Source organism: Elgaria multicarinata, chromosome 1, assembly GCF_023053635.1.
Source record: "Elgaria multicarinata webbii isolate HBS135686 ecotype San Diego chromosome 1, rElgMul1.1.pri, whole genome shotgun sequence".
Taxonomy (NCBI): domain Eukaryota; kingdom Metazoa; phylum Chordata; class Lepidosauria; order Squamata; family Anguidae; genus Elgaria; species Elgaria multicarinata.
Window position 1 is genome coordinate 126,743,445 of NC_086171.1, and position 144,179 is coordinate 126,887,623.

Genomic DNA, 144,179 nt, shown 5'->3' on the forward strand with positions numbered 1-144,179 from the left:
AAGTAATCTGAAGAACTTGAAAACAGCAGTCTATCTCTAGCCCATTATCTTATCTCTGGCAGCCACTAATTCCCTATACTTTAGAGAAAGCACATTAACAGACTAGGACACTGCTGATGTACTCCATTCCTGGTGCTGAAGTACTTCATTCCCATACTGATGAATAATCAGATTTATTTTTGCAAATAGTATTAAAATATTCTTGTTCCTGGGTAATGGTTATCACAGGTAGCAGATAAGGAAATAGAAATAGAAATTCTGTTACCTTTCATTCTGGCTCAAGGCCATCCTGTTTCCCCAACATTTGGGAAGAACCACTATCCAATAGCTATTGGGAAGATTTTCTGCAATGATTTGATGCTCAGTTGAGCTAGTAGTAGTCAAGTGATTACATCACAAAGGACATTATTTTAACTGTTTTTAAAAAATGGTGGATGAATTACTCTCTGAACCAAAGATTGCCTTTTGAAATGAGAACTAAAATATAGGGGGGGGGAATTTGCCTTTTTACAGCGCAATCATATGTGTGTTTACTCAGAAGTAAGCCCCACTGTGTTCAATGGGACATACCTTTAGAAACTGATGGTTATGGTAATTGAAGAGACAACTCAAATGAGGCTTGTATTGGTAAAATTGTACTTTAATTCAGGGCTACATCAAGCCAGTAGTTTCATTATTTCAAAGAACAAAATTATCAACCCAAATTATCTCCCAGCTAATGGTCCTATGGGGAGAAGATGGACCTTGCCCTAATTATCCTAGACTAGTGACATCCAGGCTAAACTACTGTTATGCGCTGTTCATGGGGCTGCATTTCAAGGTAGTTCAGAAACTTAAACTAGTGCAGAATGCAGCTGCCCAATTGATGGTGGGGGCGAGGTAATTTGATTATACTGAGCCTCCTGTACTGATTACCAGTGTGTTTCTGAGCCCAATTTAAAGTGCTGGTTTTGACCGTTAAAGCCTTAAACAGTTTGGGACCAAATTATTAGAAGAATCACCTTCACCTATATCAGCTTGCCCACACTTTAAAATCAGCAGGAGAGGCCCTTCTAATTTGCTCACCTGTGAAAGCAGTCAGGCGAGTGACCACACCTGAGAGGGGCTTCTCTATAGTGGCCCCACACCTCTGGAATATGTTGCCATCTGGGGTCTGCCATGCTCCAGCACTGCTGGCTTTTAAGAAACCTTGAAAACATATTGTTTTACTCTGGTTTTCTCTTAATATGATTGTTTTTGTTGGTGTTTATATTGCTGCTTTTATTGTTGGTTTTATTTCTGTTTTATTGTATTCTTACTTTGTATTGTGTTTGATCACTTTTACTATCACACTGATTTTATGTGTTTTAATTGCTCCTTGAGAGGGCTTCTGCACTAAAGATTACAGCCAATATTTTTTTAAAAAATGCTAAAACTCCAGAAGTCATCTAATGAATTGCAAGAATATTGTATAAAATATGTAATGAAACTATGGAATAGCTTTTGAGAAGAAGTAATCATAATATAAACCAATATTAAAATCCCAATTATATTTCTGTCTTGTATTGCTACAGTACCTGTGATTAGAGCTCAAGGAACAATTCCATTATATTTTGAACTATTTGGTAAATGCAGTTACATTCATGACATGTATTTTCTCATTTCATGTTGCTGGACAAATATATCCATCTATTACAGCTCAAAATGTGGAAATCATAGTTCCATGATCATTGTTTGAGCTCCATCAAGTCATTGGTCTGGAGAGAAGAACAACATCTGGGGCTTGTCAGAGCAGGTTAACTTTACAAGGTAGCTCCTTGTAGCAAGACTCCTGGTCAAATACAAGCCTTCCACTGCATTTAAACTGAAGGTTGCAAGCATAAATATTAAAAAACCAAACACAAGCTACCTTAAACTTTGTCGTTTAGTTTGTACATGATGTGAAACTATTTCTAAAAGCACTGAACAGAATGCCATCAAACATATGGAGTACCAGATACTTTCTGTACAATTTTTCTTGTGCAAACTTACATTCTGATCCTAAACATATTTAGTTTATAGTTTTCCCCCCAGCCATTAGCCCATACAGTTTGTATACTATGTGCAATAATGTAAGAATATACACATTAAACTATATGCTAATTTGATGCACAAAGTCCATATGGAGCAGGGCCAAAGCAAAAATAATTATCATATTCCTTTTAGTAAGAAGGCAATCTATTGATTTGAGGATCTGACAGGCATCCACAATTTTTTACAGGAAATTGGAGAAATAATGTAACAAATCCTCAATTTTATTATTTCCACAGACACAAAATAGCAAGTTGTGGGTAATATTTTAATTTCTACCCTCCAATAAAAAAGTAGTAATTAACTGAAATTTGCCTATAGTAAAGTCTCTCCAAAGGAGAATTAATAGGGTTTTTTTATCATGCAACTTTCTAATTTATTCGTATTTACTTGTATCTAATAGCCCAATCCTAAACAGGTTTTCTAAAAGGTCCCAGTGATTGAGTTCATAAGTTAAAAAAAAGAGAGAGCATGCAGCTGGCTTTGTTCCTCCAATTGCGTGAGCGAGCTAACAAGCCATGATTCAGCACTTAGCCATAGTTCACAGTTTGCATGTTATAGGAAAGTTAAGTGTTTGCAAGCAAGACAGGGATTGAAAGCCAACTTGAAACTGATCCTGGCTTGTTTTCAAGCACTTAACCATAATTTCAGATTCATATGTCATGGGAAGCTATGGTTAAGTGCCAAATCCTGGCTTGTTTTGCCATTTGGAAGAACGAAAGAGTGAAGCAGCAGAAAGGGGGCTGTGTGGGGGTGCCTGCTGCTCATGGATATCCCGTCTTATTAAGCCAGGATTTTGGGCTTAGGGTTACATGGGAATCCTACATAGAATTGTTTGGAGGAACAGGAGACTTTGGATAGCTGAAGATGGTGGAACAAAGATTATTGGTAGGGAGCTTCAGAACCATCCAACAGTCCTGAACTATAACCTGGAGCTACTGAATGGCACAATTTAGAAGGATGCCTTAGAATCAAAGTACACATAACAACACAATGGCCTTAACTCGACCTATCTTATAATCCAGGACGGAGGAGGGAAGATCTCGCGTTGTGTTTAACGCAAGATCCTTCCTCCATTTACACGTGAGGCGCGATGACCTCAGGAAGAGAGGTGTTGCGCCCGCCATTTTTAATTTTTTTAAAGGAGAAGCAGTGCACGAATGCTTGTGCACTGAAGGTAAGTAGGTTTTTAATTCAATTTTGTTTCCCCACTCCACCCACCCTAACCTCGATGGGCGCAGCTCCCAGCTCCATGTGAGTAATCGCGCGGAGCCGGGTCAAACTGTGGCAATGGGACACACATTCTGCGGTCTCAGGCTTAGCCCGGGACCACGGAAAAAGCGGGCCCAAAGGGGAGGGCTCTATCCCGGGGCAAGGGAGGGATCATCCCTCCTTGATCCCAGGATCCCCTGTGCGTCATGTGGACGCACAGGGACGATCCCTGGGTTCACCCCGTGATAAAGCCTGGTCTAGCTAAGGCCAGAGTCTTGTAAGCACTCATATCATAGTTATCATATGTGGCTTCTTGATGGTAATAAATAAATGATTATAATTAAGACACTGGAGTGGCTGTTGATGAAGGACGTAAGTGGATTGTATAAAGGCTTGCCTGGTGCCATCTTTGTAGACTTTTTGGTACCATGTACCCATGCATTTTAAATAACACCATATTTTAACACCATACGGCCCTCTTGTTTGGAATTTGTGTTTAAAATGTGTTAGTTATTAATTGTTTTCATTGTTTTATATTGTATTTCAATGGTTCTATTTGCTTTTGAAGCCACCCAGAAAACCTGTGTCATGGGGCAGCTATACCCATTTAGGGCACAATCCTACAGATGTTTAGACAGAAAAGACTACTATAACATGGCTGGCTGGGGAATGCTGGGAGTTGTAGGAGGTTTTTGTGTGTGCTCTAAACATGCCTAAGATTTTGCCCTTAAGTGCTGAGCAGCTTCTCAAGAATGCAGTTCTATCTCCCAAAGTTTTCAGTGGGAATCTATCAGGTGGGCGGAGTGGAGGAGCGAAGGCAACGGCAAAAAGCTTTGTGAAAATATTCAGTTGGATGGATGCTGCTGAACGCTGACTGGGATATTCAAATGAACCAACCACCTTTTAAGACAACTGCACACCACTTTAAAACGTTCTGTAAATCCTCCAAGTATGACTCCCTCCTTGCACACATAGCTTAATCATCTCCATTGATGTCAGTAGAGCCTCTCCTCCCCCCACCCCGTTTTTTCGTTACACAACAAAGCGACTGCTGGAAGAGTCAGACCCTCTGTACACTGATTAGGTAGACGTGGCAACAAAAGGCGCGAGCCGGTGGCTTCTCACTTTATCGGCCGTTATTTCGCCTCTAAAGAGCGACCCGCAAAGAACAAAGCACAACAAATGCATAAGGAAAACTACTTCATGCCCCAGCACGAAAGGACAAAGAAACGTATACAGAGAAAACAAGGTTTCTTCCCACCTCTTTCCAATTTCTACGGCCTGAGAAAGGTGTGTAGAGGTCCCCGCAGGCAACACATCCAGTTATGGGGTCCACACTAGACAACAGCATTAGGGCCCTGAAACAAAAGCAGGCCATCAAAGGCAGGGGTTTCATACTGAATGGAAAAGTAATACATATAGCACTCCAGGCATCTGGCTTAAAATATTAAAAAGGAGGACAGCAGCATGGAAAGGGTTCCTTTCTTTTAGAAAATTGCCTGTGGACTGTCTCTTAGTGTTCTGAAGCTGCTCCCTGAAGCTATTTTATATAATACCTAGTTTTCTCCTGTTTCAAAAGTACTAATGATTCTGTGGCTGCAGAATCAGAGAAAGCTCTTGGTCCCTTTTGATGCCCCCTTTTTTATTCCCTTGAAGTCCTAGACTCCAGCAATTGTTTTATAGTTGGATAGCACTGGGGGCAAAATGGCCTCTATAGTATTAACTGATACTTGTTTTAAAGGCGTCTCATTTTGAAAGCAGGGAGGAGACTGAGCTATTTTTTATATATGCTTATGTTGCACATTCAATGTATGGATCATCGGTGGAGAATGGAAGGAAAGTAGCCTTTAACGCAGCCGCTGTTTTAAATTGGTGTTTTCTAATTGAGTGTCCAATCCAGCCTTCCCCAGTGTGACCCCCCTCCAGATAGGTTGGATTACAATTCCTGTCATGGAGATGGTGGGAGTTGTAATCCAACCCATGTGGAGGCAACTTGTTGGGGAATATCATGTTCCTTCCCTTTCTTTAAGTACTATGCATATCATTCAATCGAACACAGATTTGAAGAAGCTGAGACTGTTCGTGCAACTCCCATGTCTCATCTAGTTTGGCCCCAAGGCTGTGAGATGCTTCTGCTCTCCAGACCCAATTGCTCAGTGAGAATCACAGAAAGCAGCCTTCTGTTACACTGGAGCAATTTTCTGGAAGAGGGCCTGACATAATACATAGAGTTAAAATTAGCCCGTGTGTCACGGCCAGGCTGAGGACAGCAGTCTGAGAGCTTTATAGCACCAGCCTTATAGCCTGCATGCACGGCGCATTGCCTGCAAAGGACTCACTTGACGTCTATGTTATAGTCTGCTTTCGGGGCGAAGGACTCCGATGATGTGCAGCATGTCCAGCTGTGATCACGGGTCTTCCCCCTCTCTTGGCGACGTATTTTGCAGCATGGAAAGAACGGTTCTTCTTGAGCTCCAACCGGCCACTGGGGGCACAGAGGGATGACGAAGAGCAGAGCTGCCTTCCTTGGCAGCCCCGAGCGCCGCAGAGCCTGGAGCAGGCCCAGCCCTCCAGGGCACACGCGAGAGTGAGAAGACAAAGAGCAGGGCCACCCTTGGCAGCCCCCAAGCAGAGCCCGGCCCAGCCCTCCTGGGGCGTGCGCTGGTACAGGGTGGAGGCGCGGAGGCTGGTGTGATGGAGTTCAACAACAACAACAACAACGGTATGGGATAATTCAAGGGTGAACCAGAATAAAAGTGTAGGTGGGATGAAGCTTTGAGCTAAGACAGGAATCAAGAGCTATAAGACAAACCAGTAGTCAAGACTAGGTGTGTATGTGTGTCTTTATGATGCTGCTTTGTTCCCACAAAACACAGCAGCATCGTAGCTGCGTGGTGGGCATGATAAATCCTGGTGGCAGGAAGGAGCGCGGGCTACCCAGCCAGAAAAGACACCGTGTTGTCACCCATTCAGCTCATTGAGCCCACCCCCTGCCCTCTGCTGTGCCTTCCCGCACTTACCCAGACTTACCCTGGGTTTCAATCGACCCCCAGGAACGGCCACTGGCTCAACCCAAAGTGAGGCCACCACCAACAGATGGAGGAAAGAACGTGGTGACCTCGGAGGAACTTTAAAAATTGCGGTAAAACCACACCGTGAAAAAGCGCAGTTTCGGGGGTGAGAAGCCCAATGTGGCTACGAGTTGGCATACAAATGCAATGCCACTGTGCAGCCAGAATGGGCTAAACAGGGTGTATAAACAACCCCCTGAAAAGTTCTGCAATATGCAGTTTAGTGGCTCACTGCATAGGATAGCCACACACAGAGTTGAGCCCTGCAACTTCACTCTAGCTACCAAACCCAACTTTTCATTAGATTCTGGGGACTAGCAAAGGCAAATGAAGTTCCACAATTTTGGGGTAGTCAGTGAGAACAAATGTCCAGTTACAAAATATGTATATCTGATATCAATGGGACATGTGTGTATGATCTGTATGCCTACTGAAGAAGATTTATTTATATAGTTATTATATTTCTATATTGCCCAATAGCCAAAGCTCTCTGGGCGGTTCACAAAAATTAAGATTCAGTATGTTAAAAACAAACAAACTGGGTCTCATTAAAAGTTTTGCATTTGTTCCCCTAACCCACTCCTTCCAAAATAGGGAGGGTGTTTCTTGATCCAATTAAGAATGCAATCTAGGGCAAATTTCAAATATACAAATATTTCTCTACAGTTACGCAGGGTGTACCATCTATATACATAAATCACACTGCTTTCATACTGGAAAACATATGCTTATATTTACCCCTGTAATAAATAATACTGCAAGAAAAATCTATTAAAATGACATTTTAATAAAATATGCAAAATGTAACTGAAATTTCAAAGCAACTGCTGCTTGTGAAATCTTGTCTTTCTGCCCTCCTGAGGAATATTCACCCTGAGAGCCTGTTCAGCTGGAAGTAAATCAAGCTTACTTCTCTCAAACAAACAGTTTTGAGTTTTATAGTTAGTCCTTATTTAGACTAGAATTGGTGGCAAGCCTGGAATATCGCTAGCTTCTGCTTTTCAGTTGTGTGCCTCCTGCTCCCTCCTCAATTAAAGCCTTTATGCTGGAATTGAAATGGTGTCTCCCCCCTCCTGCCACCCCTCTCTTTATTCAGCTTTTCTCATCTTCAGATTTCTTTTTCATGTAGAGGGAAAAGTAGCTTAAAATGATAATGTTCTAAACAGCATGGGCCCTTCATAACTTAAGTCAGCACTGCTTCACTCCTCACATATTGACCCCGTTCAGACGACACGCTATGCCACGGTAGTTAAACATTCCTAACCCTGATGGCCAAATAACCAGGGTTTAAACATGCTCACTAACCAATTGTTGCAAAAAGGTTAGTGGCCTAACCATGGCTTAGCATGTTGTCTGAGCTGGCCCATTCTGACATAATTCTTCAAGGAAGCTTCTCAAGCTGTTTTTTGTACATGGGTACATAATGTGTACACATCGTGTCAAATGTGAAGGGCACTTGCTTCACTGTTATGTTCTCCTTCCATATATCAGTGAGCAATGTCTTGGCCCTATCATGAGAAAAAGTGAGGTGCCCGCAGCAGAAGTAGCAAAGTGCATCGCTTCCCCCATCCGCTCCTGCCAGGAGAGCTCACTGGCTCCTCCAATGGGTGCTCTGGATAGCAGCCCCACTAGCTTCTCTCCTGTTATGGCATTTGCAGCAGCAAGAGAACTGCTGTTCGGGGCTCTCTAGAGCAGCCGCTTGGCCTGTAAGCCTTGTGTTGCCCCCCTGACCTTCCCCTTAGCTTTGCTGCTGCATGGCCAAGGCACTGAATCTGTTCACTTCTGCCACTGTCATCAGTGGTGGTGAGGATACTCAAAGTCCCTGAAAGCAAGCACAGGAACGTGGAAGCAGCCTTGTAAGAATTGAATTCTGTGCTCTTATGCAGGACAGAAAGCTCTGTCCTTGGTTTAGCCTTCTCCAGGATTGGGTAGGTCTTTAGAGCTTCACTCAGTTCTTCCTTCTATTCTTAAAATGGCTTTATTTATCTGCAGCCCTTGGGATAGGAAGGATTATACATCTAAGTGAAAAATACAGTTCAAACAGATTATTTAAGTAATTCATATAATATGCCTTAAGAGCAAGACCTCAATTTATAATATATTTAGAGCAGTGATTGCAAAAGCTACCAGACCAGTCTTTAAGGTGGATCCCATGGCTCAGTTGTGTCTTGGCATATATGTGATGTGTAACAAACCTGTGGTAGAAGTTGAACAGATTGGATATGCATCACTATAACAGCTAATGCAAAACTGACTAGCGTTATGCCCGTACAGATATACCCAAAAATGTTTGGGGAGGAGCAAGATCTTCAGGAAAAATGCACAGGCAGATATCAGCTGAAATAACAAATTTTAAGAGTACCTGAACCTTTGGATTAAGCTCTTGGCACTTATTTTACTTATTTTTCTTCCCTTCCTTTTCCCCAGGAAAATTAGAAGCCTCAGTAGAATCTAGACATTCAAATTCTAATGTAGACTGTCTGCTGAACCTCATCTACCAATGAATAAATATTCTCTGTATGAGAGCGGTAGCTGGAAGGAATGGGTTGGCATCATGATTTCTCTGAAGGGAATTATTCTAACAGCGTGTTTTCCTTGATTCTCCTGCTGTCTCTACTTCTGTTGCCCAAGGAGACATGCCTGTCTTAAATCCCTCCACTACTAAAGCCTCTGCACCTACTTAAAATATAGGCTGAAGGTTACCCTGTAGATAAAAGAAGAGAGGGTGGAATTAGACGGTAGGAATTCAGAGAATAATGGAAAAGCAAGTGGGGGCAAAGACGACAGAAACCAGAGAAAAAAAGAATGGTAAAGAAACTCGTATTCACAAAAGTGTCAATAAAACAGATTATGAAGAAAAAAGAATACATTGAAGGTCACAATTGCATATTATATACACCACGTACACTGATGGTTAATAATGAGCCTGACACATTATAATTTTAATAAATCTGTTCCTTGCAGCTTGAATGTTTTAGAAAGCACTTAAAATTTAAATGGACAAGGGCCATCTGAGTATATTTTTTTCTCCTTTTAGCCATGGTGGTGCAAATAATGGTTTGGGGCGTTGCTGCTAAAGCATCATCCCAAACTTGACAAGTGGAATAGAGCATATTGGCTCTACTTAACTTAGGAATCCTTTGCTATCCAAAAATGGAGGCACACATCCGCATTGTTGGTCATGGCTTTATGACACCACATATGGGCTGATTAGTTATCTCCCCCCTCTCATGTCTGTCCCAGCTAGGAACACAGGGAGCTGCCTTATACTGAGTCAGTCAGACCATTGGTCCATCCAGCTCAGTATTGCTTACATTGGCTGGCAAAACATCTCCAGGTCTTTCCATCACTACTTGGAGATGATGGGTCATCCAAATGTATGATTGCGGATATCAGATGAGAAGTTTTCAATATACATTATGAGGCCCAGAGGGAGAGAGAGAGAGAGAGAGAGAGAGAGAGAACAATGTATTTTCCTCTAACAGAACTTAAATGGCATTATTTAGTTACCTGTTCTGATGACCTCTGCTGAGAGAGGGATGGGGGAAGTGCAAGCCTGTTGATACTCTTGGACCTCTTAGTGGTTTCCAATACCATTGGTCATGGTGTCCTTCTGGATAGGCTATTTGAGCTGGGTGTTGAAGGTCCTGTTTGGTAGTGGTCCTTTTTCTCCTTTGAGCCATTTCAGAAGGTGGTGCTGGAGGTTTATTGTTCTGGGGTTCCACAAGGATCTGTTTTATCACCCACAATATTTAACATTTGCATAACTTGGGGGAGATAATCCAGAGATGCAGACTGAGGTGTCACCAGTCTGCAAATGGTGCAGATCCTTTTCACCAAACTCAAGTAAAGCAGTAGGTGTTCTGAATCAGTGCATGGGCACACATTAGTGGACTAGATGAGGGCAATAAACTCTGCACAAGACAGAGGTGCTATTAAGTGATTGATCTGCCCAGCTGAGTGATGTCCAACCTGTTCTACAGGGGGTTGCATTCCCCACTGAAATATATGGTATGTTTTTTAGGGAGAGGGTCTTAGATGCATTGTTGTTAAAGGTACAAGAGATATATCAACTGCGATTCTATCTGGACAGAAATAGCCTTCCTACATGAAGGTGTTTTGGCTTACAACTTCCATCAGCCCTATCTAGCATAGCCACTGATGAGGGATGATGGGAGGCCAAGTATCTGAAGGGTAACATGTTGCCCACCATGGGTTACAGCAATGCATTTACAGTATATGTGGGGCTGCCTTTGAAAATGATCCTAAATTTTCAGTTGGTTGAAAATAGGGCAGCAAGCTTGTTAACTTTAGTTGTAAACTGCCCAGAGAGCCTAAGCTGTTGGGAAGTATAAATATGTAATTAATAAATAAACAAACTTGGATTGGCAATATGATCATTTTGCACTAATATTTTGTCACCTGCACTGGCTTCCAACTCACCTCCAAACACAATTCAAAATATATTAATCTTTAAAGCCCTATATGGCTTTGGGCCAGGTTACCTGAAGGATCACTTCCTCACACACAAACCTACACAGATCTTAAGATCACCTTCTGAGGCTGTTCTCCAAGTACCCAAATGAAGTGCAGTGAGTGGCCACGAGAGTGAGGGCCTTTTCAATGGTGGTACACTGGTTATGCAGTGCCCTCCCCAGAGAGTGGTTTTTTTTGGCCTCAGGTGAAGAACTTTTGATTTTCCCAGTCTTTTCAATCTCAAATCTTTTTTCAGTACTTTTGTTCCCACTGCACTATTACCAGCTATTGTTGATTTTACTCTGATTTTATGTTGTTTCAGTTTTATGCTGTTTTAGAGTGTATTTTTATAGGTTTTTTTTTTTAAAAAAAATGTAAACCATTCAGAGAACCTGGGTTATTGGACACTATATAAATATTGTAAATAAATAAATAAATTTATGGAACTTTAATTCTTCCTAATCTACCTTCCGAAAGGTATCTCTGCCAAGTACCAAGGAGAATGGCAAAGAGAAATGAAAGAAAGAAAAAAAAACACATTTCTTGTAGATAATGCATTGTTTCCATTACAACTGTATAACCTACAATTATGTACTCCTTAAATCTTTGTATTTTGTTACAGCTCTCATAATAACAAAGGCTTGATATATAGATTCTCTCCCTTGGCCATTACCAATTGAGTGAAAAAATATGCATTTATGAAGCTTTATTAATAAGATGTGAATAATTCAAACAGCTTCGACCGTGAAGAAATAGCAGAGTATCTTCTTATTTGCATATAAATGAAATGATGCTTTAGTGTCAGAGTTGAAAATTAAATAATATAAAGTTTTACAGTGCAGTCCTGACACTGTCATAAATATTAAGGTCATAAGTTGAGATTTTCTAACATCTCATCTTATCATCTTTTGTAGAAGTGTGACTGAAAGGCCAAATCCTGCTTTGCCATATTTGTGTGAATAGTCACAGAGTCCAATGCATGAATTAACATGGATAATATTATGAACAGATTCAGAACCTTATTTGATAGTGGAAGACAAAGTGCCAGATGCTAATCCATGAAAATACGCAGAAGCTGAAGTTATGCACTGGAAAAAGTAATAGCTCAAATAAGAAAAACAGGACAACAAACAAGTACACTGAGACTTCTTTGGTTTGATAGAATAGCATTTCCCCCCAAGACAAAGTAGATATAATGTTCCTGTGGTCTATGTGTGAAGAACTCCGAGGGCAAGCAGGCGTTTTTAAGAGTTACTTGTAGTGCACCCCATGAACATTCCTGGTTAAAAATTAAGCCATTCCAAATAGGTTAAAAAAAAACCTGAACTTTCCATTGTATCAGCACAAAATCTTAACCATGGGTTGCCACCATTGTAATAAGCAATGTTCTGTGCCCTCAAGGGAATACCCAATTAATTTCAATATATAGTCTTATAAAACTGGTACGTTGGTTTGGATTCCGTTGCACCCCCATCCTGAGTTTGTAGACATAGCTACGACCTTGAGAGGAGGTGGGGGTGGGGATCCAAGCAGGGATTTTTCCCTCTTCCCAGCCACAATGGAAAGCTCCATGGTGATTCCTCTTCTGAGGTAACACTTGCGACGTCAAAAGAGGGTTGGGGATAGAGGGAAGGAGTCGGTGGATCCGCAATCCTCTCCATCACCCATCTCTGCCTACAGCAAGAGGCCTGTCCGGCTGAAAATGTCTTTTAAGGTGGAACAGGAAGTGTAATTCCTTTTGTTGTTCCACCCGCCTTGTCTGTAAGGCTTAGGATTGGCAGATGGGCGCCCTCCAATGAAAGAGCAGCAGTCCTCTTGGATTGCATTCTTAGGATGCAGTCCTATGGGTTGCGCCCATGTTAGACCGAAGCATCCGAACACAGAGGCTTCTGTGGATCCAGACAGAGCAGGAAGAGCAATGGAAGGGATTTTTGCCTCTCCCTGTACCTGCAGTTGCATTTTTACTCTAGACAGGCTTCTCAGCCTGTCTAAAGGAGGCACACAGGTGGGGGCAGACCTGGCTTTGAGAATGACATAGGATTTTTCATACCCTGGCCTCTCCTGTCTCCTTCTCTGCCCTCAGCTCCCTACCTACTGGCACCCCCTCCCTTTCAGACCTCTCCGAAGTTGCTTGTGACTTTGGAAAATGGCCAGTATGGTTCCTTCTGCAGCGTCTGGAAGGGGGCAGGGATTGCATACCGGATGAGGTTGTAGCTTTGTCGATGACTTCAGAGGAGGACTCTAAAGAATCCTACGGTCCCTGAGACGCTCTCCCAGGACCATAGGAATGCTCTCTTTGTTACAAAAATGAAAATATCTATTTCTAAATCTGTTCTGTACCCCCTCCTTTGTCAGGTATTTGATTTGAAAGTGTTCATATCCAAGTGGAGGTTTTTCTGGAACTGAAGAACAAAGTGGATAATTTCTGAGATAGTCATCTCAAGGTCTTTGAGAACGGCCAGAATGTGCAGCTGGATGGCTCTCTGACCAAGGCCGTTTGCCCATGGTTTTTTTTTTCTTCTTCTTGAGGCATAGCAACACAATCCTGGTGATGCAATCCGGTGTTCATATTGCATGTGGACACTATGATTGGCTCACAAGGCTATTAATATGTGACATGTGATTGAAGAGTGTGGAGAGTTTGTGTGAAGAGCTATTGTTAAGTTAATCAAGTTTAATTCAAATGGAATACTCGAAGGCTACAATCCTAAACACACATACTTGGAATTAAGTCCCAATGAACTAGGCAGAGTGAGATGCCTGCCTAAGGTGACAGATGCTAGGGATTGGGGAATGGCGGTGAGTGTCACACAGCCTGCCTTGTGTCCCCTTAGCCAGCCTGCTGTCCTCTGGTGTTGTGTCCTACTGCCTGTGTTAAAATAAGATCCATCTCTCAGTCCAGTCTACTTTTGTACATCGAATTGGGGGAGCTGTGAGTGCCATCTTGTCTACCTGATGGAGCAAAATACCCTGGATGAGGCTTGCATTAAACTCAGCAGCCTTAGGCTTGTGCAGTAAAATTGCTCTCCTTTTCATCTAAGTGGGATGAACTCAGTGAGACTTACTTCCAAATAAATAGGCACAGCATCAATTTAGAAGTGTGGTTTATTTATTTATTTATTACATTTTTATACCGCCCAATAGATGAAGCTCTCTGGGCTGTTCACAAAAATTTATTAATAATATTTATGTACTGCTCCTCTTTTGCCCCAAATCCCCAAACAGTTTAGAATTATGCCATAAAACAATAGAACAATACAATAAACAGACAATAATACAATGTAGAGCCTCTCTATACAAGGCTTTTATTGTACCCTCATGATTGCTTACTCATGGTAGTTCGTCGGTCCTTTACACGACATTGTCATCCTCTAAGGCCTCTCCCATGCTTTGCAACTATTATTGTAGTTCTTTTCTTAATGAGGAAAGTCTGGTATTATTTAGAAATGGCGGAATGAATGTCTCGTGTAAATGCACAATACTGCTATACCACAGTGCCATCTAATGATTGTATAATGAAACATATTGAAAGGAGAGAAATACACACGGGAAAAAACACATATAAAGGAGCCAACTTCATCCAACTAAGACTCTGGAAGCAGAAGCCTTGGTAAAGCCTTATGCAGAAATGCCTGTAGAGACTAGATAAAACAGGCTATGGCTGGGCAAAAGCCAGAGTAAAAAGACATGTTGTCAATCAATGCCTAAAACACACCACTGTTGAGCCTAATGTACCCCAGAGGGGAGATCATTCCACAGGACAGGGGACACTGTACAGAAGGTCCACTTTTGTGTTACCGCCGAATGGAAATTCATAGAGTTGAGTCATTCGTGAGTCTAGGAAGGACAATCTGGCTAGCTGGCCCATAGCTCAATGGTAGAGAGTGGGCTTTGCATGCAAAGAATCCTAGGTTCAATCCCAGGCACCTCCAAGTAGGACTGGGGGGAAATCCTAACTGAAACCTGGGAGACTGGCTACCAGTCAGGTTAGACAATAGTGGCTAGGTGGATGAATGGTTGATTAGGTACAGGGCAGCTTCCTATATTCCTGTGATTCCAGGCAACACTTTCGGCTTCTTAAGCATGAATGGCATCAATAAGTGTTCCTCCCCATGAAAAGTGCAGCTGGTGGTTGCCGGGGGGGGGGGGGGGGCGTTTCAGTGGTGGTATCTTGGAATGCCTACTCCAGAGAGGCTTACCTGACACTTGCTTTATGTCATTTCAGCACCAGGCAAAATACTTAAAAAAACAAAAACAAAACCCAAGTTTTTAAATCTGTCTTAGCTATATGCTGTTTTCACTTTTGCAACCTGTGTTTGTAGGCTGCATTTTTCTTCTGTAATTTTTATTGTTATTGAATTTTAAATTGTTTTATTTCTTGTTATGAGCCACTCTGAGAGCATTATTATAGGGCAGCCTATAAATGCTGTAAATAATCAAACGGAAATAATACAAACTGCGCCACTCTGTAGGTTCACTGCCCCTTGGTTTAGGCAGCAACACCCTGGTTTCAACAACATAAATTGTACTTAGCTTTGACTGAGAGCTCCTCTACATGAGCAATTTATTGCATGCTCATGATTGGCCGCTCACGAAAGTTTGCAGATCCTTTACATGGCATCATCAGTCTTTACGACGTCTCCCATGCTTTCCCCGGTAATCTTCCATTTTAAAAAACACAGAGATAATGCAGTATTTAAATGATCATAGGATTAATTCTGCCACTAGATGGTACTGTTTCATTTAGCAGAATCACAATGCCCATGGGGGAAGTTTTCAGTTCAAAATCATGGAATCGCCATTGTCCGCCATCTAAACAAGCCCATAGTGAACACGAAAAGACCCAAGAAAAAGAAAGCCTGGTAACGGTGCAGGTTTTTCCTTAATGTAGAGATGCCCTGGGTGGGTGGTGGGGGAGGGAGAGACCAAAGTAACAGATTTTGCTATTATTGGAATGGAATTGCTAGGCAATGCTTTCATTGGCTTAACTGTAAGACTTCCAATAATTGAGTATTTCTGGCCAGAATCCCAAAGATCCTAAACTACTATCTGTCTTGCTCAGAATATTTTCCTTCACCCCAGAAAAATAGTTTTGTTTGCTTTACATGTACTACATGAAGACATTGATTATTTGAGACACTGATTTTCTGTTGTATATTTTTCCCTGGCAGCATTGAACTCTTGAAACATTTTCTTCTGTGTTTGGGTCAACACAGTTCCTCCCTTGCCCCTATAAATCTACCTGAGTTTTGTGGCGTTGATGGTCTGTCTGAATAGATTGTGTAAATATTGTTGCTGTCACTATGACATGTTTTCCTGGTTAGTTTTCAGCTAATAACTCCTGGTGAAGTGAAATGTTACGTGCTGTATTGGAGTTAGCAGCACAGCTGCACTTGAGAAGTGCTTCCCCTGGACAGGAATTAAGGAGTCATTTTGCAAGTAAGAAACACACCAGTTTGGGAGGACGGCAGGGGAGATGCCTGACATTTACTCTCAGTTTTTATCTTTTGTTTTGTTGGTGACCTTACGTTCCAAAGTGAAGCCATAATCAAAAGTGACATGAATCATGTATGTATTCACAGAGTTCTCACAACTAGTATTTAAATAATATATACCGAGACACTTAAACATCTGGAACATGCACTTTTCAAAAGCAGCATTTATTTTCCTTGCAATAGGAAGCCGTACACTTACAGCATTTGCATTTTCAAATTGTTGTGCATCATAATTAGTTCCACAATCTCCCTGGCTGCAAGGTGTGCTGGGAGTACTACTTGGGCTGCCATACACCTGTTTAAACCATGGCAGAGGGGGAAAGGAAAGGAAAGGGATGAAGTGATCGACTTCCTGGCCTGAAACGATTACAGCGACAAGTTGCTCTTGGTCATTTTGACAGTGTTTGTGCCCGTATATAGTCCTGCATTGCTCAGGTAACATTATGGCTCCTGATAAGGGATGGTAAAATAATATATCAGGAGTAGGCAACCTGGTTCCGTATAGATGTTTTGGATTACAGCTTCCATAATCCTGACCATTGGCCATGCTGGCTAGGGATGATGGGAGTTGTAATAAAAAATATTCTGAGGGGTCCAGGTTGCCCGCCCCGGCAGTAAAGCCCTTGCAAAATAATTATGGCAGGGATGAGGCACCAGCAGTTCTGCACTCCTGGCATGCTGCTCCCTGCTCCCCCAATTGCCCCCTTGCAAGAATTAGGTTTGAAAAAAAGCCCCAGGTTGGTTTCAACTGGAGGCTTTCCCCCTCTAAACCCTAATTGCTGTGCTGCAGGGAGATTGAACTAACTTTTGACCCCAGCTCTTGTTAATGGTACCTTTGTTTTGAAGGAAAGAGATGAGTTGCATTCTAATGGCTGTATGCACTTCCTCGGTGTGAGTTGTGGTTTGTCCCTAAAGGCCCCCAGGAGAAGAGAGGGAAAAGCAAGGAAAAAAGAATGAGATAGAAAATAAGGATTTAGAAATAAAGTGGCGCTCTGTGTTTACAGCCAAACCTTGCTTCTGGGTCCTCCTTACTAAGAAAATACAAAACGATTTGTATACAAAACAATTTGTGTGCATGCATGTGTGATGTGTGTGTGTGTGTGTGTGTGTGTGTGTGTGTAGGTTCATGAGAGCCCACTTTTTGCTTTGGTCCCGCCCACTGCTGAGCCACAAGGGCATGGATGAATTCAATCCTCCAGATGAAAATGGTTCCACGCCTATGACTTACAGCAAGGCATGTAAGTCATGCCTTTGTATGATGTTGTTTTGTATGATGTTGTTTTCCTTTTTACAAACTCAGTTTAAAGGCACAAACATGCCTCTGCATCCATGCGTTCACCATCTCTGAAAGGTCAGGCTTGGATCCAAACAACAACTCCTTTTAGGCACACTCAAGAGCTTAGACACACAATGGTCTTTTTGTCTCTCCCCACCCTACCCCCTTTGACTAGCAGATCTCTATGCTAAATCAAAAACTCCTTCTGTTAGTCCAAGCTACCCGATTCCATTCCTGCCCCCTCCCAGTATCACTCGATGTTCTGTGGCCACTGAGCATGCACTGTCATCATTGGGCTTGTTCCCCCCCACCTTTTTTCTAAACTTGTTTCGTACTGCTGCAAACCTCAGAGTTCCCCTGAGCACCTGTCTTGTGCATGGGGAGTGACATTTGGCTGTAAAAAGACCACGAAGATCTATCTATCCATATCTATCTATGCATATGCATGATAAAGAATTCTAGACACAATATTATAGGAATCAGAACAGAAAGGTAAAAGAAAGATCACGAACCACTGCTCTAGACTGAGTATGTAAATTATAAAGTTTACCTTGATAGTTTTAGCTAAGGAAATGTTTTAATAACTTTATCAACGTCAAAGGTGTCATCTGACATTTCTCTGTGAAATTTCTAGGCTCTCCTTTCATCTGTGTTGTAAACACATCAGTGAGTATGTAGCATGTCTTGACTTTGAAATGCTGTCACCTACTTTCTGTAATGTTGTCAGCAGTCATCTTGTTATAAAAATGTTTCTTTTCCAGCTCCTATTTCCTTTTGGTAGCAGCGTCAACGTACCTCATTCTTCTGCTGTGTTTATAACCTCTTCTGTGTGGGGGTTGTTTTTTTATTATCAGAAATTGAATATGACAGAGTTTCTCCTACCTTTTGCATCATTTTTTTTTTGGACCTTTGCTGTCACCAAGGCAGTTTTGCTACTTTGAGGCTACATTGAGAGTGTTTAACCAAATATCTTCAACAAATTTTGCCAAAAGCACTGCAGGCATTTGAACTCACGTGGATCCCTGATGCTGAAACGTTCATCAGAATCACTCAGTTAGTGATTGTCTTTTAGTTTAGAATATTCCCAAGCATGGATGCTATATGTAAGGTTCACTTCATATAGAGTAAAGCATTCACTTGGAATGTCCATGAATTCTATCAGACATTTGTGTATATTCCCACAAACCTGTCATTTAGGCCTAGGGATGTACAGGAATTTCATTTCTGTTTGCAAATTATGCAAACGTGTCCCATTTGCAATCTCAAATGTGAACAGGAGCACTTAAAAAAAACCACGATAACCAAAAAAATGTGCAATATGAAATGCTCATTAAAAATGTATTTGCATGCTTTAGTCAATGGGGGGTGGGGGGTGGGAATGCATGCATTTGAAAAATGCCCACAGAAATCCACACTTGGCCTGTTTGAATGATCTGAAAAACAGGTCAAAAATGGGAGCGAGTTGAAATGAGCTTCAAATTTAGGCAAGCTCAAAATGGCTGGTTCTCCCATCTCTGTTTAGGCCTGATTCTTACAAACAGACAGTGATCTGATAAGCCTCCTCCCAACCTGGTACCCTAACCCTTCAGATGTGTTGGACTACAATTAGGAACATCTGATAGCCAACACAGGTTGGTGAAGGCTGTGAGAAGCTTTGAGACTCTATTTGGGGCTCACATAGAATCATAGAATAGTAGAGTTGGAAGGGGCCTATAAGGCCATTGAGTCCAACCCCTTCCTCAATGCAGTAATCCACCCTAAAGCATCCCTGACAGATGGTTGTCCAGCTGCATCTTGAATGCCTCTAGTGTGAGAGAGCCCACAACCTCCCTAGGTAACTGGTTCCATTGTCGTACTGCTCTAACAGTGAAGAAGTTTTTCCCGCTGTCCAGCTGGAATCTGGAATCTGTCTGAAAGCTCTTTCAATCAAAGAGGAAACTAGATGTCAGGGGCATCATGTTCTACACTAGCCCATGATATCTCATTTCTGTGTGCGTGGATTTATTTGTTTGCTTTTTGCTGTAGAGGAACATTCAGTCATGTGAATCCCCAACCCACAACCTCATCGATACAGTCCAGAAACAGGTTTGGGAGGGGTTCACACCCTCATCTGCTATTTGTGAGAACCAGGTAATAATAATAATAATAATAATAATAATAATAATAATAATAATAATTTATTTCTTACCCGCCTATCCCTTTGGATCGAGGTGGGGAACAACATTAGAACAGGAATCAATATATCTTAAAAATTCTTGATTTTACATTGACCTGGATAGGCCTGCCGGAAAAGGCTAGTCTTTAAAGCGGCCTTAAAATCACACAGAGAGTTAATTTTACGAATCTCCTCCAGCAGGCCATTCCACAATCTGGGGGTGACAGAAGAAAAGGTCCTCTGGGACCTTTCCCAGAGGAAACTGATGTCAGCCTACTTTTAGCTGACTGAAGTAAGTTCACCCCAGAGGACCTGAGTGTGCTGGGCGGACTATAAAGGAGAAGGCGATCCCGCAGGTAACCTGGACCCAAACCATTTAGGGCTTTAAAGGTAATGACTAACACTTTGTACTTTGCCCAGAAACTAATTGGCAGCCAGTGGAGTGATTTTAATGTTGGGGTAATGTGGTCACCCCTAGATGTACCGGTGACCAACCTGGCTGCCATATTTTGAACTAGTTGAAGTTTCCAAGCTAGGTACAATGGTAGCCCTATGTAGAGTGCATTGCAGAAGTCAAGCCTTGAGGTTACCAGTGCGTGCACTACTGTCTTTAGGTCTTCTGACTCTAAGAAAGGGCGCAGGTGGCGTATCAGCCGAAGCTGATAGTAGGCACTCCTGGCCGTTGCATCTATCTGGGCTGTCATTTGGAGCAACGGATCCAGGAGCACCCCCAAACTGCGAACACAGTCTTTCAGGGGGAGTGTAGCCCCATCCAGAACTGGTTGACACACCTCCAAACCTAGGTCAGAGCCCTTGACAGCAAGCACCTCTGTTTTGTCTGGATTCAGCTTCAGTTTGTTTTTCCTCATCCAGACCATTACCGCCTCCAAGCATTCATTCAGAGGAGACACACTATCCTTAGCTGATGCTGCTATTGAAGGCATAGAGAAGTATATTTGGGTGTCATCAGCATACTGATAGCACCCAGCCCCATGCCTCCGGATGATCTCTCCCAGCGGTTTCATGTAGATGTTAAACAACATTGGTGATAGGATGTCACCTTGTTTTACGCCATACAACAGCTCCTTTTTTGAGGAGCAACTATCCCCAAGCATCACCATCTGGAATCTACCTGAGAGGTAGGACTGGAACCACCGGAGCACAGTGCCCCTGATTCCCAAACCCCTCAGGCGTTCCAGAAGGATACCATGGTATCGAAATCCGCTGAACGGTCCAAAAGTACCAGCAGGGACACACTCCCCCTGTCAATACTCATGTGGAGATCGTCCATTAAGGTGACTATAGCTGTCTCAACTCCGAATCCCGCCCTAAAGCCGGTTTGAAATGGGTCTAGAAAATCAATTGGATGTCACATCTGTCTTTTCGTTTGCAGAAGATGCTCTGTTAGGGTTTTGCAACAGGTAATAGAATATCTCTATGGACTAATACAAGGAGGAGCCTGGCCCATAATGGATATGATTGCTAGTTTTTTGTCACCTTGAAATTACTGGCTTCCATTTTGAAAATACAAAACTCTTAGTTTAGGAGATGGCAAGCAAAGTCAATCCTACTTAATATTCTTTGTGTGTTACTTAGGAAGCAGCACTCTGCTATTCCCTTTCCCATCCTGACTATACCTAATTGCTAATCGTTACCCAATTATCTTTAAGAAACCATAAAAACTCTAGAAGGAATAGGTTAGACTCAGACCACCCTGGAGAAATGTAGATTAGATGTAAAATTTCTAACTGTCCTCCTCCTAGGATAGTGTATTGCACAATGAACACCGATACATGGGTCATATCCAGTGGTGTCCTTCTGCCAGCAGTGGTAAATTCCAGCAGAATGGACACAATTGGCAGATTGAATTCTCTCTCCGCCCCCACCCATATCCCTTTGTGTGTTCACCCAAATCTGCTCTGGGGGGTTGGGGGAACCATCCAGAGCAGATTGGGGGGGTAGCATGTGGGAGGCTGCAGGGGGGAGGAGGGGGAAGAGGAACTCTCACGGCAAGAGTGGACCTTGGCTCACACAAAGTTGACTCAGGATTGAAAGGCAGAGAAAGTCTACTCAGAAGTAAATCCCATTGAACTCAATGGGACATATTCCCAGGTAACTGGATATAGGCTTGCAGCATGGATCAACTTTCATTAGCTTGGAGAATAGAAACCACTTTTTAGAATAAGCTTCCATGAATGGCTTTTCCAAAGCCCTGCCCCTTGCAGTCCCTATAACTTGTAAGGCATCCATTGGTTCATGTCACTAAAGGTGGACTGTCCTCGGGCTCCATCACACCAGCGTTATAGCTCTCTGTCACCGTTCATTGTACGCAAAGGACTTAGGTGATGGCGTCCCTGTCCTGCTGTGATTGCGTTTCTGCTCCCCCCCCCCCCCCAGCAATGTTTTTTGGTGCCCGGTAACGCACACCACTCAAACTTCAACATGTATTTTCATCCATGGTTTTCAATCCGATGTTCTGTGGGCATGTTTTCAAGGAGCAGTATTGCTGACGAAAATGTGTTCAAGGGGCGGTATTGATGAGGAAAGTGTGTTCAAGGGGCGGAACTGATGATGAAAGAGAGGGGCGTGCCTTTTCTCCAATAGGTGTTTTTAAATTCAAATGCTTTCCTCCTGCTGCTTCCTGGCTGCTGGGTTGAATGAAAGAACGGTCTATTGTACTTTCGTTTGTCAAACTTTGCTTCTTGACTTGCTTTGGGCAGGCAGGGAAGCGAGAGGGGGATGCATTTGTGACATCCTAGAGGCAGGGGGGAGTGAAGGAGGGTGTTTCTCACCTTCATTCCCTAGGTAGTTGGGAGAGGCTACCTGGCATGCTCTTGTTGGATCCTGGAATGGATCCTGGTAATGTTTTCCATTGATTTGTTAATTGCTGAGGATCTGGAAGAACAGAAGACTCAGCAGAAACTTAAAGGTCAACTCTACACCTGGGCATTGAGTGTCATAATTGAATAATTGTCTAACTGATTGTCTTCAATTAAGAGTTGCAAGGAGTTGCATCATTGTACAGGTTGTCTATAAAAGTAAATGTGTTTTCATGTTCACCCTACTTCCATGTCCCTTACCCAACTTGATGCGAGCTGTATTGACTGACTGTTTGTAAGTATTTGTATCTGTACTGCCATAACTAAATTATATATTTATTTGCCAGTAAAAAGGTTTATTTTAACCTACATGAATCTTTGTCTTAATTAATGTCTTTGCTGACTTGGCTGAGAACCGCTGCAATCTCTGCTAGTCTCTGGAAGGCCCAGACAGAGACTTAACACAAAAGGTTATGTGCCAGAAACCCAGTCTGTGCCATAACTAATCAGCTTTTAAAGCCATAACTCAACAGCTCTCTGGTCTGCTTTCCCCACCAAAGTGTTAAGCTGGACTGGGCTAGCTGTGTAGCTTCTCTACCCTCCCCTTTCCCTCTCTCTCTCTCCCTCCCTCCTCCTGCCTCTCTCTCTCTACCTCTTGCAGCCCCAAAGTCTCCAGCGATATACATGGACTTGGCAGTTAACTGCCCTTTACTTCTGAGTAAATTCAGCTCAGGTTGGGCTGCAGCCCGAACCACGCTTGCTTAGGATTAGAAGCACCCCTACGAGGGGGGCGGGCTGCCAGACAAGCTCTTCCCACCTTAGGCAGCCCGCCTTGCGCATGACCCAGCCAGGGATCCTCTGCCCCCCACTGTGCCTTCTCCCCAATCCTTTTCAATAAAAGGGGGGCTGCAAGTTGCCCTGAATCCAAGGCTCTGGTGCAGCTTACTCCCAAGTAAGCATGTGCAGGATCGCAGCCGGGCTCCCCCTCCCACAAAGCAAGCTATCCCTTCCCGCCTTCCCTCAGCTCAGTATCCAAAGGCGGAGGGGGGTTCGAGCCCATTGAAAGGAACAGGATGCAACTGTAAATAAGTGCACCTGCAGTATTTTGTGTGATTGGAAATGCATGACAAGGGGAACATTATGCAACCTCCAGTGGCAGGTGATAGGAGTTTTAGTTGATTAATCAATTAACCTATCGATTAAATTTGCATGTGGGTTATAAGCAGTCTCTCTGAAGCAAGAAGAGGTCCCATTGAACTCTGTGTTCTTACTCTTGAGTAGGCATTTTCACCTTAAAAGAAATGTGGAAAATGCACCCTCCTTGCCAGCAGCACTCTCATTTTTAAAGATAAAGTGATCTAAATTGGCACAGTGATAGCTCTTAAGGAGGGCTTTAGCTAGGCCAAGTTTGAATCAGATTGGATCATCCCTTGATTTTAAGGGATTTTTAAAATGGAAATTAAACAAATGCTTACATCTGCGTAAGTTTTAAAGATAAAGAGATCAAAACTGGCAAAATGATAAAAAAAAAACCACCCAGCCAATCTATATGCCAGTATGACAGCACAGCAAAGGGGAAGGAGCAGGTGAAAACGGAAGGAAACAAACCACCCAGGGATTGAGAAAACAAAACATGGTTTGTTTGATGATCTGCCAGGCAAACTCTAGGTAGGGCAACAAACCAGGTTTAAATAAACTATGGATTAGTGTTATGTGTGAACCAAGTCAGTGGCTGCATTCAGACAACACTTTAGTCAATGGTGGGTTAATAGTCAACTTACAGTTGGTTATTTTGCAGGTACTCCCCACACAACATGTTCCTACACAACTGTGGAGTGGTTGGGGCTGGCATTGAGTGGACTAATAGTCAACCTGGTGTTTGACTGATGCAGCCCTCCCTCCTTACTCAGTCCTCCCAGTGCTATCCCAGCAGCCTCTGCGAGTTGTTCAGGCTGTAGCAGAGTGGCCGGCAAGGTTTTGGCCACTCTTGCCCAGGAACTCTATAGCCAGCTGAAATAGTCCACTCAACCCTGTAAAATAGTCCACTGAGCCCGACTGACAACATGCTAACCGATGGTTCTGCAGATAGTCAACTCTGCAGAGCATTGCATATCTCAGTTGGTTATTTTGTGGGAATAGTCAGTCATGGGTTGGTTTCCAACCGTTGACCACTCAACTGACGGTTGACTACTTAAACCACCATTGATTATCGTGTTGTCTGAACCCAGCCAATGTTTAGTTGAAATTAGATTACAACCCAGTTTTGCCCTGTTCTGTTTTCTGTGCAGGACTTCAACCTATGAATGTGTAAAACATTCAAGAGAATGCCTCTGTGCAGCTACAGATTATTTTTCCTGGTCTGACTAGGGTGACCATATGAAAAGGAGGACAGGGCTCCTGTATCTTTAACAGTAATGTAGAAAAGGGAATTTCAGCAGGTATCAATTGAAGAGGGTGAAATTCCCTCTTCATCACAACAGTTAAAGCTACACTAGCTATAGTAGAATGGCCAGATACAAAAGAGGGCAGGGCTTCTGCAGCTTTAACTGTTGTGATGAAGAGGGAATTTCAGCTTCTTCAATTGACACCTGCTGAAATTCCCTTTTCTACATTACTGTTAAAGATACAGGAGCCCTGTCCTCCTTTTCATATGGTCACCCTAGGTCTGACAGTGCAATTTTTGGACCGTCTTAAGGCCTAGCACCTCTTATTTGCAGACTTTAATTTTGAAAGAATTTAGTGTATGCATGAGATCAATGCTGATATTTTACTACTTACTGACAGGTATTGTGGCATCTAGATAAATTAAGGCTGCAATCCTACGCATAAAAAAAGTCCTATGACTCCCAGCATCCCTCCTGCAAGCCTAAACTTGCACATTCTATTCAAGGGTGAGCACTTACGAATCACCAAAAAAGAAAAGACACTAATCTGTATAACATTTCCATGTATTAATTTATATGTATATATCATTATTTTTGTTTTAATTTAAATAGAAACATAGTACATCTCAACAGAGGTTGGAAGACTGTGACCAGGAGACCTGCCTGCCTCTTTAGTCTGCTGCTCAGGTACCAACTGTTGATGGACAACAGCTCTGATGATTCTTTATCTTGCAACCAGAATTGAACAAAACAACCTTTCCAATATAGGACACCTTAAAAAAGAGGGCTGACCTCTGACAAGCTTCAAATAGAGGAGTATCCTCTGAAAAAGAGGGCAATTGGCCTAGGATATTTTTAGTATGTTTTTAGGATGCTTTTAGGATGTTTTAAACAGTGTATATTTTTAATCAATATTTTATGTATTTTATGCTTGTTGCTGTTACCCGCCCCGATCCAATCGGAGACGCAAATAATAAATAAATTATTATTATTATTATTACTTGCAAAAACATTTTGTAGTTAGGAAGGCGTATTTAGCTGTTAGGGGTTATTTTTTGTTTTTGTTTTTGCAGGGTGGGGGGAGACGCGCACCCATTTTGACAGCGAATGAAGAAAAGTTGGAGGGGAAAGCTCCAAATGGAAATAAGATGAACTAAAAACTACTTAGCCATTTAGAATACACACTTCAGAACTTGAGTTTCCTGAACAGGTGTGAGTTAGCGCAGTGCTGCATAAAATGTGTGCTCTGCCTCTGGAGAGGGGAATGTTGCATCACTCCTGGGAAATTCCCTCTGGCTGACATACAAACAGTATTGGTAGGATCCAGGGGGAACTGTGTTTAGTTCTCTTAGGGCCCAATTTGGCAAACGCTTATGCACTTGACTAACTTCAGAGGAACAATTTGCCTGAGTAAACTTATTCAAGTGTATAAGTGTTTGCAGGACACGACAGTCAAAAGCCAGGGTAACATTTTTTTAAAAAAGGAAACAGAGTTAAAAGATTACTCCATAATGTCTCATCCACACAAATTAACTATATTGTTTGTATTTTATTTCTTGTAAGATTTGAAAAATTACAGGAAACTATGTTTAAAGGGGGGAACCTTCTTGACTTGGATTGCTGTTCTTCATTTAAAAGGAAGCTGACTCTAAAGAATAGGCATTAAAAATAGATAACATCTGAGCTTTAAAAAAAATGGCAAGGATGGTGAAAAGTCATCCAGGTAGCAACTGTTTACAGAACATACATAAAATAATATTGGATTTTAATTTTTTTTAAAAAAAACACAACTTCAGCAATTATGTAGTAATTACTTGCACTTAAAAGCTGTGAGACTTTCTTCCTACAAGCTGCCCTTTCCTCTAATTATTTATTCCGTTAGCATGATAGTTCAGTCATGATATTTCTGGCCTCAAAAATTGCTTGTGTTTCTTTTCTCAATGGTAAACTTCCGTGGAACTTCTCAGGCTTTTAACGAATTTGTACTTTGATGGGACATGTCTTATTCTATTGTTGCATGGATCATTGACCCATGACTTTCTGGTGTTCGTGATTTTTCTAGTCACATTGCTCCAGAACATACAGGTTTATGACTTGTTATGTGATCTCTGTGAGTCGAAAAGACTCAAAACATATGGCTGATCAGATGTTAGGCTTGGGGGAAATCAAAAATTAAACTGTCTCAGAGCTGTTAAGAGACTGCTTTGCTATATATTTTATGTGATGTGTGTGTGTACGTGTGTTGAGGGAGATGCCATCTTGGGAAGAGACTCTGAGAAAAAAATAGCTCGGAAAAATGAACAGTTTGTATGGTTGCTTTAATCTTTAAAGCCTGGTCAGCTAAAAGCAGATGTTGCAAACTAAGTTGGAAACTTGCCTGAGGCCAAAAGAACTGGAGAACACACTTTCTAATGGCAGAAAAGGGGACACTGTTTTCTAAAACTACAATAGACATGATCCAGCCAAAGTTAAGCACTTTTACAACCCATCAATTCCAGTACAGGCTCTTTAGACTCATTCATAACTCCCCCATTGAAATAAATGGGCTAGAAATGCTTACTTTTGACTGGAATGTATTTATATCATTAGGTAGACATAGGCTCAGTTCAGACAATATGTTTCTCAATGGTGGTTTTAGAAGTCCACCTTGGAGTTTTTACACCACCGTTGAGAAATGTGTTGCCTGGCAGGCAAACCCCATGCAACAGTGGAGTTTTTTTTTAAAAAAAACACTCCACACAGAATATCCATGCTGTGCAGAGGAGTGTTTCTAAACAACCATTGTGTTGTGTGTTGGGCTCCATGGAGTTTTCTGTTGCGTTGACGTTTCCCACTGGCTACAGAGTTCCCTGGCAAGAGTGGTGAAAGGAGTGAGTGCCCCCCTAGGAGAGCTGCCAGGATTGGTTTTTTGCAGCAATGGCTGATGGGATACCATTGGGAGGACCAAGGGAGAAGGGCGGGTGGAGGAACTGTAAATCAAACATCGCAATGGATTTTACTCAACTCCACAGTAGCCCACAGTCACACAATGGTGGAGTTAGAATATGTTGTGTGGGGAGTACCCCTAAAAACTCAAATGTTGAGTGGAGTTTTCACACTGCATTGAGTAATGTGTTGTCTAAACTGAGCCATAATGTTATTTTGTTTTTGTGTTTTGCTCTATAGGGTAGGTTTCTAATGACTAATGTTCTATGAGTTCTAACAAAGAGTTCTTTAAAAATCCAAATGGATTTCAAATAGTTTAATTTATTTTGGACTAGCTACACAGATGACTTTACCACAAACCAGGATGAAGCGCCTCACTTCTAATGGTACATTTTGGTGGCAGTATATTCCTGTAATAATCTGTGCTGCTGTTTTGTCAGAGAAGGAAGACTTTATGGTCAGAATAAATTTGTTACTACTATAGGAGCGCTAACTAAATTGTTGGTTCAGAATACACCTTAGAAGACTTGTACAAAAATGATTTCTTTTGATGATACTTTGTTTATATCTGGACTGAACATGCACATATTGAAAGGAATCACTTAGAGCATCATCAGACGGGTGGGGGTGGGGGTTAATCATGTTTCCCTACCGGCGCTTTGCCTCCTGCTCCTGTCCCACAATAGGGACAAACAGCTTCCTCTTTCTTCACACGGGAAGGAATGAGGAAGCAAGCAATGACCACATGGCCGATTCAGTGGGCGTTTTATCATGCTGCTTCTCCTGCACACAGCAGGAAATGGTGGCAAGTTTCGTCACCACCAAAAGGATTGGATTTTCCAGGTCTTTTTTGTGATGGAAAAATGAGCAGAAGGAGCGGGAGGCACATGGGAGGTGGAGGGTGTTGTGAAAAGGAACTGCAAAAATCCATGAGTGGCCAGTAACGAGCATGCAATAAAACGCTTGTATGATCACACTCTTAGACTTAGAAGGGGAAAACAGGGAGGTGGGGAGATAAAAAAGAAAAAAAGTGGTGGTGGTGGTGAGACTTTGCATAGTACATGGAGAATATGCAATTGCCCCCAAGGTTGATTGCCACTAAAAAAAGCACTGAGGCTGCAAACCTATACACATTTACCTGGGAGTAAGTCCTATTGAACTTAATGGGGTCTACTTCTGAGTAGACATGTGTTGGATTGCACTGTGAAATTAACACAATTAGAAAAGCAATATAGAGAAATAATAGTTGTTTTTGCTGAAGTGCTATGGTAGAAATATATTCTACAGAAATCCTAGTTTAAAATCTACAGATTAAAAAAAATGGTGGGTGGGGGCGCAAGAGGAACAGGGCAGTCAGAGGGAGGTCAGAGGGAGGAGAGCTGGTTCAGACTCCACGCATCCCTCTCTTCCTCCCCCTCCGGCTACCCTGTTCCTCCCCCTCTGTTTTTTTAAATCTGTAGATGCAAAGACTCTGGAATCCTAAGGAGAACACACAGTCCCCAAAAGGATCTCCTTTCTCCCTTAATAAACGAAGGAAAGGTTCCCGTTCTCTCAAATACTTAATGCAGTCCCATATAATGTGATCAACTGTCTCTCTGTAGAAAGAGAGGTAGACTCTAGTGTTGAAGAGTGAAAAACTCTTCAACACTAGAGTCTACCTCTCTTTCTATTGGTTCTACATAGTGTTTTCCCCTCATCATTTTGACAACTGTCTCCCTGCCCCCGTCTATACGACAACAGGATTGCTCCTCATTGAATAAAACCCCGAATTTTAGTACATTTGAATCTAGGCAAAGAGCATCACATGGCAGCAGCAACAGTGATTTATCTCCTCGAGAGCGCATGCCTTCCTCTCGCTCCTCCGGTTCACAGAGAGACACTGGAGCGCTTGGTGAGGAAGGTGGTGCGAGGCAAGGCTCTGCACGGCACAGGGCAGGGCGGGCAGCCTTGGCAAAACTCTTTGCTGCTAAGGCTGCTGGTTTGCCCTGGCGGCAGCGGGCAGCAAGAACTCACAAGGCACGTGCGAGGGAGGAGACGGGCTGGAGAGGAGAGCGTTGCAGCGGGGCTCTCTGGATGTGCCAGTTTCTGTTACAAATTTCCCTGAAAGGTGCCTTCAGAGATTGCACATGCAGGCCAACAATAACGTCCCCTCACTGGGATCGCACGGTTTAACGAAGGGAACATAATATGAGAAAAATGGGGAGGGGGGAGGAAGCAGAGGAGGACTGAACACATCTCCTCCCTCTGGCTGTGATAGGTGGGAAGGTGGGAAATCGGCCAATCACTTTGTCCCGCCACGACGCCCACATGACAAAATATGATTTAACTCCCCCAAGGACCCATAACTATAATGTGGTGCAAACTCAGACATTGATCCTAAAGTTGCGTTAAATTGGAAATGCGAATATGCACATTATCGCATCAAAAAATATCGCTGTGTCGAATGGGCAGCTGTGTCACGTGCCTTAAAATGCGAATATGCGCGTTTAGGTCGGGGTAAAGAAGCCGTTTAGACAACCCCCCCTTACTCTACAAGCTGAACAGAGGTCTGCCTGCCCAATATCAAACAGATTGCTTTGAGTTGCACAATGTCCAGACAACACTTGAAAAACACAAACTTGCCAACCAGGCTGATTAAACAATCTAAAATCTTGTAAATTCAGACAAAAAGGGTGTGTGTGTGGGGGGGAAACCCTCTATATCCAGTGTTAATGTCTTCCCAGTGTTTTTGCCAATTTAATACACACTCCCTTTGTTAAGTACTTCCCTTCTGACCCCTACATTTTTAGTGAGCAGGACTGCATTTGATTGGCTGGCCAGCAGAGCTCCCTCAAAGCAAGCATGTAGTTTTTCGTTTTTTTGTAATCTCGGGGTGGGGCTAGCCCATTGCTTGAGTCTGTGCTGTTGCTGAAATAGGAGTCCTGCTCTGATCCCGAAGCAAGCACAGGAGTAGTAGAAAACAGCCGAGGAGACAGGTTGATCATGGATAGGGAAGGGAGGGCCGAGACTGAGTGAGAGTAGAAAGAGGTGTTGTTTGCCCTTAGAGAAGGAAACGGAAAGGAAATGCGGAGCCCCTAATTGTCCCATTGGGAGAGGAGGCAGGCAACTTCTGATCAGAGACCCCAGGATCAGAAGCCAGGCCACATCCCAGCCCTTCCACGGTGTTTGCCTTCTCCAGAGAAGATGGGCACTCACGGATTACTCACATGACGTCAAGCTCCATTTGACGAGCATTTTATTGCATGCTCATTACTGGGCACTCATGGAGTGTGCTCAGATCCCTTAGATGACGTTGTCTGCCTCCCGCACGCCTTCTGCCCCTTCTGGCCTTCCTTGCACAACAAAAAAAAAACCTCTTTAAGTCAGATGCTTTTTTAAAATCGGAATTGCTGCTCTTTCCTGCTGTGTGTAGGAGAAGCAGCGCCATTAGAGTACCAGCGGATTCAATGGGCCTCGTGCTCATTCTGTGCTTCCTCTTTTGAAGAGGAAATAACTGAGGAACGAAAACACTGGCGGAGAAGTGAAGGTACGGAGCGTGTTAAGTCCCGGGGGGAATCTGCACATCGTACCGAGATCTCTTCTAAGCGACCCCAGTGCGGCGTGAAAGCGATCATGTAACTTGCCTTTGGAAGAGCCGCCGCCGCCGCCACCACCCACAGACCTCACCGACCAGCGAGGAGAGCTCGGCTGAAGAAGGCGGGGTTGAGAGTGGAAGAAGCTCTCCACCCTGCCTTCTTCCCCCGAGCTCTCCGTCCCAGCTGGCGAGGAGGTCTGTGGGCGGCAGCGGGAAGAACGTCTCTTCGTCGGCTCTTCCAAAGGCAAGTTACATGATCGCTTTCACGATGCACTGGGGTTGCTTAGAAGCGATCTCGGTACGATGTGAGGATTCCCCCCCGGTGTGATGGAGCTCGTCGTCTCCCCTTCTGGCCTTTGTTGTGCCGCAATGTGCCCCCGCAGAGAAAGTCCAGTTGCTGCTCTCTCCTTCCAGACTAAATGGGGCTAATTACTTCCTGTTTTCAGGAAGCAACATTGGAGCAGCGACAGAGAAGTTTGACCTAGATGTGATGGGGCTTACAGAGTGAGCCCACAAGAAAACAGCAACCACAACAGTCCCGGGGTGGGGGTGGGATCTACACTACTGCTTTAAAGCACTTTGAAAACTGTATATGGAGTGTGTCCTGGGGCCCAACAGTTGTCAAAACTGTTATAAAGCATTTTAAAGCAGTAGTGTAGATCCTGCCCCAGTCTTCAACTGATTTCTCAACTCCAGAAAATTCCAATATGACTACCACAGCAGGGCTCACAATGGAATGTACCATTACAACAACTCTCTTGTAAGGAATGGTGAGTTGTCTGAGGATGAGGACTCTGGGGATGAGCAGCCACAGGCGGGACCCAGTACCAGCTTGGCTGATCAACAGCCAGCAGAGGCCTCATCCAGTGCAGACTTAGAAGAGGAGCAAACAGACTTGTTACACGTGCCCTCGTTCAAACAGCAAAGGGCAGAGAAGGAGGCGTTACGTCGATCTAAGCGGATTGCTAATAAACGCCAGCTGAACAAGGAACAGCTGTGAGGCTGAGCTGGTGTATTTAGATAGCAGTCTGCAGACCAGGAAATTGTCAGAGCTTATCTGGTTTGCCTGGGAGAAGCTCTGGACCGTGTACCCGTGACCGTGCCGTGTTCCTGCCGTGTTGTATCGTTTTGGACTCTGGACTTCTTGGACCTCGTGACTCTCTCCTGCCCTTTGGAATCTGGACTGGCTTATGGATTTTCGTGACTCTCTCGTACCCTCACTGACATCTGGAATGCTTTATGGACTGCCTTTGTGTTTTGCGTAAGCAACCAGCAATTGCTCTATGTATTTCTGTTTCAGCTGTGTGACCAATACACCTTATTAGTTACTTCTTTAATTGCTGTGTTTGCTGTTTCTTGGCGTGCTTCCCAGTCTGGGCACTCTGCCCAAAGAGATAAGCAAAAGTGGCTGGTTTCAGACCGGCTTCTTCAGGACAGAATAAGCTCTGACCAACGTTTTACCAGCACTTTTTCTGTTAAGAAAAATAAGAATGGAAAACCTTTTGGAGCAGCAGAAGCAGTTAGCTACTCAGGTGATCCAGCTCACGCAATTAATCACCATGCTCCAAGCGCAAGTGAATCAGGCAACGGCTGCAGCTTCTCAGCCTCCGCCGCTGCCGCGTAGGAGTAAATGCTTTGCAACCATGCCAGAGAGGTTTTCCGGAGAAAGGGGAATGCTGGACACTTTTCTTGCAAACTGCAAATTGCATTTCAAGGTCCGCCCGGAGGATTTTGTTACAGATGGGCACAAAGTAGCTTTTATTGTGTCCTTATTGTCTGGGTCTGCAAGCAAATGGGTTACACCTTATCTCAATCAGGATAGCCCTTTGCTTGACAACCTGGATGCGTTTCTGAAAGAAATGACAGCCATCTGGGGAGATCCGGTGAAAGCAGAAACAGCTGAGCACTGCATAAGGGAGTTGCGTCAGGGAAAGGGGTCAGCGGCTGAATATGCTACTCAGTTTCGTCTCCTGGCACAAGACCTGACTTGGAATGACAGTGCACTTCAGTCACAGTTTCGTTATGGCCTGGCAGAGGAGCTGTTGGACGAATTGGCACGCTCAGCACCGCCTACATCATTGGCTCTGCTCATCGAACAGGCCACCCGGATGGATGCTCGCTTATCAGCTCGTCGTTTGGCACAAAAAGGAACAACAGGATGGAGAGTACAGCCAGTGGTGGAGCCAGCAGCAACACCTGCAGTCGTGGTCTCGCCCTGTACTGGGGAGGAGCCCATGCAGCTGGGAGCTGTAAGAGCACATCTCTCTGCGGCGGAGAAGCAGCGAAGGAGAGCGGCTGGCGTGTGCTTATATTGTGGACATGGGGGGCATTTTGCTCGAGTCTGCCCTGCCAAAGGACAGAAGGGGTCTTTGTCGGGAAACGGGACTTCCCAGGCTTAGGAGGGGTCGCTAGCCTGGGAATTTTGGGGGCAGAGGCAGGTGTGCCTCATGCAGAACCTAGAAAAGACCCTCTACTGGTCTCAGCAACGTTGTCAGAGGAGCAGGCTCAGGGGTGTGCAGTGGGAGTTATGGTTGACTCTGGAGCATCCAGCAATTTTATGGACTGGGCATTTGCTTCCCAACACAATTTCACACTAGAGCCGCTGGCAGAGCCGAGGCAGGTGGAGACAATTGATGGGCGACTTTTAAAATCAGGGCCAGTTACACACCAGACCACTCTGTTGAGGCTGGAGATCCAGGGGCATGTGGAGCGCCTACGTTTCTATGTGGCAGCAGTACCACATTTTGCAGTGGTTTTGGGGATGCCATGGCTCACGCAGCATGATCCCCATATTTCATGGGGTCGGCGGGAAGTACTTTTTGCTTCACCCTATTGTCAAGAACATTGTTGGCCAGAGCAGGTGCAGGCAGCCGTGGCAGTGGTTCCAAGATCTGCGGCCGCAGATCTTCCAGCAAAGTATGCTGAATTTGCGGATGTTTTTGACAAAAAGGAGGCGGATAGGCTTCCACCGCATAGGCCATATGACTGCACCATTGATTTGTTACCAGGGGCCTCTATACCAGCAGGGCGCATTTATTCCCTTTCAGAACCAGAGTTGGCGGTTTTACGGGAATTTTTGGAGACCAACATACAGAAGGGGTTTATTCGCCCTTCTAAGTCGCCTGCAGGCGCACCCGTATTCTTTGTACGCAAAAAGACAGGGGATTTGCGTCTCTGTAATGATTATAGAGGTCTGAACCGCATCACAGTGCGTAACCGCTACCCCTTACCATTAATTCCAGAACTTTTGGAGCGCCTGCGACATGCGAAGGTTTTTACCAAATTAGATCTTCGCGGGGCTTATAATTTGGTGAGAATCAAGGAAGGGGACGAGTGGAAGACTGCTTTTCAGACCAGATATGGGCACTATGAATATACGGTGATGTCGTTCGGATTATGCAACGCCCCAGCCGTATTTCAGCATTTTGTTAATGACATTTTCAGGGACTACCTGGATCGCTTTGTTATTATTTATCTGGATGATTTTTTGATTTTTTCCCCCAATCAGGAGGCGCATGATGCTCATGTTAAGGCAGTCTTGCAGAGACTTCGTGAGCACAGGTTGTACGCAAAATTAGACAAATGTGCGTTCGATCTCACGGAAGTGGACTTTTTAGGTTATAAGATCTCTGCAAAAGGAGTGGCGATGGATCACGCCAAGGTCGAAGCGGTCCTGTCCTGGCAGTCTCCTAGGACTCGAAAGGAGGTGCAGCGCTTTTTGGGTTTCGCGAATTTTTACCGGCGCTTTATTCCAGAGTTCGCGACTCTGGCGGAACCCATCACCCAGTTGCTGAGGGGCAAGACGGGGTTTCGGTGGACACCAGCAGCACAGGTAGCTTTCGAGCAGCTGAAGCAGCGGTTTACGGCAGCCCCAATTTTGCAGCATCCAGATCCACGTAAACCGTTTGTGGTGGAGACGGATGCGTCAGATGTCGCCGTAGGTGCAGTTCTGCTGCAGGCAAGTACAGCAGACTGTGGGTGGTTGCCTTGTGCGTTTTTTTCTAGGCAGCTTACTCCACCAGAAAGAAACTACACCATCTGGGAGAAGGAGCTCTTGGCAGTAAAGGCGGCCTTCGAGGTGTGGCGTCATCTGTTGGAGGGGGCGGAGTATCCAGTAGAGGTTCGAACCGATCACCGGAATCTGGAGTATCTACAAACAGCCCGGAAGCTGACACAAAGGCAGAAGCGCTGGGCTTTGTTTTTTGGGCGTTTCAACTTTCGGTTGAAATATGTTCCTCGGGCCCAAAATCGCCAGGCTGATGCCTTGTCCCGCAAGCCGGAGTATGCAGCGCAGACGGAGAGGGAGGTGCGGTCAACGATCCTGCGACCCGAACATTTTGCAGCAGCGCAGGTGCCCCCGACTTTGAGGGAACAGATTCGCCAGGTGCAGGGGCAGGACGCGTTGGTGCGGGAACAGGCAGCAGGAGGGGCCAAGGCACCGTTTCACATAAGAGACGGGCTCCTATATCACCGAGGTCGTTTGTATGTGCCAGCAGGGGTGTGTAGGGACTCAGTGTTACAGCTGTGCCATGACAGCCGACCGGCCGGACATTTTGGCATATACAAGACTTTGCACCTGCTATCTAGAGACTTTTGGTGGCCGAGGGTGCAAGCAGATGTGGCTCGGTACGTCCAGAGCTGTCCGGTGTGCCATCGGGCAAAGGACATAAGGGGGCGACCGGCAGGCTTGCTACATCCGTTGCCTACACCTGTGGGTCCATGGCGGGTGATTTCAATGGACTTTATTACAGACTTGCCATTGTCTGCGGGACACACCACTATATTTGTAGTGGTCGATCTTTTTTCAAAGATGGCACATTTTGTCCCGTGTCCAGGGTTACCAACCGCCCAGGAGACTGCTCGATTGTTCGTGGACAATGTGTTCAGGTTACATGGACTGCCGGAGGGGATTGTCTCGGATCGGGGAGCGCAATTTACGGCACGTTTTTGGAAGGCGGTGATGCAGGTTTTGGACATCAAAGCGCATATGTCATCAGCCTTTCATCCGCAAACAGATGGCCAGACAGAGCGGACAAATGGCACGTTAGAGCAATACCTCCGATGTTACTCTAACTATCAACAAGACAATTGGGCGGGGTTGCTTCCCTTGGCGGAATTCGCCTATAATAATTCTGTGCACGCCTCAACGCAGCAGACACCGTTCTTTGCAACCAGTGGTATGCATCCACGGTGGTTTCCGGCGGTGGTGCCCGCTACCAAGGTTCCTGCAGCAGATCAATGGTTGCAGGAATTACAGGCAGTGCAATCCATGGTGCAGGAGCAGCTGCAGGTGGCCAAAGAGGCCTACAAGGTGGGCGCTGATCGGAGGAGGCAGGAGGGGCCGGCAATCACGGTTGGTGACCGGGTGTGGTTATCAACACGGAATCTTCCACGGCATCGACCCTGCCGGAAGTTGGATGCACGCTTTATGGGTCCATTTTTAGTAACAGCACAGATTAATCCGGTGGCGTTCCGCTTACAGCTGCCTCGGACTTTCCGGATTCACCCTGTGTTTCACCGTTCTCTATTGGTTCCAGCAGCAGGGGTGAGGCCGGATGCTGGGTCAAAGGCTCCTCCAGTCCCAGTGTTAGTGGATGGGGAGGAGGAGTATGAAGTGGCACAAGTCTTGGACTCACGGAAACATCAAGGGCGTTTGCAGTACTTAATTGACTGGCTGGGTTATGGGCCAGAAGAGCGCTCCTGGGAGAATGCTGGGGATGTGCATGCTCCTCTCTTGGTGCAGGACTTTCACCTTAACTACCCTTCCAAGCCAGGCCCAGCTAGGGCGGCAGGAGGGGATTATGGAGAGGGGAGTAGTGTAAGGAATGGTGAGTTGTCTGAGGATGAGGACTCTGGGGATGAGCAGCCACAGGCGGGACCCAGTACCAGCTTGGCTGATCAACAGCCAGCAGAGGCCTCATCCAGTGCAGACTTAGAAGAGGAGCAAACAGACTTGTTACACGTGCCCTCGTTCAAACAGCAAAGGGCAGAGAAGGAGGCGTTACGTCGATCTAAGCGGATTGCTAATAAACGCCAGCTGAACAAGGAACAGCTGTGAGGCTGAGCTGGTGTATTTAGATAGCAGTCTGCAGACCAGGAAATTGTCAGAGCTTATCTGGTTTGCCTGGGAGAAGCTCTGGACCGTGTACCCGTGACCGTGCCGTGTTCCTGCCGTGTTGTATCGTTTTGGACTCTGGACTTCTTGGACCTCGTGACTCTCTCCTGCCCTTTGGAATCTGGACTGGCTTATGGATTTTCGTGACTCTCTCGTACCCTCACTGACATCTGGAATGCTTTATGGACTGCCTTTGTGTTTTGCGTAAGCAACCAGCAATTGCTCTATGTATTTCTGTTTCAGCTGTGTGACCAATACACCTTATTAGTTACTTCTTTAATTGCTGTGTTTGCTGTTTCTTGGCGTGCTTCCCAGTCTGGGCACTCTGCCCAAAGAGATAAGCAAAAGTGGCTGGTTTCAGACCGGCTTCTTCAGGACATCTCTCTCTAACAATGGCATGTATTATTACACAGCTCTTCTTTACTGACATAGAAATATGTCAGTAAAGGAGAGCTGCGTATATGGTACGTACTTAAACTATGGAATTCATTATCACAAGATAAGATGTAGTGATGGCCAACGATTTGGATGGCTTTAAAATGGATAAATTCCTGGAGGAGAAGGCTATCAATGGCAACTAGTCATGAGGGCTATTTGCTACTTCTAGTATCAGAGGCTTCTAGATACTTCTAGTATCAGAGCCATGTTCCACCTGTTGCTGTGGAACATGGTTGGGAGGGTGCTGTTGCACTCATGTTCTGCTTGTGGGTTCCTGGTCAACAGCTGGGGCATGTCTAGTCCACAAGGGTGTAGGGGGAGGATTGCAGACTCTCCGGCTTCCGCGATCCTCCCGGGGATATCCAGACGGCCAAGCGGCATCCCGGAAGGACATCATGGTTGCCATTTTTTTAAAAAACGAGAGGAGTGCACATGTGCTCCTCCACCAAAGGTAAGAAAAAATAAATAAAAACACCCAATCCCACTTCCCCATCCCACCCCACCCCCAATGGGCACAGAGTGCCTCAAGAGCTCCGTGTCCCATGCCCGGTTCCCGCCTCCTCACGTTTACTTGCGAGGAGCTGGGATGAAACGGGGACAGCCGCCCACACCTCCCGCAGTCGCGGGATGACTGAGGGAAAAATCGGGCTAAAAGCCGTCCCAGTTATCTTGGGGAAATGGAAGGATCATCCATCCCTGCCCCCAGGATCCCCTGTGTGTCATGTGGACGCACAGGGAAGTTCCCTGGACAATCCCCGTGATAAGGCATGGTGTAGACATGCCCCTGGTTGGCCACTGTGTGAACAGAGTGCTGAACGAGATGGACCCTTGGTCTGATCCAGCATGACTCCTCTTATGTTCTTGAATACATCGCAAAGAGGACTTACCACCATTGCTTTTCTTCCAGTGGGTTATCCTAAATTTCCTCCCACCCTCAAAATTGGTTGTGACTGATATTCCAGTACCAAACCCATCACCTCTCTAATAATCCCACCCCCACCCCCAATGCTTTGGTGGACTGTCTGCCTTTTTAAAAATTCCATGTGTACATTTATGCCATTTGATGTGCATCCCTTTCTATTACCACGCCAAAAAACTACTGTTCCAAAGAGATGGAGAAAGGTGAGTGCCCTTTCAAAGGAGCTCCAATGCTCAAGGTATAGTTTTGCAGATGCCGTATTATTTATTTATCTATTTGAAATAGTTTTCCGCTGCTCCTCAGTCAAAAAGGCTCCCAGAGTGCCTTACATACAGTCAAGAAGACAGACCATCCCTGCCTGCAAGCTTACAATTTTAAAAGACAGAACACACAAGGAAAAAGTAATGGAGAGGGAAGAGTGAATAACCCAATAGTGGGGAATCTATTTTGCTTTTTACTCCAGTTGGAGCCAGAGGCAAAATAGTGTAGGTGTAGGTGGGGTGAGACTCACTATTAGTGAATCACTATTAGTGAATAGTGTGAGTGTAGGTGGGGTGAGAGTCACTATTATAATTTAGGAACAAGAATTCCTCTGAGCATATCCTGAGCTAGCTTTATGACAATAACATAAGACAAGCTACTGGAAGGACAGGCACAGAGCAAGCAGCTAACTAGGACAGTGTAAAAGCCAGAACGGAAAGGGCCAGAAGGGACCTTTAGAAAACTATGCCAAAAAACAAATTATCCCTACTCAAGGGTTCATTCTTAAACTGCTCAAAATGGTGACTCCCCCTTGTAACTCATTTGTGCTTATCTCCACAGCTCTTGAACAACTAAAGTAGCCTTCTCCAACCTGAAGCCCTCCAGCATATCTGGAGGGCATCAGGTCGGCGAAGGCTGAGTTAAGGAGCCAGTTGTACCTTTGAAGCTTTGAACAAGGCAAAATATTCTCCCCTAGATTTGCTCAACAAAGCTTATAGAATACTGGGAAGACCAGCATTGAGTAAAGAACTACACCTCCCAGAATTCCTTCCCAAAGCTTCCTTTATCACCATGAAGGCATTTTTTTCTTCTCCCTTCCTTTGACTCTTTCTAAAAGTTCCTTAAAAGGGTAATAGTTCCTGACCTTTAGTGATAAGACAGATGACAGAAAGTGCACTATTAGCTGGGGGAACAGACAGTCCTTCTGTATGAAAAGGGGAACCACGTTTCTTCAAAAAAAAGGGAAAAAAAGAAAAGAAAAGGGGGGAGCTGATGATTTAAAATATGGACAGTTATTTGAAGTGCTTGGCGCCTCAGCTTTCACCTTTTCAAGGTTGCCAGTAGAGACCAGGAAAACTACTTGAGAGGGCATTTAATTTAACTTCTCCTACTGAGGTGGGAGGGAGAATTGCAGTCTTGGGGCTGTATTCCACCCAAAGCTATGAAGCCAGTTAGTTACTTTAAAAACAGAACAGTCCTTCACTTTGAACTCATCTGGGCCTGCTTTTAGTTTGAATTTATTTGACCCAAGAAGCTGGATGTATCACAAAGACAAATATTGTCACCTTAATTAAACTAAAGAAAGGGCTGCCACTTTCCCCAAGTAGGTAAATGAACCTGATGGAAATGTATATGGGTGTTCATATTCATTCAGTTCAATATAATAAATTTCAAAATGGCTGCTTGCCACTTAGCTCTGCTTTTCCTCTGAGGGGGGACATACAATTAGGGGAATATTTCATGAATCATTTAAGGCTCCTTTGCTTGGGTGGAAATTCTAAAGAAGAAAATTCATGTAAGAAAAACTATACAGAAATTACTGTTGTCCTTACATTAAAAAACGTATGAGTATATTTTCTGTGTGTGTAGAGAGTGGAGCAGAGGTTAGATTGTCAGACTGGGGAGACCCAGGTTCAAATCCCTGTTAAGTCTTGAAGCTGAGTGCGTGTCCTTGGGTAGTTACTAGCTCTCAGCTGATCTACCTCACAGGGTTAAAATGGTGGAGTGAAGGTCATGTACATCACCTTGAGGTCTTGGGAGGAAAGGTGGGATAAAAACGTTACAAATACATACATACAGTTAATATACACTGTATGTAAATTACAGTGATGTACACTGATGGTGCTATATAAATAATAATAATAATAATAATAATAATAATAATAATAATAATTTTGTGGTTTCTTACAGTTTATTGCGCATTCAACATCTCATTCCAATACAATGGCAGACTCTGCCTTTTCTTTGGATGATTTGTTCTTTGAAGGACCAGGTGGAAAGCAAAAGTAGGTTTGTCCTTTGGTGTGATTTAGTGAACAATACTTGCTTTTTGAGGGTGGTGGTGGTAGAAGTAATTGGGCGGTAGTTAATTTTTGGATCTTTAATGACTACATGGCTTCAATAAAATGAAATAAGGATTTTCACTTTCACCCAGCCTTAATAACTGAATCTCTCTATTCCGGAATATTTCAGTGCTTTTAAAAATAATTGGTATTTCTTATTTTCATCCTTATTTCATAGACTGTAATGCACAACCCTAGACATTTGTCCCAATAATAATTAATTAATTAATTACTATTTTTTGTATGATTTGTTTTTTTTTTTGTATGATTTGTTATTTTTGTTAGTTGGTGTGGTATAATGTTTGGAGTGTCGGACTAGGTCTTGGGAGATCCAGTTTCTAGTCCTTCTTTGGCTATGAAACTCACTGGGTGAGTTTGGGCCAATCACTGACTCTCTGTCTAATGTACCTCACAGGTTGTGATGATAAAAGGGAGAGGAGTATTATGTAAGGCATCTTAGGTTCCTTGTAAGAGGAAAAAAGCTGGGATGTCAAGGTAGTTATAAATGTCTCCTTCTTTTGAAGAGGGCTTCCATACCTAAAGATACCTATAATGTAGAATACTCGTGCATAGTAGTAGTAGTAGTGCATAGTAGTAGAATATCTCAGAGTATTGGGAATAATCAGGGTGCAGTTGTGGCTCAGTGCATATGAAATTAACTTTTAACTGAAGTGGATTAACAGAAGCCTTACATTTTAAATATAACATTTTTCAAGTGTAATGTTAAAAGGGATAATTTAGAAGTGACACAACAGTCAATATGTTCTCCTGTGGTTTGTCATTAATTTGGTAGGAAATGCTTACAGTTTTTTGTTTCATGTTAATATATTGGAAACAGATATCTAGAAAATGAAGAGCCAACAAACTGGTATCTTGCATCTGTTCAATCTGCTTTTGAAATTCCACCTACTCAAGAGCTACAAATGGAATTGGAAATAAATAACAAAAAAGGTAAATGTTTTGTGGTTAATTTTAGTATGAGGAAGTATAGTTCTTCAAAACGAATACACAATTACTTTCTTCAAATGTTATTACCTTTGTCTACTTTCTCTGAAGTACAGAGTGAGTTGAACTGAGGCCAAATTAAACTATACAAAATGCACATCACGCAAATCATCTAGTTCAACCCTCAATACCAGTCTCATCATGATGTGATGTAAAGCAGTCTATTCTAGGTGGCAAATTTCACAGAGAGCAAATTTCTTTTTCTGTCTCTATTCTGTGTATTAAAAATGAGCTTCAGCCCAGAGTGCTTTTGCGTGTGGGAGGGGGCACCTTTTTTTCTTTTTGGTTTAGGTATAAAAAGGCAGGCTTGAGGTGGACGTAGCTAGCTCTCTGATGTTAGAATAATGTGGGCTGCAGACAATAGTAGGTAGCAGTTCACAGTAAATAGGATAAATGCATTCAGGAGCTTAAGTTAAACAACAGCAAGCATTAAACATGTGGCAAGTTCAAAGCACATTATAGCAGTTTCCACAGTGTGAATGGCTCCAATTATATACTGGGAGAGATTTTCAGAGCATGATAACGTTCCACACCCTTGATATGTGCGAGATGTTTTGTTTTGAAAAGAAGGTAAAAGTTATTTCTCTATGTGAGAACTCTTTTTAAATGTCACTATTACATAACACTGTTGGCATTGTGCTACAGTACTTTACGCTTGAACAACATAATTTACGTTAGCAGCTGTCGTGCCCCGTTGGATACTGCCCTGTGTGTGTTTTTACCATGTAAAGTAACACCTTTGTTTTTAACCAAAAGTTAGTGATTTGTAATCTCACACATGAGCTTCCATAGCATATTTAAAACTTTAGATGATATGTTATGCTGTTTTGTATGAGCTGGGGCATGCTGGGAGTTGTAGGCCTTTCTTCTGTCTAAACCTGCCAATGATTGTGCCTTAAATCTAGTATCTGTTATGGGATACTTGAGGTCTAGGAATCTTTTTGGGATGCATTACTCAAATGCATAGAAAATATGGCTTCTGTGTCAATGACCATGAAACAAAAGACAAAAGCAAATGAGATCTTCTATGGATGGCAGTGGCAAACAGGGAAAGCACAATAAAATAATGTGAATAAGAAGATGAAGTTTGATTCACTTTACACAAGTTTTATTGAACTGACAGATGATTGGTAGGCATCATAATCTGTATATTTTTTTGCATTCACAAAGAGAATTATATGCCATCTTTTATGAGCATTACTGAAAGATAAAATTCTAAAGGCATGAACTTTGCTATGAATTCTAAAAAGCAAAGCCTATAGGTGTTCAATTAGGGGAGGTAGATAAAAGTCATTTTCAGGCCAATAGTCAAATTAATTTCATTGTTTCTCCTTGACCTTGATTAATAAAGTATAAATAAATTTTCCAGAAGGGGATGGTGATGAAAGTGCCTGCTCAGCATTCAGGAAAAGGTAGGACTTTTTTTTAGCCAATTATAATAATTCATCAAATATCAGAACCATATTATTTTAGATACATTTGTCAAAGACTGAATTTTTGATCTTTGAAATGAAAGTGCTTAATAGGGCTCTAGGCAGTTGCGTTAATATTCTTTTGAATGTAAGAAAAACTGGGATAGTTCCTTTTGGCAATGTTTTAATACAGTAATTAGATTTGCTCTAGGCACAACGCTTTTTTACAAAGATTTAAACACAGGATTTAGTTTATTACTTTAGTTAAGAGGCAGCTGACTTACTACCACATGCACTTTTAAAATCCTGCACAAAGACACAGTCCTGCGGCATGTTACACATCAATTAGCTTATTTTTATACTTTTAAGCTATCACAGGACTCATGTATACAATCCAGTTCCTTTAAATGTAAATCACAAAATTCATATTACTTTAATGGTAGTGGATTAAAACTTTGCCAATTTGCTGCAGCTGACTACTCAGAAATTTGTCCTGAACATCCTGGTAACTTTAAGTGATGTGATGTACTTGGAAGCCAGCTAGATGATAATGAATGCTGATGCTCAACCTAATTCACAGATGTATGTGCCATTTCTTGGATGTGTGGTATGCAAGGAATTTCTCCCTATTTAAGTGCAAGGGTCACAAGTAATAAAAGTAAAAAGAAGCAAGGAATGAGTTAAAGTGAACAGTTTTGCCTCTTACAAAAAGAAGTATTACCTTCTGGTTACTTTTGAATTCTTCTTGTATTGTGTCTGTCCAGATACAGTATACTTTGTGACATACCTTGGGATATGCTGTGTTGTTCTCGAACGGCTCAATATGAGTGGTGTTGGATGTTATACTGAAGCAGGAAAAACAGATGTACAAAGTTTTCTGACAAATGTCTCCCAGCGGGAAGTCACACATCTTCCCTACGCTGCTGATGCATCTCACTGTGGGAGAGATGCAAAATGTCCTGCTTTGGAAGTTACATTAGAAGTGTCCAAAGCCACTACAACTTTCTTTTCTCTCAGAGTGACATTGTTTCTTTTATCTGTACTCAGCTATTTTAATTATGAAAAACAAAGAATTGATCTTGTCGTTCTAGGCCCAGGTTTGCACAACTTGTTTTCCTTCTAAGATGAATGTGACCCACTAGCCCTTTATTATGGGCCACCCAGGACTGAATTAATCTCCTACTTTTGTTGCCTGCCCAGGACTCATGGAACAGGAATATAGATATGTGGAACACCTGAGGCTGGTGGGCGGTGTTCAGCTTGGTTGGTCAAAAGTTGTGCAAGCCAGTTTTAAGTGAGTTTTTTTTAAAAAACAAAACAAAACCAGGTTTTGAAAAAGAAGCAATAGAAGCTATAATATACAATTGTCATATAAGTAGGTGTGTGTGTATTATATGAAAATATTCTTTTGCATTTCTTACAGCTTATTTAAACCAACCAATTATACATATGCAAATACAGACAATACAGAGAGCACCAATGCCAAGAAAGGAATTGGCACATACTGTAATATTACTAACAACAGAGAGGTAGAAAAAGAAGACCTCTGGAAAAAGAATATGCAGATAGCTCAGTATTCAGATTTTAATCTGCTTAGTGTAAATGATATTTTTTCTGCTTATGGAAATGGAATTGAAAAAGCTCAGTCATTTCCTTGTGTTTCAAAGGCTTCTAGCATGGAAGGTAAATTACACATTTTTTTCTGTAATGTTTTCCTACAAAAGGTATTTACAACACAAGCTTCATGCAATAACTATGAATAATGTATATTCATGAACAGAATAGTAGACAGAGTCAGGAAATACACAATAGTTAGTAATATAAAGTAAAGGATATAGTACTATTCATGTAGAAGGTCAGAAGCGAATTAAAAAAAAAAAGTCGTGAATCACAAAAAGGTACACCTAAGCCAGATAAGACGAAGTAATTATAATGGGGTGGAATTAAATGCAGGTCTCAAAGAGCTTAGTGCTCTGCTATTTTGAGGTCAACTAGGAAAACTGATGAAAAGAAAGCGATGCATTGTGCCTTCACATCTTCCCTCTTTCCTCTTCTGCTCCCCCACCCCCAATCAAATTTAATCTTGTTATGTTGCAGCAAAGAATTACTCCAGCAGTACACAAGCAATTCTTTATCTCCTTTTTTATACTGGCCTTAAACAGAGCCCCCGAGGCAGTGTGAAGGTGAATGAGAGCAAGAGATGTAGTAAGAAAGAGCTCTAGATAGCTGGGTGTGGTAGGAGACCAGCTAAGTTGGGAGAGGGCACATATTTGATGTCTCTGAAGAGACTTTTCACAGGCACTTCATGGAGCTAGAGAGGAGCAACAGACCTTGTGGAGTCAGCTCCTCCTGATGGGGCAGCCTAGTGAGCTGGCACAAAATATTTTAAGAAGCAATGAACTGGGTTTATTTCTCTTCTCTTCCCCCAAATGCTTCATCACTTCTCTTCCTCTGTGACGTATTTTGTTGATAGCTTTGTTGTACTGTAAAGTGCACAACCACACTATTGTGAAAAAGACCATACAGACCTCTTAGTTTGCATTCCTCAAATTGATTCCGGACCTTTGCCTACCCAAATAACCTTTTGAAGATTTCAGACTTCTGCCCTTGCTTTAAATGCTTGAATTGGTGTAGTCACCTGCGACATCAGTGTAACATTGTGCTTGGTGGGATTACATCCGTTCCTCAGCATGTCTGTTCACACACCAAGACTTGTGCTAGATTAAAAAAATAGCATTTATAGAATTTAGTACTATTTATACAACTAGTAATTAAGCTATTGGGTTGTACCTAGACTTAGAGTAGATCCTTTTAAATCAGTGGGACTTGATTTCAGTGGGACTACTCAAAGCATGACTACGTCTGCATACACCATTTTGTTTTTTATAGTTTTTTATTGATAATATAAATCAGGGTTGCTAAAATTCAGCCCCAGGAGCCAGATTCAACCCTCCTGTGGCCCCAATCCGGTTCTCTCGATCTGGGTTCCTCAGATGGCTATGCCCCTTTCTCTGACCACTAATCATTGGGTGGTTTCCTGGATTTTGTGCAGCTTCCCCACCCCCATTCTAAAAGGATGAAATGCCTTTTCTAAGGCTTAGTTACTGGCAATAAAAGCTTTAAGTTAAAATATGCTGGTAGTTTTACTCCCACCCCCATCACTTTGGCCCCTGAGAGCTTCTCCAAAATGGCCTGAAAGAGGTTCAACACCCTTGCTGTAAATAGTTATTAACAAAAACGTTCATTTATTCACTAGGAACATCTGAAAAAAACTTGACGGTTTTGAGGCCTGTCACTGAAATCCGTATCCTTTTATGTGATACAAATATAAAAGTATATTTTCTTGGTTGCAAAGGACACAAGCTATAATTCTTTTTAATATGCTTTCAAAATCCAGAAATTAATAATGTGAGTGGGGGATTCCTATATATGGCTATAATAGGGAAGCTAATTCATCAATCTCATTGTACTGTCAGGCTCAGGACAGGTCTTCCTGGTGTGCATCCCAAGTTGGACCTGAAGCCTGAAGAAGAAGTAGACCAGCCAAGACAGGAAGCAGGGAGAAAATTCTCCAAGACTTTCCTGGAGTCAAGGAGGAATCTTCCTAGGAGCTTATTGAGCAGGAGAAGATGAGATCATCTTCCCTCTCCCCCAACTCCCTGGGAACTCAGTCTTTGTTGGAGGAGGAGGGAGCGTTGGAGTTGATAGATCCCAGAGTCTGCCGCAGGGTCAAGTGGTTGGAGTTGAGAGGAGGTGGTTGGGTGGTCCACTAGGCTAGCCTCCCTGAAGGAGAGGTTTGGCAAAAACCTGTCAAGCATGGCGGGAAACTGTTCACTAGTTGATAGGCAACTGTCTTGCTTTGTTAGGCTACTTAAGGTAGCATTCACACTCCCTTCAGGTGTGAACAGATGTCTATTTACTGAATAAAGCTTTGTGGATTGCATGGAAGACCTCTTTAATGTCTCACATCTTGGCACCAGGGCTTGGCATCATGACATGTACTAATGGCCATGATCCAGAAGAAGAAACATGAGCACATCCATATTGTTGTGCCTCAGCTTGAAATAGAGCGGGAAGGAGGAACAGCTGAGCGTGGGAGCATTTGAGGAGTGGCTTTTCTCCAGCAATGAGGGAGTAGCCCATTTAGCTGCTGAACCTGTAATCAGACTGATACGGAAGCCGACTTTTGCCGTTTCATCTGGAAACACCTCAGCCTTTAAGCTCAGAAAAGTTGGCTTTGAGCCAAAAACACCAGCAGCCGATCAGCTGAGCCATCAAATTTCTCCGGAAGAGCTATGGGGCATTTCTGCTTCACCAGCAGGACCAGAGCAGCCGCTGCAGTTTGCAAAGCTTGAACGGCCGTCACTAGCTGATTGATTTGTCTCTGTAACTGTAGGTTCTCTTGTGCTAATTGCTCCATGATGAAAAACAAACTCAGTCTTTCTGCTGTTTCCTTTTGAAGAGGCTGGATGCAAGCTGTTGTAAATCACCAATTACAGAGATAAGAAAGCGAGAAATGTCAACAAGCAGTCCGTAGTCAAAAGCTGAAGTATCTGTCCAAAACCAGATCAACAATAGTGAAATCAGGAAAGGGTCAAGGCATAGTCAAAGTCTGGTCCAAGGTTAGGTTCAGGAGCTGGTAGGGAAGAACAACAATTGCTTCCAGCACTGCTCAGAGGCCCTTGCATGTCCTAAATAGGGATGGTGGTGATTAGGGATCGCATTTGCCTGCAGCCGGCTTCTTCTGCCTGTTGCTGGAGAAAAGCCACTCCTCAAACGCTCCCAGGCTCAGCTGCTCCTCCTTCCCGCTCTATCTCAAGCTGAGGCACAACACATATTCCCTATGATTGTGTGGCTTTAATTGACCACTAGCATAGACCATTGGGATGTTCTGCTGAAATAATGAATAATGTTTAGGTTTGATAAGTTAATCAGTACTTTTGCATATATTTCAGTGTTTCTTTCAGTTCTCCCCAAAATGTCTATTTCTTTCTGTGGATTATTTTTTTGGAAGGGGATTTTTGCACCTTCATAGTTTTTGGGAAGTGTTGTCTCCCTAGATGAAATCTCTTTTTAATGATTTTCCAGACAAACGTGTAAACGTTTCACACATATTTGAGTGTAAAAGTTGTATCCATTCTTCACTAAATGGTTTGGCTCCTTGATATGATTTTAGCTATTCAGTTTAGAAATATTTTCAAGGAGTTCCCTTATTTTAATTATATTCAGTCCAAGGCGCTGGATGATGTAAGTATGGAATAGTTTTAAATTATTATTCTTACATTTGTGGTAATTTATGTAGGAGTATTTCTTTGTTGCCAATTTCATAAAAACGATACATCAGTCAGCTGCTTTCATTGTTAGTCTATTCATTTCCATGTGACCACTCTGACTAGTATTAACATTGGATACAAGCCAATGCCTCATTCCCATTAACCAGCATGTACAGCTTGGCCGTGACTACACCAGCCGATAGTCTGGGCTGGTCACGGCTGAGTCCCTGTGTGTTTAAATGACACACAGGGACTCCTGGGGAGAGACAGGCATGGGTTTTCCCAAGGATAAACCCTGGGAAAACCTGATTCTTCCCGCGATCTTGGGATCGTCCCGAAACTGTGGGAGTTGTGGGTGCCCGTCTCGGCTTCTACCCTCCTCCCCTTGAGTAGTGGGGGTCAGTAGAGGAAAGGAGGCGGGACAGGGACATCGGGGGTGAGGTGGGGAGTGGGGTTGGGCCTTTTTTTTTTAACCTTAGGTTTTTTTTACCTCCTCTTCTTCTTTTTTTTAAAAGGCGTCCAGGACATCACATGGCTGTTTGGATGTGGGGTGACGATCCCGGAAGCAGTTAAGTCTGGGATGGTCTCCCCTGCATTCCTCTACATCCTTAGGTGTAGAAAGGGCCCTTGTGACCACCCCCACACCTAAGCTAAATGAAGTTCACCACCATGTACGGCAGCTTCCTAGAGGCATAACAGATTTCCTGTTCTTAGTGTTTGCATGGGACAGCAGAAAGAAGAGGGTATGAGATCAATAGTCTCAACATTTAACTTGATGTGCTAGCAAATTAAATATGTGCTCAAGGCAGCAAGCCTATACACACTTACCCGAGAGTAGGCGTTGTTGAACATTGTGGGATTTACTACAAATAAATATGCATAGTATTACATTGTAAGGTAAGTGCACTAAAAACTGCACCAGGAGAACATTACAAACCATGCCATTCCATGAGCATATTATGAGCAGATTAGTTATCTGAACTATTTAGCAGACTTGCTGCAGTCCTCATAATTTATGCTACAACTAATAATACTATTAATCAGGATGGGATTGCTATAAACCAGGTGTCCTGAAGAAGCCAGTCTGTAACCAGCCACTTTCGCTTATCTCTTTGGGCAGAGTGCCCAGACTGGGAAGCCCGCCAAGAATCAGACAACACAGCACTAAATGATAAATAATAATGTGTATTGAGCACACAAGTTAAACACAAAAGAGAACAGTCTTTAGTGCTCACGTAAAGTTCCAAGCCAATTCCATATAACAGTCCAGGGTTCAAAAGGCATGAGAGAGCAAGTCACCAGAGTCGATAAGCCAGTCCAAGTTTCAAAGGGCAGGAGAGAGTCACGGGGTCCAAGAAGTCCAGAGTCCAAAACGATCCAACAGGAACACAGCACGGTCAAGGGTACACGGTCCAGAGCTTCTCCCAGGCAAACCAGATAAGCTCTCACAATTTGCTGGCCTGCGCACTGCTACCTAAATACACCAGCTCAGCCTCACAGCTGTTCCTTGTTCAGCTGGCGTTTATTAGCAATCCGCTTGGATCGGCGTAAAGCCTCCTTCTCTGCCCTTTGCTGTTTGAATGAGGGCACGTGTAACAAGTCTGTTTGCTCCTCTTCTAAGTTTGCACTGGATGAGGCCTCTGCTGGCTGTTGATCAGCCAAGCTGGTACTGGGTCCTGCCTGTGGCTGCTCATCCCCAGAGTCCTCATGCTCAGACAACTCACCGTTCCTCACACCAGGGATGAGGAAACTCTTTTTAGCCAGAGGACTGAACTGAATTTTGAAGAATCTCTTGAAGGTCACATTCCAGTGGTGGGCGAGGCCAAAAATCCCAGCATGCATTGTAGCTTAAAGCTCTTACTGCTGGTAACTAAGCCTTTCATCCTTTTGCGAAGACTTTCAACCTTTTAGACAGGGCCGGCGCTACCATTAAGGCCAACTAGGCAGCCGCCTAGGGCACAGATGTCAGAGGGGCGCAGACTGCCCCCTCCACTCCTGGGGTCGGAGGTTTTGGGGGGTGGGGGCTTGGCTTGCGTGTGCCCCTGCATGGCCAGCCATTTCCTACAGCTGCCATCAGAGGCCCTGGAGAGGTGCTGCTTGTTTCTGCTGTCTGCAGGGGTGGGGGTGGGGTTGCTTGTTGCAAAACCCTTGGAGACGACCCGGAGGAGACGGAAGAGGAGCAGGCCAGGGGACAGCTGAAGGCTCTGTGGGCTGGGGAAGCAGGCGAGGAACAGTCCAAGAAACACCCCCTCACACACACCACCATGAGGTAGCCCCCCTCCCTGCCCGCGCCCAGAGCTCACCTTGCCTAGGGTGCAAAATAGTCTGGCACCAGCCCTGCTTTTAGAATGGGAGAAAAAAGAGCCAAAGGCTGGGAAATCTAACGATCCATCAGTGGTAGTCGTGGTGGGGAATGTAAGGGAACCCCTGGGGCGGGGGGGGGGGGGGAGAACAGGGACTGAAACCTCAGGAGAATCAGATTGGAACCCCAGGCCTGAGATTTCCCACCCCTGCTATACACGTTTTAGGGAATATCACCTTATTTTGATAATCAAGTAGCATATACCCAGTAGGCATGTTCTTTATAACATTGGAACTTTGCACAACTTCTAATGTCAAGGCTGCAATACTCTATCCATGGGCCCTTCCACACGCCGTACTGAAGGCGAATGCATGCGCCCCAAGTACGACCCCAAAACGATAGTGTGCACTACAGCCAGAAGAGACGGAGGAGGAGGCGGCTGGGGAATCCGGGCGCGTCCTTGCCGCCGCCGCCTCCCCGCCGGCCTCCTGCTGCCGGGGTAAGAGCGACCCGGGTCGGAGAGCTCGGCGGAGCTCTTACCCCGGCAGCAGGAGGCCGGCGGGGAGGCGGCGGCGGCAAGGACGCGCCCGGATTCCCCAGCCGCCTCCTCCTCCGTCTCTTCTGGCTGTAGTGCACACTATCGTTTTGGGGTTGTACTTGGGGCGCATGCATGCGCCTTCAGTACGACGTGTGGAAGGGCCCATGGCATGGTACCTGGGAGTAAGCCAGCCTTCTGCAACTTGGTACCCTCTAGATGTTTTGGACTACAACTGCCAGCATTCCTGATCATAGGCTGTACTGGCTATTGCTGCGGGGAGTTGAAGCCCAAAACATTTGGAGGGCACCAAGATGGGGAAATCCTGAGTAAGCCCTTTTAAAGTCTATGGAACTTATTTCTAAGTAGATGTATATAAGGTTGCGCTCTGTGCTACTTATAATTTATGGATGAATAAATGGCTAAAGGATGATTATTTGGAATTTATTCTGAAAATGATGCTGAAGAACAAATGCTACTGTATATTTTTAGTGATAGACCACTGGCAATGCCTATCATCCTCTATTTGAACTCCTCTCTCTTGAGACTTGAAAATTGGTTTTGTGTTAGTAACACTACTGCAAGCTTTGCTATATAATGGTCCTAGCTGTGCCATATATTCTCTGCAATTGCTCAGGGGCATATACCATGGAAAAAGTTTTGCTTCCATTGTATCTTTTTTCTTATTTTGCCATTGTGTAAAGTAAAAATTTAATAAAATATGATACATAAAACATTAGTCTCTAAAAAACAACAATGAGAATTGTGTCAGCTGTGATTTGCTGGCATGTGCATCAATACATTAGAAATTAGTAATTTGTTTGCAAAGTTTTCCAAGCATGTTAGTCAAAATAGATGCATTTGACTATTTTGCTATATTTACTTTTTGTTGCTCTTTTCTAGCTCCTTTACACAGACAGAAATTTTGTGATCTGCGCACCAACTGGTTCTGGAAAAACTGTAATGTTTGAGCTTGCAATTACCAGGTTATTAATCAAGGTGCCAATGCCTTGGTCAAATATTAAAATTGTCTATGGTGAGTATGCTATGCTACATGTAAATGTAATTGTTGTTGAACCAATTGGTAAGAGTGGCCACAGTGCTGTCAGGCTAAATCTATATTTAAGTGGGAAGTTCAACATAGTCACATTTGACTTCAAAAAAGAAAAATTCTCTAAAATGAGGGAACTGGTAAAAAGGAAGTTGAAAGGAGGAGTCAAGAGGGTTAGACCTCTTAAAATGCAAGGAAGTTACTCAAACCCATAATAACAGAGGCTCAGCTAAAATGTATACCACAGGCAGGAGGGTGCTGTTGCACTGTTTCCTGCTTTGTTGGTCCCTGGTCGACAGCTGGTTGGCCACTGCACGAACAGAGTGCTGGGCTACATGGACCTTCGGTCTGATCCAGCTTGGCACTTCTTAGGTTCTTAAGGTAGCACCAGGTCCAAGTGGTCACCAGCACGGTTAACTAGCAGTGTCAAGGAAGCTATTATAGAAAAGAGGGCTTGATTCAGAAAATGGAAGTCTTGCCCAAGTGAGGAAAATAAAAGGGAACACAAGCTTGCACAAAGGAGATGCAAGCAGACAATAACGGATGCAAAAAAGTATTTTGAAGAGCATATTGCTAACAGTATCAAGGCCAACAATAAAGAATCATTAAAATATATCAGAAGCAGGAAACCAACAAGGGAAGCAGTTGCACTACTGGCTGACAATGGATTTAAGGGAGTACTAAGGAGGGCAGAGAGATTGCAGAGAAAGCTGAACGAATTCTTTGCATCAGTGTTGACTGCAGAAGATATAGGGCAGATACTTGTGCCTGACCTGATATTTTCAGGAAGGGAATCTGAGGAACTGAGGCAAATAGTGGTGACAAAAGATGAGGTTCTCAACCTTATTGACAAAAGCAAATAAATCACCAGGCTCAGATGGTATCCATCCTAGAATTCTCAAAGTAAAATATGAAATTGCTGATCTTCCAACCAAAATATGCAACGTTCCTAAGCTCAGCCTCTGTACCAGAGGACTAGGGGATGGCCAATGTAACAAAAAAAATTAAGAAGGGATCCAGAGGGCATCTAGGAAATTACAACATCTGTTCCAGATAAGTTGGTTGAAAGCAGTATTAAAGAGAAAATTAGTAAGCATATTGAAGGACAAATCGTTCTGAGAAAGAATCAACACAGCTTCTGCAAAGGTAAGTCTTGTCTCACTAATCTTTTAGAGTTCTTTGAGAATGTCAATAGACATGTAGACAGTCCCTCATCAAAGACTCTCGTCAAAGACTCTTGAGCAAACTTAGCAGTCATGGAATAAGAGGAGAGGTCAGGAATTGGTTAAAGTACAGAAAACAGAGTGTAGTAATAAATGGTAAATTTTCCCAATAGTATTTTGTAAAGCTGCCTTGAGGCCCAGCAATGGGCAAAAGGCGGGATGCAAGTAAATGCAATATAATAATAATAATAATAATAATAATAATAATAATAATAATAATAATTTGTAAACTGCCCAGATAGCTTCAGCTATTGGGCGGTATAAAAATGCAATAAGAATAAGAATAAGAAGGCCCTGAAGGTCACTTGAATGTTGCAAAAGTATAACTAGTTGCATTCCTTTAGCAATATTTTCTGGGAAAATGTAATTAGGTTCCTCCATATGAAATGTACTAATTTTAGCCATTTATTGTAGTAGTCATCATCATTGTCGTTGTCGTCGTCATCATCATCATCATCACTTTTGTTATTTGCTAGAGTAAGGGATGTATGAGAATTTCATTTCTTTTCACAAGTCATGGAAACATATCCTATTTGCAACCCTGAATGTGAATGCAAGCAGGAGCACAATTGTCAGGAATTTTGCACAATTTCCAGGGGGGATTCTACACGTAGTACTGAGGGCGCTTCCATGCGCCCCCAGTGCGCCCCCAAAGCGATTGTGTAACTTGCCTGGAGAAGAGACGAGGAAGAGGCGTCCTTGTCGCCGCCGCCACCCACCTACCTCCGACCTGGCCAGGTCGGAGAGCTCGGTGGAAGAAGCTGAGCTCTCCGTCCCGGCCGGCGAGGAAGTAGGTGGGTGGCGGCAGCAAGGACGCCTCTTCCTCGTCTCTTCTCCAGGCAAGCTACACGATTGCTTTGGGGGTGCACTGGGGGCGCATGGAAGCGCCCTCAGTACTATGTGTGGAATCCCCCCTGACCAGCCTTCATGTTTGAATACACACTTGCACAAATAAGCATCCCTGCCCCCCAAAATCCACTTTTTTCATGCTTTATCCTATGGGGATATTTGGGAGTGCACTTTTAAAAAAGCATTTTTTTCCTGAAAATGCAAATATTTCCCAGTCAATGGGGGAAAAATATCCTTACGTTTGGGAATGCAGATGTAGCAAAACGAACTTTGAGGAGGAATTTGGAGAACCGCAACTAGCTTGAACATCAAACCTCCACCCATTTTTATGCTTCCCCCCTTCCCCCCTTCCTTTTCCTCTACTGGTTGTTCCAGTTGGTATACTTTTTCAGCTCAGATAAGCACAGGGAGGAATGGGACTTTTGGTAGAGTTTCTGTTTCACTGAAAAATCTGATCATTTTAAGTGATATGTTTGGAGACCTGTTTAAACATGTCTTGTTTCCCCTGCTTCTCTGTATTGTTTTTAGTGGCTCCAATAAAAGCTCTCTGCAGTCAGCGTTTTGATGACTGGAAAGAAAAATTTGGACCCATTGGACTCATCTGTAAGGAACTAACAGGAGATACAGCAATGGATGATTTATTTGAAATACAGCATGCCCACATTATTTTCACTACACCAGTAGGTTTCACAGTACTATTAGCAGTTAGCTTTGCTTCAGTTTTTTTAAAAAACAAGGTACTTAACTATACATAAGAAATAATTTCTTGCAATTAGTATTGCTTGTGTATGAACTTAATTTCTCATCAATCAGTTTCTAATGCTGGGAAATTACTGTAAAGCGTCAGAGTTGTTTGAAAAAAAATTGACTTACAGCAATAAATTTGATCAGTTTACAGCAATTGTCCTCAACCTGTTGCTCTCCAGATATTTTGGACTTTAACTCCCATAAACCCCAGGCAGCATGGCCAGTGGTCAGGAATGCTGGAATTGTAGTTCAAAACATCTGGAGGGTACCAGGTTGGGGAAGGCTGGTTTACAATTTATCAAGCTGTATGTCAGGTATAGGTGCAAGGCCAGCCTTGTACCTTGTAGGTAGATTTATTGGGAAATGGTTTTAGAATGTCAGATGTCTCTGCAAGCTTAACTGTAAGAAGTTCCCACGGGATCTAGCTTGCTTACTCCCTGTTGCTGTTGGTTCTCTGGGAACTTCAGAGAGTTTGGAAAGGAGGGGGCCACTCTTGGAAGCTGTGACTCAGATTGTAGCATCACCTTGGTGGGTTGTGCCATCCCGACCTGTTGGCATATGGACATAGCTTACAGGTCAGAGGACCTGTCTGTCAAGTGGCTTTGAATACGCCTTAAATGCTGGTGCAAAGCTGGAAAAGCTTTACTAGGTTTCATCTTGCGATGCAACGCCTGACCTCCCTCCTGTTTTGGATTCCATCTCTGACTGGGACTTTGAAAGCACTTTGCACATGGATGCTTTGCTATTTGGACATCAGACATCTAAGAACTGTGCCATGAAAAGTAGTGAGGCTTTTCATAGACTTGGGCCTAATCTACACCAAGCAGGATATTGCACTATGAAAGCGGTATATAAGAGGCAGGATCCTCTTCATAGCAGTATTGAAGTCCACTGACAACTGTTGGGACTCATTGACAAATACCATATACCAGTTTCATAGTGTAATACCCTGCTTGGTGTAGACATGCCCTTGGACTTGCCTTTGCTTTGGATTGTGTATATGTGGCCAGACTCAGGTGGCAGGGAGTTGCCAGTCCTTAACAGAAGGATGGGACTCCTGTTCCTGAGGTTTAACCTTCCCTGTGGTCATGGTAACCAGGGGCAGCTCAGTTGCGGCAGGCTGAGATTGACAAGTGCATGAGCGATCTCTGCCCAGCTCTGGTGGCTCCGAGCAACCCTTCCCTGGGATTTTGTTTGAGGTGATAGGCCATGTCCCTTGAGGTGCCAGCGTATGCGGCATCTGGAGAAGCTCAAATAGGATGGTGGTATACCCTAAACACACACACACACCCCGCCCTGAGTGTTTGCCTTCAGGATCGTTTCAGAAAAAGAGCATAAAGCTTCCTAACCATTGTTCAGCTTTAAGTGTGTTTTGGAGACTGTGTAACCATTAAGCCTGTCTACTGTGTGATTTCCTCAATAAAAGAAGTCTCACTGATGTGAGTGTCTCATGTCAGCTTGCCAGCACATGTGAATGCCAGAAGGAACGGGCAGGAAAAAACACACACTGTAAGTGCTTTGTGCATTCGTTTTGTGTAGTATTGTGTGAGAAGTGTCCCCTCTTCCCTCCTGAACTCCTTTTCCTTATGTGTCATGCCTTTATTAGACTGTAAGCCTGAGGGCAGGGACTGTCTTCTTTGCTAACGGATTGTAAGCCGCTCTGAAAGCCTTTTTTGGCTGAGGAGCAGGGTATAAATGTGATTAATAATAAGAATAAGAATAAGAATAAATAAATAAATAAGAATAAGTTTCTTTTCTTATGTGTAACCTGCCATGTACGCTGATAGTATTGTTTATACCAAAATTAATTTCCGTTTTATTGGATTAGTACGAAATTTGGGGGGGATTTGCTCCACACTGTTTTGTTGTTGTTGTTGTTGTTGCATAAAAGCCTTAGCTTGTCATAGGTACCTATTAGAATAGTCTTTTACTTCAGCATTACAAATGATGTATATTAATAGCTGTATTTTAATAGTAATAAACATCACCAAGCAGCAATGTCACAAAATCCCATTAAAATTAATGGAAGAATGATAATGGTGGATTGCACCAAATAATAATAATAATAATAATAATAATAATAATAATAATAATAATAATAATAATATTTTTCCTCTAGGAAAAGTGGGATAGCATGACTAGAAAGTGGAGAGATAACTCTTTAGTTCAGCTAGTGAGACTGATTCTCCTTGATGAGGTAAAACAAAAACAAATGATTTAAAATGTAAAAATTGAAAATGGGGAATATTATTTCACACTGGTGTAAAGTCCCTGTTGCCATGGGCATTAGTAGTCCTTCTCCTTCCCTGCTTTTTTGTCTCTCGGTCCCCTCACCACAGAGGAGCTCATGAATAATGCTAATATGTCTCATGCATAGTGAATTCCCCCTCTCAAATTTGCATGGAATGTGGCCCCTCCCTCATTTGCCCCGTTGGCCACCTTCATTCCCTTCCCTATGGCAGTGACAGCCTAACCACATGCTGAGGGCCCACCTTCACACCACTCTGATTGGCATGGAGGAAATTATTTTTTATTAAAGCTTGAGCTTTGAACTTTTTTTGAACTTTCAGAAGTTTTTGATATCTACACTGCTCATGCTTCAGTTTAAAACCAAAATGAGCAAAATTGCTCTGGTAGATTTTGAGTAATAAGCCTTACAGTACCGTATTCTTATGTAGACTAGTGCAAATACTGTATCGCCATGAGGGATATTAGTCTGAGAATGATTGGATAAAAATATGTTTGCCCATTTCCTTATGACTGGAACATCTTCACACTTTTAAAATAAATGTATTACGAATAAACCGGCAAAGGTGAAAACAAACAAAATGTTCTTTTTAAAAGGATCGTTTACCATTTCTTGAACATGTGATGTAAGATTTTTCTGTCTCTTCTCACAACATTCTGTGCCTATCCTTTCACTGGCCCAGCACTTTTAAGAGCATACAGGAATAAGCATTATTTTATGTGCATGCACATACTGTATCACATGTTACATTACACCCACAGTGTTGGGGCATATGCATTAACATTTCCTTTGCCTCATTGTTCTCCCTTTGAGCTGCCCAAAGCTCAAACTTTGAACTTTTTGGAAGTTTCAAAATTTTCTGCATGTCTACACTGCTCAAGCTTCACTTAAAAACAAAAACTGAGCAAAATTCATCTGGTAATTCTCTAGTAATAAGCCTTCCACTACTTTATTCTTATATAAGATTCAATTTTATTTAATTGTATTTATTTTTTATAGCCATAGGGCATTACAAATACAACAAAATACAAACAGTAAAATATTTGCAAGTATAATGTATAAATGACAAATGCAAACCATAAGCAATAACAGAATTTAATAGCCTCAAAGATGTTAATAATCTGTCATGAAACTCTCCCAAATCCTCTTTGCCCCAATAACAAAAAGAGCTACATTGTATGAAACCCTTTTATGAACATAAAAAGAAATATAATATTCTGAACTAAACAGTCTGCCAACTTTGACAGATAATGGGATAATGGGAAATCTTTCTCTGGGCTATCTATACAGTGGGCAAAATAGAAGCTAATGGAGAAGATCTTCAATTTGCCCAATCCCATACACACATTTTCTTTGCACCATAGAAATTCTTAAGCATCTACTACTCAGGATTGCCAGTGGCATAGTCTGAAAATGCAGTTTTGTTCATGCTTTCCTTATCTGTGGAAAAGTCAGATCTCCCAAGTTACCATGGTTTGATATGGTTTTCCACAAGCAAATCTTAAAAGAGGCAACCTAGCAGAAATGGAAACTCTTAGCATAGCTGCTCATGTTCCAGGTGATAAAGCTAGTAACTTTCTCAAAAATTGATACAGTGTTATCTCTAATCTAGTAAATTAACCAAACCTCATAATTCCATAGGTCCATGTTGTGAAAGATGAGAGCCGAGGCGCTACTCTTGAAGTTGTGGTTAGCAGGATGAAAACTGTTCAGTCTTCTCTTAAACGTGGCGCTGAAAATCCTGATTCTGTACTTCCCATGAGATTTGTAGCAGTTTCTGCAACAATCCCAAATGCAGAAGATGTAAGAAATATTAATGAGATTACATTTCTACATTTCCAAAGCTGTTCCCCCCCCCGTTCAGCTACAGACATGTGCACACCCAGCCACACCTAACTATGTTAAAGGAAAAAAGATAAATGTTGGCATTTGTCCATTGATTTCATTGTTGTGACAGATCGAGTTAAAAGTCAATGTTTGATAGGCAAACATTTTAGTTTTCTCTAGTATATTAATCCCCACTTAGTGAACACGAAGAACTTAAAACACTGGCAGTCTAATTATTTGATTCCAAAATCTATTGATGGGTCATAGCTCACTGCTCTAGCGTGTGCTTTGCATGCTGCAAGTCCCAGTTTCAGTCCTTGGCATTTTTATTTAAATGAAAATGGGAACTCCACTGGAAAAGAGTCACTACTATTAGAGTAGACAATACTGGCACTGTCCTGAAGTTTGGTGATGTTTGATTTTTGATTGGAAGGCACTGCTGGGAATTGGGGCAAAGACCTGTAAAAAGGCCCTACTTCCCATGCTTTCTCACAGTTTTTCAAACCTGTACAAAACCATTGTTGCTTCCCCAAAGTCAGCAGAGTATCTTCTCCCATTGGGTATTAGAACTAGTACCATGGGTCGTGGGGCTTGTCTTGATGAAGGGTTTGCCCTGGGGTGGATTCAGAGTGGTGGCAGGTCATCTATATGAAGCAACCGCCATTGCAAAGCCATCCAAGGGCAAACACCCGAAGCTCTGCTTTAAAAAAGTTGGTTGCTTACCCCAGCTTTTTCCTTTTAGCAAGGCGCAGACGTGCATTTGCTGTCTGTCACCTTGCTTCGGAGCTGCTTCCGAGGCGTGTCTGAGCAGATGGCGAACTCCAATTGGTTGCCATCTGCCCAGATGGGGGAAGGGGCGGGCCAGCGAGCACCCATGCCTCCTCCAAATTAAACAAAAACAAACCTGGCTGTGAGAAGGCACAGGCCCCCCATGCATCGGGCACTTTTTAATGATAAACCCAGGGCATGGTTCTTTTCACACTTGGGCCACCTATGCTTTTGTATATGCTACAAGAGCCAAGTTTGTTGGTTCTCTTATATGGGTAGATTTAAATATCTTCATTGTTCTGGTTCAAACAATTGAGATGGCATTGTTCTAATTCAGGAGTGGTCAACACTTGGCTCACGGGCTGCATGTGGCCCTTACCACCTCCCAGTGCAGCCCCTGAAAAACGGGGAGTGGGGGAATTCGGTAGCAAGCTACTATGGGAGCTTGCTAGGGACAAATGTAGCTTGTTTTCAGGAACAAACCATGTGAGGGATGGTTGGGGGAAATTGGTCCCCAGACCATGTAAAGTTTCCCACTCCTATTTTAATGAGATTTTTAAAAATATATTTTGGAGGTTCTGTAGCAGTCGAGAAAAGAACCAGGGGACTCTGCACTCCCAGTTTGTCCAGTTTCTTCTTTCTCTTAACGCCATTAGTTTTCCAAATGATTTTGCACCCTTTTGCAAAGAAGTAGGTGGGGGATCCTAAAAAGCAGTGAATATTCTATAGGGAGGCAAGAAATGTACCCCCACTGTTTTGTTTCAGCATGAGAGTACTGGACTAGGTGGACCAAAGGTCTAAGTCCATATGAGGCAGCCTCAGATGTTCATGTTGATAATGTCCAGGTTTGGTTTTGTGCTGAAGGCTAAAATACATCAGTTCTACTGAGCACTGAAGTTGTATAGTTCTATTACGAAACATGCTATCTTTTACATATATTTATATGTATTTATGTGCTTTAGTTTCTGATCAGTTCCTCTAATCATTTACTTTGACTTGAGTATCGCAGAGAACAATCAGCTTTTGAGGTATAAATATCTCTCCTATGATCATAATATCACAGTGGGAAACATTTACCATGTAGGCCCTCTTTTTCAATATTACATAGTCTAAGTCATGTTAAACATACCAGCTCAGTATTTTATATTCATAATAGATAGGAGCATATTGAATAAATAATACAGTAAAACCTAAAAGTATTCATGGCAGTGAACTTCCATGACTCCTCTTGAGCAAGTATTTTCAGGACTGCAGCCCAGGGCACTATTTTCTAGCTTCAAGCCTAACATTCTTTCTTTTCTCTTTAAAGATTGCAGAATGGCTTTCAGATGGCAAGAGACCTGCCGTATGTCTGAAAATAGATGAAAGATACCGACCAGTGAAGCTTCGCAAAGTAGTGCTTGCATTCCCCTGCAGTGGCAACCAAACGGAATTCAAATTTGACTTAACACTTAACTACAAAGTTGCTAGTATTATTCAAACATACTCTGAACAAAAGCCAACCCTTGTGGTATATACTATGGCTTTCTCCTTGTAATTGTAATGTTCTTGTGTACATTCTGGCATTATTAGTACAAACAGTGGTTTTTTCTTATTTACAGTTCTGTGCCACAAGGAAAGGAGTGCAGCAGGCTGCTTCTGTACTAGCAAAAGATGCTAAATTTATTATGAATATAGAACAGAAACAAAGGTACCTTTTATGATACAGGCTTTCTCCTAGTATCTGGGCTTGTTTACCCCCACCTAAATGTGCATGTTCATGTTTTAGGTCACATGACGCAGCTGTCCATTCACCGCAGTGCTGGGTTTTTAACCCGAGAATGCGCATCTTCGCACCCGCGATTTACGGCGACTTTTAGATCATGTCCGAGTTTGCACTGTGTTACGGCTATGTCTCTTTGGGGGAGTTAAATCAGATTTTGATATGTGGGCAGAGCTTTGAGGGTAGGACAACGTGATTGGCCAATTTCCCACCAATCGGCTGCCTTGTTCGTTCGCACCCATTTTTGTTTGAAGTCTCTCTGTGGAGGTCCGTAGAGAAAGCTTCGTAAAACAAATTTATTTCTGTATTTATATATTTACTGCATTTCTGTACCACTCAATATGCAAAGCTCTCTGGGCGGAAGAGGGGGAAACAGGCAGCCAGACGAAGGAGACAAGTTCTGCTGCCTCGTTCCTTCCCCCCTCCTGGTTTGTGAATTATATGAATCTGCGGCGCTCTGCATATAAAATTTGTAGCTTTGCTCCTCTCTTCTCCATAGCTTTGTATATGCAATAATGCGCATGTGCGCATTTATAACTCAATATAAAAATAAATAAATTCAGGAAGTAAATCGGTGTTGCTGCTACAGTGTGACGCTCTTTGCCTACATTCGAATCAACGAAAATTCAGGTTTATATTTAATGAGGAGCAATCCCATTGTCGTATAGACCTGGGGGGGGGGGCCTCTGGCTCTCTATTTTCAACAACTTATATAACAACAGTTATGAGCTCTGACCTTTTTTATAATGCCCTGTTATAAAATCAATAGCACCAACTTTTATAGGTTGTAGGCTGTTGGGGTGAATAAACAATGAAACGTGCACTGATAATTTCATTTAAACATGAAAACTGTTGGATCCAATCCAGTGACCATTTGATTAACTTCATGTTTGCACTGGGCACAGAATTATCTTACAGAAGTCTTTAAAAAGTCTATTTCCATGAACTTTGTTCTATTAAACCTCTAGAGTTTGTTGCTGTAGTCTCCTACTCAATATATATTTTTGTGTTACCAATTTGCAGTCTGGAGATCTCTATCTGCATCACAGTATAGATGCAAATTCAGCCCCCAACCACCTATGTGGACACATAGGATGTTTTGCATCCCAATTTATAATGTAGTTGCATATCTGAGCGCATCATCAGTTGAGTGTTTATTGCACGCTCCTTACTGGCCACTCACAGTTTTTTGTGGGTCCTTCTGATGTCGCTGTCCACCTCCCATGCATCTTCCATCCCTTCTGCTCGTTTTCCCATAGAAAAACAAAGACCCAGAAAATCCTACTTTTTCGGCTGTAGCAAAACATGTCACCGTTTCCTGCTCTGTGCAGGAGAAGCAGCGGGATAAAAATACCCACTGATTGGGCCACGTGGTCATTGTTTATTTCCTCTTTCTTCCCCACATAAATAAAGAGGAAGTATTGTGGAACATAAGCGGGCGACCGTAAGGAAACACATCCCCCCTTTCCTCACTGTCTGATGTTGCTCTGAATGGTGCTTCTGCTTCTAGGCTACATGTATGATTCTGATTTCGAGAAGGAAGTCTGGTCACAGAAGTGGGGTAAATGATTTTGCTTTTAAAGTATTTCAGGCAGCACCTTCAAAAATCACCTGGCCTTGAGATAATTCAAAGAACGGTCATATTCAGAACAGCTACCAGGCTGTTTGCAACAGAGTAAGAAAGTGGTAAAACCAGCTCGAAGATTTATGCTGGACTAGGAATAGTGCCTACACATCATGGATTATCTATTGGTATTATTGTTAGTATCTCTTTAGACATGAAGACTAACTCTAAATGAGCAATTTATAGCATGCTTGTGACTGGACAATCATGGAAGTTTCCGGGTCATCATGCAGAACATCTCCCCCCTTATCCTGCTATCAAAAAACATGAGGATAATCAGCTTTAGAAAATAAATCCTCCCAATTGCCCCATTTATTGGAGGTATAGCACCATAATTCTGCCACTAGAAGGCACTGTTTTATTAATTTGAATTGAAGTTCAGTCTCAAGGCAGAGATCAGAAGTATTCCATTCAAACCCTGTGACTGCCTATGTAATGAGCTGATTGCAATTGCAGGACGAAAATGGAAACAGAAAGCAGCCTTTTGTTTTTTTAAGAAGCTCTAATTTTTACCCAAAGTATTTTCATATATATGCAGTCTGTAAAGTAAATCATGTGTTCACTAACACACATCAAGAAGACAGCTAGGGAAAAGAGAAAGAAGATGTAGCTGGATGAGAAAAGATATGGGGCAATAAAAAACAACAGGGAAAATCATGCTCTTAGTTTTTTCTGAACCTCTGAAATGTATTGTTCATTGCTGATCTAAGACGATCAGCATGAGATTGGGTCTGTTCAGGCAGCATGCTAAGCCATAGTTAGACTGCTAATTGTTAGCAACAAATGGTTAGTGAGCGTGTTTAAAGCGTGGTTGTGTAGCCATCATGGTTAGGAATGGTTTACATTACATGCTAAGTCATGATTCACATGACATGCTAAGCCATAATGTTTAGCTCAAAATGCTTAACCACTTTGGCTTAGCGTATCATCTGAACGGGATCACAGTCATGCAAACAGAATTGTACAGGATATTGTTAACTGGGCTACAGAGAAGTCTCCCATTTGATACTTAACATTTCTTAGAGAGAAATTACAATCTCTTCCAGATTATTGTGTTTGTAAAGCAAATTTTGATTAAACATGAATTTTATACTTCATTTTTCAACCAATCCATGACCCTTGTTTTAGACGGAGAACAGAGTGAAGATGTTGCAATGACATTTGCCTTTGGGAGATATGTCCAGTGACTTCTCCTGTTTATAATACCCGTTCAATATGAAGGCCCTTTCTATACCATAGCGGTGTAGAGGGAGGGAATGGGGAGGATGTCACGATATTCTGATCGCGAGATCCTGCCCTTAGTTCACATGCGGGCGCGACATCCCGGGAGGAAGGAGGGTGTTGCGCCCGCCATTTTTTTTAAAAGGAGATGAGCGCACGTGCACTCTGACTAAAACGTACGTTAAAAAAAAAGGCATGACTGCTCCCCACCACCCCCGATTCCTCCCGGCCCAGTTCTTTCCCTCTACTGATCCCTGCTACTTGCAGGCAGGAGGGAAGAAGCCGGGACTGGTGGCCACACGTCCTGCAGTCTCAGGACGATCCTGAGACCACTGGAAGAATCGGGTTTTCCCAGGGATTATTTATCCCCGGGAAAACCCGTTCTTGTCCCTCCTTCCTCCCGGGATTCCCTGTGCTTCATTTGGATGCACAGGGACTCGGCCATGACCAGCCTGATTTTTGGGCTGGTGTAGAAGTTACGATGGAGTCAAATATGGCATCCATTGGGCATAGTTTGTTTTTCTACTGTATTTGATGGCTTATTAACTGTAACATTGTAATACTTTCTCTTTTTTGTTGTTGTTGAAGGTTACAGAAGTCTGCAAATTCAGTAAAAGATGCCAAGCTGAGGGGTATGTAGGATGTGCTAATGGGAGAATGTTTGATGGTGTGTGTGTGTGTAGTGAGATGATTTGGTAATCTTTTGGTCTGAATTTTATTTGTAGATCTCTTGATCTGTGGAGTAGCTTATCATCACGCTGGAATAGAGGTGTCTGATAGAAAAATCATTGAAGCAGCTTTTAATGTGGGAGACTTACCAGTTCTTTGTGAGTACAAAGCATTTCAGAATTTTTTTAAAAAGGTTGATGTTATAATGGTTCTTCAAAAAATAAAAGAGTTTGTGACTATTCTGATATTAATTTTTACTGTGGTAATACTAGTTTAAGAGATGTGACAAACAAAAGTAAATAGTTTCATGGACTTCGAGTAAAAACCCTTTTCAATAATAATAATAATAATAATAATAATAATAATAATAATATTTCTTGCCCGCCTCTCCATTTTGATCAAGGCGGGGAACAACAATAACCGATAAAAAACTTCTGAGGTTTTAGTTTAATAATTATATATTATATTTGTCACAGGTTACTACCAAAATGGAGAGCTAGTATGGGCTGGTGGAGAGAATAGTGTGCATGGATTAGGAAGACCTGGATTCAAATCTTTGTTACTCAGTCTGATTTATCACATAGGGTTGTTGTGAGGATGAAATAGGATAACCCCATGTATGCTGCCTTGGACAAATGCAAATGTGATGAATAAATTATGATATAAAACTATTTCTGATGAATCCTTTAAGAATTGTTGATTTCAGTTTTCTGCCATTCTTCTAGAACAAATACATAATACAATTGAAGCTATTGAGATCGGCTGGATATTCATTTTTAATTCATATTATCATTTTTCCCTAGAATACAGTTAGTTAGATATACTTATAAAGTGTTCAAATTATAGCCTAAGGTTTTCTGGCAGCTAATATTTTTTGTTTGATCAGAAGGGCTTGCTTTCTGCATGAAATTCTACTGTTAGTGCAACTCTGAGTATTTATGATTTGAGCACCAACAGTGGGCTAGGTGGGTGCACTATTATTATATAGCAAAAATGTCACCATCTATGAACGAGAGGAAGGTATCACCATGCTTGGGGGGACCCTTAGGAAATTTTTAGTATAAACTCCCCAAATTGCTCGATGTGGACTGAGCAAGTTCAGTGGCACGGAATGCTGACTGAAAGCTCCATCCAACGAGCATTTTACTGCAGACTCATTACTGGGTACTCACAGATTACTCACATGATGTTGTCTGCCTCTCGCGCGTCTTCTGCCCCTTCTGGCCTTCGTTGCACTGCAAACCCCCCCCCCCCCCAAGAAAAAGTCTGGTTACTGCTGTCCCCTACCGGACTGAATAGGCCTATAACTTCCTGTTTTCAGGAAGCGACATCGGAGTGATGTCAGAGAGGCGACGGGAGCTGCGTGTTTCGACCTAGATGTGATGGAGCTCTGACTGTTGCAGGGAAAAATTGTAAAACCTAAGGGGAATGGAAATAGAATGAAGTATCCTGGGAAAAGGCATGACCAGTTTGCTGGAACATGGAACGGAAGCAGTCCACATTGCAACATTTTATTGCAGATCCCATTTGTAAATTGGCTATGATGCTTTTGACTAGAAGCAATTGATAGCTTCATCCTCCATGAATTTGTATATTCCCCCTTTAGCCATCTAGCCATTGCCACACCTTGTGGTAGCAAATTCCAGTTTAAGTATGTGCTCTATGCTGAATCTTCCACCTTCATTGGATGACTCTGGATTCTAGTATTATGAGAGGGAGAAAAAGCTTCTCTCAAGCCACTTTCTTCACACCACACGCAGTTTGTTAAGCCTCTATCATATCCAGCCCCCTGAAAAGGAGAGTGCTCAGTATGCTACAGCATTATACTTTATGTTCGTTGCCTTTTGAAAATAAATCTTATAACTGATGTATTTGAATGCTTCCAGTTACTACTAGTACCCTTGCTATGGGGGTAAATTTACCAGCACACCTGGTAATTATAAAATCAACAATGCATTATGCTGGAGGAATATTTCAGGAATACAGTGAAACTGATATTTTGCAAATGATTGGAAGAGCTGGAAGACCTCAAGTAAGTTGAATCTGTTCTTAAAAACAAAGTTAAAGATGGGAGAAGTAAAAAGTTACCATGTCCTTGCAATAGCAAAGATGCAAACATGTTTAGTGAAAGTTTTGTAGTCAAATTTGTGTATAAAGCTTTTATTTGCACAGTAGAACTATTTCTGAATCATTTGTACAGTCTTGCTGCTAGAAAACAAATGAAGTTTGATGCTACAGGGTTGAGTTCGAACGCTAAATAAGATTATAAGTTATTTATTGAAGAACTATCTACCTGCTATCTATAGGATGGGATAGGGAAGCTCTCGTAGGGTGCTTCCAGACAAAAGGGGCTTAGCACTTCCAATGAGAATATAGCATGCAGCTATTCTGTCCTTTCTTTCTTAATGGAATTTCTATAGTAAGAAAAAGAATGAAAGAAATGGTTGGGAAAACACAGGATGGTTATGAGTGACTGACAATGGCTTGGTTCAGACAACACGCTAAACCATGCTGCTTATTTGTGGTTAAGCAGCATGGTTTAGTGTGTTGTCTGAACCAGGCCATTGTTGCTTGGACCCACTATAAAATTCTGTGTATGAAGCAGGGTGATTTCAGTTTAAAAGCCTCATCTGGAAGCGTCCATGAATAGTACTATTTAAATTATCTGTAGCTGCCATATTTGAAAATGTCAATATACTGCATGTGTTTTATGTTATCTTTCTTTACTTTTTATATCCTGGACGCACATCTACTGGAAATAAATTTCATATGTGCCTAAATAGGGTTCTCTGCCCATTTTTTACCATAAGACAGAAAAAAATGTAACAAGAACAATGTAGATTCTCTTTCATTTTCAAGGCTTTTCTTGATGATCAGTGAAATTAGTTGTATTATTATTTTCTTGGACTTTTAATCTTGATCTCTCCATATTTGGAGAGCAGGGTGTGGAGTTGTCCCGTTAGACTTCAGAATAAACCTTTCCTCTGTTACTATTCTGTCCCCATGCCATGTACGACAGGAGAGAGCATTCATCAGACTTGCAGGATCTATTTTGTTTTCAACTAGAACTCTGAGATCCACCAACCAGAGTCTGATGTGGAAGCTATACACTTAGAATCGAAGAATTCTGAGCCCAGGCATTTGGTCTGAGTACCCAAATTGAAGGGAGCTCAGAGTCCTTCCATACATTTTGAGTCAGAGACTTTTTCCCCTCATTGATTTCTGACTATTGGGAGTCAGATCATCCACAGATCTACCACTAGATCCTGATCTAATGAACACCATGATATACACCACTGTTGTAAACAGTGGTAAAAAATATATTTTAAGAGTACAATCATGAGGGATTGCCTCTCAGTGGACAGAAATCACTCTTATGCCCGGATGGCAAAAGGCAGGCAGGATGGGAGGAGATTGAAGGTGAAAAGACCTCCTGTTCCTCCTTTTCTTTACATTTACCGCAAGACAAACTTCATTCATCTGGCTGACCTACCTTGTTGTGGATGGGATGGGTGATGGGAAGGCTTTAGGATCCTGCAAACCTTGGACCCCCCTCCTCCCTCCCATTGTCTTAATTAATTTTTAATTATATCAAAATGCAAAACTAAAGCCATTGATAATTTTGTACTCTTTCTTTCAAAGAGCTTATTGATGACAAGGCTGTTAAGTCAGTGCCATCTAAATATATCTTCAGCCTTATTATTTATGTAAATCCTTTAATTGTAAGAATTGATTGCTATTGCTAATAATTGTATACAGAGTACGAGAAGCAAAGCAAATAGGAATAGTCCTGTTTAGTACCTTTAGTTAGAGTGAAGCTTTCCAAGGTGTTTCCATTAGCTATTGCTGAAGCTCTATGTTGTTTGTTTATTTCGGTCATAGACCAGCACAACAGAAAACATCATCACAATAATATTAAAAACCCCAATATACAATAAAATACATACATAAAATACATAAAACACGGCAGTCTCAGCCTAAGTCTAAGGTGCAATAAAATGCTCTAGGCAACTCCCCTGATTATGATTTTCAACACAAAAATTTAGACTTCGGGGAATATTTCCATGGGTGAACTTCACAATAGTGGATATTGTCACATCCTACAGGATTACTACCCAAATTCCTGAATTTGAGCTTACTCTCTTTTAAAGTGTATCTCTATATGGTTTCCCCCCCACCCAGTTTGACACATCAGCCACAGCAGTAATCATGACAAGGCTAAGTACAAGAGACAAGTATGTTCAGATGTTAAATGGTGCAGATACAATAGAAAGCAGGTAACCTAAGCCATTTTTCTCTATTCTGTTGGAAATACTGTCCGTAACGTGTTTGTTTATTGAGAAGAAATTTATCTCCTGGATCATGAAGATAGGCCTGTGGGGAAAGGGAAGGTTGAAAAATCTTTTATCTTCCCAGCATGTAGGAGAATACTAATCAGCGAGGCAAACAATCCACACCAGTGTTTTCCCCAGAATGTTTACTGTAATAATCTGAACAGAACAGAAGCAAGTTTGTGTGCCAATCCTTCACATAGTTACATGCTTCTAGGTCCCATGCATGTAATTGTGTACAGTGCAGTACTTCAGTGATTAATTTCAAAGAAGTGAATTAAAATGAGAAAATAAATATAAATACCTCTTTTCCCCCCTTAAGCAGGGAAAAGAGCAGCCTCAAGAGTGAGAGGATGAGAGGATTTATGTGGGGGAAATGGTCTAGGGAGAAAGGGTTGGGCTCCTCCTCCATCAGCACTGTTATTCTGATCCAGTTCGGAGCCTCCCGTGGCTGCTTTTAATTAAATTTAAAACACTGGGAGATCTGATCATGGAACTCCTTGTCATCTATAGTTTTGCCTTGAACTTGAATATGCTTAGGTTTGCCATCTTATTGTGTCCTCGATATTTTGTGTGATTCTTGTAGTATATAAAATGTTCAGCAAATCAAAAGTTTCCCAAACCAGAATCCACAGTAAAAATGACATCATGTTGTTGTTGTTGTTTTAAACCCCTTATTCACTTTGATTCAACAAAGGCAATCTGAGTGTGGTAATAGGTTTCCCTGTACTGACCTCTTTCCTAGAGCTGCTCTTGCATATGTGCTTGGCTGCTGCTAGATGGGAGGTCCCCACTCAGAGGCCTACATGCTGCCAAACAGGTGATCAGACCATCCTTTAAGGCAGGGATCGGGAATGTGTGGTTCTCCAGATGCTAGTGGACTGCAACACCCATCATCCCTCACCACTGGCTATGCTGGCTAGGGATGATGGGAATTATAGTCCAACATTTAGCGGGCCACATGTTCCTTTTCCACCTTGAGGAGTGGAGGGAGGGATCCTCGTACGTAGCTACAGACATATAGCCCTACTAATACATGAAAATATCTTTGAGGTTTTGCGATAGCTTTCTACTTATGTAACTACTTAAAGTTTACTTTTAATGTAGTGGGAATAAGATGACATTAAAAGTCTATTGGAGTAATTAGCAACTAATATTTGATAAGGGCTATATTTTAAACAGCAGGAGCAGAAAGGCCAGCAGCATTTACTCTGCCCACTGACTTACTCCGAAAGTAAACAAGGCACTAGGAAATACTTATTTTAATTTATTTTAATACCAAGAATACACAGCAATGTTCTCCCGTGATACATTTAATCTGCTGTCTCCAACCCTTTCATGGATGGGAGAAGCTGAGTTGCATAATGGTAGAAGTCTGCAGAGCCTTTATTGCTGTTCATGTTAACAGGGAGGGAAGTTAAAAGAGCCCTTTAGCCATGTCTCCACAGAATAGTGGATTATGGTCTTTGGAATTGGGGGCTATGCCAGTGATCAGAGGGTACGGATTCAGACCCCAAACCTTCCATTGCCGAGGGCTGACCTGTTTTAAGAGTAAAATGTGTAGTTACTGGTAGACATTTGGTGTGTTTCATTTGTATACCTTGATTTGCTTTCTGGTTTTCTTAGTTTGCATACGCATCTCATTGAACACTTAAATGCTGAAATAGTGCTCCATACCATCACTGATGTGAACATAGCTTTAGAATGGATACGATCAACTTTCCTCTACATCAGAGCTTTGAAGAATCCAGCTCACTATGGTTGGTTGGTCTTAAATTTTCTGGACTGCAGCAGTTAATTAAAATATGCTACAATTTGACTATAATAAAGTCTTATCCAATAACGTAGTCCCATCTTGGGGAATAATTTAGTAATATTAAGAAATGGCAAAAAAGATCAATGGTGTTTTCTTTCCCCTTATCTGGGTTTTCCTTTTCAGTAGAGGCAATTAACATTTCTAAAATCTCTTTCACACTTACCACTCTCACTGCCTCTCTTTGTCTCATGTGCAAAGGCACAGCCATCATTGTTTCTTCCTCCCTCATTTGTCTCCTCTGCAAGTTACTCTACTATGCGATGTGTCCATATATTTTAATATCGCATATCTTGTAAAATCAAAGACTCCTTTTTTGTACCTGTATATGAAACTCAAAACTCCCCCTGGTGTATTTATGTTTATATATTGCATTCCAGCTACATATTGCAGCCAGCTAGATGCTTGATAAAATTACCTGCCTGGGCTGCCAAAATAGAGGCTTTATCAAGCACTTGTAAAGTCACAATATTCTACTGGTATGCTGCTTTTCAACTACATCTGAAGTGAAAAGTCTAAATTATACAAGAGAGAACTTGGATAGAGAAAATGGCTTCCCTCTTTGGAATAGTGTGTCTGACGCTCCTGTTTCACCATGCTTCATAATAAGATAGCCATGCCAGAGCCTAGAATCTTAATAGGCTTATTTTAAGTACCATTGCTTTTTCTTCAATTATTGGGAATGCTACAGTTTTTGCCTGTGTAAGATCCCACTATATAGAAGCAGACTGGAATGTGGTCCGTGTAGTATTTTGCTTCCTCAGGTCAGTATTAAGTTCTGAGTCTGCTTTTGAAGAAAATACAATGTACTTTTATTGAATGCGGTGTGGTATTTCTGAAGTTTTCTGTTAAATAGGTGTGATAGAGGATCATATGCAAGCATTCAGATTCAGAACAGTATTTCATATCAAGTGAAATCAGATCTATTTTCCTCACAAAGGCAGAGTGTCTGCTTCTGCACTGATCTTACTTGCTGTCAACACCACAGCATAAGGCATTCTGGGCTGTTCAGCAGAGTAATGTTCATGCAACTCTCTGTTCATGCAACAGCTGCTTTTCAGACCTGTGAAAGAAAGGAAAGAAGTGGTAAACGGAATAGTTACTTTGTTGAAATGTCCTTAAATGATAACAGGACATTTAGCACCTTGCTCTGCATCTATTTTTGCACTCTCTTTTAAGATGCATGTAAAACCATTGTTTTCGTAAAAGAAAAATATTCATAATTAGAGATTCAAAACTAGGGTATATTTTAAAATAACGGGACTAAGATTAAAGTCATGCTTTCTTCTTCTAGATTATTTATGTAGTAGGAAATGAAAACAATTTCATTACTGGAAAGTGGGAAATGGCAGTAGCTAAAGATGAAACTGGAAAAACTAGAAATAAGTGCTTTCCAGAGCCTTTGTTTTCATCCTTAGATGAGGTTCTTATGCTGCATTGTCTCATAAATAATCCAAGTATCCACCTCTAATACCTTTTGCCAGAATCTCTGTAGCCAGCATCGAGAAGACAATGATGGTTTGATGCAACTCAGCTTCAGTGGAGTGTAATACCAAGAAAAAAACAATAATTTCCACATGGATTCTTGAATTCTTGCTGTAATAATAATAATGAAATAGAATGGAGAGGCTGTCTGTTCCACAGAGATTTCAAGCTCCATCCGATGAGCGTTTTATTGCACGCTTGTTGCTGGGCACTCACAGAGTTTGCTGAGGTCCCTAACAGGACGTTGTCTGCCTCCCGCCCCTTCTGGCCTTCCTTGTGCAACAAAAAAAAACCCTCATTAAGTCCGATGTTGTTTTAAACTCGGAATTGCTGCTCTCTCCTGCTGTGTGCGGGAGAAGCAGCGACATTAGAACAGCGGACTCAATGGGCCTCGTGCTCATTTTGTACTTCCTGTTTTGAAAGGGGAAGTAACTGAGGAACGAAAACACGGGTGGAGAAGTGAGGTAGGGAGCGTGTTAACCCCCGGTGTGATGGAGCTTTTCCATGCTGTGTCATCAATTCTAAGCCCCAGGTCTGCTTTGTATACCATCTTGCTGGTCACTAGATTTCTGTAGATCTCAGAAGTTAGCTTGTGAACTAACTTCTGTGCATACACATTTGGTCTCACATGTTGTTAAAGATCTAGGGGCAATGTGTCCCTTAAAGATTTTGCATGCATGTCTGTGGAAATAATTGAGTTAGAATCGGTTCACTTTATAGTCTTGCAGCTTTGCTGCTATCTGGGCCTCTGTCAGAGGGCAGCCCTGAGATATAAATCCGTTAGTCTATATAAGTTCATTAAATCCGAATCTCTGTACGGCTCCTTCTTATCTGGACTTTTTAATGACAGGTGTTCTAAAAAAGCAAGGAGGGGGGAAGGTAAGGGTGTTCATATATGTGACCAGTGTTTCCAAGCCAACCTATTATGGGGAAGGGTACACAGGTGTAGGGCATGAACTCCCAGAGTTAAGGAATAGTTTTGGGGTCAGCTGTGTCCTTGGTCCCAAGTCAAGAATCATAAATACATAAAGAAATTTTGTTTGAAGGTTTTGAAGTCAAGATTATGTTAACAAACCTAAGAGAGCAATAAGCAACATTAAATTAGATTTGGCGCTAGAGGGCCATAATTCACTAAACACTGATTCTGTGCAAGCCCCGGATTATTTGAATGAACCCTGTGAACCAGTAGTTCTGGATGGATAGTACCTTACTTTGATGGGTGGTTATCAGAGGAATTACAAATAATGCATATGTGTTAGTATGTATGTTGATACAGCTTGCAATTTTTCTAGTGTTGAAGCTGTCATCTAAGTATTCACTGTGACCTTAGATTTCTGTTCAGTTCATGTTGAGTGAATGTAATACGCACCTGCTGGAGAACTGAGCTCATGATGAAGCACTCACAAGGCTGCACACAGATCAAATTAACCCACATCTGATATGTTAAAGAGGTTGGGAACCAGTCCTTTCTGATTAACCTCAGGATTTTGTGTTTCACATTGCAATACATTTGTATATCTTTTGTATACATTTATACTAAGTACCCAGCCCTGAATTCTGGGGTTTTCATCATGTTCAGAATTATTTCAAATTAAAATTAATTATTAAAACTTAAATCTATATATTCCTCCTTTTATTTCTCACAGCAAATTGCTCTCCATGCACGCCCATTATACAAATCTATTGAAATTGGATGACACCATTAATCTAAGACTTTGCATATGTTTGTACAGTGAAAGAGTTGCAGATGGTTATGTTACAACTTAAAATGTTCCTTTTAATGAAGGTTTTGCAACTGGATTGGACAGAGTTGGAATTGAATCAAAACTGCAAGGTTAGATGTTTTCCAACTTCCTTGAAAACTCAGAGATCAGTGAAATTTAAGTAGGTTTTGTTTCTATTTCACACCTGGTACTATGTAAGCATAATATTGGTTTTGCAAAAATTTTGCCTCTGAATTCGGAGGTTTGCAAGTATCCCAGGCAGAGTGGGATATGCATTGGAGGTGATCCTCTCCTCCGCCACCCCTTCTGCTCTGCATTTCATCTATCTCTCAGGGATGCTTTAAGGTGGATTCCTGCATTGAGCAGGGGGTTGGACTCGATGGCCTCATAGGCCCCTTCCAACTCTACTATTCTATGATTCATCTAGATGGACGTTTTTGCTCGTCTAGCTGAAACGTCGCGATGGGGAAGAAGGAGGTTGAAAAGGCTCAGGATATGGCACCAGCCCACCTCCCCAGTCCCCTCCACTCCCCCCACCCCAGAAATGCCCCTTTGCTTCCTCTCCGAGGTAAGTTTTGTGACCTCAGAGAGGCAGCCAGTGCGGTTCTCTCCACTCCAGCTGAAAGGGGGAGGGGCATGGCACTTTTATTTCTGGGTCTGAGGTTGGAGTGCTTCTCCTGTCTCAGATCCAGGATTTTGAAATATCCTATCTGCCCCCCCCCTTCCCGACACTTTCTAGGGGCTATAGGACTACTCTCTTAGTTAAATAGTTACATTAGGTAAATCCTTAGTTATCTTAGGTAAATAGCCTCTTTCTGTTGTCTACAAAATGTAATCTTTTTTCTGGCATATATATTATCATTTCAACTGGGACAGAATTATGCTTGAAGAACTTGAATGATTTATCATCGTTTGATTTGATCAAGATGGATGAAGAAGTCTATTTCAAGCCAACAGGTAATGTTTTATATTTTTTCAAAGGTTTCATATGTATTTTGGATAGGGCATTATCACCATAATGGCTGTGGTTTAGGAAATTCTTTGCCATGTCCCATTGTGATTCCCATGATGACAAGAGCAGCCTCTTGATAGTACATCTATGTTTCAAGGATGAAGAAAGACAAATTGAAAATGGCTTTGGTGGTCAAATCGGAAGCATGAGACATGAAGAACTGGTGCCAGTAAAGACATGCCCAAAGGCTAGAGTTCAAACCCATTCATTGTACAGTTGTTGCTCTGATGCCAATAGCTCTTCCAAGGATTATGGAGATCAGCCACAGAATCAGCCAGTGGTCAACAAAGAGAAAGCATACAATCCCTGAAAGCTGCATGGGACCCATACTGGTTCGGAAGACATAAGGACAAACTTAGGGCTCATCTACACCAAGCAGGATATTCCTCTATGAAAGCGGTATATAAAAGGCAGGAGCCACACCAAGCAGGATGTAGTGGTATGAAAGTGGTATATGGTCTGTGCCAATGGGCGCCAGCAGTTGTCACTGCACTTCCATACTGCTATAAAGCAGTAGTGTGGCTCCTGCCTTTTATATACCGCTTTCATAGTGAAATATCCTGCTTGGTGTAGATGCCTTTGGTGTAGATAGCCCTTGATGGAACTTCCCAAATCATTCAGAGCACAATTTTGGAAAAGCCTTCTCTCTGCCACATCTTCTTAACTTGGGAGTATGGAAAGCTCGCATGAATACATATCACTTGAGTAATTGCATAATTGTAAATGAGGAAGGATTTTTCTCTACATAATTTTCAGTATTAATTTTTATCAGAGCTCCTGCTAACGAAGCAAGCTATTGTAGCTTTGTTGTTAAACCTGCTTAATGATGTATTGTCTCCACTCTGTAAAGGCAAGTAATTAAAAACACCGGGAAGTCTCCTATGGGTTATAATTCATATGTCATGTAGAGAAAATGGATGGAATGCAACATCTAACTCACTTAAAGAGAGCTAACTGCTTTATATATATTTTTCTTCTTTAGAAACTGGACGACTAATGGCTTGGTATTATATTGCATTTGACACTACGAAAAAGTGTTTCATGATTAATGGAACCGAGACTTTATCTGAACTGGTAATTTCATTATTCAAATGAAGAATTAATATATATCTACAACTTTAAACTAAATTGAAAATTCAGCTCATTTGTTTTTTAAAAAGGTATTCCTTTGTATGCAAAACTTTAAGTCAGGTACTTGCAGTAATCATTCCTTTGGTTTGGATCTTTGAGCAGAACTGTGAACAGAAGGAGAAAATCTATTGGTGCTGTTCTGTGAACTCTTCTTGCAATGCAGCCTCACAATGACTTGGTTCACACATCATGTCAACAATTACAGGGTTGTTTAACATAGGTATTTTGGGGACAAGTGGAGTGTGCAAGTGGAGCACACAAGCTGTATGCTCATCATTTTTGCTTTTAATTAACAATCCAGGAGTGCCCCGTTCCTGGGTTATAGGTTAAACAAGCCAGTGTTAAGTCAACAATTTAACATGATTTCTTGTTGGGTTAACTCTGGATTGTTTAACCCATAAAGTTGTTTCTGGCTTTGCATGTCACAAAACAATCATGTGTTGTTAATTAAAAGCAGAAAAGATGTCATCCCATGACATGCAAGCCGGGTCAAGAAATCAGTGGTAGTGTTAAACTCTGGTATATTCAAATTCTTGAGAAAGGGCTTGCTCAAACCGAATAATTTCTCTAGATTTGCAGTCAGTTCATGCAGCACTCTTCTGCTAAGTTAGAAACTGCTCTTTTGTGAGTAGAATAGACTTTCCACTAGCAGAACGGCACCTATGGATCCAAGCTATATATAATCTGCACTTCAAAATATTGATATGATATATTTTATACAGACGTCTTACTGCCATTTGTCAAACTGGTGGAAATATTACAGCACTTCCATCCAAATTCCTTAAAATAAACATTAACAATATTGGTTTCTCTCCGTGGTCTCTGTGCATCGTACATATGGGCTATGCACCCACATGAAGCATCAATTCTGAACCTTCTATAGCTGAGACGCCTTTGGTGGGGAACACTCCTCCACCGTTCCAGTGAGAATATCCTTAGCAAGTTTCCACCTATTCCCTCTGTTCTCTTTCAACTTCCATTGTGGCAGCCTCATAGGAACTTTCTCCATTTGTTCACTTCTACCTGAGGGAAACAAGAATATGCTGAGGAATAACAAATCTTTGGGATTTTTTAAATTATTTTTTCTCTTGCTGTTTATTTGCCATATCCACGATTGCCTGAGGGAGTACAGCCCTTTAGGCCATACTTCCACTGAGAGTAAGGGGGGATCTACACAACAGCTTTAAAGCGCTTTGAAGTGCTTTATAACAGTTTTGACAACTGTTGGGGCCCAGGACACACTGCATATACAGGTTTCAAAATGTTTTCAAAGTGCTTTAAAGCTCTTTAAAAGCAGTAGTGTAGATCCCCTCCAGGACAACTCCCTCTGCCTTCTTTGTCTGGGAGAAGGACAAAGTTGAGGCCTGCTTGTTTTGTCAACCTTTCATAAAGCAGGTGAGTTATAATTGAATCACAAGACTCCTGCCATTCTGTGGAAGAGAGCTCTGGGGGCAATATAGCCTAACATGTTGAAGGACACCCTTGGTCCCTGTTGGGGTGTCAAAGAGCCTTGCCCAGTTGCTGAGAGAGCCTTTGGGGACTCCAGGATTGAAGTCTCCATTGCCAGCAGTCTCAGAGCCTGTTTTGATCAGGCCTTTGATACTTCCAGTGCCTCTTCCACTACTTACTGATTCCAGTGTAGCTCTGACCAGTGTCTTTTGACTACGCTTCCTGTCTGAACCTTGTCAGCTGTGGTGCATTACCTAAATCCCCCTTGAACTGAATCTCTCTTAGTACGTTGTGGACTGCCTATTGAGCATTCTTCCTGCCTGAGCCCTGTATGTCGCAGTGCCTTGCTCCTCTGGCTGGCTGCCTTGTGTCTGTTCTCTAATCCTTGGTCTGCAAGTCAACAGCCTTAGGAAAGCAGAAGACGTCCATTTCCTCCCTGGACATTGGGATGGGAAATCCCAGCGCTGCATCTCCTTTGAAAGACATGGGTCTTTTTTTAAAAGCAAATACTCTGTGTAGTGCAATCACTCAGTCTTGAGAACCAGCAGTTGTATGAGTTAAGGAACCACTTTTCAACATCGTACAATTTGAATCCTCTGTCTCTGGTCACCATCCTCTTGCTTCCTGCCTTGCTGCAAACATTACAACAATCTTGGAAAGTGCCGTCGTCCATCCCCGGTACCTCAGGGCAACTGGAGACTATGGGCCTTGCTAGACCTACCTGATAATCCGGTGGGGAGTCGGGGCGAGGCCGCGCTGCAGCTAGTGCAGGCTGTCGCCCCTAGCTAGACGTAACACGCGATGGGGTAAGAGAAAGCCCCGTCGCGTCCTCCATTTTTTTTTATTAAAGGGCCATGTTCGCAGGAGTGCACCAACAGAAAGGTAAGGTTTTTTTTAAAAAAAATAAAGGGTTCCCCTGCCCCCGATTCCCCCCCACAATGTCTGATGCCCCCCTGCCCGCTCGCTCGCCCATCCTCCCCCCACTCGCCATGTCCGCCCCCTGCTCGCTCACCCGTCCCCGCTCACCATGTCCGCCCCCTGCTCACTCGCCCGTCCCCGATCTCCTTGCCCTGGCCCTGTTCTCCCCCACAATGTCTAATGACCCCCTGCCCGCTCACCAGCCTGCTCGCCATGCCCACCCGATCACCTGCCTGCCATGTCTGATGCCTCCTCCGCGCGCCCCCCGTCCGTGATCTCCCCACCCTGGCTCCGCTCTTCCCCCCATCTCTCCTGCCAGGTCTGCTCTTTCCCCCCCACCGATGGGCACAGCGTGGCTTCTCCCGGCTACTCGCGAGTAAGCGAGCAGCCGGGAAAAGCCACAGAAGTAGCTAGACCTTCCGCAGCCCCGGACTCTGGGCCACATGCGGATCTGGTTATCCCAGGTCAAGGGAGGATTTAGCCCGGCCTGACCCCGGGATCCCCTGTGCGTCGTCTGCACGCACAGCAGGGAGCCCGGGCCTCGCACCAGGCTAATTCCTTGTCTAGCAATGGCCTATGTATAAGGTGTGGGAGAAAGATCAGGGTTTTTTTTAATTACTATACCCCACTCCCAATATGGTCATCATAGAGGCATTTTGTCAGCTGTGTTACAATATGACACTGATCTGCCTCCAGTAAATCAGCTTGCTACTCACCCATATGTGTGATGTACAGAGACCATGAAGAAGAAAGACAAGTTGCTTACCTGTAATGGTAGTTCTTTGATTGGTCATCTGTGCATTCACACAACCTGCCCATCATCCCCACATTTTGGTGTTGAACTCAATATTGGTACTGAGGTTCCTTTTGGTTCCAAGGATTCATTAGGCAGTCTCAAGGAACTGAGGAATAAGTTGGAGCTTCCTAGGGACATGTGCAGAGGAGTACTTGCCAAAAGTTCCTCAGCTATAGGAGGCTCCTGATTGTGGTGCCATGCAGGCGCAGAGCCCATACATGTGAATGCACAGATGAGCAGTCGAAGAACTACAGTTACAGATAAGCAGCCTGCCTTTAATTCTGCTGTGGGCTTAATTTGTCATATTTTTGGTTCTTTCTTTTTCTTTACTTCTTGCAGCATTCATGTACAATTATTGTGGTTCTGGCCTAGCCATTGATCATGCATTGTGGTCTGTATTTGCTAGAAATGGGACTTATTTATCACAAAAGGTTGGTTCCCTTTTAATACCAAACCATGATTTGGTGTTACATGAAGGAGGCAGTGATTGCATACTATGGTTCGTACTTGGCCTACAAATGAACATTGTAAAACAAGGTTGATCCTGGTTTGCAATTTTTAGTTTCAGGGCAAGCGTAAATAATACTTTGCTCGTTTGATAGTAATAATCAAAGAAGTAACTAATGAAATAGAACCCACAAAAGGAAGAGGGAGTGCCAAACCATGGTTGGATGTTGGCTATGAACCAACCCAAAATGTGAGGTTTTAAAATAGATACTTTGCTGTTCAGACTTGTTTAGGTAGTTGCATACCCAATATGCAGTTACTATGGCACCTTAAGGTTTCCAAGGAGATAAGGGATAATATTTTACACTACGATATAAAACTTGTTTATCTTGGTCTCTCATATCTATACTTGGTTATCAAATTTCTCACTTGCTCATCTAGATCCACATCAGTGAAGTAGCTTAAGTAGTGCTGTTATTCTCAGTATTTGAGCAATTAAAATTGAAGTTTCCCACAGAACCCTGAACATTTTTGTATCTACCTCCAAGTGGATAGATCATTCTAAAATGAGTGTTTAAGTTAGTATTAAAATAATTAGAAAGGGGTAGGATGGTAGAACTTAAAATTACAACTATTGCAGGTCACATTGATATCCAGCTGCAATGAATTTTCAGACATCAAGTTAAGAACAAGTGAGAAAAAAATATTGAATACTTTGAATAAAGACAAGAACAGGATAAGCATAAGGTACAAGATCAAATATCAAATAACTCTAAAGTGTAATTTTAATTATAGAGCATTGTTGCTGTCTTACACACCATTACATGTGCTTTTAATCTCTGCCCTATATTGACATAAATGCTGTCCTACTTAGAGCTAATTCAAGGGCGGATCCACAGTTAAGGTTTGGGATGCCCTGACGGCGCATTAGGGCGTCCTGAAATCGATAATGTGTACCCTACCTTAAGTGTTGCAAGAAGAGGTGGCGGAGGAGGCCGCCCCTCGCGGGGACGGTATAAAGAGTAAACCGCGCCCGGCGCCTTCGCCGGGCAATCAGCTGCTGCCCACCTACCCGCCGGCCTCCTTTTGCCGGCGAAAGAGTCACCCGGGGCCCACCCGGGTAGGAGAGCTTCGTGACGTCGGGGGCATTGGCGTCGGCATCTGTGGGGAGGAGAGCGAGTGAGCGGCCCCTTGACCAGGGCAGGGCTGGTGCTGGAGGCGGCGGGGGCAGATGGGGCAGGCGGGGTTCGGCCAGTCCTCACCCGTGGGGGGCTCCTGCTGCCGCCCCGTCTTGCTGCCGCCGGCTTCCACCGAGCTCTATGACCCGGGCGGATCATAGGAGGCCGGCGGGTAGGTGGGCGGCAGCTGATTGCCCGGCGAAGGCGCCGGGCGCGGTTTACTCTTTATCCCGTCCCCGCGAGGGGCAGCCTCCACCTCCACCTCCTCCTCCGCCTCTTCTTGCAACGCTTAAGGTAGGGTACACATTGATTTTGGGATGCCCTAATGCGCCGTCAGGGAGTCCCAAACCTTAAGTGTGGATCAGGAGATGTAAAAAGAGCCTCTATGTGGTCCGAAACCTCTGGTGGCTGTAGCAACTACTTGTTCTAACAAGTATTCGCTACAATCAGCTGGATCACAGCCCTTTTCCTGTGCTACTGCCTCACACTCAGCCGTACAGAATTTTTTCTTGGAGCACCAGAGAAATTGCCAAACAAGAAAGTTACTGATTTGCTAGGATCCCTTGTTTTTCTTTGATGCAAAAAGGATCCCCATGTCTGCAGGAGGGTAAATGAGTGGGGGGAGAGATGGCACAGACAAGGGACTGGACTCTAGTCCTCTGGCTGATTGTAAAACTTTTCAGGACCAACAGTTTATATATCCACCTGCAGATTTCTAGCCATGTGGAGGCTCTTCTTAGGCCTTCTGTATGAACTGGAACTACAGAATTTACTTACATGTACTTTAGACAGGCTGTACAACTTATGACCCATTAAGCCAAATACAGCCCAACAGTCCAGCCTTTCAGGTGCTTAATAACCCATTGCTTCCCCCCCCCTTACAAGTACCAGGCCTTCATCGAGCTAAATGCAGCCTCCGAGCTATATATAGTGGTAGGGGTTCAATAATGCTAAGAGCATTATTGAATCCCTGGTGCACCACCATATATAGCTCGGAGGCTACATTTGGCTTGATGGATCAAACGATTTTCAGGTCCTGTGTATTGTTACTGCATCGGGGTCACCTCAGATGTGATGCAGCAAAATAGATGTGTGTGTATAATTGCATATACACATATGCACCTTGCTGATATTTAGTGTTTTTAATATGTTGATAATAGTGTTTTCTGTATAGGAAATGCCTCATATTTAAAGTTCTAAGACTGCAATCCTAGGGGGGATCGACACTACTGCTTTAAAGCGCTTTATAACAGTTTTGACAACTGTTGGGGCCCAGGACACACTGCATATACAGTTTTCAAAACGTTTTCAAAGTGCTTTAAAGTGCTTTAAAAGCAGTTGTGTAGATCCCCCCCTATATTCTCTTACTTGCAGTAAACCGCGTTGGACTGAATGGGACTTATTATTATTATTTTTCTTTTTATTGATCTTTTCAAAGTAATAAATTTAAATATACCACATGTGAATTGATTTCTATACAGTCTTTCTGATCACTCAAGACCTTTATTTACTATAAACAAGATGATCTGATAAAGTTATCACTCATCATTCTAATAGATCCCAGCATAGAGTTCTGTGTGTCTTAGGAGGTTGTTGAATGTCCTTCTCAGCATTAATGAATTCAATAAATAGATACCATATTCTGTAAAAAGTATCAGTTTCAACTTCCCCTCTTTGTATCTGAAGGTGCTTAGTAAGTTTCTCCATTAGTGTAAGGTACCAAATTTTCTGTTTCCACATAGTCAGAGAAAGTTAACAGGATTTATTTCTGAATAGACATGTCTGGGACTGTGCTATAAGTCTCTCTGTTTTACATTGGGACTTCAGAACAATTAACTGGTTGTAGCATTTTAGCCTAAATGAGTAAAAAGCAATATGGTGTGTTTCGTGTACAGATACCCAATGGAGGGAAAGATAAAAACAAGAGAAATGAAAGTGAACTGGTAAGTATTTTGTGTTACTTCGTTATTTTAGAATTGAAATAAGGACAGTAAGACTTCTAGTAAATTCTTGCAGAACCATTTCTTACCACTCTATATTCTTTAGATTTTTATTCTGAACTTGGTTTTTTTTAAAGTCATGTTCCAATCTCATATTTACAGTCTTGTGTTTCTTTTTCAGTCTTATTCAGGCACAACTAGGATGTATTCCCATACAAGATTTCACCTTGACGCAAGACATAGGCAAGATTTTCAGAAACGGCATAAGAATTACAAAATGTATGGTCAAATTTTAGGTTTTGTTTTTGTAATCTGCATTACAAGCGGCATCTTTTTTATACTAGTTTGTTTCCTTGTGTAGGGTTGACTGAATTTCTGGCCTCCCATCGAAACAACTTCCTTATATTATTAAATTCTTTAATTTTAGCAAAGTGCTTCAGATGTAGACTTTGGGAAAACTCACTGTATGTATCCAAACAATTGGAAAAAATTGGTAGGTACCACAGTCAACAAGAAAGTATGAGTTTATTTTTGTAACTGAGTTCACTATAAATATTTTTTCTAGATATTTGGGGTGAAATCCGATGGTGTCCATCCACCAGTAGAATGGACACCATTGGAGGAACAGATTCCTCCTTCTCCCTGCATCCTCTCCATGTCCCCAAAATCTGCTCTAGTGGGTTAAGGGATCCTCCAGAGCAGATTTGGGGGACATATGGGATGCAAGCAGGAGGAGGAGAGGGAGGGGAAGTCCCACAGCATGAGCAGGAATGCTCTTGCATGGCTTTGTATGTCTCCAGTGTATCGGAATCAAGGAGTTTCTGTATACTTACTAGTGCTTTTCAGACCCCTTCTAATTAATTGATAACCTTTGACTTTTCAAAAAGGTATCTCACAATAGTCAGGGGACTCTCTAGAACAGTCTTCATAGTACATCAGAAGTGGCAGCTAGAAGAGAATGCTTCAGTGCATGCACATGAGCCCTTGAGTGTGCTCATAGAAATTCTTTGGATTCCATACTTTGCTTTTGGCACAGATAAGTCTTGAATTGATTCATTATAATAAAATAGAAAAGGGACAGATAACTTGTTTAATCATTCCTGTGCACATTTACTTGGGAATAAGCTCCATTGAACTCATTGAGACTTCTTAATCAACATGCACGGGATTTCATTGTTAGTTCATCTAATTAGTCCCTGTTCTCAAGAGGGAAACATTTGCTTTTTACCTCCTATAGCCAGTGGAGAGGCCCACACACACACAAGACTTTGAAGTATGACAGCAGCATGACAGCAACATGGCAAACAATGACAGTAACACAGAAATCCATCTTAACGTTTTCATAATCCAATGATAGACTTTGACATACAATTGAGAATTATTGTTATGATGCCTTTGTATTTAATTTGTATTGGTTGTGTAAGTTCATCTATTCATTTAGAAAATGTAATTGTGGCACTATTTTGAGAGATACTTCAGGGTGGGCCTCTCCAGTCTTAGTTTAAATTGCTTTTTATATTTGTTTCCCATTAATGAAAATAATTATAATTTAAGGAATACATTTTATATAAAAAATTACCAATTAACACCCTTCAATTTTCAACAGGTATGACACTGTCAAATGCAATGATGAATGCAGGCCTGACATCCTTCAAAAAAATAGAAGATATAAATGCAAGGGAGCTTGAACTGGTATTTATTTTCTAATCTGCATATTTTGCAGTTGTATTAGAAGTACTTATCTACAACATTTATTCATGAGTTATTCTTTGTACTTTGCTGTTTTCTAAATCACACATTCACATTTCTTAGCCTGTAGAGTTGTATACAAAATCCTGAAAAAAGGGTTGTATTCATTCATCATTTGAACAACACTTACAAAATTAACTAGTGTAATAGTATATTGCCAGAAAGATGTGAAGAGTGCCTTTCTGTAGCTACAGACACACACTTCGAGCCCAGATAGTAGTGCGGGAAAAATATTCAAGATGTGTGAGAATTGAATCCATACTGAGGGTGTCCAGGTTGCAGGGAGAAATAGCTACCTGTAAATGTTAGAAAGATTGAGACAAACTGAAGATATAGCTATAGCACATTTCTGTATAAGTACTGTTTTACGATACTCAAGTTAGAGGTAGTGGATAAAAACAATATAACTAGCAGAAGAGGGAAGCAATAATGACACCAGAGTGTTAGAAAGATAGATCCTATGTTGTATTAGGATGTTTGCAAATTAATGAATGTTTGGAATTAATATGAACTCTCTCTGAAATTAAATTTTCAGATTTTGAATAGGCACCCTCCTTTTGGAAATCAAATTAAAGAATCAGTAGCACACCTTCCAAAATATGAACTTACTGTTGAACAGGTATATTATTTGGTCCAATTCCATTATTTTTGTTTTGTTCTTTTCTGCCAAAACAGAAAATAATACTCTAGGGAAACTCTTTATTTCTTGAGTTTGGCAAAGATTGTACAAAAGTCTCAGAAGTAGATATACTTTGGATTAGGCACAATAGCAAGCCACTTGGAATGGTTGGCTGGCTGGAGAGGATCTGTTTCATGAGCACTTCTTTCTGGGTTGGGGTAGTTTCTCCAACGGCAGATTGGCTGGCGAGTACATGCCCTAATCTGCCATTTTAGGTTACAAGCTTGAAGGCATAATTTCCTTCACAGTGTCTATCTTTAGGCACTGCAAGTAATATTGTAGAGAATTTAGCACCTATTTCATGAAGACCTGCATCCCTAGATACTATCCAGGAGCAGATATGGACTGCACCAGCTGTGGGGTACAATGATTCTGCAAGAAGTGTCTATTCCCCATTCATGTCTTCTGAGCTTGAGGGGGATTGAAGTCATAAAAACATAAGAATTGCCATGCTGGATCAGACTGAGGGTCCATCTAGTCCAGCACTCTGTTTACACAGTGGCCAACCAGCTGTCACCAGGGACCAAAAAAGCAGGACATGGTGCAAACAGTACCCTCTCACCCATGTCCCCCAGCAACTCATGCATATAGGCTTACTGCCTCGGATACTGGAGGTAGCACATAGCCATCAGGGCTAGTAGCCATTGATAACCTTCTCCTCCAGGAATTTATCCAACTCCCTTTTGAAGCCATCCAATTTGGTGGCCATTACTACATTAACTATGTGCTGTGTGAAGAAGTACTTCTTTTTATTTGTCCTGAATCTCCCACCAATCAGCTTCATTGAATGACCCTGGGTTCTAGTATTATGAGAAAGGAGAAATGGCCAAAAGGAGGAGATCAGAAGCATTTGTTTCCATATTTAATAGTTTGTTGTCATGTGTGAACCATGGACTGTGGGTAGTCTATAGTTAAGGACAGCAGTGGGCAACTAGTAACTCTCCAGATGTTTTGGTCTACAAGTTCTGCACCCCTTGTTTAGGAAAGCAAGCCAAGATCAGAAACCACAGTTCTATGTTGGTTTGCTTCCCTAAACCATAGTTAAAACTCACTCCAGCATGTTCACATATAACAACAAACTGTAGTTATTTGAAAACAGAAATGATCATTTACAATCTCCTCCACATAGCTATGAAGGAAAGGGGGAAGCGCACAAGCCCAAGGTCATATACATAAACCCAGACAATATGTATAAAATGAGGTTGTTTGTGTTTTTATGGCATGTAATATGTGAAAAGCTAGCTTTATTTTTTAATATGTAATTTATTTTTCAAGCTAGCAAAATACAGTGAAGAAGTAGCTGAAATCCTAGTGACAGTCATATTAACTAACTTTGAACAGCTGCAGATGAAGAGAACAGCGCCAGATTCTCACTATGTAACCTTAATAATAGGAGATAATGATAATCAGGTGGTTTTTAAGCAAAAGATTACGTGAGTATACTCAAATAATTTTAAAACTTAAAAAATTGTGCATTTCTATATATTTAATATCAGTATATTGATATTTAATATACTTTGCAGGGATTCTGCTTTGCTGAAAATTGGAAAGTGGACTAAAAAGGTTGAAGTGAGAAGAGCTATTAAGTCTGAAGAGCTTAGTATAAATTTAATAAGTTCTGAATATGGTAGGTTAATTTATGCGATTAAGTCTTTAAACCAACTAATTTCTTAAACAGAAAACTGCAGTCCAGTTTTATACTTATATAGCATACTTTGTGTTTGGGGGGGCGTGTATGCATGTTTATATATATTTGTTTTATTTGTTTATTTAAATTGAATCTGTGTTAGCTATGCATTTCTAATATAACACCTACAGTAGGAAATAGAAATATGTTATTCAGAGTGAACTTTTTTTACAATGTTAGTGTCTGGTCTTAGCATAGATATTTTGGACAGATTCTTAAATTGAGACACCAATCCATCTACTGTTAGCCAATGCCCATAGTATTTTTCTCCAGCTGCCGAATTTTGGATGATTGTTGTTCTGGCTAACAAAAAACAAAGGAAACCATGTTGGTTCATTAAAAAATATATATCCAAAATCCGTGGTTGGGTAATACTTTTATTAGAATCAACTAAATCGTCACAAAACAGTGAGTTCTCCAGATGTCTTCACCTTGCTAGATGTTAAGCAAAGCTGGGAGGGAAAAGAAATGAAAGTTGGCTTGATGTTGACCCCAAAAATCTGCATTTAGTCACAGTCTTAAATGGAAAGTAGGAGATAGGAGACGTAACTGGTTTTTGCTCTACTTGGCTTTATGCAGGGTTTAGGTTGCACCCAGGATTGCTGGAACACACTGGGCCTGCTCACACGTTGTAATAAGCCACACAGAAAGCAAGCCATGGCGGGTTGGTTAATCACTTGTTAAGCCATCTTGCTGCTGACAGACGATCAGGTGCTCACCAGCTTGTCATGGTTTGTTTCCCCTTTTGTCCTCTTGCCTGCTCCCAACATGTATCCCAGGGGCCTTTGCAGCACAACTTCTCTACACTGCTGTTGTGATGAGATTCTCCTGTTCACCCTTTCTTGCCTCATGAAACACTTGAGTTGACATATATGCCATATATGGTACAATACAATATAGTATTAAATTGATAATTTTTTAAAAAAAACTTGTGGAGGGTGGGGGTGGATTTTGACTAGAAAACAGGAGGGGGAAGCTTAATTCCTCCTCCTCCTGAATTGCTGTGGTCCTAAATTGGGGCTGCATGTGTTTATCCAGAGGGAAGTCAATCATATTCATGCATTGCTGTGCTAGGAAGAGGAATGTCGTTGTATAACTGTAGTTGCTAAGTCACATTCAGGTTATATAGGAAGAATAGCCACCCTCTTCAAGATAGTTCAGTGAAGATAAGAGAAATTTAACTCACAAGAGGAAAAAGCTGGTTGCCATCAAATGAAGTGCCAAGCTGGAAGATGAACTAGCACATCCTGTAGCCTGGGAGAATTTGGTAGTCAAGATTGGGCCCATTCAGAAGACAGCTTAAACCATGGCTTTCACAACGGTGGTTAAGCCAGAAAGCTAGGCCGTGTTCAGAAGTCACCTTAAACCATGGCTTTAACCACAGCGAATAAGGCTTTTTGCTTTATTCACCATGGTTAAAGTTGTGCTTTAAGGTGTCTTCTGAACACAGCTTGGCTTTCTGGCTTAACCACTGTGGTTAAAGCCATGGTTTAAGCTGTCTTCTGAACGGGGTCATTGTGAAGAGTGGTCGGGTTTCTCACCACTCTTGCCAGGCATCTCTGTTGGCCTTTCAATGAAGCCCTGCCCCCTGCCAGGTTTGCATGTCATGACAAGCCATTTGGGGTGGGGCAGGGGGACCTACCACCCTGAATAACAGAGCAACAAGCCATGGGTGCTCAGAGATCTCCCACGGTTGAAAACTCTGAAACAAACAAGTCTGAAAAACCACTGTGGGTTGTCATGTCATGCAAACCGGCTCACTGTTACCCGCGTTGCTCCACTGTGATTGTTATCCCATTTTTGCAAATATGAAATTCAGCAGTTACTTGGATCAATTTCTAAACTTAAGTGAAATACATAAGTTCCTTGTTAGTCAGAGAGAAAAAAAGTAAAGAGTAAAATGGCTGTTTTTCTATTAGCAATGCTGAAGCTTAATGTTAAGTGGGATATTATGTGAAAAAGCCAACAGAAGCCAAATGGAATAGCATAACCTTGTGAACAGATGGAATGTAACCCTCAAAAATGAAGTTTAATTTTCATGTCTCAGTTAAGTATCTGAAAAATTAAATGAAGCATTAAAAACAAAAATTATTTAATACACAAACATTTTAATGCATAAATTACAACATTTAATACTATATTCTTATACCTTTAAAATTAAGTTCGTAATACTTTGAAACAATCTGTTAATGCTATGAATAAACCTTGAATTGGCTGCATTGAGATGATCAAATCCTGGCTTAATTTGCCATGGTATGCATGAGCTCCTACATCCATGTTCAGGTCTTTACTGCCACTTCTCTCCTTTTTTCATACAAGTGGTGAAAGAAACGAAGAAGCCACAGTAAACTCTAAATTTCTGTTATGTGTGAACTGGGAATTATGGCGAATGGCTTCCAAATCCGTGTTTGTTTGGAAGCCATCAACTATAGTTTCTGGTTTGCATGTAATGGTGAACTGTGGCTTCCAGGCTTCTTTGCTCATTTGTGTGAACAAGCTGCATGCAAGTGCACGGTGCTCATGGGGGAATCCGCACGTCATACCGAGACCACTTCTAAGTGACCCCAGTGCGACCCCAAACCGATCGTCTAGCTTACCTTTGGAAGAGACGAGGAAGAGGCGTCGTTGCCGCCGCCGCCGCCGCCACCCATCTCCCTCCTCGCCCGCCAGGACGGAGAGCTCGGCGGAAGAAGGCGGGAAGGCGGGGTGGAGAGCGGAAGCTCTCCACCCCGCCTTCTTCTTCTGAGCTCTCCGTCCCGGCGGGTGAGGAGGGAGGTGGGTGGCGGTGGCGGCGGCGGCAACGACGCCTCTTCCTCATCTCTTTTACAGGCAAGCTACACGATCGTTTTCGGGGTGCACTGGGGGCAGATGGAAGCGCTTTCAGTACGACGTGCGGATTTCCCCTAGGTCTATTCTTTTCATCCAAACTGAGTCATTATGTCCACTCACCATTTTTCTCAGAGACTTTGATCCAAGAGGTCATATGTGTACTAGCAATGGCTGCACGTGATTAGCTCTTCTTTAAGGAGGGAGGCGCTGGGGACGCATCCCAGAATATAGGAAGACTGAGGATTCCAGGGTTTTGTTTTAAAACAGGTGTTTGTGCACAGCTCAAAACACCTGTTGGATCAGGCTAGAGATTTGTGCATGCAACACCCATTTTGGTGCATAACTCTCCATCCAACTTGGGATAAGTGAGACATCTGCATGGAAGCCTCTTTCAACCTGCATATAGCTCCTAGATCATATTGACATGTGAGGACATATTTTTTATCCTTAGTAGACTAAAAAGTCTGTTCCTTATAACATGTCCGACCAGCAGAAAAGAGACCAGATTCATTTGTCCAGTAGATCTCCTAAAGAAGAGAAGCCATAATTCAGTGGTAGATAACAATAAGCGTGGAAAGGCAAAGTGTAAAAATATATTTAAATATTCAAAAACAGCTTCTGATGAAATGTTGCGCTGATCATATGAAAGCATATGATGCAACTCGAAAGGTGTCATTTGGGAATGAATGCCTTATATTTAGTCCTACTTGGAACAGACTCACCGAAATCAATGGGATTTAAGTTAATCATGACTAACAACTGATTTCAGTGGGTCTGCTCTAAGTATGACTAAATCTGGATCCAACCCTGTGCTTTGTGTGAGCTAATTTAGTATTTTCTGTACCATTTACTGCTTGACAATGGGATAGTGGAGGAGTTGACTCTGGCCTTAGCTAGACCTAAGGTTTATCCCGGGGTCTTCCCTGCCTGCTCCAGGGATATCCTGTGTGTCATTTACATGAACAAGGATGACCCTGGGATGATCCTGGGATAAACCTTAGGTCTAGCTAAGGCCTCTGTTGTTCGGGGGGGGGGGGGGCAACTAAGCATAATTAACTATTTACTAAGGCAGATATTTTCAGAAAGGCTGAAACTGGCTCAGAAATCCACAGTTCATGGGGACACTTGAAATAATCACTGTTATATAAGGAAATTTAAGCCTATATTTCCAATAGCAAGTGGTCCACTGCTCATCTCACATTATAGATGAAGATTGCTGCTAGTCTCAATCAATGTTTAGCATCAAACACAATAAACTCCTCTTTTCAAAATGTATTGGACAAAAATTGCTCATCCATCCATCAAACTTTGAGACATTAACAGCGTCATCAGACGAGTGTTCTATTGCACACTTGTTACTGGCCATTCATGGTTTTTCATGGGTCCTTTTGACAACACCTTCCATCTCCTGCAGACCTCCCACTCCTTCTGGTATTTTTTCCATAACAAAATAAGACCCGGTAAATCCCAAGTTTTTTTGGAAGCGAAACTTGCAGCCATATCCTGCTGTGTGCAGGAAAAGCAGTGTGATAAAAATGCCTGCTGAATGGGCCACGTGGTCGTTGCTGCTTTCTCTTTCTTCACCGTATGAAGAAAGAGGAAACTGTTCATTGCAATTGTGGGAAAGCAGCAGGAGGCCAAAGTGATGGTAGGGAACGCAATTCCCCCCTGGCCCCCATCAGATGGCCCTCATAGTAATCAGGGCTTCTCAAAATGGAATAAACATGTTAAAACCAGTTTCTATCTCATACTTATTAAAGGAGTGCAGTTATATATATATATATATGATGCAGATATATTTGTAAAGCTAAATGAATATTTTTCTGCACAGTTGGTCTAGATATTCAGCAAAAATTTAAAGCCTTTTACCTAGGACAAAAAGGGTTTGGAAATAAAATGAACATGTATGGAAAATTAGAAGGCAAGTGTTTATCTGATAGCTATCAGACTTCCCTAGGAGGATCACCAGCAACAAGTATCAATAAAGGTAAGCAATAGTTTCCTACTAAACAATCAGATCCAAGAGCTAGAATAGGCTACAGATGAGTATATGCTTGATGGCAAATCATGGTTTGATGCTGCATAAAGCATGAGTTAGATAAAACTAATGAGTTGATTGAAAACAAATGAAATATCATGACAGGTACATGGTGAAGTTTTCATACCTTTGAGTTTTCAAATGTTTGCAATTTTCACACGGAGAATAGAACAGGTGAGCTCTTAACTTGTTGGGATGGAACATAAAAAATCACCAACAAAAGTTGTAGTTCTATACCCATTTACCTAGGAGTAAGCTTCATAGAACTCAGTAGGGGCTATTTCTGTTCAGACATGTATAGGATTGTTCTGAAAGTTTATTCTTTTTCATCCATACATCATTCTTTATATTTATGCTACTTTAGGGGTCACTTGTACTGAAAAAACCATAAAGCATGGGAATAGAGAATGCAACCATCACTGCAAAAACAAAGAAGTCTGTGGACATGATTGCTGTGAGTTTCATTCATTTTTTGTGCCCTCTACTTATAAGGGATCTGGCTTTCAATGAAGAATAAAAACAATAATCCAGTGTATCCTCTCGGCACAGAAATGTGTACTTTTGTACACTTCTGTGTGTTAGGAAGTGGGTCTGCTGGAGGGAATCTCACATACGGAGCAGCATATAGAGGAGGGTGAAGAGAAACGTGTGTGATGAAGGACTGGATTGTCCTCAATGTTATTATAGAAAATGTTGCTGTAAAATAATTAGATTCATAATAAGAATATGATATATAAAAATATATTGCTTTTATGAAATGTATAGCATTTTTGCAAAATACATTTGATTTATTAAAATTATGGGTGTATGTGTATGTATGTGTATTTAGTTTTTTTTTTTTTTTTTTTTGAGAGAGAGAGGTACCTCTTACCCTGTCACCACAAAGGTTGCTTGGTAAATTGGATTAGATTGGTGCCAAGTTACCTCAGTTATATCACTGGCGCTAAATTCATCCCCAAACAATCAGAAAACCAATAGCTAGCTACCACTACTTACTGGGTTAAAGAGCAATGGGGCTCTTATATATCTTTAAGAAAGACAAGAAATAATATATGTTAAGAAAGAAAAGACAGAATAGCTGCATAATGACTTTTGACTGGTTGTGCTAGGAGCATTCTTTTTGGAAGCACCCCAAGTCTCTGTCTGCAAATGACTTCTACTAACTGAAGACCTTTGACAAAAGACTTTAATATATATTTATAGTAAACCTGACTGTGAAATTTAGACAACAGCATAACCTGATGTAGGAATGGTTCCATAATAGAATATACAGCACAGCAGGTCTGGTCTGGTTAGCACAACTCTTAGTCGTCCAAGCCAATACACCGGAAACATCTGGATGAAACAAATGGTAGCCAAATGCAACCTTTCCCCTTAGAAATGGAGGCAGATTGGGCTGCTCAATTATAGAAATCCCTGTAATTTAACATATTGTATCCCTAAATTTTCTAAGACAAAAAATATTTTAAATGAATGCATCTATAAAACAAACATTTCATGTTATCTTTCTTAAAGGTAAAATTGGAGTTTCACAAAAATATGACATGAGGGAAGAGTCAACATTTTCTTTGTATCTTGCTGATTTGAGAAACCGGAATGCAGTATCTGCCGTTCCCCCGGTCAAACGGTTAAAGGTGTACAGATGCAATAACTCTTTGTTCTTCCACTTTGTTCTCAGAATGTCTGTATATTTGCAGTTAAACCATTTTATTAGTTAAATATAGTCACTCAGGTTGAACATTTGGTCTGAAATGGACAGGAAAGCAAAACAATACAAAATTATTAAGGATAAAAACCCTAGAAAAATTAAAGATAGAAGTGACAAATGGAAATTTCCCCAGCAACGTACTTGTTTAGCATCATGGGTAATGTTGGAATTAATATTCATAAGGAAGTGGCTTAACTAGAGAGCTTCGGCTATTGGGCGGTATAAAAATGTAATAAATAAATAAATAAATAAATAAAATAAACTATTGTAATGCAAGTGCCATAAACAGCTTGAGAACATTGAACCTTTCCTATAGTTACACTGGCTGATTGCAGTATGCAAGTTTGATTGAGTAGCAAACTAAGGTATGACATATTTTCACTGGAGCTCAGTGGAATTAAAAATTGGATGAAATTAAGACTTCCTGATACCAGGTTATCAAATTTGGGAAGAAAAGCTCTTTGCTTTCTTTTAAGGTTTGGAAACACCTCTGTGGGACTGCCATCCATCCTTCCCTTTTGGTAGAATTAGACAAGTCCGTGGATTTGTAACTGCTCTTCCTTTCTTGCAGGATTTTTCTCCAGAGGAGAATGACTTGGACAATTGATAATAAGGAACGGAATGTGATTAACAAACTATAGATTACAGCCAGCCTGGGCTTGCTGAGAGGCTTGCATAGTTCCAAGCTGCCACTGACTAAATTTGCTCATTTAAATTTTTCTTTTTTAAAAATAAATAAATAAATACACCTTTTCTACCACCTCTCATGAAGTGAGGAAAAATAATGTTCATATGTAGCTTTTCCATTCCTGACAAGGTGTCAGAAGTGTTCACTTTCTAGTTTTATTTGTATATACATAAAGCATACTTACTCTGTCATATGTGTGCATTGTAACAATCTCTATATATTTTAGATGCAGATGTTGAATAAATCTCAAAAGGTGGATTTAAAACAATACAATTACACTCCTAAATCTTTTCTTCCAAGATTGCCAAGGTACTGTACTACCAAAATAGTGACAACAACCTATCATCCAGTTTACTTGTTCTCTTTATTATCAATCACCATAATTTTATTTTCTATATACAATTAGTTTAAATGTTTAACTTTTTCTGATTTTGTTCTCTTTTATAAAGGTCAGGGTGTGTACAACATTCAGAGCTCACTTTATTGGATGACGGAAATGAACCTGATGTCCATGAAAAATTTCCACTGGAATCAGAAGGTTGGAAAGAGAGTGGTGAGTTGCTAATGTTGTCTGAGGTTTTCTCCTAGGGCTCAATCCAGCCAAAACTAAACACTTTAGACTGCAATCCTATACTCACTTTCCTGGGAGTAAGCTCCACTAGGATTCTGATGGTAATGTGCAATGGGTTTCTGCTAGAGAACTGATTTCACTTCAGATCTATAGGACATAAAAGTACCTAACTTTGGCTCCATCTTGGATCACTACTTTTTAAAACAGTTTTAGATTTACTTGTAGCCTTTCCATGACATAGATGGAATATTGGGGTGCCTTTATACTGGTTCCATGCCATCCTAGCACATTCCTACTTTAGTAGAGTTTAAGGGGCAAACTAAGGGCCTTGCTAGACCAGGGGTTAGCCCGGGCTAACACCCAGGCTTGCCCCCGTGCGTCCAGATGACACACAGGGGCTCCCGGGCTCAGGCAGGGGTCAACCCTGCCTGGGCCCAGGTATCTGACTACAGTTGTAGCCTGGTATTTCCCGCGGTCTCGGGCCGAGGCCAAGACCGCGAGTGTGTAGCCCGTTCCTCCGCTTTTCCCGGCTACCACAATTACAGGTGAGTAACCAGGAAAAGCGACGGATGGGGCGCAGCACTCCAATGGAGCGCTGGGCCCATCAGAGCCAGCAGGAGATGGGGGCAAAGATTGGAGCTGGGGGGAGCTGGGGCAGGGAGATCGGAGCCGGCAGGAAATGGGGGGGGAAGATTGGAGCCGGGGGGGGGGGGAATCGGAGCAAGGGGGGAGCGGGGAACCCTTTTTTTTTAAAAAAACACCTGACCTTAAGCAGTGGTGCGCTTCTGCGCATCCGTCCCCTTTAAAATGAAAAAAAAATGGCGGACGCGACGGGGCTTTCGTGCAACCTGTCACGTCTGACAAGTGGAAAGGAACGACAGCCCACGCTACTTCTAGCGCGGGCTGGTCGCTCCTCACCGCTGGATTATGTGGTAGGTCTAGCAAGGCCCTAAATGTTCCTTTAATCACACATCGCAGAGCTATTCATGTTTGACCTACTTACTTGAGTGTAAGCACATGTGGCCCTGATTCGGATTGGGTCCATGGTGATTCAGGAGGGGTGATTCAAGCTTTCCTCCTTCCCATTTTCACCTTGAAATGGTTAAATAAAGGGGGGAAAGCGCATTGATTCAAATGGGGATGTTTTTTCTTTTTCTTTTACGCCCTCCCCGGGGGGGTGGTTTCAAGATGAAAATGGGATGGGAGAAGCTTAAATCCCCCCTTTCAAATCAGTACCATCTCAATCTGAATTGGGGCTGCGAGTGCCTGCACTTGTGTAAGTAAGCCAATCACACATAGTTCTGCTACGTGTGATTAGCAGAACATTTAGTTTGGTCCTGAAACTAAATGATACATTGGATTATGCAAAATTTTCTTAATTTCCAAGACTATCTCTTTTTCATTCTTGTGATTTTGAATGTTTAGGTCAATAACAAGTAATCTATAAAGCTTGTGAAATTCAAATGCAGCTAGAACATATTTTTTAAGGAGCATGGAGTCAAGTGACTCGGACTTGCTTCCTGTTACAAATACTGGATATCATTCCCGAAAATAGTGTTGAAGAGATGTCATTTGCCTTCTTGTATAAATTTAATAAATTCCCTAGGGATTTTTTTTTCCAAATAATGTTGTAGGAAATGATGTTGCTGGTTCACTTGTATTACCTTTCTTCTCAATTACAGGTTTCTTTGTAGGCAAGCAGTCTGAAACTTTAAATGAAAAAAGCCATAAGACAATGATTTCAAAGAAAAATCTTGGGGATTCTTTAATGAACAACTTGACTGATACAGATAAAAGCCACTCTTTGCTTTCAGAACCTTTGAATGTGAACTTTGAATTAGGAAATGATGTTTGGGATGATTATGATGATGGGAGTTTAGTACATGCCAGCACTTTTATTGCTGGTATAGAGGAAACTAAAAATTCAGGTAAAGCAACTGCATGTAATATCCATTTTTGAATGCTCAACCATAGTATCAGCATGTGCAAAAAAATCCCCAAAGTCAATGATAATGCACAAAAGATTAAAAAGTGGTTCAAATAGTTTTTTTGTTATGTGGGGACAGAAAAGCTTCTAAAAAGTAACATAGTTTGCTAACTGAAGACCTTTTTATTCTCTCAGTATTTTAACACTTAATTTTAACTTAAATTTAAATTTTACTGTAGTAACTCTGTATTTTAATCTTATATCAATTTTGTTGCGTGGTTTTATCCTGGTTGTGCTTTTTATACTGTATTTTGTAATTGTGCTTTTAACATGTTGGTTGTTTTATTATGGTTTTAACTTTTGTGAAGCGCCCAGAGAGCTTCGGCTATTGGGCGGTATAAAAATGTAATAAATAAATAAATAAATAAATAATGCCCACTCATCAAGATAAATATCAGAACAGGGGCTAGACTTTATGACAATGGAGCCTGTCATAGTTACTAGTTGAAATACCTCTTTTGATCTACTGAATTCATGGATATAAACCAGCAGGAATTATGGAAATGTTTATATTCAGCCCTTTCTATACGTACTAGGCTAAACATCTAATTCAGTGGTTCCCAATTAGCTAAGTACTGCGGACCCCTTGTTTTTCAAATGCGAAGCCATGGACCCCTACTTTTGAAAATGTTGTTATCTCTATGGTAGGTAACTGTGTGAAGCAATTTTTTGGAGAAAATAAGGGGTAGCCCCTAATAAGCAAAGAATTTTAAGTATACTAAAAAACAGACCATAAAATTTGTGATATTTGTGATATTACCATGCAAAAATGACAATGAGTTAGATAGGAATATAAAGACGAATTTAATTTTACTAACGTCTAGTTTACAATTGAACAAATTATGACATGTCTAGCAGCTACTAAACCTAAATGTGATGGGAGAAATCATGCCTCTTTTTGTCCCGAACAATCCCTTCCACATCCGGTTCAATATTTCCTACTTTTAATCTCAAATCTGGATCAACATTGAGCGTATTTTTTTTATTAAAATACGGACCTTGCAGAGCTAATATGTGAATGGTGCCACGGACTTCCTGGGTGGGTTACACGGACCCCCAGTTGGGAATCACTGATCTAATTGATTCATTTTTGTTTTGAATATTAAAGTCTTTATGGATATGTCAGTCATCTTTAAGGTATGTTGGGTTTCCACATGCAAACTGACTTGGATTTTTTTTTATGTTTTAGAATCTTTTCACATGGGATCTATAAACACATGCTTCCAAGATTCAGGAAAAGCTAAAAACTTTTACCAAAATACACAGAGCAAAAGACCCAGTGAACTTTTAAAAAGGTACGTATACATGGTACCAACTGTATATACACACCATCAGATATATATTAGGATGTGCCTGACATTTAAACCAGCTTGCTGGAATATTAATTAGTTATGAGGGACATAGCTCAGTGGTAAAGTACATGCTTGGCATGCAGAAGGTCCCAGGTTCAATTCCTGGCATCTCTACATAGGGCGGGGTGGGTGGGGTGGGGATCCTGCATGAGCCACTGCCAGTCAGTGTTGACAATACTGAGTTAGCTGGACCAAGAATCTGCCTCAATAAAAGCCAGCTTCCTGTGTTCCTATGCTTCATCTGAAAACGTGTTTATTTAATTAAGTTCGATATATATATATACCTTGCTTTTATGTTCTTTATATTTAAAGTAGCTAACCATCTGGTTAAACCTCCATCATAAACTGTAGACATCCCCCCAAAAATCAATAAAATTCATATTCAAAAGCATCAGTAAATCAGTTCAAAAATCCAAAGCAGCAACCATCAGAACTTAAAGGCCTGCTGGAAAAGATTGGACGTAGTGCCCACCTAAACACCAAAAGGGAGGAGCCTGGCAGAACTCCTCAGGGAGCTTGCTCCACAATTAAGTCCTGTTACCGAAAAAGGACCTGCCCACTCACTTTATCTCTAACACACAGGCCACAGAGCAGGGCTTCTGAATGTGATCATAAGGCTTGGACAGGTTCACATTGGAGAGATGGTGCTTAGGGTATCCTGGTCCAAGGCTCTAAATTTATTTGTTTATTTATTTATTACATTTTTATACCGCCCAATAGCCGAAGCTCTCTGTGCTGTTCACAAAAATTAAAACCATAATAAAACAAAGCTCTAAAGGTTGAAACAAGTACTTTGGGAGGGCTGTTTAAACCCAGTTGATTCTAGGAGGAAGGAAACAGACTCTGCAGTGTGTGGCGCTCAGTTATATAAATGCTTTTTATCAGTGCATAATATTATAAAGCCTGAATATCCTCAGAATAGAGAAATTTGCCCCAGATGGCCTGCATTTTTCTAGTCCACCCTAAATACAGTACAAAGAGGAACACTCTGCAGACATCCCTGTTCCTGAGGCTCTGTTCCTGAGGCTCTGATTCAGACCTACATTTCAGTGAGGAATCTGAATCCTCTTCTATATCACCAACTGGCCAAGGCTTCTTATTCACTTCATTTGAAGGCCTTCATTTGAAATGGATACAACTGGAAGACCTGCTAATGGTGTGAGCCTTGTCCTTATTGGAGCAATGATGTGCTACTTCAAGACTGTTTCCTGACCATGGGCATGCTATCAGTGTCTCTACTGTTTGCTATCTTCTATCCAGCTAGCTAACCAAAGATCCTCACTGCCAATCTTCTGTCAAATGCACACATTGCACTTGGTTTATCCTTCAAGGCCTTATCTATCAACTTGACTAGGAAATACTTTAGCAGCAGCCTGACACGTGACATTTTAAATTGGCCCAGTGACTGAATCACCTAAGAGGGTTGTGGTGGCCATCCAGAAGTATAAACGTTTCCTAAGCCCAGGACCGAAATTCACATTCCCATATGACCAAGTGTGCAAAGCACCTTATAGATGCTAACTTTGCTTAAAGCACGGACACATGAGCTTGTAAAGAATAATAATGATTGAAAAGGGTGCATCTGCATGAAATGCTTCTGCATTCCTGGTTCTGTGTTTCAGAACAAGATTCAGTGTGCAGGAAGTGTCCCCAGAGGGAAAAATGACCTGGGGTATATATGTGCCAGTACCATGAAACCTGCCATGTAGACGGTACAGCCAGCCAGTAGTGTCTTGCATTCATCTACATGACCTCTGGTTGACCAGAGAACCAACCTGTGAACATAAGAACATAAGAAGTGCCATGCTGGATCAGACCAAGGGTCCATCTAGTCCAGCACTCTGGTCACACAGTGGCCAACCAGCCATCGGCCAAGGACCGACAAGCAGGACATGGTGCAACAGCACCCTCCCACCCATGTTCCCCAGCAACTGGTGCACACAGGCTTATTGCTTTGAATACTGGAGATAGCACACAACCATCAGGGCTAGTAGCCATTGATAGCCTTCTCCTCCAGGAATTTATCCAACCCCCTTTTAAAGCCATCCAGATTGGTGGCCATCACTACATCTTCTGGTAGTGAGCTCCATAATTTAACTATGCGCTGTGTGAAGAAGTACTTCCTTTTATTTGTCCTGAATCTCCCACCAATCAGCTTCATGGTATGTCCCCTGGTTCTAGTATTTTGAGAGAGGGAGGAAAATGTCTCCCTATCCACATTCTCCACACCATGCATAATTTTGTACACCTCTATCATGTCTCCCCTTAGCCTCCTTTTTCCAAGCTAAACAATCCTAGTTGTTGTAACCTTCCCTCATAGAGGAGATGCTCCAGACCCTTAATCATTTTAGTTGCCCTTTTCTGCACTTTTTCCAACTCCATAATATCCTTTTTTAGGCATGGTGACCAGAACTGTACACAGTATTCTAAGTGTGGTCGCACCATAGATTTGTATAAGGTCAGTATGATACTGGCCATTTTATTCTCAATTGCTTTTCTTATAATGCCTAACTTGGAGTTTCCCTTCTTTACAGCAACCGCACACTGGGTGGACATTTTCATCGAGCTGTCCACCACAATCCCAAGATCTCTTTCTTGTTTGGTCACCGCCAGCTCAAATCCCATTAGGTTATACTTGAAATTGGGTTTTTTTGCCCCAACCTACATCACCTTACACTTGCTTACATTGAACCGCATCTGCCATTTGGATTCCCACTATCCCAGCTTGGAGAGATCCCGTTGGAACTCTTCACAATCCCTTCGTGTTTTAACTACCTTAAATCATGTGCTGGTGTCTATAAGAACTCGGTCTTCAGTGAGTAGTGAATCCTGTAAATAAGCCCACTGCTGAAATGTCCTAAATATGGGGAAAGAGAAAAATGCTGCAATGTATATGTTTGGTATCAAAGTGCTAAAAAATTATGCATAACTTGTCATACCAGTGGCTTGCCACACTTTAAAGCTATATAAACACTTTCTGATTTTATTTCCAAGCTTTTAATTCTGCTTTGGGGTCTGCTTCATTTCTTAGTTTTTCCATATTTAAAGAAATATCTGATACCTGCCCAGAAACATCTGACTCTCCTTCCTTGACTCCACCATTAAATGTGAAATCACTTGCAGAATATAGAAATAAACATATTGTAAGTGAAAATCTATAGACGTGATAATCTTGCCAGCCCAATGCTCTGCTGAATGTATGTATGTAAACATATATGTTCATGTTTGTTACCAACTGCTTCTGAGAGGTATATGTGTCCCTTTTGTTTCTTTGACGGTACTTGAATATTTAGGATTCCATTACATGCACATTTTCTGGAAGGTTGTAGCTTCTATCAACTGTGCCAGGGGTGGGGAACTGCTGGCCCATGGACCAAACGTGTCCCAAAGCACCTTTGTTCCATCCCGTGGCCTCCCCTCCTCGTCTTAACCCTCCTGAGGCAATTAGGCTTCCCAAAAAAGCTTCCATTCTAAGAGTTTCATCAGATGGGGGAAATCGCAGTTCCCTACCATTGCTTCTCTGAAGCTGCTTCTGTTGCACAATACTTCCTCTTTCTCAACTGAGAAGAAAGACGAAGTAAACAATCACCACGTGGCCTATTCAGTGGGCGTTTTTATCGCACCGCTCCTCCTGCACACAGCAGAAGACTGCAGCAAGTTCTGTTTTAAAAAATAAATCGGACTTACCGGGGTCTTTTTTTGTCACGGAAAGAAGGATAGAAAGAGAGGGAAACGCATAGGTGGTGGACAGCATAGTGAATTGGACCCATGAAAATTCGTGCGTGCCCAGTAATGAGCGTACTATAAAACACCTGTATGATTATCCCCTAAGTCTAATTGCTGAGAGGGAGGAAATGGGGGAGGGAAATTTGGGGCTCATCTTCATCAAGCATGTTTCACTATGAATGCGGTATGAAAGTGGTATATAAAAGGCAAGAGCCACACCAAGCAGGATTTAGCAGTATGAAAACGATATATGGTCTGTGTCACTGGGCCCCAACAGTTGTCAGTGCACTTCAATACCGTTATAAAGCAGTAGTGTGGCTCCTGCCTTTTATATACCGTATTTCTTCGATTGTAAGACGTCATCGATTGTAAGACGCACACTAATTTCAGTACCACCAACAGAAAAAAAACCCCTAAGACACACCCGCGATTCTAAGACGCACCCCATTTTTAGAGATGTTTATATGGGGGAAAAAGTGCATCTTAGAATTGAAGAAATACCACTTTCATAGTGCAATATTCTGCTTAGTGTAGATGAGCTCCAGGTTAAGGATAAGATGCCTAATGACTACTTTGGGGAGACTGTTCCAGAATTGGGGCACCAGCACTCAGAAGACTATGATATTACCCAACTGGTGTAATACTAGCATTGCACAGTTGCTTGAACTAGCAAAGATTCTATGACATCCAGTGTTTAACAGTTCTAAATAATGTGTGTCGGTTGCAGTTGTGTTATAAAATATTTATTTATTTATTTATTACATTTTTATATCGCCCAATAGCCGAAGCTCTCTGGGCGGTTCACAAAAATTAAAACCACAGTAAAACACCCAACAGTTTAAAACACAATTACGAAATACAGTATATTCCAAATGTACAAAAAAAATCATAATTATGCTGTGGTACCCGCAATCCCCATTCTAATTTTATCCAATGCCTTGACTAATAACACTATAACTCCCTATATTTGGCAATGAGGGGTGTTGTCATGGTAGTAACTTTGACCGCTATCATAGAGAGCAACATTCTGTACCAGCTTATAATGTAGGCTGCTAATTGTGCCATGGGATCAGTGTACCTCATCCTCAGCACTTTTATTTGCTAGTATAAACACCCACTGTATTGAACTTTAACCCTAATATTATATAGTCCTGAAACCCATACTTCTTTGACAGACCATTTTGAGTAATGTCCACAATAAATCAGTAAAATGTGGACAGTACTAAATGTGAATTTCTAATTTGGGTGTGACTATGTCTGGTTATTTTGAAATTCACTTTCATTTCTTTGACTTTTGTTCTTTAGTTTGGCTTTCAAGAAGAATACAGTTCTCCACAAGAACTGAAAGGGGCACAGTTTACTACAGCCTCAGAAAGTCTCTTGGAGTCTCACCAAGTCATTGGAAAGGGGGACTTTTTCATATGTAACAAAAGAAAGACAAAAGAGGCTGATCTCAGGTAATAGAAAGGATTTGTGTAGGTTCTGCCAGAGCTTGGTCTTTCTTTTGCATAATTGTATCTAAACACATATTTCAGAAAGGTCATAAGCTCACAACTAACTGCCTGTCTTCAGCTTTCTATGCAAATAATTGTACTCTTAACACAACAGTTTGGTTTAATAGCACAGCATATTGTGCTCCAGATAAAATCTAATTTTACAAGGTTTGCTATATTAAACGCAATGTTTTTGTGCCTTCTAGGCATCCACTTTGTGATGATGATGTTGAGCCTTTTCTTGGAATATTTGATGGCATTTTCTAACACCCATAAACAAGGTACGTTGCTAGTGATAAAAAAAAAAGCCCTCATTCTGCGGATGAGATCTTCAAATACAAAGTCAGGATTTTCTACTTTTTGGTTTATAGAAGTTCATTAATAGTCAATTTTGCTACATGGACTATACAGTAATGACCGAAATGCTATATGGTTTACTTGCAGTATCTAATGTACAATGCATCTTTAATAGTTATTTAAATATCTTTGCTTATATGAGGTTGTAGATCATATTATTGTAGAGGATAGGGTTCTTTGAAAGCTTTTTATTAAACTGGATTGTTTTAAAGCCAAGCCATTTGTTTTGTTTCAAATTATACCCAGTTTTATTCTGGAAAATAATATTATCTATGTAATATGCATCTCCTAAGTAAATACATTTGTGAACACCTCTTATGTTATCCCTGGAAAATATCTTTGTGGGATTTTTATATTTGGCAGTTATTGCATTAAACTGATTTTATGATGCCTATACATTATGTGAAACAATGAGATTTAAAAATAGGAATAGAGTTCGTTTGAAATCTTCGATTTCTTTTAAGCAAAATAATTGGAATTTGTATTCCCCCCTCCCCAACAGCATTAGATCCAAAGGGGCTGTTCCGTAAATGGTAGGCTCTTCCATCCATGGAAAAGTCTCCCATGAGTGCAAGGGGTTCTTCTGTGAGCAGAACTTTCCTTCCATGAGCATCTTATATGGAGAAATATTCTTAAAAAGATTCTTAGAATGCTGCAAAATGTGTGTTCAGGTTTCCAAGGGGAATATTACCATACATAACTGGGTTCACTAATTGGTATTTTGATATATCAAAATATAGGTGGACAGCTATTACATGCATATGTCAGAGGGGGGCCACCTCCTTCATGAGGAGGGACACATCAAGCCTTACTTGATACATTTATAGCTAAAGAGACAGAAACCCTTTGGAACACACTACTAGATTATTAATCCTCATTACATCACAAAATTGAGGATAAAACTTCATACATCTGATGAAGTGGGCTGGGTCCACAACACCTTAAACCAGAGCCTTTGTTGGTTTTGCTGCAACTGACTAACCTGGCTGTTCCACTGGGGATAATCAAGGTAAATAAAAATTTCAAGGTTCAGATTGCCATTGTCCTATTCACAGGAAAAAGTAAGTTAGTGGAGAGACTAAAGACCCTGATAGTTTCTCAGAAGATGCTGGAGCTCACTCTTTCTCAGATGCCGCGTTCAGGGCCGGTGCTACCATAGAGGCCACTCAGGCCTCTTGGTGGCCTCTACCATAGAGGCCACCAAGGTAAGGGGGGTGCTGAACGTCTCACCCGGAAGCCGCTCTCCCACAGCGGCTCTGAGAGGGCAGCTTCCGGGTGTGCCGTTCTGAAACTGCCCGCCCGCCCCAGCGTCCTGGATTTGCTTTGGCAGGGTGCCCACCCAGCCGAAGTGAAGCCACGCCCGCCCCCCCACCCCAGCATCCTGGATTCGCTTCGGCTGGGCGCCCACTCAGCCAAAGTGAAGCCACACCCCCCCCCCCCCAGCGTCATGACTTTGCTCTGGCTGGGTGGGTGCCTAGCCAAAGCAAAGCCAGAACGCTGGGGTGGGGGGACGGGCAAGCAGCTTCGGAATGGTGCGCCCAGAAGTCACTCTCCCAGAGCGGCTTTTGGCCGGTTGCGCCATTCTGAAGCCACCCGCCCATCCCCCACCCCAGCGTTCTGCTTTGCTTTGGCTGGGTGGGCGAGATGGCGCCATGTGCCCAGGTACGCTGGGGTGGGGGTGGGAGGATGAAAGCAGCTCATCTGCTTAGGGCGCAAAATAGTCTGGCACCGGTCCTGGCTGCGTTATCAGGTTCTTTAGACCTTTTAAATTCTAGGCCAGTCAATCGACAAACCGACCCTCCCCTGGGGAGGACTGGAGGGCAACAAACAGATGTCCCAGGCTGTTTTGGTCACCTCAGTAGCAGATGCACAGTTGGTAGTTGAATTGATTCCTGCTGTATTGGGGTGAGGAAAGAAGGTTCCAGCTCTTCTCCTCTCTCTGCTCAGGATTCCATTAAGGACTATTAAATATTATATCCTGTTAGTTCCCAAGCTTCTTCTGAATGTCTCTGCCTTTCAGTTCTTTCTCTCTCAATTATGCTTGTCTTTACCCCTGTCAGCTCTTTCTCTTTCTTGTCTTTCAGTTTTATTAATTCCCTCTCTTTTTTGCATAGGCTTTAATTTACCCCCTGCCTCCTCTCTTGGATTCCCTTCCTTTCTTCCCCTTATGTTCCTCTCCTCCATTCTAGCACTTCTCTTTCTTCCATTTCTTTCCTTCTAGGTCTTTCACTTTTCCCACTTTCCTCATGACTCCTGCTTTGTCATCCTCCTATTATTATTTATTTCATTTCTATACCACCCAAGAGTCCAAGCTCTCTGGGGAGTTCACAACTATTGTCTGCTTACTTTCTCCTTCTTTCTGCTTTCAGGGCCATTTAAATATCCTATCAAGGACACCCCCCTCCTCCTTCATTCTAACCAATTGCTAATAAGGACACACGCTCATTGATAGTGAGCTCCATCACACCAGGGTTTCCCCCCCGGGTTGTCTCTGCACTATCCGCCTCCATTTCAACAGGGCGTCAAGCACTGATCACTTTCACGTATGTGCGTTGTGCGATTTCAGCATGTGCATCCTTTCACCTCTGCAGGCTCACATTGGTAACATACCACCATGTCTCCTCCCTTCTCCTTCCCCTTGCAGTTCATTGGTGGTTGTGGCTGGGAGGGACTTTGAGATGGACATGGGACATGAGTTCCTTCCCCAATCCTAATTCTTATTTTCCCATGTTTTTTTTTTTATTTCTGTGCAAATGCAATTGAATGCAATTCTGGTAGGTTTAAATGGTGTAATGATGCAATGGTGAATTTAAGGGATTAGGGAACAGCAACCCCTTGCATGTCCATGGACTGGCCTACCTATCCTCATTTCGATGAAACATTGTTGCACTGTAAAACTTAGGAGAAAGGGGGTGGGGAGAAGAACACACAGTGCTTTCCCTAGGATCCTTATAAATCAAGTTGGAGGACCAAAATTACGATGGAATGACTCAGCGAACTCCATACCAATGATCCAGCAGGAGAATGATGAGGAAAGGAAATTGAAATAGCGTGCTGGAGGAGAACCACCCTACCCTCTGCTTTCGGCAGTGACACTACCCTACACACATGCCCTTCCACAGACACACCCCCAGCAGAAAAATCGGGACATCTGAAATAGCATCAAAAAGGAAATTACACGGGAACAGAACAGCAATGTTATCATGCATGGTGAAAAGACTTTCCCTGTACAAAAATAAAACGGCAGAGGAAGGGGAAATGGTGTGATCACAGCAGGATGGGTATAACGTCATGTGAGTGGCGCACTGCAAAACCGGACACCAGGCATGTTGAGGGTGAGTTAAAATGCTGGTGTAATGGAGCTCATTGTCACTATCAGGTTCTCCCATTGACCAGGTCCCTACAGGCATCCCGGAAGCCTTATGAAAAGCCCTTCCAACGCTGGGGGTCTTCTGGAGCAGCATCCCAGGTGGTGCATAGGGCTGTTGCTTAAAGGAAAAGCCAACTATACCACAGCAGTGCATAGAAGCACGTTGTATGCAGGCATTGGGCCTTCTACATTCTGTCCATTGGATACTAAGCATCTATTCATGGCACCACTTTTTATTTATAAAATTTATACAATGCATCATTACAAAAAACTACAGAAATTATTCAGTGCTAGTTTTATAAGTGGACTGGCATTAGTGGTTGGTGAAAACTTCTATCTGCATAATGAGACTGCTATGGTTGCATTAGTAAATATTTATTTATTAATTTACAATATTTATATACTGCTCCCCCATTGAAAATTTCGGAGCGGTGTACAAGATAAAATGAGAATAAAAACAGAATAAAATACTTAAAATAGATTTTAAAAGAAGCAAATACAGTGACTCATGGCTGGATATTAAGGAAAGGCTTCCTGGAATAATGATGTTTTCAGGAGGCGCCGAAAGGAGTACAAAGTTGGTGCCTGCCTGACCTCCAGAGGCAGGGAATTCCACAGGAGGGGAACCACCACGCTGAAGGCTCTTCCCCTGGTGGATTCCAATCGGAGGATGGATCTAGGTGGAACCACCAGGAGCAGGCCCTCAGATGACCTCAGTGACTGGGCAGGTTGGTAGGGGAGAAGGATCTCAGGTTTCCTGGTCCCAAGTTGTTTAGGGCTTTGTACACAAGTACAAGGACCTTAAATCTGGCCCGGTAGCGAATAGGCAGCCAGTGCAGTTCCCTCAGCAGAGGAGTTACATGCTGGAAAGGGGCAGCTCCAGACAACAGCCGAGCTGCAGCATTCTACACTAGCTCCAGCTTCCGGAGCAGCTTCAAGGGCAGCCCCACATAGAGCGCGTTGCAGTAATCCAATCTTGAGGTTACCAATGCCTGTACCACTGTGGCCAAGCTATCCCTGACCAGGAGAGGCTGTAGTTGGCGAACCAGCCAAAGCTGGTAAAAGGCACTCCAAGCTGCCGCGGCCACTTGAGCTTTCAGCGACAGAGATGGGTCTAAGAGTACCCCATAGTCAGTCCCCGAATCTTACAAATGTATTGCCATTGCACATTCAAACATGCTGGGTCATGAGGGTTATAAAGAGACCTTTTGAAAAATAAAAACCAAAATTGTCAAGATTCTAGAAACCTACAGTCAATTCCAATGTGCCTCAGTGGTTAAGATAGCCTGGGAAACAAGATAATTAATCTTTTCTTGTATACTTTTTCTTTCTTCTTAATAATTCTGGATACTACTTGTATCATATGGGTTGGTTCCATCTTCAGTCATCTGCAGGAGCCAATGGCCCTTATCTCAGGAGTGGCTTATAAAATGGTTTGCAGTATACTAGAGCATTGCCCCATCATTGTGGAAACCATTGGCCAACTGAAAACAAATTTAGGCACCCCCTGCTAGCAATTTAGTGATTTGCTGGTCTTATTATTTATGTAGTCTGGCTTTTATAACAGCAATGTCTGTCTGGGCCCTAAAATAAAGTCAATGGAATACAATCTCCGTACTCTACACTTTGGATAGTTCTTTTTTTTTATTATTTTATTGCTGATAACATCATGGAAAAAAAGTTATTCTCCAAGTTACTTTCTTTTCCCTCTTAAATTAAATCTTGCCCATGGAGGGGGATTAGTAGTTATTAATGTTTTTATTTCAGTCTTAAAAGTGATTAATTTTCAAAAGATAAATTCAAAGTTTCTTCTTATAACATTTTCTCTTTGTGTAATATTGCCTTCATTTTTCATATGCTGCTCATCAATAATCTGTCCTGCATACGTTAGGGAATAGCTTCAGTTCTTTTTGCAATATATTTTCACAGCTCTTTTGAATTTAAGAGACTTTAATTTCCATTTTTAGTCATAGTCTATGGGCACAATCCACCAACAAGTTTATGCTCCCAGTTGTTTTAGTGGGGACTGAACAGAAGACATTTCCAGTTGATTGTGTCCAGGGAATACCTTACAATAAATGATTTCCATCACTTTAAAGAATTATTTAAAATTATTTTTGCCTTGTTCATAAGATTTTCTCACAGCAGACCAACATCATATAGTGTACTTATTTATTGTTGACAGTTTCACACTTTCAGAAGATGAGTTTCATAATGCAGTTCTTTTAGTAGCAGTGAATCTCTAGGGCAAAGATTGTGTTTTTTTCTTTTTCTTTATATTAGCTTGCTTCATTTGTCATTTTTGTTTTGCTTCATTTATTCATGCTGGTTTTATGTTTCTTTTAAAGTCTAATTTCCCTTTCATAAATTGGTTTGAAATGTTAAATAGAAGCTAAAATATTCTGAAGGGTGTTTTTTTTTCCAAAGGAAGTTTTTATATTTACATCCACTGTTCTGATTGCTTACTTTTCTGGTTTTGAAGTAATTGTGATACCTGATCAAGATCAAAGGTGATAAAATACCCTATTAGCATGGTTCCCTAGAAGTGTTTAGTTTATACTGACATGCAGTGCATTCCACAGAAGCTGCTCCCATAAAATACCCTTTGAAATTAATAAGGCTATTTCTGCCATCTCAATTCCTGCAAGTTTGACATGGGAGAAAGCATTGCAGGACAGATGTTATGTATTCAACCTGAAGCACTGTGGTACAGCTGGATCTCCTCCTGTGAACATGTAGTCACGGCTACTGCCATTGGTTTGGCCAAGCATGCATGCCACAATGCAGATTGCACAGATTGGTTCTCACTGGCATGCATTTTGGGGGGGAAACACGGACAAAGGAATGACACACAGCTGCAACTTGTTACTCTCCCTGGTACCAGCCCGGGGAGGCGTTATCAGATGCCAGGCACTTCTTGTCCAACGTGGCCTTGGCATTTTGCTTGCTACTCCCTTTTCAGACACAAAGAAACCCCTCTCCCTTGGATGAAGCAAAAAGATGTTCTCTTAAAGGAACCATGGGCTCAGCCCATGACAGGGGGCACCAAGATTCAATGAATATGCATGAAATTTAATCAGACTCATTTTCTGAGCTATAGCTATCACTATCAGTTTCAGTCTCTGCTTCCATGGCAGCACCCCCTAGAAGCAGAAATGCATCTTGCTCTTGCATGTGAGAGTTGTAGTCTCAGTTTGCAAACTACGACTTGCTTGTCCTTGGTGCACCGAAATGTTAATAATCTGATACTGTTCATAGTTTTTAGAAATCATTTGGAGAAGTAAATATATGAATACCTTTGTCTTAAACATTTTATTCAAGTTGCTAAATAAAAAATTCCATAATTCATTTTTTCTTCATTTTTTCACATTTTTTTGGGAGGGGGGAACAAAAAAGTCTTCGGAAAAAAAATGGAACAAACCCTTTCCCCCACCCTAATTTTTCTGGGTTTTCTCCGGGCCTTCACATCTCTACGTTTGAGCTAGGGAAGACATATATTGTTGCAGTAGTGGAAGCTTCCAAAGAGTTTTAAAGGATAGTCCCAAGCAGAGCACAGTGCAACAGTCAAGCCTTGAATGTTGGTTTGTAAGTCCGAATACATGCCTTGTATAGGTTTTCAAAAGAGACAGTTACATGCCTCAAACAGTTTTACTACAATTCAACAAAGCACATAAAAGAAACAAAAGGATCCAACTGCAGCGGAAATTACTACAAGTGAAGATACTTAAATCATCTGTATCATTTATTTTTTGAACTGAAATGTAACACCACATGAGTGCTTTTTTTCTTGAAAGCAAAGGAATAGGACAACCAATTCTCAGGTGATATAGTAGAATGCTGTAGTCATTATTCAGCAGAAGATTCTATATAATTTGCATTATAACTATACTTTTTCACATAATGGAGTAGAGAAAACAAAATTCAATATAACAAGAGTCACATTTACCATCTTACTGGTCTGAGCCTCTGTAATAAACTGCAAGCTGATACCTGCTTTTAATTTTATTTCAACTCTCTTATATGTTTCCTTGTCCTATCAGATATATTGATTTCAAACTATAAAGTGTGCTTGACAAGATCTGCACCTGAATATGGGAGGGAAACAAAATCGTTATTCTGTTATTGAAAATCAGAATCAGAAGGATTGCCATAAAAATTTCCCCCCCTCTTTCAGTGCTTAGACATGCTTTCAGTAAAACACCAGAGCATACAATATCACACATCAGATAGGTTCAGCAATGCAGCAGGATACACCATTTAAATAACATGATTCCATTTTATTTGTTGTATTACTTTCTGTAATGGTATTTTAAAAGTTAAAAAATAAAGTTCAAAGTGGTGAGCAAAAGAAATAAAAGTAAAAGAGTCAAGTTATAGGCATTTGTTGCTCTAAAGAAAATTAAAACAACAAAACAATTGCAACTACATTTGCAGTGTGATACTCATCAGCATGTTTAGAATTGGATTAAAAACTTGTAGCAAAGTTTTTGTAGCCATCCTTATTCTGGTGCATACTGCTTTCTTCCTTTGGTTGATCTGGACATCTCTAATGTGGACCAGTCCCAAGCCGAATATGGTGCGAAAATAGGCTTTATTATTAATATTTATAAAGTGCCATCAATTTTCATGGCGCTGTACAGAATAAAACAAAACAAGACAATCTGCCATATGGCTTACAATCTAAAATCACAGTAACAGACAGGGGAGGGAGGGGAAAAGCCAATAGGGGTAGGGGACATTAGGGGCATTAGAGGTAGGCTTTGCATGGCCCTCTCCTTGGCTAGGCTCTATGTGGTAGCTTGGAGCGCCATCAGACAAGCATTTTATTGCACACTTGTTACTGGGCACTCACAGCTTTCTGCGGGTCCCTCTCACAACATCGTCTGCCTCTCGTGCACCTCCTGCCCCTTCTAACCTTCTTTGTGCGACAAACCCTCCCCCATTAAATATGACATAGTTTTTCCAAAGCAAAACATGCTGCCAGTTCCTGCTGTGTGCAGGAAAAGCTGCACAATAAAAACATTCACGTGGTCTTTGTTTACATCATCATCATCATCATCATTTGTTACCCACCTCTCCCTCCGGATCAAGGCAGGGTACAACACAAATGCAAACCCCATAAAATGCATATAATTAAAACATTCAAAGCTAATACATCATTAAAAGCACATTATTAAAAGGCAACTTAAAACTCAACTGGGTAGCCCTGCAGGAAGAGATCAGTCTTTATAGCTTTCTTAAAATCCGGAAGACTTAAATTGACAAATCTCTCCCGGCAGCTCATTCCATAAGCTGGGAGCGGCACAGGAAAAGGTCCTCTGGGTAATAGTTGTCAGCCTTGTTTTTGTTGACTGGAGTAAATTCTTTCCAGAGGACCTGAGTGTGCAGAGCGGATTGTACGGGAGAAGGCGATCCTGCAGGTAGCCTGGACCCAAACCATGTATAGGATTGGAGCCTGCCTTTCTTTCTAGAACGGATGTGAAGAGGGGCAAGTTATAATGGTGATTTCTCTCGCAGCAGCATCACCTGGGGGAAAAACACGTTTCCTTACCCTCACTTCTCCACCTGCAAGTTTGCCCTCATTACTTCCTCTTTTGAAAGAGAAACTAAACAACCTCACGTGGCCTATTCAGTGGGCCATTTGGGTTGGGCTGCTTCTCCTGCACACAGCAGGAGATAGTGGCAACTTCCATCTCAAAAAATAAGTTGGACTTACTGGTGTGTTTTTGTCTCACGAAGAAGGGGTGGGAGGTGTGCGGGATGCCAACAACATCATGAGAGAGTCCTGCGAAAATCCGTGAGTGCCCAGCAATCAGCGTGCAATAAAACGCTCATCTGATGGAGCTCTCATTCTAATATGGCTTGCTCAAGGCCTGGCAGTGGTCCCACAATTTGAAGTGCATGGAGACAGTGCAGAAAATGCACTTACTTTGCCACAGTAAGTGAAGAGGATAGGGAGAAAACTAGTTCTAGTTTTACTGCAACCCAATTAGCCTCGCCTTTTATTAGCTGCCCTGCCCATCGCCCTGGTAGTCCCAAAGGGCACCAACTGCCACTGTATGTCTGTACAGTCCTTGAATCAATTAGCAAAGAAAGACAGTGCTTCTGATGTGGTGGCAGCAATTACCACATAAATGCATGCCTGGCAAAAGAAAAAGATTACAATTCATACAGGAATTGAGTCACTTAGCTAAAACGTGCCAATAGAAGCAAAGAAGGGCAAACAAGCCAACTGAGCAGTAAAGGCATCTAAGTTTTTGGAATAAGGGAAAAAATGGAAACATACTCAGAAGATACCAACGCTGCTATCTTTCCGGCGCCAGGTTAAGACTTTCCTCTTTGCCCAGGCGTATGGCGGCACATCCTAATTACCCACATGTTTAGTTTTTAATCGGTTTTTAATGCTTTATGTGTATATGTTCTGTGTTTTAGAGTTTTAAATTTTGTATACTTGTTTTTCCTCAATTTTATAATTTCTGTAAACCGCCCAGAGAGCCCTGGCTATGGGAGAGGTATATAACTGTAATAAATAAATAAATAAATAAATAAATAAATAAGTTGCAGATAGCAGTTAAAACAATTATTTATACAAGTCACAGCCCCCAATTTTTCGCCCTGCTACTGCAATTTGCGGGGTTGTGGTGGTGTTTCAGGTCTCTTACGGCTGTTCCCCATCTCTGGAAAATTTGATCCCTTGGTTACCAGAGTAAAATCTTGCAAGACAGGATGATTCCGACTTCATACAGATGGATGGCAATATGAAGTTAAAAATTAAAGTCTATGCAGATAGAAAGCCGAATGGTGATATTTTGTTTCTTTATCTGCATAGAATGTCATTTTAAATTGCATCTTTATTTTTAATTTACTCCACCTTGCCATCAAACTGAAGTTCAGGGGGCTTAAAACCAAATTAAAATACAATACAGATGTAAATTCAAAACAGCAGGATTAAACGTATTTTAAAAATCTAAAACTAGCCACCCACAATTAATAGCTTGCTATTCATTTGTTTGAAGTCATTTTGTATGATAAGACAAAGAGACTCGTCAAGCTGGAAGAAAGAAAGTTGTTTTGCCGTCTGTTATGCTGTTTCTCAACCTATTTGCTCTCACTCCTGGCCTCTGGTTACCCCTTAGAGTTTCACCCAGCATCTGCAACCCTCCCACCCTACTTTTGAAATGCTCAAACAATTCAGTAAGAGTAAAATTCCGCTCAGGAAGTTCAAGCAAGAAAGCCACGCAGCACCCTAGAGAAAAGATGAAAATCCTTGAAGGTCACCATCTAGGCTGCCTGGGAGGTGGGCATTTTTTGCGTGCCTGGCAGTAGGATGGTTCTTTTTGTCAAAGGTAAAACGTTACATTTATTGCTGGATCTTAGACAATAAGTCTCCTCTCCCTGTAGACAACAGTGAAAGGAAACCTACTCAGGAGGAAGGAGGAATGTTTTTGTTTGGGTAAATGAAATTGTGTTTCTTTTGTAACTGTGAAACTTTCTATTAAAAGATGCACATAAGTTTCAAAATACAGAAGGCGCTTGGAACTGCAAATAGATATGATAGATTTGCTACTCCCCCACCTGTTTAAAGGCAAAACCTATTTATGAGGCTTTATTAAGTGCAAATAATTCCCAGAGCTTTGGCAGAGAAGAAACAGCTGCAGAATGTGGACTCATTTGCATATAAATGACATGATTTCAGCTCAGAGAGGAATATTGAAAAATATACATTTCTACAGTCAAAGCCTGGAGAGCCATACATATTAAGGTCAGATTGTGTGATTCCCCCACCCCTCCCCCTCCCGCTAAGCTTCTGTATGTCAGTAGTTGCAACTGATGGCACTTCCAAACGTGTGTAGGTGGTGTAAAATTTATACACTCAGAGAACATATATTTTTAATGTGCACTAATTGAACTACTTTTACGTATGTCCACACACATAAACACATATTTATTTATTCGGTTGATCGTCTAAGCCATTTTTAAAAAAATACTAGGGACAGACCAGTAGTAGGAATGCCCAAGTGTGAAAATTCTTTCTCTCTAGTTCCATGAGGACGTGATGTTAGAGAAACACCATTATTTAGATAAGGCAAGAAAGATGTTAAGCCCACCACTTCAATCACTGGAATATAGCTCCCGGGCCTGCCTGGTGTGCAAAAGACACAGGGATATTTATTTGAATGGTTCAAGCAAAGCAACCTCTTTTTTTTTAATCTCTAACTATATGTTCTTGGCCTGTAAAAAGTGTGTAAGTGACAAACCGTTGGGCTACAGAGCTGTCAGGTTTAGACAGAAGAGAACAAAATGGAAGTCAACATTTCAGGCCTAGAACTGGAAAGGGGAGTGATTAGCAGCTTCAGCGAACACTGAGAGTTTGATGGGAGAATGGCAGGCATGAGAAGGCCACTTGGCCATGAGACTCATTAGTGAATAGTCATTGTTTCTCAGCCTAACCGATGGGTGGTTGTGAGGATAAAATGAAGAGGAGGAGGACCATCTAAGCTGCCTTGGGTTCCTTGTAAGAAGAAAAAAGGTGGGATATAAATGTAATAAAAACACATTGATTCCTGAGTTGGCTTAGAGGAATGTGCAGAGAAACATGACGGCCTTATACTAACAAAGCTGGAGATAAATTTTAGGTTAAAAAAAAAGAGAGGCAATATAGGCCAAACTGTGGGTATTACCAGGTGATTGGAGGGAATGCAAAGTCCCTCTTCAGATGGTAGAAAATCTTCATCTGGTGGCAGTGGAGGCTTGTGGCTCCAATGTCAGTGGGGCTGTAAATCCACTCTGGATTTCAGTCACAACCAGTCAGAACTCTAAAGGAGCTGCTCAAAGTGCTGAATGTGTTTTGGGCCTGGGGTTCAGCACTTTGGATAGCTTCTTTAGAGTTCTGGCTGGTTCTTTAGAACTCTGGCTGGTTCTGACTGAAACCCAGGGCGTTACTAGACGAGGCTGTAGCGCGCGTTACCTTCCGCAGTCACGTCGAGGCTTCCAGATGACGTTCACGAGGATCCGCCGTTATCCCGCGGTGAAGCCTCTTTCTCCCGACTTTAAAAAAGTGAGTTTTAGGGCGCCTTTTCCTGCTGTCCCGCGGTAATTCGGAGTACGTGTGGGAGGATGTGAGGTCACTGCGGTCCGCACTGGGCAGGAAAAGGCGTGCTAAGGGGGAGTGGTCGGCGGCTTCGGTCAAGCCGCCTCCGCCATTTGCGCGCAGTCCGGCAGCTGGGGCAGCGCGGCGGAGCGGCTTTTTTTTTTTATTTCCCCAGTGACAGTTTGCGCAGGACCGGAGGACCGGAAAAGTGGCTGGTGACTCCTTGCGGTGGGCAGCTACCGTGGCCGCATAATGGCGGTGCTGTACGCTGCCTGTTAGTGTGGGTACCAGGCTGGCAGAGGGCAGAGCTGTTTGTGGGCTGCTGCCATGGCTACGGCCAGATGTGGGTTGGCTCCTTGGGATGGGGCACAGGGCACAGAGGCGGTCATCGCCGCCGACACCTCAGAGGCATGATGGGAGATGTAGGCACAGAGTGGCCATGCAGACGATTGACCTCGGGTCATATGACACCCGCCACGACCCCCATCAGGAAGTGAGCGCATCAATGTTGACCCTCAACAGCACCAGCAGCACTTCGGCTGGCACTGGCACTGCCGCCGCTGCCGCCGCCAGGGCCGGCGGCGGCATCGCTGACGGCTGCGCAAGTTTGCGGTCTTTCGGACGTGCGCAAACCGTGCAGCGAGCGAAAAAAAAAGCCGCGGCAATCAGGCCGGTGTGGCTGCGCAACCGTTCTCGCGGCGGCAGCAGCACAACCGGCGCAAACTTCCGCCACAAATCGAAGGCAGGTGTGGATGATGAGGCGTCACGGCTGAACGGGAAAAGCCGCTTTCACCGCTCCTCAACGACGGAACACCCGGTACGTCTAGCAACGCCCCCAGAGTCCTCCCCACTGACATTGGAGCCATCAGCCTTCATTGCCTGCTGGTAGATTTGCTGTGAATGGCTAAATGCGGTATTTTCCTAAGAAAGGTATTGCCCAACTGTGGATTTTGGATTGTTTTAAAATATACTTTGCTGCACAAAGCATAAAGGTCAATGCAAGAGCAGGCATGCTAGTGGCTGCTTGTGCACCAGCATTGAGCTCTATGAGCATATAATTTCAATATTTCTTTTTCTCGTCACCCCTGGAAAAAAGCAAGCAACGGAACAGACATTCTTCAAACTTCTCCAGCCTGAAACAATGCAGTCTCAAGTCGGGGGAGTTGCTGAAAGAAAGAAGTCATATAAAATGATGGCACGGCACTGATGCCCCAGCCTCTCTATCTCTCTGGGGTTCGATTGTCTCAGACAACCATGTCAGGAGAGAGTTGGACACATTCTCACTTCCTGGAACAGCTTTGCAGGAATGCCAGCATCCATTGGGGAGGTTGGTGATAAAACGGACATTGCGTCCTGAAAGAAGATAAAGTTGGCAATTTAGATGGTTGAAAAACAGTTTGCGGTAAGCTTGTGGTTCCATAGAAATTAATCCCAGCCCCTATATTTTAGATCAGCCAATCAGAATGTTCTTAAAAGTTCAGGCAGTTAATAATATCTCACATCTTTGTAGCTTAAGGGATACAGTTTTCAAAATTATTGTAGTGTGGGAACGATAAATTCCTGCACCAGAAAGGCTGCATGCCATATAATTTATTTTAGATTTCCATCTAGGGTACATTATGACACTCCACATGAAAGTCAAATTGTCCATGTAAAATGCTTTCCAGGTGATAAGTTTACCCCGAGGGTTCCAGTAAAATAATAGATTCAGAGTTATATCTGACTCTCACAATCTATAAAGAGTAGTTGCCAGCTTTTTGAAAGATCTGATAAGAAGGAGCAAAAAATACAAAAAAAGATGTTGCACTTGGAGACTGACATTTTTCTCATTAATGGGAGTGATGTTAGAGCCACTTGCTCCTTCTGGATTTGGCAGTAAATACTCCACTGACATACATTTTGGGATGTTGCAGTGTCTGAGTGAGTCAAAGTGCATTTTTCTAACCTTGTTCAGAGAACGCTTGGCTCCTGGCATGTGTAATATTTTGGCCTGGCACGTCTTGCCCTAGCAGCTTTTTTTTTAAAAAAAGCCTGGTCCCTTGCTATATATTTACTGGTTGCTAAATTCCAAACCGTCACCATTTTTACAATTCGATTCCATCAACAGCACGTAGCATACGGATTTGATAATAGCGGATTATTCTGTTCATTTGCTGGAGGGAGGGAGGAAAATTTCCTCCACTGAGCAATGCTATCTTCTTGGTACTGTTTTCTTCACTGGCAGAATTAAATAAATAACCCTTCTCTTTGAAATGTGGTTTTGATTTGTTTGTGGCCCCAATCCAGCTCTAGCCACGGAGAGTGAGTTGATGCAATGTTATTTTTCTTCATTTATCGCTTTAAAGAAATTTGTTTTTAGACTGATAAATCTATCATCTATCTATCTATCTATCTATCTATCTATCTATCTATCAATAAACTGCATGTTTGTAAGTTGGTTGTGTTTTTGAAATAATAAAAAAAATTATATGTTAAAAAAATAAACTGCATGAGGATGTTAATCCACATTAAAAAACAGATGGAGCCAGTTCAATAGGGTTGGATGAGCATGGTGAGCCAAATTTACCTCTCTTTGTATCAACATGCATGGAAGCTTGCTTATGTGCTTAGGCGCGTGTTTTGTTTCCCTTACTGAATCAGGTTGTACGTGTTCAGTTGTCTATCCAATCCAGTCCAAAAAGCCTAAGGATAACAATCTGCCATTTCCCCTGAAAAAGGTAGTTCCTTGCTCCTAAGAGACATGCAACCTATATGCTTCCACCCCACCCGCAACCTTATGCTGTCCCCCTGGTGCTTCTGTCCTGATGCAAGCAGAGGCTTCTGCTACCACAGCCTCCCTTCCACATGTGTTGAACAACTTCCACAGCCAGCATACCCAATGGCCATGCTGCCAGGGGAAGATAGGAGGTGTAGCCATGGCATTCTGGGAGGCTGTGTTACAGTGATTGTTGTAGCAGCCAATTGTTGTACAGCTCCACCACACTTGCCACTACATATAAGAAGGGAAACCCGGTATTACGCCAGACAGTGCAGGACTGTACTGGTTAGTGTTAGAAGCTCGGTGGTGGTGTTGGCTCTGAGGATGGGGCGGAAGGCCACCTCCCTCCTGTGACAAATCCCAATGCCCCCAGCTCTGTTGGCGTAGGGGTCATGGCTAGCTATTGCTTTTTCGGTAAGGTGCTTAAACCTCTTGCTTGTGGGTTTTTAAAATTTTGCTAGTGTATCTGGACTGAGAGTGATCAGAAGAGACTCTACAGTTGGCAGGGGAAGTTGGTGTTTGGACACAGCCTTAGTTTAATCCAAGCAACATAAGATGTATTGCATTTCTATTTAAATTATGTATTGATTAGGGGTGTGCACGGACCCCCCGCTCCGCTTCTCTTCCAGATGCGCGATTTGCAGATAGGGCTGCTCCGCCCTGCCCCCGCTCCGCCTATGTCCGCTCCGCTTTGCCGCGGAGCTCCGGATCCGGATTGGAGCTCCGTTTCCCCCCATAGGCTTGCATTGAAAGCTAAAAAAGTATACAACTTTTTTTCTGTTAAAGTTAGAAACCTCAAGTTTGGCACCATGACACCTCATGGAGGTATACACACGCATGCCAAGTTTTAAGCCAATCCCATCATCCCCTGATTTTTGGGGAATTTTTGAAAATTTGGCACCCCATTCACACCCCTTTCGATAGCTCTGTCAATTTGCACGTTAGAAACCTCAAACTTGGCACCATGATAGCTTATCCAGGGATACACATGCATGCCAAGACTCAAGGCAATCCCGTCATCCCCTGATTTTTAGCGGGGCTCTAACCTCTAACGCACCACCCATAACCCCAATTCACACCCCTTTCGATAGCTCCATCAATTTGCATGTCAGAAACCTCACCTTTGGTACCATGACAGCTTATCCATGTGTCCACATGGACGCCAAGTTTCAAGCCAATCCCATCATCCCCTGATTTTTGGGGAATTTTTGAAAATTGGGCACCCCATTCACACCCCTTTCGATAGCTCCGTCAATTTGCATGTTAGAAACCTCAAACTCGGCACCATGATAGCTTATCTAGGGCTACACATGCACGCCAAGACTCAAGGCAATCCCATCATCCCCTGATTTTTGGCGGGGCTCTAACCTTTTAACTCACCCCAAATCAAGTCCCATTTTACAACTACGTCAATTTGCATGTCAGAAACCTCACCTTCAGTCCCATGACAGCTTACCCATGTGTCCACATGGACGCCAAGTTTCAAGCCAATCCCATCATCCCTGGATTTTTGGGGAATTTATGAAAGTCGGACACCCCAGTATCCGCAGGCAGCTCAATGGGCCCATTTCAAAGGAAATCCCAACATGCCATGAATTGGGGAGTAGAGATAAACCTAAATATGAATCTTCTTACACACTTGAAAAATTGATTTGGAACTTGAGCACAGGAAGGACTTCTCGCCTGGGTCAAAGCAAGACACACAAACACCATCCCTGCGAGATGGGCAGGGGAGGAGGGAGGGAAGGCAGGCAGGCAGCAGACATTTCTGGGGGCACAAGGAAGTGAGCCAAGGATAGTTTCAAAGCCAGTAATGCATATAAAATGGAATAAATAAATAAATAAATAAACAAAGGAGGGGTGGAATTAAAAGCAGCAGTGTTGCTGAATAAACAACAAGAAAAATTCTTTAAAGAAGGCTATATCTGTCTTTTACCAGTAAAAGGGGAGTGGACGTGCCCAAGAGGAGGGGGAATCATCAGCCAATTTGACTGGTCCTGTCTAGGTACAAGTCTTTAAGAAGCAAACGATCACTTCAACTCATGATAGGCATTCTCTGATTTACCTTTGGAGGGCTCTGATGGCCCTCCAAGGACAGGAGAGTGCACAGGGCACGTCCATGCCCTAGGGGAGCTCATCCCCTTGCACCACATCTATTCAGTTGTTCCCCAAAGTTAGGGTGGGTAGCAGTGCTGTGCTTTTTCTATCTCTTATTATTGGCTTAGTATATGATTTCAGGTTGTGTTTGTGCATTTGGTGGGGCTACTGTTTTAAAAAACACTGGGAAAAGTCTGTTCAGACTAAGAAAGGGAAGTTCCCAGAATCCCAAGTTACCCGTTTTGCCTATCCCCTCTTCCAACTTTGGGATCATGTGATCATGACCGAGAGTTGACTCTGCCCCTCAGCCCTTCGAAAAAGGTATTTTCCTGCTGTTTTACCCGATTTTTCCAAAAATTCCAGCAAGTGAACCGCAGCACGCAGAGAGCTGAGAGTAGGCTCAAAATGACCCCCAGCCACGACTCTCTAAGCACAAGAAGTTTCAGAAAGATAGCTTTAAAAACAACACAGTTATCCCCTATTCTTTTCCGCAATGCAATCCTATGGGCAAAATTTTTCAAAATGGCGATCGGATCGGTCCGCAAAAAGAGAAGCGCTCTGCGTATGGGCGCTTCTCTTCGCCGTGCTTCTACGGGTCCCTGGTCCGCTTCTACTCTGCCTCTGGGCAAGGCGGAGCAGGCCAATTCGCTTGATTTTCCGCTTCTAATCGGAGCGGAGCATTGATGTATTCTTCCATTTCTGTCCCACCATTTTCCTCTTGGAAGGTTTACATGGTCCTCCTCCTTTCCATTTTATCCTTACAACAACCCTGTGAAGTAGGTTAGGTTGAGAGTCAGTGACTGGCCCAAAGTCATACAGTGAACTCCAGGGCCAAGTGGGGACTAAAACCTGGATCTCCTGACTCCCAGTCCAAAATACTAACCAGTATACCATACTGCACTCTTGGGTCAGGTGACTTACTGGGTGGTGGTGGTTGTTTTTGGTCAAATTGTCCAAAATAAATACTTGTTTGTTATTTAGTTGGATCATCCCTCCGAGTGGGGACTAGAACCCGGATCTCCCAAGTCCCAGTCCAACACTTCAACCATTACACCACACTGGTGCTCAAAGTAATTATTTTGAAATGTGCAACTCTACATATAAGCTAGCACATGCACATTTTATGCAACCCCATATCCTCTTCTGTCCTTTCATGCTTTTCCTCTTTTTTAGCAATGCATGAGTGGCCATCCTATTGAGGGAAGCATGGAAAATGAAACAATAGTTTACTCCTAACACTTAGCAGTGGCTAAGGTGTTGGACTGGGAGTCAGGAGATCCGGGTTCTAGTCCCCACTCGGCCACGGAAGCTCACTGGGTGACTTGGGCCAGTCACAGACTCTCAGCCCAACCTACCTCACAGGGTTGTTGTTGTGAGGATAAAATGGAGAGGAGGAGGAGGATTATGTACGCCGCCTTGGATTCCTTGGAGGAAAAAAGGCAGGATATAAATGCAATAAATAAATAAATAAATACTCTCCAATGAACATCTGGATCTTGTTATTTAGGGTCTCATCCTACAAGAGGCTGTGTTGTTGATGCATCATTCAAAACAGTGATTAGGTAAACACACCAAGGAGAGCTGCTTTTTGGACAACCTCTTCCCAGCTCCTTTCCCTCCCTTTTTTCCCTAACAGCATTTGTTTTTGCTTCTCTGCTGAAAGATTTGAAAACATATCATCACTGCACACACACATATTTCCAGTTGCTACAAAAGTGGAATGAGAGATGAATCTTTGCCAGGAAATGGCATTGGTAATATCGTTTCATGTCCTGGCTAACATCTGTAAACATCTGTGCTTGCATACAGATTTCAACGAGAGATTTCAGAACATATTTGTTTAAAAGGTCAAGGAGGAATACAAACCCCATGATGCACTGCACACTAAGTGTTTTAATATGGCTTTCATACAGGTCTCATATTGGACATTTTCCCTTTCTAATTATGCTAACAACCTCCAGCCTGAGGCATGCTGAAGAATCCTCCATCTGCTATGGGGAAAAAAATGCAAAGAAACAGCCCTTTTATTTTTTTTAATAAAAAGCAAGTATTCCTTGTTTTCTTTTCTAATACAAGCACTTAAAGAGACATCACTGCTTTTAAAGGCTGTTTCTGCTCAACTCTCCTCTCTGCTTTTTAAAAAGCAAAATGCATTAATGTATCATGAGACTACATACCCGTGGACAGCAACTAAGGCTGCAGTCCTAAACACATTTACTAGGAGTGAAGCTCCATTGAAAATAATAGCGCTTGCTTCCTAGTAAACATGCTAATGATGTAAGTTTTGTTTTTTTTCTTAAATCAGGGACCATACCTGGATCGGAGCAAGAGCAGATGGGCCAGCAACATTGGCTGGGCCCACCAACGATCTTAGTAAGTCACAAGGAGATTCCTCTTTCTGCGACTTCATGCAGAGTTCTCCCTTTATGTACCCCAGCCTTTCTCTCTCCCACTTGCTGCTTCTTGGCTCGTGCACAGGAGAATCCTGGCAATAGACAAGAACCTTGGCAGGGCCTCGGTTGCTGTTCACAGCGGGGATGGAGGTTAATGAGGCCCTTTGCCCTGATTTCAGCTCAGCAGAAATCAGCAGAGGAAAATAATAGCTGACAGAGGGGTGCTGCTAGGATCCAGGAATAGGGCAGCCACTAATGCATTGCCGAGGGCGGGGGGAAGAGGACACAGATTTGCATAAATTTGCAAATGCTAATTTATAGGTATGAAATTTAGAAATAATTACTCTCATTTAAATAGAGATACAGAATATCTCACCATAGTGGCAAAGGTTGTGACCAGACGATCTGTGTGCCTGTTCTGTCTGCTGTCCACGTGCTCTTGACAGGCAACTTCAAGGCCCCTGCTCTGCCATCTTTTTCAAATTTAAACCAGATTTTGACTGGGCAGCCCATCAAAAAGAGTATGCCTCCAAATAGAGGATTGTCTCCTGGCAGCTCTTCAAATAGAGGAGTGTCCTCTGCAAAGTAGAACACATGGTCACCCTAGACCCAGGGCAGTGTTAGGGTCCAGACTCAAGGTTTTTCCACATGAGGCTTTTAACCTGCCACTTTACCGAGGCTTCTTCTTCCAGATTCTTTGTGGGATTAATATCAGCTCCTTTACATGTGTTTTTCCAAGGGTTTTTGTTTCTCTGCCTTTCAATATATTCCATTACACAAGCACTAGGTGGCGTTGTGGTATTGCAGAATTGTGCAAATACAACAGGGTTTCATGCTGCTATTCACAGAAGTGCCAGGCTTTCCTCATTAGAAAAAAAACCCCACTATAATGGTTGCAAAGCACAGGAGAGACTCTGGAGGAAGATGACTTTGTGTAAAGCACCTGCAAATTGCTGTGAGTGAGGAATCATGAGAGCACAATAAATGCCTTGTGTAGAAAGGCTCACAGTGTCTCCTCTTTTGAGTCCATGTTTGACTCAGTGAATGGGGCCATGAAAGGTGGCAGAGAAGATCAGTGGAGAAGATTTTGAAGATTTCATCCAAGAGGCAGATCAGAGCTACAGGCAATCTTTTTGTTTTCAGAAATGGAGATCAGCCATTGCATCTCTATCCCAAAATAGATTGCTAGGTGTAAGCTGATGCCTGCAATACCTCCCACTGAATAATTTCCATTCTGAGACTGGGTCTGTCTAAACTGCAGACCACATCGCTGCAAAATCTGGCCAAGTTTTTCCATGGTTGTGTTTCTTCTCCTGTCCACTGGATTTTATGCCCCCCAGCCTGATGAAGTGGTCTGGAGAAATCAAAAGCTTGCACATTGGTCATAATAAAAGTATTGCCCAATTGTAGATCTTGGATTTATTTTCCTCATAAACCAGCACAGCTATCTCTGCTTTTTAATTTTCACTTGCAACTGTAGCCCATTTCACAAAATGTGACAAACAATCTGCAGGCATGATTTTTCCTTGTCATATAAAATGATAAATTTGATCACTTAGACCTGGATTGAATGATAGAAATGGTGGCTTGTTGTGAACAAACAGGAGTGAGTGAGTGTGCTGGCTCCAAACACTTGCCTGTTCCTGCTGTGATAAGCAACCCAGGAATGCTCTGTCTCTGGGTTGTTTTGTGTGACATTCAAACCTAAAATTATGGGATGCTGGGAGAAGAATGACCTTGACTTGGAACCCACAGGGCCTCACTGGGTTGTTTAGTGCAGCAGGAGCAGGCAAACAGTCATGAGCTAGTATGTTTGCTTACTCCTGAACAATCGATGGTTTGTTTAACTATGGGTTGTTGTGTTATCTGAACTAGCCCATTGATTCCCCATGTAAACTGCATGTTGAATGGGCATTGACTTTGTACATTATTCCGTGAATAAAAAAACAGAACAAAGATGTGTTAATGTAACGGTAGTCATGCAGGTCAGTTTTGCTGGTTTTACAAATGAGGATGAGCAGCTCTGGAACGGATGGTTGAGTAGAATGCCTCTGGCAGATTTATTTATTTATTTTATTACATTTATATAATGGAGCTTGCCACTCCCCAAGTCTTGGACCTGGATCAGGCAGCCTTAGTCCTTCCAAATACCCAAAGAGCTCATGGACAGAATGTGTTGGATTCTGTACTGCCTTGCAGATAAAAATGGAAATACTGTGTGTTACTGTTGTTCCTTAATTAATATTCCTTAAATAATCTCAGCTCTTTGATTCTTTAGATCAGGGGTGGACAACACATGCAGCTCCCACCCCACCGCAGGTGCTGCCTCCCCTGGCAGCACAGAGTGGGGGCAAATTAAGTAGTACAACAATAAAAAAAATGGCAATTTGCCACTAAAATTCAGCATCACACTGCTATGGAACCTTTAAAAGGAAAGATGTAGCTTGAAAACAAGCTAAATTTGTCCTTTTAAACATTCCATAGCAGTTTGATGCTGAATTTTGAAGGCAAATCAATTATTTTTGTTGTTGCAGCACGGCCAAAGATGGCAGTGCGGCAGCAGCAGGCATGCAGCCCATGGGGTGGGGGGGCTGAGGGGTTACAAAATGCCCCCAGGACCCCAAAGTTACCCATCCCTGCCTTAGTTATTGACTTCATACTAGCCCGCTTGAGAAAACCATCTGTGAAACCAAATTTTGTATTTCCTACCTATAAGAATACAGATTCTCTTCTTAGTGTTTTCTTTTAAATAAATCCCACATTAACTTTCTAAGTTCCTATTGTTCATTTCATTTCAATAGGATTTTAAAAAAGAAAAAATCTTTAACAAGACCTCAAAGGGGTGATAAATCTAAGCAATTGTCCTTATTAGTACTAGATTATCCACTTGGGATTTTAACAGCCATAGAAATACTTAAAGCCATTGGAGAGAAAGTGGAAAGAACCCCCCTCCTCAGTCCACCCCAAATACTTAAACAACATGTGAATTACTTGCTTAGATTCTCAAATTAAATTAGATGTTATTTTGTTGATTTTACCCATTTTTTCAACAATTAGGTATTTGCTGATAAATCTCAACGGTTTGGCTCAGCTACATTCAGCATGTCAGGACAGCTAATTACCTCTATCGAGGGAAATAAAACATTGTCCTATTTCTTCCCTGGCCTCTTTCCTTAATGGCCCTAATAACACCGTCTTCTCCTGTGTCAAATATAGCGAGATAGGCTTTCGCTCTGAGGCAAAGTTCCTCTGAGGTGAACGATGTGGAACATTCTAGAGGAGCATTGTGGTTTATCCACATGACAGCTGTTCCCCTCCTGCGTCAATGCTGTGGTACAGGGTTCAGGGCTGGCCCAAGATGTTTTGTTGCTTGAGGTGGGACATCAAATGCCTCCTCCACCCCACCCCCTCAACCCCAGCCAAGTTGTCATTCTTGTTGTTGTTTGGCACATGTGAGAGAAAATCCCACAAATACCTCTTCTTATCCCAGGCAGTAAACACACAATTAATAATACATTGAAAACCACCCATTTGCTGCCCTTTTGTGACATCCAAACTCTGCCGCTTGAAGTGGCCACCTCATTCTACCTAATGGGAGGCTGGCTCTAATGTATCTTTAGATAAATAGTTTTCCCCTCCCAAAGACACTGCTTCCCCCAAAGTGGCCCCTACCCCAAAAGGAGAGTGCTAGCTGCATAGATTGGACAGTTTGCCCTGGTTCCCACAATAATTCTAGCATTAGATCGCAGCACATCCGGTTCCACAAATAAATGACAGGCAGACATGGCCAGAGTCTCAGTTTCCCCTTGAATTTACACAACCACATGGCTCATTCGGGCAGTAGATACTAATAGGAACTTTATTTTCCCATGCAAATAGCAGGCCTGGGTCGCCTGATCCAGATTGGGGCAGCAGTGCAAGGTAAACTCCCCCTTTAGCCTGCCCCCATAGCAGGGTCCTGATTCAGGTTGGAGCCCCCCTCACTCCCAAAGAAAAGTCCTGCACTCAAAGGTAAACCACATGACTAATGTTGTATGTCATTTGGCCCTTAGCAACTGCTCCACTAGGGGTGTGCAAAGTGGGTTTTCTCCACCTTAAAATTCAATCCAGAGTGCAACTGAGGTGATTATTCTGCCCTGTTGGATTACCTGTTGGAGAACCACCCATTTCGGATAAGCGCTCATCAATGGGAATTAATCAAATGCTTACAGCTCCCTCATTTTTAAAGATAAAGAGATAAAATATAGCACTGTGATAGCTCTTAAGAACGGCTTTAGCCATGCCAAGTTTGAATCAGATCTGTTCATGCTTTGATTTTTAGGATTTTTTAAAATGGAAATTTAAAAAACGCTTACATCTGCGTATTTTTTAAAGATAAAGAGATGAAAATTGAAGGGCTTTAGGCATGCCCAGTTTGTAACAGATCCATTCATGCCTTGATTTTTTTTAGGAATTTGTAAATTTCCCCCCTCAAACCATTATCCCTCTTAAACTAACACACACACTAATTCACTCCTGCACATTTATGGAGGGAACTTTTATCCTTTACTTTGATGATGCAGCCTTTTCTACTCCAGCCTTTTCCAACCTGGTACCCTCAAGATCCTTTGGACGGATCCCCCCCTTGCATTGGAAGCCCAGCCAGCCAACAGGAGTAATAGTTTAACTGAAATAAAGAGCCTGCCTGTGCCTGACTCAGGTGTAGAAGCTTTCTCACTCACAGCCCATATACTGTGGTAATATGGATGATTGACTTCTATGAGCAGAAACACATTCCCTCTCCCTCCCCCTCCAGCCAGAATCAGCAGTCAATTAGTGTTTCCCACTCCCCTGAACATTGTGATTGGAGGAGAACACAGTCACGGACAGTGCAGTGGCAATTCCTAATTGGTTAGCCCTCACCCTACTCAGCATCTTCCAAATATGGAGATATTCAATTCAGACACACCCGCACACAAAGAAAGCAGGATAATTTTGGAGACTTTAGAAGCTCAGATTGGGCAGTCTCCACTCTGATATTAATCAATGGGGTTGGAAGCAGCCAATCTCCGCTCTGGAAGATTGAATTCTCTGCAGATGTTCATGGGTACCAGATAATTCTGGGGCTGAGTGCATACTCCTAGCAGTTACCTTCTGTGCAGAAGGATGGATGATGTTGGCTAGGGCTGTAGCCCAAGAAGGGCCCTAGATTGCTCCAGGATATTCTCCATGCCCTTTCCCTGAATGTTCAGCTTTCATTGGGGTGGGGCACCATCATCTTCTTGCCTTTTACATATTGATACATAAGTCAAGGCAGGCAGAATTGTACTCAATTTCTTAAGAACTGATCTTGCGCCTGCACTCTAGTGTTCTGTTGAATTAGTACTATGCCACCGGGATAATTGCCACCGGGATAATTTGCAGACACTTGGGCACTTGTTTAACATTTTATACTAAAATGTTGCTTTGATGAAATTATTTAACCAACTGTTAACATAACCACATAAATCTAAAGGCTTTGCTGTTTGAAACTGGAATCCCAATGTAATTCTCAACAGTGAAGTGCAGTGCAATCTTATGCGTCTCTACTCAAAAGTAAGCCCTGTTGTGTTGAATGAGACTCTCAGGTAAGGGATTGTAGCCTGAGTAAAGTAAGGAGGGTGAACGAATATGGTAAATGCATACAATAGGTAAGTACAGCTGCATACCTATACACCAGCGGTAGGCAATCTGATGCCTGCCAGATGTTGTGGACTACAACTCCCACTTGCCCCAACCAGTATGGCCAATGGTCATGGATTATGGGAGTTCCAGACCAAAACATCTGGAAGTCACCAGGTTGCATAACCCTACTATACACAGTTACCTGGGAGTAAGTCACATTGAACTCAATTGTGCATACTTTTGAATAGACATGCATAGGACTATTATGTAAGTAAATGAATAAACAGGTTCTTGGCACTCCCCTAACTGTATCCCATATTGCAGACCATTTACTTTGTCCCATAGAACTTAATGGGAGCCAGCTCCGATCTGTGTGCTTTCACTCCTTCATTTGCATAGCCTCAAGTTAGGGTGAGACAAAGAGATGGAGCTCAGAAGCTTCTCTTTACATGTGTCATAAACACATATTCATCATGCATGCATGTTTGGATTATGTATTTCGGGCTTCAGTTTTCAAGGACAGACTGTGCTAATGAGCCAATTGGAGACACATTAAATAATAAAAGAATCCCAATTAAGATGTCCATATCTTATTATCTTTCCCTTTTTGCAAAGAAAACATTAAGCCTCCTATAGTGCAGCAGTATTGAGAACAAAGTTTGCATCCTGGTGTATACAGAGGCTGGTTAGCTTGGGAAAGTAATGAGAATACTAAATGATTACTAATAACACTTAATCAAGATGCCAGTAAGCCTTTTCTATATTAATGCTCTCCTTTTGAGGATAGATTGAGTCTCGTTTTATTAAAGAAAGGAGAAAGTAACTCAGGAGTAACTCTTTAATCTTCAGCTGGAAAATGCAATTTTGAAAACCATTATCTTAGGAATGCAGTAATCAAACCAAGTAATCACAGATGTTAAGCCTACTTTGAATATTATTTAAAATACTTCCTGGATGAAAACAAAACTTGACAGGGCCATGTCAGCATCTGCTGGGCTGGTGCTTTGTTTAAGCAGTTGCACATATTAACAAGAAAGGTTTATTCAAATGTGTTTTTGTGCCGTCGTGATCCTTTCTGAAATTATCAAAGATACTAAAGCCATTACGGGATTCATAAATATTTTCATTTTCCATTTGTTCCAACGCAGACTGTTGGATTAGACCACAATTATTATTTTTTTGTTTTAATAATCACATTCTTCTGTGTAGAACAAAATCATTTTCACCAACTGTAACTTGGATTTCATATTATGCAAAGGGAAAGAATGAAAGCAGAATCTGGTCCATTCCTCTTCCAGCTCTGCAACATAATCAAGTTTTCATCCTACATCCATAGGAATGAGTGGTAGAATTGAGATGACGAAACCATGGAGATGTGGGAATAGCTATTAGGGGTAATCCCTGACCATTGGCCATGCTGGCTAATGTCTGTGGTGCAGCCAGGAATTCTAGACTCTGACTATAAGGGTCTTATGGTGGGGGGTTCCTTAGATTGCCATGGCTATAACTTCTGTTGTGAAGCACACAATAACCGCTTCTACAGTCGTAATATGTTAAAGCAAAACACCAAATAAACAACAAATGAACAACCGCTTTGACAACCCTGATTTTTTAAAAAAAATCACTCTAAGCATGTTCAGTATCACATAAGCAGCATTTTCTCGTAGAAAAGGATAACAGTCAATGTAAAGTCAAAATATTTTAAACCTGTTGGTAGCCTGTACATGTGGTCATTTGGAGCGGGGGTGGACTTTGGCTCCAAGTTCTAGCCCTAGCTGCACCACCTGGCTGGCATTTATGGGATTTGTAGTCCAAAACATCTGGAGGCCATCAAGTTGCCTACCCTGAAAGCATTGTTCCTGTGGCTAGAATGGTCTCATTTGAGGGCAGAACTAGATGTGCTGGGACCATCCTTTGTGTATCTGCTTCATTCATGTATAAAGCAGAGTATGTTCTCTTATTTTATTTTATTTATTTATTTATTAAATTTATATACTGCCCCATAGCCGAAGCTCTCTTACTTTCAGAACATAGGACCTACCTAGCCCAGTATTGTCAACCAGCTGCCAGGGCCAGGGCAGGCATCAGTGGTTGTGGCCCTGTCATGAAATTTCCAAAAATGTTGAGGGGTAACAGCTTTTTCCTGGGATTTTTTTTTCTGAGTGTGTTAAATACAGAAAAATAAAGTCACAATGTTAAGAAGTAGCAGCATATTTCATGGAACTCTTCAATAGTGTATTATGGGTTGTCCTTCTGCCAGAAGACTGGATGGCCCCCTCTCCCACGCCCAGCATTGTTATGCAAAGAGCTGCTGAAAGAGGGGTGGAGAGCTCTGGGTCTCCTCTGTCAGTCCCCAGCAGGCCAGCAAAGCCTTTGGCAGTCTAGTCAGCTGATTTTACAAGGCCGAACTCACCATAATATGCTGTTCTCTCCAGGTTGGATGAACATGAGTGGGACATTATGCAGTTGTGAGGGGTGGCACTCTGCATTTGCTCAGAGGCACAAATTATTTATAATTTCAAACACCAGGGCTCTCCCCTGTTGAATCTGGGTCAACTTAAGCTGTCAGGAGAAAACTTTCTATATCAGATTCTAATGACCAAGAATGTTTTTATTAATGACTTGTGCATCCCCTAAACCAGGCATAGTGAAATTCTGGCCTGAGTATGGCCTGAGGCCAAGCTTCTTCCCCAAGTCTCACACCTTTCCTTTGCCCAGCACTCAGAGAGGGGAAAGGGCTTATCTTTCACCATGCTGGGCAGGGAATCGTGACCTCCACCCAGCATGAATCAGTTGGGAAGGTGGGACTGGGAAGGGTGTATATGTGTATGAATGAATAGTGCTTATGTGTGAATGAAAGGGGAGTGTGTGTTTGTGTGTATTTCCGTTACATTATTATTACATCGCATTTCTATCTTGCCTTTGTTCTTCTTGCAAATAACCTAAGGTGGCTTCTTGTCTCTATTTTATCCTCACAACAACCCTGTGAGGTAGGTTGGGTTGAGAGTCAGTGATTGGCCCAAAGTCACTGTGACGACCCTCACCTTACACTGCTCCTTTATTCTTTTCCTGAATCAAAGGACCCAGCGCAGGTGCAGGTGTCCCTGTGACACACCTTCACTTCTTAGGTCCCACAGCTATACAGCTCAACCCCCTTATCCCAAATTCACCTGTACCCTTGCCAGGTACTCCAAGGACCACACCAGTTGAAATTAAATGTAATTTATTAACAAGTAGTTACCGCAGGTACAAAAGCTTAATGGTTTCCTCAGTTCTCAAGCGTAATGGTTATAAAGCACAATGCGTATTGGTTTCAGTCAGTTCTTTCTCTTAAACATTTCGAATGTAACATAAGGTTTTCCTGCCTACTATTCTCTCTCTCACACTCTAATCCACCCAAAACAACAAAGCATGCAGTTCCTTCCTATCTCTAATCCAAAACTCATCCATCATCATCATCATCATCATCATCCCTTCTGTCCTGTCATCAGAAGCATATATACTCACACAGTCCTCCGATTCCTCCCATTCTCCTACACCAATCCAGACGTGCCACAGAAACATCCAATCAGCACTCTCTTTCCATCCAGCACTCACCCCCACCCATCTATGGCTTTATACTTACCAATCTGCTACACATACACAGTGAGTACCTTCTTTAAACTTTTCAAACATTCTTATTAACTAATAAACCTTTATATTAAACTTAACATCACAGCCTCATGCAGTAGAACATCACAGTCACCCACTGAGCTTCATAGACAAAGGCGGATTAGAATCCATCTTTCCCAAGTCCCAGTCCAACACTCTCATAGCTACACCACACTGGCTCTGCATGGTGTGTGATGGTGTGTGGATTGTATGTGCCTCTCTGTGTGGAAATGTGGAGTGCTAGCAAATGCCAGCAGCAACTCCACCAACATTGGGCAGTGACCTTGCCCACTGCTGCATGCAATCCTTGACATCCCAGCCTGGGGCCAAATCAGACCTCAAGATGAAAATGCTTCCCCAACTGTTTCCTAGATCACAGGCGAAAAAGGAGAGTTTCAGAGTTCCCAGGCTGCGCATTGAAATAAATAAGCCAAACTATTGATGAAGTGTTGTGATAGAAAAGCAGCTGGGCGAGTTGCAGAGTAAGAGGAAGTTCAGAGGCAATGGTAGAAAAACAAGTGGAAAAAAGTGACCTGGCAAGATGGGGAGCCAATACAGGCCTGGTTCAGACAACACGTTAAATCATACTGCTTAACCACAAAATGGTTAACGGTTCCCAATGGTTAATGGTTCCCAATTGGTGGTCCGTGGACCCCAGCGGGTCCATGTAACCCACCCAGGGGGTCCGTGGCACCATTCACATATTAGCTCTGCAAGGTCCGCATTTTAATAAAAGAAAATACGCCGTCTCCTGCACTCTGCTTGCTTCGACAGTGACGTCATGTGCAAAAGCACCTGCGTGATTTAGCAACTAGCTTCAGAGATTACTTCCCTGCATCTAATCCTGAAAACTCGTGGATAAGGAATCCTTTTGAATGTGGTGATGTACAACTAACAACTCTATCTGCAGAAGAGCAAGATACACTTGTTGACGTGACTTGTGATAGTTCATTGAAATAATTTTTCAAAGAATATAGACTGGACCAATTCTGGGTGAAGGTTTTTCCTGATTATAAGAAGTTAGGTGAGAAAGCTTTGAAACATCTAGTTCCCTTTTGCTCCACATATCTTTGTGAACAAACATTTTTGACATTTTGTTATATGAAGAACAAGCATAGAAATCGGCTCAATGTTGATCCAAATTTGAGATTAAAAGTAGGAAATATTGAACTGAATATGGAAGGGATTGTTCGGGACAAAAAGAGGCATGATTTCTCCCATCACGTTTAGGTTTAGTAGCTGCTAGACATGTCATAATTTCTTCAATTGTAAACTAGATTAGTAAAATTAAATTCGTCTTTATATTCCTAACTAAGTCATTGTCATTTTTGCGTGGTAATATCACAAATATCACAAATTTTGTGGTATTTTATGGTCTGTTTTTTAGTATACCTAAAATCCTTTGCTTATTAGGGGCTACCCCTTATTTTCTCCAAAAAATTGCTTCGCACAGGTAACTACCATAGAGATAACAAAATTTTCAATGGCTTGGCATTTGAAAAACAAGGGCTCCACAGTACTTAGCTAACTGGGAACCACTGGTTTAGCATGTTGTCTGAAGCAGGCCAAAATGTTCTTCTATGGAAAAGCAGTTTGTTTTTCAAAAAAGTGTTTGATTCTATGGCACTCACATTTTTTAAGTCAGGCCATTCTAACTTCCATATGTACAGCTATGGGTTGAATCAGATGTGTGAAACCTAAGTACATAAGGGTCCTGTTAGATCTGGGGGGTGTCAACATAACAGCTAAGTGCTTTGCCAATTTCACTGGCTCCCAGCCCATTTCAAGCCCCAAGTCAAAGTGCTGTTCTTTTACCTTTAAAGCCCTTCATGCTACCCGAAGGGTCACGTGTCTCCACATGTATTAAGTGGCTGAATTTAGGATGAACGGAACATACTATGCAAGAGAGCTTGGCTTGATTTGCATTTAGTTCTTTGTGGTCTTTATTTGCTGGATTATTTCTTCATTTCTATTCAGTTCCTTATTGTCTTTATTTACTTTATTATTATTTCTTGATCCACTGTCCTGTATTAGATTTTTTTACCTAGTTCATCATTGGCTCTATTTGCTTTATTATTTCTTGATCCACTGTCTTTGTGCTGAGTACTGTGCTTCAATTCCACCGTTTAATTCATTCCACTTCTAATCTTGAGTTTGTGATCTTTCTACTCATTCAGCCTTACTCACTGGGGTGTCATTTCGAACCCAGATTTACACATTGCCTTATTTATTTGAACCCAGATTTACACATTTCCCCCCTTAGTGCTACTTCTATAGTTTTGCGGGGTGTGTGCGTGTGACTGTATGCATTTTAACTTGTGTTTAACTCTGTTATGAACCACCCTGAAAATTCGGTTATAGGGTGGTCTATAAATACAGGGAAATAAATAAATAAAATCAGACTAAGGGCCACTAATCCAGAATCTTGTTTCCCACACTGGCCCACAAGCAACACATGTAGACCAGGGGTGGGCAGAAGGTAGATCTTCAGATGTTTTGGATATCCTCTCCCAGAAGCCCCCACCAGCATGGCCAATGATTGTGCCAGTGTGGTGTAGTGGTTAGAGTTTGGGACTGGGAGTCAGGAGATCCTGGTTCTAATCCCCATTCAGCTATGGAAGCTTGGGTGACTTTAGGCCAGTCACTGATTCTCAGCCTAACTTACCTCCTCATTTGGTATAAGATAGCTAGGTCCAGATTCTCTCTCTCTCTGTGTGTGTGTGTGTGTGTGTGTGTGTGTGTGCAGCAGCAGCAAATGTATTTTAAAAAATAGCATCAATTCAAGTGGTTACTGGACTGTCATGCATCAGTGTAACAAAGAATCAAACTTAAAATAATAGTGAGCTGCCATCTGCTGGTAAGAAAATGTAATGTGGGTGATGAAACCGGATTTCATTCCTTTCTCCAGGTAGGTATTTGAGAGGCTTATTGCATGCTGCTTTTGTACTTAGCTGACAGAGATACACTCTGTACTAATGGCAGCATGCTGGTGTAGCTCCCATAACAAGCCATATCCCACAGAACAGTTGTTTCTTCATCATGATGTATTATATTTTCACACAGTATTATGTGAGCAAATCGTGAGAAATCCAGCTAAAGCAGAAGTGGTGTTTCTTTACCTTCATTCTTGTTTGGCTTTTGTTCCCCTGCAAATTTCTAACCAATGATAGTGGTGACCGAGTGCTCATCGCGCCATTGTCTGTTCCCTGGTCTTGCCTGAATGCCTGGGAAGGTGAGATGCCAGGTTCTGCTATCACCACACACACGATAATCCAATTCAAAGAGGAGTCTTGCATGCCCATCTGTCTGTTTCATGCAGGGGTGCAGAACCTCTTTTAGCCCGTAGGCCAAATTCTCTTTCGGAGAAGCTCTCGGGGGCTGCATTCCAGTAGTGAGTGGCGGGGATGGTCGAAGACATTTTGCTGCCTGAGGCAAAGGACAAGATGGCGCCCTCTTCTATTTCATGTACGAAAGCCATGGGCTGGATGAGTCTCTTCAACACTGGCAATGGGACAACCCCTTTCCTCACCCCTGAAAGCAGCATACTAGCTTAGGGGGTGCAGAGCTGGCCATGTTGCCCACAGCTCTGTCCACTAACACCTTGCTGCCACTTCCCTGCCTCATTCTACCTCATGGGAGGGCCAGCCCTGGTGGGTGGAGCAAAAGGGCCAGGGCCCCCCAAAAACAAAAAATTCCAGCATATTTTAGCTTCAAGCTCTTACTCCCAGTAACTAAGGCTTAGGAAATGCACTACAACCTTTTAGAATGGAGAAAGATCTGCACAACAATCAGAAAACCACCAAATAATCAATGGTTGGGGGAAAGGGGTGGGGTCAGAAGAAGGGGTGGGGTCTTTTGTGTTTCTCCCACCCTCCTGGAGGGCTGGATTATGATCCTCCGAGGATCAGATTTGGCCCCAGGACTTGAAGTTTTGCATTCCTGGTTTAGAGAGAAGAGCAGCCACAGCCAGAGTGTGCAAGATGCTGCTGCCGCCACTGCCAGAAGTGTTTCCAGGGTGTGTGCATTAGGAATGGATGAAGGTTAATGTAGCTGATTAATAAGGAGAGGGCCTTTTCAGTGGTGGCACTCCAGTTGTGGTATGACCTCAAAGAGAAGCTTATCTGGCCCCTATGCATTATGGTCTTCTTGGTGCCAGGTGATGACCTTGTTATTTTTCTAGGTTTTTCATTCCTTCACTTTTAGAAATTGTGTCAATGTCTTTTTAGATCTTTGCACTGCTGCTGGCTTTTACTCTTGTTTTTATTTTGGGTTCACTTTGTTTTCAAATTATTGTTTTTTAAAGATGATGTTTTACTGTGTTATTGTATTTTATAGTTTAAAGTTTTGTTTTGTGAACTACCCAGAGAGCTTTGGGGATTGACCAGTATAAAAATGTATAAAGGAGATAATAGAAAATAATAAATAAATAGTCTCCAGCTAAAGGAGGAATGATATGACAGACAAAGGAACTTTGTAACAGACAGCATTTTTATGTGACAGATTCCTGACACTTTTGAAATGTAGAAGCGTGGCTATGCCCTCAGTTATAAAGAGAGTTAAGAAATAAGGTCAGGGAAATTTAAAATCTGAAACATAGCAGTCCTGTGGGGTGGCAGAAGGTGAATTCCAGGTGGAGGAGCCAGATTTTCTAATGCAAACTCCCCCCCCCCCCCGGGTAATGGCTTTCCCTCCCACAGATGGGAGGTAAATACAGGATTCCAGCTCCAGGGCTGTTGTAGTTTCCTCCCTGTTCCATGAGCGTATTGAGAGAATGGTAGCTGAGATACTAATACAGACTGGGAGCTGTACAAAAAGAGAGATCAGCAACCAGAAGAAATGACGAAATATAAAAATAAGGCAGGCATGTTTAATTAAGGTAAAAACACACACATGGAATTAACATGTTATGGGGGGATTGATAATAATGTGCATTAAAAAACAACCCTTATATTTAATACTAACTGGACCTTAAGGATCTTGGTCAATTAATGGATTTGGGGATTGGCTATTGAGACCTCTGTTGTTACGTTTTCACCTTAAGGGTGTAATCCTATGCATATTTAGACAGAAAAAGACCCACAACTGCCAGCATGCCAGTTGGGGAATACTGTGAGTTGTAGGACTTTGTCTAAACATGCATAGGATTGCATCCTAAATTGCAATATAGAATTGAGGTACTGCTATAGCCATTGATACTGCATTTCACATTTCCTGTCCTTTTAATGTTTATTTTCTTCTACACTTATGCTTTAATTCTGCCCTGAATACGTGTTGTTGTTTTATTATGGGTAGGTGTAAGGCCAGATCACTCCCAATTTCAGAACAAAATTAATGGGTTTTTCTTTAAATGTCTTGTTAAAATGGCACAGCTCCATCATGATTTTTTAAAAACCTATTGTAGTGACTTCAAAGCATTTTCAAAGAAAGGGGCAAGAAAAAAAATAGGTCAACTCTTGATTTGAAATCTGAGATGAGCATGTATTTGTAGTGTTCCCCTGGTTTATTTCCTCAGAGCAAGGTTGGCAGGTATGAGAGGAAGTTAAAGATTTATTTTTGGTACTACTTACCAGATGTCATACTTGCTCTTCTGAGACAGTTGCTTTCATCTTACCTGTTTTAGTAGTGATGAAAAAGTGATTTTCATTCCATTTTAAGCAGTGTAGCACATACTGTTTGCATGCCATTAAAAGTGGAGTGGGGGGAGGGTTGTTTGAGAGGCTGCAGGCAGAGACTTTAGGTGTCGTTTATAAACTAAACATATTTATATCAGCTTTTTTTTTCTTTTGGTGTGGGAAGAGTCATGAAGCAATCCTATCTACTAATAGTGAACTCATTCTCTGAATGTCAATTCTTATGTAGTCCAAACAGTACTCAAGAGAGTGGTATCCGCAGGCTTGGGCAAACCAGGAAACCATGGAGGATAAAGCAATCAATGGCTACTACTCATGATGGCACATAATATTAACCCATGGTATGGATTGTTGAGTTTATGGTAGGTGTGATGTGCAAATCCAGCCATGCTAATAAACCATGAACAACTCAGAAAGAGAACCTGTGGTTTGTTGTTGGGCTGTGAATTCTGGTTTGTTTAAACCATGGGTTGTTGTTACGGGTGAACCCAAACTGTGGGTCATTCATTGATTGTTTCACCAAACTATAGAGGTGATGGGCAAGAGCAGTAACATAACCCAGGTGTTCTACATGCCAATATTACAGTGCCACAAAGATATTTGGGATACAGAGAAGGAACAGGCAAAGGAGGGAAATAAATAGCCCAGGGATTAAGAAAACAAGCCATAGTTTGTCCAATTGTCTGCCAGACAAACCCTGGGTAGGGAAACAAACCATGGGTTAGTGTTATGCGTGAACCAAGCTATTATCTCCAGTATTGGAGGCAGTATGCCCCTGAATACTACTTCCTGGGGAACACAAATAGAAGGGTGCTATTGCACTCATGCTCTACTTGTTGGCTTCCCACAGGCAGCTGGTTGGTCACTGTGGGAACAGGATGCTAGTCTAGGTAGGCCTTTAGTCTGATCCAGCACAGATCTTCTTATTGTCTTAAGAAAGGGTTTGGAGAAGTACATTTCTTTTAAAGGAAAACAACAACTCAGAGTGGATAAGAGCTTCAGGCCCTCAGACAGTTCTGACGTCAGAGTCAGAATGAATTCATGCGGTAGAACAGGTCCTGTCAGGCTCCTTTTCTCAGATCAAGACTGTCTACATAAAGGTCCCACACTTGTGCTCTGAGCCTAGCCATTCTACAGTGCTCAGAAACTTCTTGGCAGTGCTTCCAGTATTTCTAATGAGTGGAGCTCAATTGCCAAAGCCAGCTCTAATGGTGATTTCTGCAACAGTGACAGACCTTCAAGAGTCTCTGGCTGATAAATCAGGAGTGGGACAGACTGTTGGCTCTAAAGTTTGAGTCCAGGGATGCTATCTCTCCCACCCTCCAGCATGTTCTTCCTTGGACTGGGCTGCCATTTTGGATACACGTTGCAGTCCTCCATGGCTATGCATACCTTCTCAATGGTACCTGTGTAGCATGGCCATTTCTGCATCACCAAAAAAAAAAAAAAAAGAAAAAAGGAAAAAAAAAAAAAGAGAGGACAATGCAGGAAACATATTTTCATAACATTTGCATGTTCTAGTATATATGTAGAAATGCAAAATTATAAACAATTAGTATAATATAAATATCACTATAATACATCTCATTATAGCAAGGAAGACTGACCAAATCAACCTTGTGCCTGTTCTGTCTGCTATCTGGGTGCTAACTCTTAACAGGCAACTTCTAGGCCCCTGCTCTCCCTTCTTGTTCTTCAACTTTAAACCAGACTTGGACTGGGAAGCCCATCAAATAGAGGATGCCTCTAAATAGAGGATTGTCTTCTGACAGCTTTTCAAATATATTATTATTATTATTATTATTATTATTATTATTATTATTATTATTATTATTATTTGTATCCCGCCTTTTGTCCAATGCTGGGCCAAATAGAGGAGTGCTCTTTGTAAAGTAGGACAGGACACCAGGTCACTCTAGATCAGTATTATGGTGCAACACCATTTCCCCTTCTTTTCTGAGTCTTTGTGTGATACACTGAATAGGCCCATGACAGGTGCAGAGAAGGTCAGTGGTACTTGAAGATTTGACAGCCAAAACAAAAACAAAGATCCAATGACTTGGACAACTTTATCAAATTTTGGAAACCTCTGAAGAAGAGCAATATTGTGTCTAAGAAATCCATGGCAACTTTAGGTCATTAAAAACCCTTTTGATTTTAAACTCAGGCCTACAAGACCTCTAACTTGTTTTGACCATAACAACACAACTCTTTATAGACTCCGTGTATCAGCAGTAAGATCCCCTCTGCTGGTCAGAACCTGGTTTCTAACTGGATCTTTAGCCCATCTCTCATTGGTACCATATTTATTGGGATATATAAAGCACCTACATCAGACTGGAAGGATCCATCCACACAGTGTGATTAAGAATGCCATCTGGGTTGTTGTCCACGTCTCTCTTGTTCCATTTGCTAGAGGGTTGAAACTGGTAGACAAAGCGGCTTAGATGAGATCTCTCCCATCCACTATTCATGGTTCTTCACACTGGCCTTCGAGAGCTTGTTATACATCAGCTTCAGAGTTGTTCTAATGGGTACAATAGGAATAATAACCACCCTCATAGGGTCATTTGAGGATGAATCAGATAAAAATGATAAAGTGCCATGTATTCTTAAATGGTGGTGACCATCTGCCATGAGGACAGTAGCTATGGGATGAAAGAGTGCTTACAGCCAGCATGAATTTCCCAAAGAAGTGGAATCCCTTGACCTTTTGCAAATTAGTGTCTTGGCCTCTGCCTTATAGATTTAGTACTGTTTGTGAACTGGGTTGGGGTAGGAATCCTTCCTTGTATGAGAAAGACAGATGAAACACATGTCTCACTCTTACTAATATGAATCTAATGGGAAAGGAGAGACAAAGGGAGCTGCTTTTGAGACTGATGACAATTTCAGGAAGAAAAAACCCTCGTTACATCCATACGTCATCAGTATTCATGACAATATTAATGTCTTGAGACCTTGGATAACATTTGGAATGGTTAACAGAAAAAGGCCCAAACTCCGGGCATTTGTCAAAGTGAAACTTCATGAATGACTAATATCCTAATCAAGCTAGCAGGGTGTGCAGAAGAGGATCTGAGCATCACTCTGCCTGCTGATTGGAATTTGGCCCATGAAGATGTTAGATGATTAATCTGTGAAGGTTTCCTCCCCCCCCTCCCCTTGAACTATTAATGTTCTCTGTTTGGGAGCAGTGGCCCGCAGCTCATTAAAGCATAGAAAATTTGAATTTAAGTGTGAAGGACAGGACGAAAATATTCTCCATGCACCCCGTGCTTGAGCCTTGGAGATTAGAAAAATAAAGTGGTGAAGGAAGTTTGTCCTGTGATAACACTGACCCACTGTGTGTGTGTAAGTGTCAGAACTGTCAGGAATATTTTAGATAGATACAGACAAAAGGGGATTGAATATAAAGATGTCAGGAAGTTGTGAGAATACGCTGAATGTAAGCTACTGTTAATGTAAATGCAAGTGCTATATATGACCATATTATTGCTATATATGACCATGTGCTTCTTTGAAAAATACCATTAAGTACAAATTTAAATGGGCTTTATTCTAATTTAATTGCCATAGCTTCCCCCCAAGGACCCTAGGGTTTGTTATTTGGTGAGATTTTTGTCAGAGATTCATAGGTCCTTTAAAAAGTCCCAGACCATGGTCTTTCTGACACACATACCTAGGAGTGTAGAATGGCGTGTATTTAGGAACATAGGAGGCTACCTTATACTGATCCATCTATCCCAATATTTTCGACACTGACTGGCAGCAACACTCGAGGTTTCAGGCAGGATTCTTTCCTCACCCTACCTGGAGAAACTGGGGATTGAACATGAGACTTGCATGCAAAGCATGTGCTCTATGAGCTACAGCCCCTAACTATTTATTAGTTAGCTTGTTATATTTACATTCTGCCTGTCTTCCATGGAATTAAAGGTGGTATAGATTGGCTTCCCAGGTGTTTCATCGGGGCATTGACTAGACCCAGAGTTGTTGAGTTTCAGCAAGGTTGCTACATTTTATCCCTTAAGACTATTCCTTGGGACCTTACAATGAAAGGTAGGGGGTCAGACCAAGGTGATCAACTTGTGGCCTTCCAGATGTTGTTGGACTGCATTTTCCATTATGTTGGCTAGGACTGAGTTGCAGTCCAACAACATATGGAGGAGCACATGTTGACCGCCCCTTAGACCATGGGTGGGCAGAAAGTAGATCTGAATTTACTGGTAGATGTCTGAGTGATCTGCAATCAATCAGCAAGGGTTTCAGACTCTCAAAAATGGCAGTAACAAAATGACACCCCACCCACCCAAAATGATACTGCTAACATGAAGAAAGTAATTCAGGCTCTGTTAACATTGAACTCACCCACCCCAAACTAGTATGTCTTCCAAACGTATGCCAAGCGTTTGTGCCAGTTTTGTGCTGTTTTGTGCCACAAATCCAGAGGCACCACAAAAATGACACACTCTTAGGTAGGGCATGGGGAAGGCCAAAAAGGTCATTTTCATATCTTCTCCAAACCTATGCCAAAGTTTTGTGATAATTTTGTGCTCTTTGTGACACAAATCCTGAGTTTTGTGCCAACAGCAAAAGCATGTAAATAAATGCTTAAAAAAACTACACTCTCATATCTCTTCCAGACCTATGTCAAACTTTTGTGCTAGTTTTGTGCAGTTTTGTGCTGCCACCAAAAGCATGAAAATG

The 144,179-nt window shown here is 42.2% G+C and overlaps 1 protein-coding gene across 1 annotated transcript; it reads left to right on the forward strand.

Annotated features, from left to right (window-relative positions):
* Window positions 1-41,113: 41,113 nt before the first annotated feature.
* Window positions 41,114-104,746, forward strand: HFM1 (helicase for meiosis 1). Its single transcript, XM_063133395.1, is given in 38 exon segments — window positions 41,114-41,175; window positions 42,071-42,189; window positions 43,538-43,649; window positions 45,073-45,332; window positions 46,906-46,953; window positions 48,826-48,896; window positions 52,663-52,795; window positions 55,411-55,562; window positions 57,749-57,826; window positions 59,519-59,680; window positions 61,782-61,982; window positions 62,074-62,162; window positions 65,668-65,711; window positions 65,805-65,906; window positions 67,635-67,780; window positions 69,931-70,025; window positions 71,706-71,839; window positions 75,164-75,211; window positions 75,978-76,058; window positions 77,096-77,187; window positions 81,495-81,601; window positions 83,928-83,975; window positions 84,154-84,251; window positions 84,334-84,465; window positions 85,579-85,664; window positions 86,257-86,340; window positions 87,676-87,833; window positions 87,924-88,027; window positions 92,748-92,903; window positions 93,319-93,408; window positions 94,470-94,588; window positions 95,577-95,659; window positions 95,800-95,903; window positions 97,604-97,849; window positions 99,098-99,203; window positions 102,292-102,403; window positions 104,292-104,443; window positions 104,686-104,746. Coding segments are annotated over 38 exon segments (4,275 nt in total).
* The last annotated feature ends 39,433 nt before the right edge of the window (window positions 104,747-144,179 follow it).